This window comes from Camelus bactrianus, chromosome 1 (genome assembly GCF_048773025.1).
Source record: "Camelus bactrianus isolate YW-2024 breed Bactrian camel chromosome 1, ASM4877302v1, whole genome shotgun sequence".
NCBI lineage: Eukaryota > Metazoa > Chordata > Mammalia > Artiodactyla > Camelidae > Camelus > Camelus bactrianus.
This window is the reverse complement of record NC_133539.1, coordinates 130,724,912-130,869,090: the sequence shown is the minus strand read 5'-3', so window position 1 is coordinate 130,869,090 and position 144,179 is coordinate 130,724,912.

The following is a 144,179-nucleotide window of genomic DNA, read 5'->3' as shown; positions in this document are numbered from 1 at the left end:
TGAAGGAGAAACTTTTACTCTGGTTTCTCAGTCTATTTCCTAGTGCCGTTTTGAAGTTCCTGCAGTTTACACTGTAAAACCGATTTGGAACTAGTACCTCCCCATTTATTTGTATGGGATGGAGTTTGCACCTGAAAAACTTTGTGTTCTCAACAAGCTAGGTGAAGGACTGATTTCAAACACACTTATCTCTCTTTACTGAGCATGTGGAGAGACGTTCGTTCATCTAGTACAAATGGAACGGTTGGCGTAGAAACATTTACTCTGGTCTTTCAGTCTGTTTCCTAGTGCCGATATGAAGTTCCTGCAATTTTCACTGTTAAACCTATTTGGAGATTATTCCTCCCCATATATAAGTTTGGAATGCAGTTTGCTCCTGAAAAGAATCTTTGGGTTCCAAAAAAGCTATGTGAAGGATGGCTTTCACACACACTAATCTCTCAGAACTGAGCATGTGGAGAGACGTTCGTTCATCTAGCACAAAGGGAACGAGTTGCAGGAGAAACTTTTAATCTGGTATCTCAGTATGTTTCCTAGTGACGGTTTGAAGTTCCTACAGTTTTCACTGTAAATCCGATTTGGAGCTAGTACATCCCCATATATATGTGTGGAATCGAGTTTGCAACTGAAAAGAAACTTTGTGTTCCCAACAAGCTAGGTGAAGGACGGCTTTCAAACACAATTACATTTAAGAACTGAGCATGAGGAGAGACGTTCGTTCATCTAGCACAAATGGAACGTTTTCAGGGGAAACTTTTACTCTGGTTTCTCAGCCTGTTTCCTAGTGCCGGTTTGAAGTTCCCGAAGTTTTCACTGTAAAACAGAGTTGGAGCTTGTACCTCCCCATATATATGTATGGAGTGGGGTTGGCAACTGAAAAGAACATTTTGTTCCCAACAAGCTAGGTGTTGGACGGCTTTCACACACACTTATCTCTCAGAACTGTGCATGTGGAGAGACATTCTTTCATCTATCACAAGGGAACGGGTTTCAGGAGAAACATTTACTAAGGTTTCTCAGTCTGTTTCCAAGTGCGGGTTTGAAGTTCCTGAAGTTTTCACTGTAAAAACGATTTGGAACTATTACCTCCCAATATATAAGTAAGTAATGGAGTTTGCAACTGAAAAGAAAGTATGTGTTCCCAAGAAGCTATGAGAAGGACGGCTTCAAACACACTTATCTCTCAGAACTGTGCATGTGGAGAGACATTCGTTCATCTAGCACAAAGGAAACGGGTTGAATGAGAAAATTCACTATGGATTCTCAGTCTGTTTCCTAGTGCCGTTATGAAGTTCCTGCAGTTTACACAGTAAAACATATTTGGAGCTAGTACCTCCCCATTTATATGTAAGGAATGGGGTTTGCATCTGAAAAAACTTTGTGTTCCCAACAAGCTAGGTGAGTGACGGATTTCAAACACACTTATCTCTCATAACTGAGCATGTGGAGAGACGTTCGTTCATCTAGCATAAATGGAAATTTTTGCGTAGAAACATTTACTGTGGTTTTTCAGTCTGTTTCCTAGTGACGGTATAAAGTTCCTAGAATTTTCACTGTAAAACAGATTTGGAGATTTTACCTCTCCATATATATATGTATGGATTGGAGTTTCCACCTTAAAAAAAAACTTTGTATTCCCAACAACTAGGTGAAGGACGGCTTTCAAACACACTTATCACTCAGAACTGAGCATGTGGAGAGACGATCGTTCATCTAGCACAAAGGGAACGGGTTTAAGGAGAAACTTTTACTCTGGTTTCTCAGTCTGTTTCCTAGTGCCGGGTTTAAGTTCCTGCAGTTCTCACTGTAAAACCGAGTTGGAGCTAGTATCTCCCCATATATTTGTATGGAGTGGAGTTTGCAACTGAAAAGAACTTTTTGTTCCTAACATGCTATTTGTTGGACGGCTTTCACACACACTTATCTCTCAGAAATGTGCTTGTGGAGAGACGTTCGTTCATCTAGCACAAAGGGAACGGGTTGAATGAGAAAATTCACTATGGATTCTCAGTCTGTTTCCTAGTGCTTTTTGAAGTTCCTGAAGTTTTCACTATAAAACCGAATTGGAGCTAGTACCTCCCCATTTATATGTATGGAATGGAGTTTGCACCTGAAAAAACTTTGTGTTCCCAACAAGCTAGGTGAAGGGCTGCTTTCAAACACACTTATCTCTCATAACTGAGCATGGGGAGATACGTTCGTTCATCTAGCATAAATAGAGCGGTTTGCGTAGAAATATTTACTGTGGTTTTTCAGTCTGTTTCCTTGTGCCGGTATATAGTTCCTGCAATTTTCACTGTAAAACAGATTTGGAGATTTTACCTCCCCATATATATGTATGCATTGGAGTTGGCACCTGAAAAGGAACTTTGGGTTCCCAACAAGCTAGGTGAAGGATGGCTTTCACACATAATTATCACTCACATCTGAGCATGTGGAGAGACGTTCGTTCATCTAGCACAAAGGGAATGGGTTGCAGGAGAAACTTTTTCTCTGGTTTCTCAGTTTGTTTCCTAGTGCCGGGTTGAAGTTCCTGCAGTTTTCACTGTAAAACCGATTTGGAGCTTGTACCTCCCCTTATATATGTATGGAATCGAGTTTGCTACTGAAAAGAATCTTTGTGATCCCAACAACCTAGGTGAAGGATGGCTTTCAAACACACTTATCTTTCAGATCTGAGCATGTGGAGATACGTTCGTTTATCTAGCTCAAAGGGAACAGGTAGAATAAAAACTTTTACTCTGGTTTCTCAGTCTGATTCCTAGTGCCGGTTTGAATTTCCTGCAGTTTTCACTGTAAAAGAGAGTTGGAGCTAGTACCTCACCATATATAAGTATGGAGTGTAATTTGCACCTGAAAAGAAACTTTGTGTTCCCAACAAGCTAGGAGAAGTACGGCTTTCACACAAACTTTTCTCTCAGAACTGAGCATGTGGATAGACGTTCGTTCATCTAGCACAAACGGAACGGGTTTCAAGAGAAATTTTTACTCTTATTTCTCAGTCTGTTTCCTTGTCCCGTTTTGAAATTCCTGCTGTTTTCACTGTAAAACCGAGTTATAGCTAGTACCTCCCTATATATAAGTATGGAGAGGAGTTGGCAACTGAAAATAACTCTTTGTTCCCAACAAGCTAGTTGAAGGACGGCTTTCACACACACTTATCTCTCAGAAATGTGCATGTGGAGAGACGTTCGTTCATCAATAACAAAGGGAACGGGTTTCAGCGGAAACATTTACTCAAGTTTCTCAGTCTGTTTCCTAGTTCCGGTTTGAAGTTCCTGAAATTTTCACTGTAAAACCTATTTGGAGCTAGTACCTCCCAGTATATAATTAAGTAATGGAGTTTGCAACTGAAAAGAAACTATGTGTTCCCAAGAAGCTAGGTGAAGGACGGCTTTCAAACACACTTATCTCTCAGAACTGAGCATGTGGAGAGACGTTCGTTCATCTAGCACAAAGGGAACGGGTTGTAGGGGAAAATTTACTCTGGTTTCTCAGTCCGTTTCCTAGTGCCGATATGAAGTTCATGAAGTTTTCACTGTAAAACCGATTTTGAGCTAATACCTCCCCATTTATATGTATGGAATGGAGTTTGAACCTGAAAAATTTTTTGTGTTCCCAACAAGCTAGGTGAAGGACGGCTTTCAAACACACTTATCTCTCATAACTCTGCATGTGGAGAGACGTTCATTCATCTAGTACAAATGGCAAGGTTTGCGTAGAAACATTTACTCTGGTTTTTCAGACTGTTTCCAAGTGCCGGTATGAAGTTCCTGCAATTTTCACAGTAAAACCGATTTGGAGCTTTTACCTCCCCATATATATGTATGGAATGGTGTTTGCACCTGAAATGGAACTTTGGGTTCCCAACAAGCTAGTTGAAGGACGGCTTTCACACACAATTATCTTTCAGATCTGAGCATGTGGAGAGACGTTCGTTTATCTAGCTCAAAGGGAACAGGTAGAATAAAAACTTTTACTCTGGTTTCTCAGTCTGATTCCTAGTGCCGGTTTGAATTTCCTGCAGTTTTCACTGTAAAAGAGAGTTGGAGCTAGTACCTCACCATATATAAGTATGGAGTGGAATTTACACCTGAAAAGAAACTTTGTGTTCCCAACAAGCTAGGTGAAGGACGGCTTTCACTCAAACTTTTCTCTCAGAAATGAGCATGTGGATAGACGTTCGTTCATCTAGCACAAACGGATCGGCTTTCAAGAGAAACTTTTACTCTGGTTTCTCAGTTTATTTCCTTGTGCCGTTTTGAAGTTCCTGCTGTTTTCACTGTAAAACCGAGTTGGAGCTAGTACCTCCCTATATATTAGTATGGAGAGGAGTTGGCAAATGAAAATATCTTTTTGTTCTCAACAAGCTAGATGAAGGACGGCTTTCACACACACTTATCTCTCAGAACTGTGCATGTGGAGAGACGTTCGTTCATCTAGTACAAATGGAACGGGTTTAAGGAGAAACATTTACTCTGGATTCTCAGTCTGTTTCCTAGTGCCGTTATGAAGTTCCTGAAGTTTTCACTGTAAAACCGATTTGGAGCTAGTACCTCCCAATATATAAGTAAGTAATGGAGTTTGCACCTGAAAAGAATCTATGTGTTCCCAAGAAGCTAGGTGAAGGACGGCTTTCAAACACACTTATCCCTCAGAACTGAGCATGTTGAGAGACATTCGTTCCTCTAGCACAAAAGGAACGGTTTGAAGGAGAAACTTTTACTCTGGTTTCTCAGTCTATTTCCTAGTGCCGTTTTGAAGTTCCTGCAGTTTACACTGTAAAACCGATTTGGAACTAGTACCTCCCCATTTATTTGTATGGGATGGAGTTTGCACCTGAAAAACTTTGTGTTCTCAACAAGCTAGGTGAAGGACGGATTTCAAACACACTTATCTCTCTTTACTGAGCATGTGGAGAGACGTTCGTTCATCTAGTACAAATGGAACGGTTGGCGTAGAAACATTTACTCTGGTCTTTCAGTCTGTTTCCTAGTGCTGATATGAAGTTCCTGCAATTTTCACTGTTAAACCTATTTGGAGATTATTCCTCCCCATATATAAGTTTGGAATGGAGTTTGCTCCTGAAAAGAAACTTTGGGTTCACAAAAAGCTATGTGAAGGATGGCTTTCACACACACTAATCTCTCAGAACTGAGCATGTGGAGAGACGTTCGTTCATCTAGCACAAAGGGAACGAGTTGCAGGAGAAACTTTTAATCTGGTATCTCAGTCTGTTTCCTAGTGACGGTTTGAAGTTCCTACAGTTTTCACTGTAAATCCGATTTGGAGCTAGTACATCCCCATATATATGTGTGGAATCGAGTTTGCAACTGAAAAGAAACTTTGTGTTCCCAACAAGCTAGGTGAAGGACGGCTTTCAAACACAATTACATTTAAGAACTGAGCATGAGGAGAGACGTTCGTTCATCTAGCACAAATGGAACGTTTTCAGGGGAAACTTTTACTCTGGTTTCTCAGCCTGTTTCCTAGTGCCGGTTTGAAGTTCCCGAAGTTTTCACTGTAAAACAGAGTTGGAGCTTGTACCTCCCCATATATATGTATGGAGTGGGGTTGGCAACTGAAAAGAACATTTTGTTCCCAACAAGCTAGGTGTTGGACGGCTTTCACACACACTTATCTCTCAGAACTGTGCATGTGGAGAGACATTCTTTCATCTATCACAAGGGAACGGGTTTCAGGAGAAACATTTACTAAGGTTTCTCAGTCTGTTTCCAAGTGCGGGTTTGAAGTTCCTGAAGTTTTCACTGTAAAAACGATTTGGAACTATTACCTCCCAATATATAAGTAAGTAATGGAGTTTGCAACTGAAAAGAAAGTATGTGTTCCCAAGAAGCTATGAGAAGGACGGCTTCAAACACACTTATCTCTCAGAACTGTGCATGTGGAGAGACATTCGTTCATCTAGCACAAAGGAAACGGGTTGAATGAGAAAATTCACTATGGATTCTCAGTCTGTTTCCTAGTGCCGTTATGAAGTTCCTGCAGTTTACACAGTAAAACATATTTGGAGCTAGTACCTCCCCATTTATATGTAAGGAATGGGGTTTGCATCTGAAAAAACTTTGTGTTCCCAACAAGCTAGGTGAGTGACGGATTTCAAACACACTTATCTCTCATAACTGAGCATGTGGAGAGACGTTCGTTCATCTAGCATAAATGGAAAGTTTTGCGTAGAAACATTTACTGTGGTTTTTCAGTCTGTTTCCTAGTGACGGTATAAAGTTCCTAGAATTTTCACTGTAAAAGAGATTTGGAGATTTTACCTCTCCATATATATATGTATGGATTGGAGTTTCCACCTTAAAAAAAACCTTTGTATTCCCAACAACTAGGTGAAGGACGGCTTTCAAACACACTTATCACTCAGAACTGAGCATGTGGAGAGACGATCGTTCATCTAGCACAAAGGGAACGGGTTTAAGGAGAAACTTTTACTCTGGTTTCTCAGTCTGTTTCCTAGTGCCGGGTTTAAGTTCCTGCAGTTCTCACTGTAAAACCGAGTTGGAGCTAGTATCTCCCCATATATATGTATGGAGTGGAGTTTGCAACTGAAAAGAACTTTTTGTTCCTAACATGCTATTTGTTGGACGGCTTTCACACACACTTATCTCTCAGAAATGTGCTTGTGGAGAGACGTTCGTTCATCTAGCACAAAGGGAACGGGTTGAATGAGAAAATTCACTATGGATTCTCAGTCTGTTTCCTAGTGCTTTTTGAAGTTCCTGAAGTTTTCACTATAAAACCGAATTGGAGCTAGTACCTCCCCATTTATATGTATGGAATGGAGTTTGCACCTGAAAAAACTTTGTGTTCCCAACAAGCTAGGTGAAGGGCTGCTTTCAAACACACTTATCTCTCATAACTGAGCATGGGGAGATACGTTCGTTCATCTAGCATAAATAGAGCGGTTTGCGTAGAAATATTTACTGTGGTTTTTCAGTCTGTTTCCTTGTGCCGGTATATAGTTCCTGCAATTTTCACTGTAAAACAGATTTGGAGATTTTACCTCCCCATATATATGTATGCATTGGAGTTGGCACCTGAAAAGGAACTTTGGGTTCCCAACAAGCTAGGTGAAGGATGGCTTTCACACATAATTATCACTCACATCTGAGCATGTGGAGAGACGTTCGTTCATCTAGCACAAAGGGAATGGGTTGCAGGAGAAACATTTTCTCTTGTTTCTCAGTTTGTTTCCTAGTGCCGGGTTGAAGTTAATGCAGTTTTCACTGTAAAACCGATTTGGAGCTTGTACCTCCCCTTATATATGTATGGAATCGAGTTTGCTACTGAAAAGAAACTTTGTGATCCCAACAACCTAGGTGAAGGACGGCTTTCAAACACACTTATCTTTCAGATCTGAGCATGTGGAGAGACGTTCGTTTATCTAGCTCAAAGGGAACAGGTAGAATAAAAACTTTTACTCTGGTTTCTCAGTCTGATTCCTAGTGCCGGTTTGAATTTCCTGCAGTTTTCACTGTAAAAGAGAGTTGGAGCTAGTACCTCACCATATATAAGTATGGAGTGGAATTTGCACCTGAAAAGAAACTTTGTGTTCCCAACAAGCTAGGTGAAGGATGGCTTTCACACAAACTTTTCTCTCAGAACTGAGCATGTGGATAGACGTTCGTTCATCTAGCACAAACGGAACGGGTTTCAAGAGAAACTTTTACTCTGATTTCTCAGTCTGTTTCCTTGTCCCGTTTTGAAATTCCTGCTGTTTTCACTGTAAAACCGAGTTATAGCTAGTACCTCCCTATATATAAGTATGGAGAGGAGTTGGCAACTGAAAATAACTCTTTGTTCCCAACAAGCTAGTTGAAGGACGGCTTTCACACACACTTATCTCTCAGAACTGTGCATGTGGAGAGACGTTCGTTCATCTATCACAAAAGAACGGTTTTCAGGAGAAACATTTACTGTGGTTTCTCAGTCTGTTTCCTAGTGCCGTTATGAAGTTCCTGAAGTTTTCACTGTAAAACCGTTTTGGAGCTAGTACCTCCCAATATATAAGTAAGTAATGGAGTTTGCAGCTGAAAAGAAACTATGTGTTCCCAAGAAGCTAGGTGAAGGACGGCATTCAAACACACTTAACCCTCAGAACTGAGCATGTTGAGAGATATTCGTTCCTCTAGCACAAAGGGAACGGTTTGAAGGAGAAACTTTTACTCTGGTTTCTCAGTCTATTTCCTAGTGCCGTTATGAAGTTCCTGCAGTTTACACTGTAAAACAGATTTGGAACTAGTACCTCCCCTTTTATATGTATGGAATGGTGTTTGCACCTGAAAAACTTTGTGTTCCCAACAAGCTAGGTGAAGGACGGATTTCAAACACACTTATCTCTCTTTACTGAGCATGTGGAGAGACGTTTGTTCATCTAGAAAAATGGAACGGTTTGCGTAGTAATATTTACTCTGGTCTTTCAGTCTGTTTCCTAGTGCCGATATGAAGTTCCTGCAATTTTCACTGTAAAATTTATTTGGAGGTTTTTCCTCCCCATATATAAATTTGGAATGGAGTTTGCACCTGAAAAGAATCTTTGGGTTCCTAACAAGCTAGGTGAAGGACGGCTTTCACACACACTAATCTCTCAGACCTGAGCATGTGGAGAGACGTTCGTTCATCTAGCACCAAGGGAACGAGTTGCAGGAGAAACCTTTAATCTGGTATCTCAGTCTGTTTCCTAGTGCCTCTTTGAAGTTCCTGCAGTTTTCACTGTAAAACCGATTTGGAGCTAGTACTTCCCCATATATATGTGTGGAATCGAGTTTGCAACTGAAAAGAAACTTTGTGTTCCCAACAAGCTAGGTGAAGGAAGCTTTCAAACACAATTATATTTAAGAAATGAGCATGAGGAGAGACGATCGTTCATCTAGCACAAAGGGAACAGGTCAAAGGAGAATATTTTCTATGGTTTTTCAGTCTGTTTCCTAGTGCCGTTATGAATTTCCTGCAGTTTACCCAGTAAAACAGATTTATAGCTAGTACCTCCCCATTTATATGTATGGAATGGAGTTTGCATCTGAAAAACTTAGTGTTCCCAACAAGCTAGGTGAATGACGGCTTTCAAACACACTTATCTCTAATAACTGAGCATGTGGAGAGACGTTCGTTCATCTAGCACAAATGGAACGTTTTCAGGGGAAACTTTTACTCTGGTTTCTCAGCCTGTTTCCTAGTGCCGGTTTGAAGTTCCCGAAGTTTTCACTGTAAAACAGAGTTGGAACTTGTACCTCCCCATATATATGTATGGAGTGTGGTTGGCAATTGAAAAGAACATTTTGTTCCCAACAAGCTAGGTGTTGGACGGCTTTCACACACACTTATCTCTCAGAACTGTGCATGTGGAGAGACATTCTTTCATCTATCACAAGGGAACGGGTTTCAGGAGAAACATTTAATAAGGTTTCTCAGTCTGTTTCCAAGTGCGGGTTTGAAGTTCCTGAAGTTTTCACTGTAAAAACGATTTGGAACTATTACCTCCCAATATATAAGTTAGAAATGGAGTTTGCAACTGAAAAGAAAGTATGTGTTCCCAAGAAGCTATGAGAAGGACGGCTTCAAACACACTTATCTCTCAGAACTGTGCATGTGGAGAGACATTCGTTCATCTAGCACAAAGGAAACGGGTTGAATGAGAAAATTCACTATGGATACTCAGTCTGTTTCCTAGTGCCGTTATGAAGTTCCTGCAGTTTACACAGTAAAACATATTTGGAGCTAGTACCTCCCCATTTATATGTATGGAATGGAGTTTGCACCTGAAAAAACTTTGTGTTCCCAACAAGCTAGGTGAAGGGCTGCTTTCAAACACACTTATCTCTCATAACTGAGCATGGGGAGATACGTTCGTTCATCTAGCATAAATAGAGCGGTTTGCGTAGAAATATTTACTGTGGTTTTTCAGTCTGTTTCCTTGTGCCGTTATATAGTTCCTGCAATTTTCACTGTAAAACAGATTTGGAGATTTTACCTCCCCATATATATGTATGCATTGGATTTGGCACCTGAAAAGGAACTTTGGGTTCCCAACAAGCTAGGTGAAGGACGGCTTTCACACATAATTATCACTCACATCTGAGCATGTGGAGAGACGTTCGTTCATCTAGCACAAAGGGAATGGTTTGCAGGAGAAACTTTTTCTCTGGTTTCTCAGTTTGTTTCCTAGTGCCGGGTTGAAGTTCCTGCAGTTTTCACTGTAAAACCGATTTGGAGCTTGTACCTCCCCTTATATATGTATGGAATCGAGTTTGCTACTGAAAAGAAACTTTGTGATCCCAACAACCTAGGTGAAGGACGGCTTTCAAACACACTTATCTTTCAGATCTGAGCATGTGGAGAGACTTTCGTTTATCTAGCTCAAAGGGAACAGGTAGAATAAAAACTTTTACTCTGGTTTCTCGGTCTGATTCCTAGTGCCGGTTTGAATTTCCTGCAGTTTTCACTGTAAAAGAGAGTTGGAGCTAGTACCTCACCATATATAAGTATGGAGTGGAATTTGCACCTGAAAAGAAACTTTGTGTTCCCAACAAGCTAGGTGAAGGACGGCTTTCACACAAACTTTTCTCTCAGAACTGAGCATGTGGATAGACTTTCGTTCATCTAGCACAAACGGAACGGGTTTGAAGAGAAACTTTTACTCTGATTTCTCAGTCTGTTTCCTTGTCCCGTTTTGAAATTCCTGCTGTTTTCACTGTAAAACCGAGTTATAGCTAGTACCTCCCTATATATAAGTATGGAGAGGAGTTGGCAACTGATAATAACTCTTTGTTCCCAACAAGCTAGTTGAAGGATGGCTTTCACACACACTTATCTCTCAGAACTGTGCATGTGGAGAGACGTTCGTTCATCTATCACAAAAGAACGGTTTTTAGGAGAAACATTTACTGTGGTTTCTCAGTCTGTTTCCTAGTGCCGTTATGAAGTTACTGAAGTTTTCACTCTAAAATCGATTTGGAGCTAGTACCTCCCAATATATAAGTAAGTAATGGAGTTTGCAGCTGAAAAGAAACTATGTGTTCCCAAGAAGCTAGGTGAAGGACGGCATTCAAACACACTTTAACCTCAGAACTGAGCATGTTGAGAGACATTCGTTCCTCTAGCACAAAGGGAACGGTTTGAAGGAGAAACTTTTACTCTGGTTTCTCAGTCTATTTCCTAGTGCCGTTATGAAGTTCCTGCAGTTTACACTGTAAAACAGATTTGGAACTAATACCTCCCCTTTTATATGTATGGAATGGTGTTTGCACCTGAAAAACTTTGTGTTCCCAACAAGCTAGGTGAAGGACGGATTTCAAACACACTTATCTCTCTTTACTGAGCATGTGGAGAGACGTTCGTTCATCTAGAAAAATGGAACGGTTTGCGTAGAAATATTTACTCTGGTCTTTCAGTCTGTTTCCTAGTGCCGATATGAAGTTCCTGCAATTTTCACTGTAAAATTTATTTGGAGGTTTTTCCTCCCCATATATAAATTTGGAATGGAGTTTGCACCTGAAAAGAATCTTTGGGTTCCTAACAAGCTAGGTGAAGGACGGCTTTCACACACACTAATCTCTCAGACCTGAGCATGTGGAGAGACGTTCGTTCATCTAGCACCAAGGGAACGAGTTGCAGGAGAAACATTTAATCTGGTATCTCAGTCTGTTTCCTAGTGCCTCTTTGAATTTCCTGCAGTTTTCACTGTAAAACCAATTTGGAGCTAGTACTTACCCATATATATGTGTGGAATCGAGTTTGCACCTGAAAAGAAACTTTGTGTTCCCAACAAGCTAGGTGAAGGAAGCTTTCAAACACAATTATATTTAAGAACTGAGCATGAGGAGAGACGATCGTTCATCTAGCACAAAGGGAACAGGTCGAAGGAGAATATTTTCTATGGTTTTTCATTCTGTTTCCTAGTGCCGTTATGAATTTCCTGCAGTTTACCCAGTAAAACAGATTTAGAGCTAGTACCTCCCCATTTATATGTATGGAATGGAGTTTGCATCTGAAAAACTTAGTGTTCCCAACAAGCTAGGTGAGTGACGGCTTTCAAACACACTTATCTCTAATAACTGAGCATGTGGAGAGACGTTCGTTCATCTAGCACAAATGGAACGTTTCCAGGGGAAACTTTTACTCTGGTTTCTCAGCCTGTTTCCTAGTGCCGGTTTGAAGTTCCCGAAGTTTTCACTGTAAAACAGAGTTGGAGCTTGTACCTCCCCATATATATGTATGGAGTGGGGTTGGCAACTGAAAAGAACATTTTGTTCCCAACAAGCTAGGTGTTGGACGGCTTTCACACACACTTATCTCTCAGAACTGTGCATGTGGAGAGACATTCTTTCATCTATCACAAGGGAACGGGTTTCAGGAGAAACATTTAATAAGGTTTCTCAGTCTGTTTCCAAGTGCGGGTTTGAAGTTCCTGAAGTTTTCACTGTAAAAACGATTTGGAACTATTACCTCCCAATATATAAGTAAGTAATGGAGTTTGCAACTGAAAAGAAAGTATGTGTTCCCAAGAAGCTATGAGAAGGACGGCTTCAAACACACTTATCTCTCAGAACTGTGCATGTGGAGAGACATTCGTTCATCTAGCACAAAGGAAACGGGTTGAATGAGAAAATTCACTATGGATTCTCAGTCTGTTTCCTAGTGCCGTTATGAAGTTCCTGCAGTTTACACAGTAAAACATATTTGGAGCTAGTACCTCCCCATTTATATGTAAGGAATGGGGTTTGCATCTGAAAAAACTTTGTGTTCCCAACAAGCTAGGTGAGTGACGGATTTCCAACACACTTATCTCTCATAACTGAGCATGTGGAGAGACGTTCGTTCATCTAGCATAAATGGAAAGGTTTGCGTAGAAACATTTACTGTGGTTTTTCAGTCTGTATCCTAGTGACGGTATAAAGTTCCTAGAATTTTCACTGTAAAAGAGATTTGGAGATTTTACCTCTCCATATATATATGTATGGATTGGAGTTTCCACCTTAAAAAAAACCTTTGTATTCCCAACAACTAGGTGAAGGACGGCTTTCAAACACACTTATCACTCAGAACTGAGCATGTGGAGAGACGATCGTTCATCTAGCACAAAGGGAACGGGTTTAAGGAGAAACTTTTACTCTGGTTTCTCAGTCTGTTTCCTAGTGCCGGGTTTAAGTTCCTGCAGTTCTCACTGTAAAACCGAGTTGGAGCTAGTATCTCCCCATATATATGTATGGAGTGGAGTTTGCAACTGAAAAGAACTTTTTGTTCCTAACATGCTATTTGTTGGACGGCTTTCACACACACTTATCTCTCAGAAATGTGCTTGTGGAGAGACGTTCGTTCATCTATCACAAAGGGAACGGGTTTCAGGAGAATCATTTACTCAGGTTTCTCAGTCTGTTTCCTAGTGCTTTTTGAAGTTCCTGAAGTTTTCACTATAAAACCGAATTGGAGCTAGTACCTCCCCATTTATATGTATGGAATGGAGTTTGCACCTGAAAAAACTTTGTGTTCCCAACAAGCTAGGTGAAGGGCTGCTTTCAAACACACTTATCTCTCATAACTGAGCATGGGGAGATACGTTCGTTCATCTAGCATAAATAGAGCGTTTTGCGTAGAAATATTTACTGTGGTTTTTCAGTCTGTTTCCTTGTGCCGGTATATAGTTCCTGCAATTTTCACTGTAAAACAGATTTGGAGATTTTACCTCCCCATATATATGTATGCATTGGAGTTGGCACCTGAAAAGGAACTTTGGGTTCCCAACAAGCTAGGTGAAGGACGGCTTTCACACATAATTATCACTCACATCTGAGCATGTGGAGAGACGTTCGTTCATCTAGCCCAAAGGGAATGGGTTGCAGGAGAAACTTTTTCTCTGGTTTCTCAGTTTGTTTCCTAGTGCCGGGTTGAAGTTCCTGCAGTTTTCACTGTAAAACCGATTTGGAGCTTGTACCTCCCCTTATATATGTATGGAATCGAGTTTGCTACTGAAAAGAAACTTTGTGATCCCAACAACCTAGGTGAAGGACGGCTTTCAAACACACTTATCTTTCAGATCTGAGCATGTGGAGAGACGTTCGTTTATCTAGCTCAAAGGGAACAGGCAGAATAAAAACTTTTACTCTGGTTTCTCAGTCTGATTCCTAGTTCCGGTTTGAAATTCCTGCAGTTTTCACTGTAAAATAGAGTTGGAGCTAGTACCTCCCCATATATAAGTATGGAGTGGAATTTGCACCTGAAAAGAAACTTTGTGTTCCCAACAAGCTAGGTGAAGGAAGCTTTCAAACACAATTATATTTAAGAACTGAGCATGAGGAGAGACGATCGTTCATCTAGCACAAAGGGAACAGGTCGAAGGAGAATATTTTCTATGGTTTTTCATTCTGTTTCCTAGTGCCGTTATGAATTTCCTGCAGTTTACCCAGTAAAACAGATTTAGAGCTAGTACCTCCCCATTTATATGTATGGAATGGAGTTTGCATCTGAAAAACTTAGTGTTCCCAACAAGCTAGGTGAGTGACGGCTTTCAAACACACTTATCTCTAATAACTGAGCATGTGGAGAGACGTTCGTTCATCTAGCACAAATGGAACGTTTCCAGGGGAAACTTTTACTCTGGTTTCTAGCCTGTTTCCTAGTGCCGGTTTGAAGTTCCCGAAGTTTTCACTGTAAAACAGAGTTGGAACTTGTACCTCCCCATATATATGTATGGAGTGGGGTTGGCAACTGAAAAGAACATTTTGTTCCCAACAAGCTAGGTGTTGGACGGCTTTCACACACACTTATCTCTCAGAACTGTGCATGTGGAGAGACATTCTTTCATCTATCACAAGGGAACGGGTTTCAGGAGAAACATTTAATAAGGTTTCTCAGTCTGTTTCCAAGTGCGGGTTTGAAGTTCCTGAAGTTTTCACTGTAAAAACGATTTGGAACTATTACCTCCCAATATATAAGTAAGTAATGGAGTTTGCAACTGAAAAGAAAGTATGTGTTCCCAAGAAGCTATGAGAAGGACGGCTTCAAACACACTTATCTCTCAGAACTGTGCATGTGGAGAGACATTCGTTCATCTAGCACAAAGGAAACGGGTTGAATGAGAAAATTCACTATGGATTCTCAGTCTGTTTCCTAGTGCCGTTATGAAGTTCCTGCAGTTTACACAGTAAAACATATTTGGAGCTAGTACCTCCCCATTTATATGTAAGGAATGGGGTTTGCATCTGAAAAAACTTTGTGTTCCCAACAAGCTAGGTGAGTGACGGATTTCCAACACACTTATCTCTCATAACTGAGCATGTGGAGAGACGTTCGTTCATCTAGCATAAATGGAAAGGTTTGCGTAGAAACATTTACTGTGGTTTTTCAGTCTGTATCCTAGTGACGGTATAAAGTTCCTAGAATTTTCACTGTAAAAGAGATTTGGAGATTTTACCTCTCCATATATATATGTATGGATTGGAGTTTCCACCTTAAAAAAAACCTTTGTATTCCCAACAACTAGGTGAAGGACGGCTTTCAAACACACTTATCACTCAGAACTGAGCATGTGGAGAGACGATCGTTCATCTAGCACAAAGGGAACGGGTTTAAGGAGAAACTTTTACTCTGGTTTCTCAGTCTGTTTCCTAGTGCCGGGTTTAAGTTCCTGCAGTTCTCACTGTAAAACCGAGTTGGAGCTAGTATCTCCCCATATATATGTATGGAGTGGAGTTTGCAACTGAAAAGAACTTTTTGTTCCTAACATGCTATTTGTTGGACGGCTTTCACACACACTTATCTCTCAGAAATGTGCTTGTGGAGAGACGTTCGTTCATCTATCACAAAGGGAACGGGTTTCAGGAGAATCATTTACTCAGGTTTCTCAGTCTGTTTCCTAGTGCTTTTTGAAGTTCCTGAAGTTTTCACTATAAAACCGAATTGGAGCTAGTACCTCCCCATTTATATGTATGGAATGGAGTTTGCACCTGAAAAAACTTTGTGTTCCCAACAAGCTAGGTGAAGGGCTGCTTTCAAACACACTTATCTCTCATAACTGAGCATGGGGAGATACGTTCGTTCATCTAGCATAAATAGAGCGTTTTGCGTAGAAATATTTACTGTGGTTTTTCAGTCTGTTTCCTTGTGCCGGTATATAGTTCCTGCAATTTTCACTGTAAAACAGATTTGGAGATTTTACCTCCCCATATATATGTATGCATTGGAGTTGGCACCTGAAAAGGAACTTTGGGTTCCCAACAAGCTAGGTGAAGGACGGCTTTCACACATAATTATCACTCACATCTGAGCATGTGGAGAGACGTTCGTTCATCTAGCCCAAAGGGAATGGGTTGCAGGAGAAACTTTTTCTCTGGTTTCTCAGTTTGTTTCCTAGTGCCGGGTTGAAGTTCCTGCAGTTTTCACTGTAAAACCGATTTGGAGCTTGTACCTCCCCTTATATATGTATGGAATCGAGTTTGCTACTGAAAAGAAACTTTGTGATCCCAACAACCTAGGTGAAGGACGGCTTTCAAACACACTTATCTTTCAGATCTGAGCATGTGGAGAGACGTTCGTTTATCTAGCTCAAAGGGAACAGGCAGAATAAAAACTTTTACTCTGGTTTCTCAGTCTGATTCCTAGTTCCGGTTTGAAATTCCTGCAGTTTTCACTGTAAAATAGAGTTGGAGCTAGTACCTCCCCATATATAAGTATGGAGTGGAATTTGCACCTGAAAAGAAACTTTGTGTTCCCAACAAGCTAGGTGAAGGAAGCTTTCAAACACAATTATATTTAAGAACTGAGCATGAGGAGAGACGATCGTTCATCTAGCACAAAGGGAACAGGTCGAAGGAGAATATTTTCTATGGTTTTTCATTCTGTTTCCTAGTGCCGTTATGAATTTCCTGCAGTTTACCCAGTAAAACAGATTTAGAGCTAGTACCTCCCCATTTATATGTATGGAATGGAGTTTGCATCTGAAAAACTTAGTGTTCCCAACAAGCTAGGTGAGTGACGGCTTTCAAACACACTTATCTCTAATAACTGAGCATGTGGAGAGACGTTCGTTCATCTAGCACAAATGGAACGTTTCCAGGGGAAACTTTTACTCTGGTTTCTCAGCCTGTTTCCTAGTGCCGGTTTGAAGTTCCCGAAGTTTTCACTGTAAAACAGAGTTGGAGCTTGTACCTCCCCATATATATGTATGGAGTGGGGTTGGCAACTGAAAAGAACATTTTGTTCCCAACAAGCTAGGTGTTGGACGGCTTTCACACACACTTATCTCTCAGAACTGTGCATGTGGAGAGACATTCTTTCATCTATCACAAGGGAACGGGTTTCAGGAGAAACATTTAATAAGGTTTCTCAGTCTGTTTCCAAGTGCGGGTTTGAAGTTCCTGAAGTTTTCACTGTAAAAACGATTTGGAACTATTACCTCCCAATATATAAGTAAGTAATGGAGTTTGCAACTGAAAAGAAAGTATGTGTTCCCAAGAAGCTATGAGAAGGACGGCTTCAAACACACTTATCTCTCAGAACTGTGCATGTGGAGAGACATTCGTTCATCTAGCACAAAGGAAACGGGTTGAATGAGAAAATTCACTATGGATTCTCAGTCTGTTTCCTAGTGCCGTTATGAAGTTCCTGCAGTTTACACAGTAAAACATATTTGGAGCTAGTACCTCCCCATTTATATGTAAGGAATGGGGTTTGCATCTGAAAAAACTTTGTGTTCCCAACAAGCTAGGTGAGTGACGGATTTCCAACACACTTATCTCTCATAACTGAGCATGTGGAGAGACGTTCGTTCATCTAGCATAAATGGAAAGGTTTGCGTAGAAACATTTACTGTGGTTTTTCAGTCTGTATCCTAGTGACGGTATAAAGTTCCTAGAATTTTCACTGTAAAAGAGATTTGGAGATTTTACCTCTCCATATATATATGTATGGATTGGAGTTTCCACCTTAAAAAAAACCTTTGTATTCCCAACAACTAGGTGAAGGACGGCTTTCAAACACACTTATCACTCAGAACTGAGCATGTGGAGAGACGATCGTTCATCTAGCACAAAGGGAACGGGTTTAAGGAGAAACTTTTACTCTGGTTTCTCAGTCTGTTTCCTAGTGCCGGGTTTAAGTTCCTGCAGTTCTCACTGTAAAACCGAGTTGGAGCTAGTATCTCCCCATATATATGTATGGAGTGGAGTTTGCAACTGAAAAGAACTTTTTGTTCCTAACATGCTATTTGTTGGACGGCTTTCACACACACTTATCTCTCAGAAATGTGCTTGTGGAGAGACGTTCGTTCATCTATCACAAAGGGAACGGGTTTCAGGAGAATCATTTACTCAGGTTTCTCAGTCTGTTTCCTAGTGCTTTTTGAAGTTCCTGAAGTTTTCACTATAAAACCGAATTGGAGCTAGTACCTCCCCATTTATATGTATGGAATGGAGTTTGCACCTGAAAAAACTTTGTGTTCCCAACAAGCTAGGTGAAGGGCTGCTTTCAAACACACTTATCTCTCATAACTGAGCATGGGGAGATACGTTCGTTCATCTAGCATAAATAGAGCGTTTTGCGTAGAAATATTTACTGTGGTTTTTCAGTCTGTTTCCTTGTGCCGGTATATAGTTCCTGCAATTTTCACTGTAAAACAGATTTGGAGATTTTACCTCCCCATATATATGTATGCATTGGAGTTGGCACCTGAAAAGGAACTTTGGGTTCCCAACAAGCTAGGTGAAGGACGGCTTTCACACATAATTATCACTCACATCTGAGCATGTGGAGAGACGTTCGTTCATCTAGCCCAAAGGGAATGGGTTGCAGGAGAAACTTTTTCTCTGGTTTCTCAGTTTGTTTCCTAGTGCCGGGTTGAAGTTCCTGCAGTTTTCACTGTAAAACCGATTTGGAGCTTGTACCTCCCCTTATATATGTATGGAATCGAGTTTGCTACTGAAAAGAAACTTTGTGATCCCAACAACCTAGGTGAAGGACGGCTTTCAAACACACTTATCTTTCAGATCTGAGCATGTGGAGAGACGTTCGTTTATCTAGCTCAAAGGGAACAGGCAGAATAAAAACTTTTACTCTGGTTTCTCAGTCTGATTCCTAGTTCCGGTTTGAAATTCCTGCAGTTTTCACTGTAAAATAGAGTTGGAGCTAGTACCTCCCCATATATAAGTATGGAGTGGAATTTGCACCTGAAAAGAAACTTTGTGTTCCCAAAAAGCTAGGTGAAGGACGGCTTTCACACAAACTTTTCTCTCAGAACTGAGCATGTGGATAGACTTTCGTTCATCTAGCACAAACGGAACGGGTTTCAAGAGAAACTTTTACTCTGATTTCTCAGTCTGTTTCCTTGTCCCGTTTTGAAATTCCTGCTGTTTTCACTGTAAAACCGAGTTATAGCTAGTACCTCCCTATATATAAGTATGGAGAGGAGTTTGCAACTGAAAATAACTCTTTGTTCCCAACAAGCTAGTTGAAGGACGGCTTTCACACACACTTATCTCTCAGAACTGTGCATGTGGAGAGACGTTCATTCATCTATCACAAAAGAACTGTTTTCAGGAGAAACATTTACTGTGGTTTCTCAGTCTGTTTCCTAGTGCCGTTATGAAGTTCCTGAAGTTTTCACGGTAAAACCGATTTGGAGCTAGTACCTCACAATACATAAGTAAGTAATGGAGTTTGCAGCTGAAAAGAAAGTATGTGTTCCCAAAAAGCTAGGTGAAGTACGGCATTCAAACACACTTATCCCTCAGAACTGAGCATGTTGAGAGACATTCGTTCCTCTAGCACAAAGGGAACGGTTTGAAGGAGAAACTTTTACTCTGGTTTCTCAGTCTATTTCCTAGTGCCGTTATGAAGTTCCTGCAGTTTACACTGTAAAACAGACTTGGAACTAGTACCTCCCATTTATATGTATGGAATGGTGTTTGCACCTGAAAAACTTTGTGTTCCCAACAAGCTAGGTGAAGGACGGATTTCAAACACACTTATCTCTCTTTACTGAGCATGTGGAGAGACGTTCGTTCATCTAGAAAAATGGAACGGTTTGCGTAGTAACATTTACTCTGGTCTTTCAGTCTGTTTCCTAGTGCCGATATGAAGTTCCTGCAATTTTCACTGTAAAATTTATTTGGAGGTTTTTCCTCCCCATATATAAGTTTGGAATGGAGTTTGCACCTGAAAAGAATCTTTGGGTTCCTAACAAGCTAGGTGAAGAACGGCTTTCACACACACTAATCTCTCAGAACTGAGCATGTGGAGAGACGTTCGTTCATCTAGCACCAAGGGAACGAGTTGCAGGAGAAACTATTAATCTGGTATCTCAGTCTGTTTCCTAGTGCCTATTTGAAGTTCCTGCAGTTTTCACTGTAAAACCGATTTGGAGCTAGTACCTCCCCATATATATGTGTGGAATCGAGTTTGCAACTGAAAAGAAACTGTGTGTTCCCAACAAGCTAGGTGAAGGAAACTTTCAAACACAATTATATTTAAGAACTGAGCATGAGGAGAGACGTTCGTTCATCTAGCACAAAGGGAACGTTTTGCAGGGGAAACTTTTACTCTGGTTTCTCAGCCTTTTTCCTAGTGCCGGTATGAAGTAAACTAAGTTTTCACTGTAAAACAGAGTTGGAGCTTGTACCTCCCCATATATATGTATGGAGTGGGGTTGGCAACTGAAAAGAACTTTTTGTTCCCAACAAGCTAGGTGTTGGACGGCTTTCACACACACTTATCTCTCAGAACTGTTCATGTGGAGAGACATTCGTTCATCTATCACAAAGGGAACGGGTTTCAGGAGAAACATTTACTCAGGTTTCTCAGTCTGTTTCCAAGTGCGGGTTTGAAGTTCCTGAAGTTTTCACTGTAAAACCGAATTGGAGCTATTACCCCCCAGTATATAAGTAAGTAATGGAGTTTGCAACTGAAAAGAAACTATGTGTTCCCAAGAAGCTAGATGAAGGAGGGCTTTCCAACACACTTATCTCTCAGAACTGAGCATGTGGAGAGACGATCGTTCATCTAGCACAAAGGGAACTGGTCGAAGGAGAATATTTACTATGGTTTTTCAGTCAGTTTCCTACTGCCGATATGAAGTTGATGCAGTATACCCAGTAAAACAGATTTGGAGCTAGTACCTCCCCATTTATATGTATGGAATGGAGTTTGCATCTGAAAAAACTTTGTGTTCCCAACAAGCTAAGTGAGTGACGGCTTTCAAACACACTTATTTCTAATAACTGAGCAGGTGGAGAGACGTTCGTTCATCTAGCATAAATGGAAAGGTTTGCGTAGAAACATTTACTGTGGTTTTTCAGTCTGTTTCCTAGTGCCGGTATAAAGTTCCTACAATTTTCACTGTAAAACAGATTTAGAGATTTTAACTCTCCATATATATGTATGGATTGGAGTTTGCACCTTAAAAAAATCTTTGTGTTCCCAACAAATAAGTGAAGGACGGCTTTCAAACACACTTATCACTCAGAACTGAGCATGTGGAGAGACGATCGTTCATCTAGCACAAAGTGAACGGGTTGAAGGAGAAAATTTACTATGGTTTCTCAGTCTGTTACCTTGTGCCGTTATGAAGTTCCTGAAGTATACACAGTAAACAGATTTGGAGCTAGTACCTCCCCATTTATATGTATGGAATTGAGTTTGCATCTGAAAAAACTTTGTATTCCCAACAATCTAGATGAGTGACGGCTTTCAAACACACTTATCTCTCATAACTGAGCATGTGGTGAGACGTTCATTCATCTAGCATAAATGGAACAGTTTGCTTAGGAAAATTTACCCTGGTTTTTCTGTCTGTTTCCTAGTGCCGGTATATAGTTCCTGCAATTTTCACTGTAAAAGAGGTTTGGAGATTTTACCTCCCCATATATATGTATGGATTGGAGTTTGCACCTGAAAAGAAACTTTGGGTTCCCACCAAGCTAGGTGAAAGACGGCTTTCACACACACTTATCACTCAGAACTGAGCATGTGGAGAGACGTTCGTTCATCTATCACAAAGGGAACGTGTTGCAGGAGAAATTTTTACTCTGGTTTCTCGGTCTGTTTCCTAGTGACGGTTTGATGTTTCTACAGTTTTCACTGTAAAACCGATATGGAGCTTGTAACTCCCCATATATATGTATGGAATCGAGTTTGCTACTGAAAAGAAAATTTGTGTTCCCAACAAGCTAGTTGAAGGACGGCTATCAAACACAATTAACTTTCAGAACTGAGCATGTGGTGAGACGTTCTTTCATCTAGATCAAAGGGAACGTGTTGAAGTAGAATCATTTAGTCTCGTTTCTCAGTCTGATTCCTTGTGCCGGTTTGATTTTCCTGCAGTTTTCACTGTAAAAATTAGTTGGAACTAGTACCTCCCCATATATAAGTATGGAGTGGAATTTGCACCTGAAAAGAAACTTTGTGTTCCCAACAAGCTAGGTGAAGGACGGCTTTCACACAAACTTTTCTCTCAGAACTCAGCATGTGGAGAGAATTTCGTACATCTAGCACAAACGGAACGGGTTTCAAGAGCAGCTTTTACTCTGGTTTCTCAGTGTGTTTCCTTGTGCCGTTTTGAAGTTCCTGCAGTTTTCACTGTAAAACCGTGTTGGAGCAAGTACCTCCCTATATATATGTATGGAGTGGATTTGGCAAATTAAAATATCTTTTTTTCAAAACAAGCTAGGTGAAGGACTGCTTTCACACACAATAATCTCTCAGAAATGTGCATGGGGAGAGACGTTCGTTCACCTATCATAAATGGAACGGGTTTGAGGAGAAACATTTACTCTGGTTTCTCAGTCTGTTTCCTAGTGCCGGTTTGAAGTTCCTGAAGTTTTCACTGTAAAATCGATTTGGATCTAGTACCTCCCAATATATACGTAAGTAATAGAGTTTGCAACTGAAAAGAAACTATGTGTTCCCAAGAAGCTAGGTGAAGGAAGGCTTACAAACACACTTATCTCTCAGAACTGAGCATGTGGAGAGACGTTCGTTCCTCTAGCAGAAAGGGAACGGTTTGAAGTAGAAACTTTTACTCAGGTTTCTCAGTCTGTTTCATACTGCCGGTATGAAGTTCCTGCAGGTTACACTGTAAAAGTGATTTGGAGCTAGTACCACCCCATTTATATGTATGGAATGGAGTTTGCACCTGAAAAGATACTTTGGGATCCCAACAAGCTAGGTGAATGACGGCTTTCACACACAATTATCACTCAGAACTGAGCATGTTGAGAGAAGTTCGTTCATCTAGCACAAAGGGAACGGGTTGCAGGAGAAATTTTTACTCTGGATTCTCACTCTCTTTCCTAGTGCCTGTTTGAAGTTCCTGCAGTTTTCAGTGTAAATCCGATTTGGTGTTTATACCTCCGCATATGTATGTATGGAATCGAGTTTGCTACTGAAAAGAAACTTTGTGTTCCCAACAAGCTAGTTGAAGGGTGGCTTTCAAACACACTTAACTTTCAGAACATAGCATGTGGAGAGACGTACGTTAATCTAGCTCTGAAGGAACGGGTTGAAGGAGAAACTTTTACTCTTGGTTCTCAGTATGTTTCCTAGTGCCTTTTTGAAGTTCCTGCAGTTTTCACTGTAAAAGAGAGTTGGAGCTAGTACCTCCCCATATATAATTATGGAGTGGAATTTGCACCTGAAAAGAAACATTAGTTCCAAACAAGCAAATTGAAGGAAGGCTTTCACACACACATATCACTCAGAGCTGAGCATGTGGAGAGACGTTCGTTCATCTAGCACAAATGGAACGGTTTCCAAGAGAAACTTTTACTCTGGTTTCTCAGTCTGTTTCCTTGTGCCGTTTTAAAGTTCCTGCAGTTTTCACTGTAAAACCGAGTTGGAGCTAGTATCTCCCTATATATATGTATAGAGTGGAGTTGTCAACTGAAAATAACTTTTTGTTCCCAACAAGCTAGGTGAAGGACGGCTTTCACACACACTTATCCCTCAGAACTGTGCACGTGGAGAGACGTTCGTTCATCTATCACAAAAGGAACGGGTTTCAGGAGAAACATTTTCTCTGGTTTCTCAGTCTGTTTCCTAGTGCCGGTTTGAAGTTCCTGCATTTTTCACTGTAAAATCGATTTGGAGTTAGTACCTCCCAATATAAAAGTAAGTAATGGAGTTTGCAACTGAAAAGAAACTATGTGTTCCCAAGAAGCTAGGTGAAAGACGGTTTTGAAACACACATATCTCTCAGAACTGAGCATGTGGAGAGACGTTCGTTCATCTAGCAAAAAGGGAACGGTTTGTAGTAGAAACTTTTACTCTGGTTTATCAGTCTGTTTCCTAGTGCCGTTATGAAGTTCCTGCAGATTTCACTGTAAAACCGATTTGGAGTTAGTACCTCCACATTTATATGAATGGAATGGAGTTTGCACCTGAAAAATTTTGTGTTCCCAACAAGCTAGGTGAAGGACGTCTTTCAAACACACTTATCTCTCATAACTGAGCATGTGGAGAGACGTTCATTCATCTAGCACAATTTGAACGGTTTGCGTTTAAACATATATTGTGGTTTTTCAGTCTGTTTCCTAGTGCCGTGATATAGTTCCTGAAATTTTCACTGTAAAACTTATTTGGAGCTTGTACCACACCATATAAATGCATGGAATCGAGTTTGCTACTGAAAACAAACTTTGTGTTCCCAACAATTTAGGTGAATGATGACTTTCAAACACACATATCTTTTAGAACTGAGCATGTGGAGAGACGTTCGTTCATCTAGCTCTAAGGGAACTGGTTGAAGGAGAAACTCTTACTCTCGTTTCTATGTCTGTTTCCTAGTGCCGGTTAGAAGTTCCAGCAGTTTTCACTGTAAAAGGGAGTTGGAGCTAGTACCTCCAGAATATATAAGTGTAGAATGGTTTTTGCACCTGAAAACAAACTTTGTGTTCCCAACAAGCATGGTGAAGGACGGCTTTCACACAAACTTATGTCTCAGAACTGAGCTTCTGGAGAGACGTTCGTTCATCTAGCACAAACGGAACGAGATGCAAGAGAAACTATTACTCTGTTTTCTCAGTCTGTTTCCTTGTGCCGATTTGATGTTCCTGCAGTTTTCACTGTAAAACCGTGTTGGAGATAGTATCTCCCTATATATATGTATGGAGTGGAGTTGGCAACTGAAATTAACTTTTTGTTCCCAACAAGCTAGTTGAAGGACGGCTTTCACACACACTTATCTCTCAGGACTGTGCATGTGGAGAGACGTTCATTCATCTATCACAAAATTAACGGGTTTCAGAAGAAACATTTACTCTGGCTTCTCAGTCTGTTTCCTAGTGCTGGTTGGAAGTTCCTGAAGTTTTCACTGTAAAACCGATTTGGAGCTAGTACCTCCCAATATATAAGTAAGTAATGGAGTTTGCAACTGAAAAGAAACTATGTGTTCCCAAGAAGCAAGTAGAAGGACGGCTTTCAAACACACTTACCTTTCATAACTGAGCATGTGTAGAGACTTTCGTTCCTCTAGCACCAAGGAATTGTTTGAATGAGAAACTTTTACTCTGGTTTCTCAGTCTGTTTCCTAGTGCCTTTATGAATTTCCTGCAGTTTACACTGTAAAACAGATTTGGAGCAAGTACATCCCCATTTATATGTATGGAATCGAGTTTGCAATTGAAAAAACATTGTGTTCCCAACCAGCTAGGTGAAGAACGGCGTTCAAACACACTTATCTCTCATAACTGAGCATGTGGAGAGACGTTCGTTCATCTAGTACAAATGGAAAAGTTTGCGTAGAAACATTTACTCTGGTTTATCCGTCTGATTCCTTGTGCCTGTATGAAGTTACTGCCATTTTCACTGTAAAATCTATTTGGAGATTTACTTCCCCATATATATGTAAGGAATGGAGTTTGCACTTGAAAAGAATCTTTGGGTTCCCAACAAACTAGGTTAAGGACGTCTCTCACACACACATATCTCTCAGAACTGAGCATGTGGAAAGACTTTCGTTCATCTAGCACATAGGGAAAGGGTTGCAGGGGAAACTTTTACTCTGGTTTCTCAGTCTGTTTCCTACTGCCGTTTTGTAGTTCCTGCAGTTTTCATTGTAAAAGAGAGTTGGTGCTACTACCTCCCCATATATATGTATGGAGTGGAATTTGCACCTGAAAAGTAACTTTGTGTTCCCAACCAGCTAGGTGAAGGACGGCTTTCACACACAATTATCTCTCAGAACTGAGCATGTGGAGAGAAGTTCGTTCATCTAGCACAAACGGAATGGGTTGCAGGAGAAAATTTTCTCTGGTTTCTCAGTATGATTCGTTGTGCCGCTTTGAATTTCCTGCAGTTTACACTGTAAAACTGAGTTGGAGCTATTACCTCCCAATATATATGTATGGAGTTGATTTTTCAACTGAAAAGAAACTTTGTGTTACCAACAAGCTAGATGAAGGACGGATTTCACACACACTTATCTCTCAGAACTGAGCATGTGGAGAGACGTTCGTTCATCAATAACAAAGGGAACGGGTTTCAGGGGAAACATTTACTCAGGTTCCTCAGTCTTTTTCCTAGTGCCTGTTTGAAGTTCCTGAATTTTCACTGTAAAACCTATTTGGAGCTAGTACCTCCCAGTATATAAATAAGTAATTGAGTTTGCAAATGAAAAGAAACTATGTATTCCCAAGATGCTAGGGGAAGGACGCCTTTCAAACACACTTATCTCTCAGAACTGAGCATGTGGAGAGACGTTCGTTCATCTAGTACAAATGGAACGGGTTGTAGGAGAAAATTTACTCTGGTTTCTCAGTCTGTTTCCTAGTGCCGATATGAAGTTCCTGAAGTTTTCACTGTAAATCCGATTTGGATCTAGTACCTCCTCATTTATATGTATGGAATGGAGTTTGCACCTGAAAAAACTTTGTGTTCCCAACAAGCTAGGTGAAGGACGGCTTTCAAACACACTTATCACTCATAACTGAGCATGTGTAGAGACGTTCGTTCCTCTAGCACAAAGGGAACGGTTTGAATGAGAAACTTTTACTCTGGTTTCTCAGTCTGTTTCCTAGTGCCTTTATGAAGTTCCTGCAGTTTACACTGTAAAAATGATTTGGAGCTAGTACCTCCCCATATATATGTGTGGAATCGAGTTTGCAACTGAAAAGAAACTTTGTGTTCCCAACAAGCTAGGTGAAGGAAACTTTCAAACACAATTATATTTAAGAACTGAGCATGAGGAGAGACGTTCGTTCATCTAGCACAAAGGGAACGTTTTGCAGGGGAAACTTTTACTCTGGTTTCTCAGCCTTTTTCCTAGTGCCGGTATGAAGTTCCCTAAGTTTTCACTGTAAAACAGAGTTGGAGCTTGTACCTCCCCATATATATGTATGGAGTGGGGTTGGCAACTGAAAAGAACTTTTTGTTCCCAACAAGCTAGGTGTTGGACGGCTTTCACACACACTTATCTCTCAGAACTGTGCATGTGGAGAGACATTCGTTCATCTATCACAAAGGGAACGGGTTTCAGGAGAAACATTTACTCAGGTTTCTCAGTCTGTTTCCAAGTGCGGGTTTGAAGTTCCTGAAGTTTTCACTGTAAAACCGAATTGGAGCTATTACCCCCCAGTATATAAGTAAGTAATGGAGTTTGCAACTGAAAAGAAACTATGTGTTCCCAAGAAGCTAGATGAAGGAGGGCTTTCCAACACACTTATCTCTCAGAACTGAGCATGTGGAGAGACGATCGTTCATCTAGCACAAAGGGAACGGGTCGAAGGAGAATATTTACTATGGTTTTTCAGTCTGTTTCCCAGTGCCGTTATGAAGTTGATGCAGTATACCCAGTAAAACAGATCTGGAGCTAGTACCTCCCCATTTATATGTATGGAATGGAGTTTGCATCTGAAAAAACTTTGTGTTCCCAACAAGCTAGGTGAGTGACGGCTTTCAAACACACTTATTTCTAATAACTGAGCAGGTGGAGAGACGTTCGTTCATCTAGCATAAATGGAAAGGTTTGCGTAGAAACATTTACTGTGGTTTTTCAGTCTGTTTCCTAGTGCCGGTATAAAGTTCCTACAATTTTCACTGTAAAACAGATTTAGAGATTTTAACTCTCCATATATATGTATGGATTGGAGTTTGCACCTTAAAAAAATCTTTGTGTTCCCAACAAATAAGTGAAGGACGGCTTTCAAACACACTTATCACTCAGAACTGAGCATGTGGAGAGACGATCGTTCATCTAGCACAAAGTGAACGGGTTGAAGGAGAAAATTTACTATGGTTTCTCAGTCTGTTACCTTGTGCCGTTATGAAGTTCCTGAAGTATACACAGTAAACAGATTTGGAGCTAGTACCTCCCCATTTATATGTATGGAATTGAGTTTGCATCTGAAAAAACTTTGTATTCCCAACAATCTAGATGAGTGACGGCTTTCAAACACACTTATCTCTCATAAATGAGCATGTGGTGAGACGTTCATTCATCTAGCATAAATGGAACGGTTTGCTTAGGAAAATTTACCCTGGTTTTTCTGTCTGTTTCCTAGTGCCGGTATATAGTTCCTGCAATTTTCACTGTAAAAGAGGTTTGGAGATTTTACCTCCCCATATATATGTATGGATTGGAGTTTGCACCTGAAAAGAAACTTTGGGTTCCCTCCAATCTAGGTGAAAGACGGCTTTCACACACACTTATCACTCAGAACTGAGCATGTGGAGAGACGTTCGTTCATCTATCACAAAGGGAACGTGTTGCTGGAGAAATTTTTACTCTGGTTTCTCGGTCTGTTTCCTAGTGACGGTTTGATGTTTCTACAGTTTTCACTTTAAAACCGATATGGAGCTTGTACCTCCCCATATATATGTATGGAATCGAGTTTGCTACTGAAAAGAAAATTTGTGTTCCCAACAAGCTAGTTGAAGGACGGCTATCAAACACAATTAACTTTCAGAACTGAGCATGTGGAGAGACGTTCTTTCATCTAGATCAAAGGGAACGTGTAGAAGTAGAATCATTTACTCTGGTTTCTCAGTCTGATTCCTTGTGCCGGTTTGATTTTCCTGCAGTTTTCACTGTAAAAATTAGTTGGAACTAGTACCTCCCCATATATAAGTATGGAGTGGAATTTGCACCTGAAAAGAAACTTTGTGTTCCCAACAAGCTAGGTGAAGGACGGCTTTCACACACACTTATCCCTCAGAACTGTGCACGTGGAGAGACGTTCGTTCATCTATCACAAAAGGAACGGGTTTCAGGAGAAATATTTTCTCTGGTTTCTCAGTCTGTTTCCTAGTGCCGGTTTGAAGTTCCTGCATTTTTCACTGTAAAATCGATTTGGAGTTAGTACCTCCCAATATAAAAGTAAGTAATGGAGTTTGCAACTGAAAAGAAACTATGTGTTCCCAAGAAGCTAGGTGAAAGACGGTTTTGAAACACATATATCTCTCAGAACTGAGCATGTGGAGAGACGTTCGTTCATCTAGCAAAAAGGGAACGGTTTGTAGTAGAAACTTTTACTCTGGTTTATCAGTCTGTTTCCTAGTGCCGTTATGAAGTTCCTGCAGATTTCACTGTAAAACCGATTTGGAGTTAGTACCTCCACATTTATATGAATGGAATGGAGTTTGCACCTGAAAAATTTTGTTTTCCCAACAAGCTAGGTGAAGGACGTCTTTCAAACACACTTATCTCTCATAACTGAGCATGTGGAGAGAAGTTCATTCATCTAGCACAATTTGAACGGTTTGCGTTTAAACATATATTGTGGTTTTTCAGTCTGTTTCCTAGTGCCGTGATATAGTTCCTGAAATTTTCACTGTAAAACATATTTGGAGCTTGTACCACACCATATAAATGTATGGAATCGAGTTTGCTACTGAAAACAAACTTTGTGTTCCCAACAATTTAGGTGAATGATGACTTTCAAACACACATATATTTTAGAACTGAGCATGTGGAGAGACGTTCGTTCATCTAGCTCTAAGGGAACGGGTTGAAGGAGAAACTCTTACTCTCGTTTCTATGTCTGTTTCCTAGTGCCGGTTAGAAGTTCCAGCAGTTTTCACTGTAAAAGGGAGTTGGAGCTAGTACCTCCAGAATATATAAGTGTAGAATGGTTTTTGCACCTGAAAAGAAACTTTGTGTTCCCAACAAGCAAGGTGAAGGACGGCTTTCACACAAACATATGTCTCAGAACTGAGCATGTGGAGAGACGTTCGTTCATCTAGCACAAACGGAACGAGATGCAAGAGAAACTATTACTCTGTTTTCTCAGTCTGTTTCCTTGTGCCGATTTGATGTTCCTGCAGTTTTCACTGTAAAACCGTGTTGGAGATAGTATCTCCCTATATATATGTATGGAGTGGAGTTGGCAACTGAAATTATCTTTTTGTTCCCAACAAGCTAGTTGAAGGACGGCTTTCACACACACTTATCTCTCAGGACTGTGCATGTGGAGAGACGTTCATTCATCTATCACAAAATTAACGGGTTTCAGGAGAAACATTTACTCTGGTTTCTCAGTCTGTTTCCTAGTGCTGGTTTGAAGTTCCTGAAGTTTTCACTGTAAAACCGATTTGGAGCTAGTACCTCCCAATATATAAGTAAGTAATGGAGTTTGCAACTGAAAAGAAACTATGTGTTCCCAAGAAGCAAGTAGAAGGACGGCTTTCAAACACACTTACCTTTCATAACTGAGCATGTGTAGAGACTTTCGTTCCTCTAGCACCAAGGAATTGTTTGAATGAGAAACTTTTACTCTGGTTTCTCAGTCTGTTTCCTAGTGCCTTTATGAATTTCCTGCAGTTTACACTGTAAAACAGATTTGGAGCAAGTACCTCCCCATTTATATGTATGGAATCGAGATTGCAATTGAAAAAACATTGTGTTCCCAACCAGCTAGGTGAAGAACGGCGTTCAAACACACTTATCTCTCATAACTGAGCATGTGGAGAGACGTTCGTTCATCTAGTACAAATGGAAAAGTTTGCGTAGAAACATTTACTCTGGTTTATCGGTCTGTTTCCTTGTGCCTGTATGAAGTTACTGCAATTTTCACTGTAAAATCTATTTGGAGATTTACTTCCCCATATATATGTAAGGAATGGAGTTTGCACCTGAAAAGAATCTTTAGGTTCCCAACAAACTAGGTTAAGGACGTCTCTCACACACACTTATCTCTCAGAACTGAGCATGTGGAAAGACTTTCGTTGATGTAGCACATAGGGAAAGGGTTGCAGGGGAAACTTTTACTCTGGTTTCTCAGTCTGTTTCCTACTGCCGTTTTGTAGTTCCTGCAGTTTTCACTGTAAAAGAGAGTTGGTGCTAGTACCCCCCATATATATGTATGGAGTGGAATTTGCACCTGAAAAGTAACTTTGTGTTCCCAACCAGCTAGGTGAAGGACGGCTTTCACACACAATTATCTCTCAGAACTGAGCATGTGGAGAGAAGTTCGTTCATCTAGCACAAACGGAATGGGTTGCAGGAGAAAATTTTCTCTGGTTTCTCAGTATGATTCGTTGTGCCGCTTTGAATTTCCTGCAGTTTACACTGTAAAACTGAGTTGGAGCTATTACCTCCCAATATATATGTATGGAGTTGATTTTTCAACTGAAAAGAAACTTTGTGTTACCAACAAGCTAGATGAAGGACGGATTTCACACACACTTATCTCTCAGAACTGAGCATGTGGAGAGACGTTCGTTCATCTCACTCAAATGGAACGGTTTGCAGGAGAAACTATTACTCTGGTTTCTCAGTCTGTTTCCTTGTGCCATTTTGAATTTCCTGCAGTTTTCATTGTAAAACCGAGTTGGAGCTAGTATCTCCCTATATATATGTATGGAGTGGATTTGGCAACTGAAAAGAACTTTTTGTTCCCAACATGCTATTTGTTGGACGGTTTTCACACACACTTATCTCTCAGAAATGTGCATGTGGAGAGACGTTCGTTCATCAATAACAAAGGGAACGGGTTTCAGGGGAAACATTTACTCAGGTTTCTCAGTCTTTTTCCTAGTGCCGGTTTGAAGTTCCTGCATTTTTCACTGTAAAACCTATTTGGAGCTAGTACCTCCCAATATAAAAGTAAGTAATGGAGTTTGCAACTGAAAAGAAACTATGTGTTCCCAAGAAGCTAGTTGAAAGACGGCTTTCAAACACACTTATCTCTCAGAACTGAGCATGTGGAGAGACGATCGTTCATCTAGCAAAAAGGGAACGGTTTTTAGGAGAAACTTTTACTCTGGTTTCTCAATCTGTTTCCTAGTGACGTTATGAAATTCCTGCAGATTTCACTGTAAAACAGATTTGGAGTTAGTACCTCCACATTTATATGAATGGAATGGAGTTTGCACCTGAAAAACTTTGTTTTCCCAAAAAGCTAGGTTAAGGACGTCTTTCAAACATAATTATCTCTCATAACTGAGCATGTGGAGAGACGTTCATTCATGTAGCACAAATTGAACGGTTTGCGTTTAAACATATATTGTGGTTTTTCAGTCTGTTTCCTAGTGCCAGGATATAGTTCCTGAAATTTTCACTGTAAAATTATTTGGAGCTTATACCACACCATATATATGTATGGAATGGAGTTTGCACCTGAAAAGAATCTTTGGGTTCCCAACAAGCTAGGTGAAGGACGTCTTTCACACACACTTATCTCTCAGAACTGAGCATGTGGAAAGAGTTTCGTTCATCTAGCACATAGGGAACGAGTTGCAGGGGAAACTTTTACTCTGGTTTCTCAGTCTGTTTCCTACTGCCGTTTTGAAGTTCCTGCAGTTTTCACTGTAAAACAGAGTTGGAGCTAGTACCTCCCCATATATATGTATGGAGTGGAATTTTCACCTGAAAAGAAACTTTGTGTTCCCAACCAGCTAGGTGAAGGACGGCTTTCACACACAATTATCTCTCAGAACTGAGCATGTGGAGAGAAGTTCGTTCATCTAGCACAAAAGGAATGGGTTGCAGGAGAAACTTTTCTCTGGTTTCTCAGTATGATTCGTTGTGCCGGTTTGAAGTTCCTGCAGTTTACACTGTAAAACTGAGTTGGATCTATTACCTCCCAATATATATGTATGGAGTTGATTTTTCAACTGAAAAGAAACTTTGTGTTACCAACAAGCTAGATGAAGGACGGATTTCACACACACTTAACTCTCAGAACTGAGCATGTGGAGAGACGTTCGTTCATCTCACTCAAAGGGAACGGTTTGCAGGAGAAAATATTACTCTGGTTTCTCAGTCTGTTTCCTTGTGCCGTTTTGAATTTCCTGCAGTTTTCATTGTAAAACCGAGTTGGAGCTATTATCTCCCTATATATATTTATGGAGAGGAGTTGGCAACTGAAAAGAACATTAAGTTCCCAATATGCTATTTGTTGGACGGTTTTCACACACACTTATCTCTCAGAAATGTGCATGTGGAGAGACGTTCGTTCATCAATAAAAAAGGGAACGGGTTTCAGGGGAAACATTTACTCAGGTTCCTCAGTCTTTTTCCTAGTGCCGGTTTGAAGTTCCTGAATTTTCACTGTAAAACCTATTTGGAGCTAGTACCTCCCAGTATATAAATAAGTAATTGAGTTTGCAAATGAAAAGAAACTATGTATTCCCAAGATGCTAGGGGAAGGACGCCTTTCAAACACACTTATCTCTCAGAACTGAGCATGTGGAGAGACGTTCGTTCATCTAGCACAATGGAACGGGTTGTAGGAGAAAATTTACTCTGGTTTCTCAGTCTGTTTCCTAGTGCCGATATGAAGTTCCTGAAGTTTTCACTGTAAATCCGATTTGGATCTAGTACCTCCTCATTTATATGTATGGAATGGAGTTTGCACCTGAAAAAACTTTGTGTTCCCAACAAGCTAGGTGAAGGACGGCTTTCAAACACACTTATCACTCATAACTGAGCATGTGTAGAGACGTTCGTTCCTCTAGCACAAAGGGAACGGTTTGAATGAGAAACTTTTACTCTGGTTTCTCAGTCTGTTTCCTAGTACCGGTTTGAAGTTTCTGAAATTTTCACTGTAAAACGTATTTGGAGCTAGTAAATCCCAGTATAAAAATAAGTAATGGAGTTTGCACCTGAAAAGAATCTTTGGGTTCCCAACAAGTTAGGTGAAGGACGGCTTTCACACACAATTATCACTCAGAACTGAGCATGTGTAGAGACGTTCTTTTATCTAGTACAAAGGGAAAGGTTTGCAGGAGAAAGATTTACTCTGGTTTCTCAGTCTTTTTCCTAGTGCCTGTTTCAAGTTCCTGCAGTTTTCACTGTAAAACCGATTTGGAGCTTGTAAATCCCCATATATTTTTATGGATTCGAGTTTGCTACTGAAAAGAAACTTTGTGTTCCCAACAAGCTATGTGAAGAATGGCTTTCAAACACACTTATCTTTCAGAGCTGAGCATGGGGCGAGACGTTCGTTCATCTAGCTCAAGGGGAACGAGTTGAAGGAGAAACTTTTTCTCTGGTTTCTCAGTCTGTTTCCTTGTGCCGGTTTGAATTTCCTGCAGTTTTCACTGTAAAACTGAGTTGGAGCTATTACCACCCCATATATAAGTATGAAGTGGGATTTGCACCTGAAAAGAAACTTTTGTTCCCAACAAGCTAGTTGAAGGACGGCTTTCACACACACAAATCTCTCAGAACTGAGCATGTGGAGAGACGTTCGTTCATCTAGCACAAACGGAACGGGTTGCAAGAGAAACTTTTACTCTGGTTTCTCAGTCTGTTTCCATGTGCCGTTTTGAAGTTCCTGAAGTTTTCACTGTAAAACCGATTTGGAGCTAGTACATCCATATATATATGTATGGAGTGGAGTTGGCAAATGAAAATAACTATTTGTTCCCAACAAGCAATGTGAAGGAAGGCTTTAACACACACTTATCTCTCAGAAATGTGCATGTGGAGAGACGTTAGTTCATCTATCACAAAAGGAACGGGTTTCAGGAGAAACATTTACTCTGGTTTCTAAGTCTGTTTCCTAGTGCCGGTTTGAAGTTCCTGCATTTATCACTGTAAAACCGATTTGGAGCTAGTACCTCCCAATATATAAGTAAATAATGGAGTTTGCAACTGAAAAGAATCTATCTGTTCCAAAGAAGCTAGTTGAAAGACGGCTTTCAAACACACTTATCTCTCTGAACTGAGCATGTGGAGAGACGTTCGTTCATCTAGCACAAAGGGAACGGTTTGAAGAAGAAACTTTTACTCTGGTTTCTCAGTCTGTTTCCTAGTGCCGTTATGAAGTTCTTGCAGTTTTCACTGTAAAACCGATTTGGAGATAGTACCTCCCAATTTTTATGTATGGAATGGAGTTTGCACCTGAAAAACTTTGTGTTCCCAACAAGCTAAGTGAAGGACGGCTTTCAAACACACTTATCTCTCATAACTGAGGATGTGTAGAGACGTTCTTCCATCTAGCACAAATGGAACGCATTGTGTAGAAACATTTACTGTGGTTTTTCAGTCTGTTTCCTAGTTCCGGTATATAGTTCTGAAATTTTCACTGTAAAATTATTTGGAGCTTTTACCACCCCATATATATGTATGGAATCGAGTTGGCTACTGAAAAGAAACTTTGTGTTCCCAACAAGCTAGGTGAAGGACGGCTTTCACACACACTTATCTCTCAGAATTGAGCATGTGGAGAGACGTTCGTTCATCTCGCACAAAGGGAACGGTTTGAGGGAGAATCTTTTACTCTGGTGTCACAGTCTGTTTCCTACTGCCGTTATGAAGTTCCTGCAGTTTACACTGTAAAATTATTTGGAGCTATTACCTCCCTATTTATATGTATGGAATGGAGTTTGCACCTGAACAGAAACTTTGTGTATCCAACAAGCTAGGTGAATGACGGCTTTTACACACACTTATCTTTCAGAACTGAGCATTTGGAGAGACTTTCGTTTATCTAGCACAGAAGGAAAGGGTTGCAGGAGAAACTTTTAATCTGGTTTCTCAGTCTTTTTCCTAGTGCCGGTATTAAGTTCCTGCAATTTTCGTTGTAAAACCTATTTGGAGCTAGTACCTCCCCATATAGATATATGGAATGGAGTTTGCACCTGAAAAGAAACTTTGGGTTAACAACAAGCTAGGTGAAAGACGGCTTTCACACACACTTATCTCTCACAACTTTGCATGTGGAGAGACGTTCGTTCATCTATCACAAAAGGAACGGATTTCAGGAGAAACATTTTCTCTGGTTTCTCACTCTGTTTCCTAGTGCCAGTTTGAAGTTCCTGCATGTTTCACTGTAAAATCGAGTTGGAGCTAGTACCTCCCCATATATATGTATGGAGTGGGGTTTTCAACTGAAAAGAAACTTTGTGTTCCAAACAAGCTAGGTGAAGAACGGCTTTCACACACACTTATCTCTCAGAACTGAGCATGTGGAGAGACGTTCGTTCACCTAGAACAAAGGGAACGTGTTGCAGTAGAAACTTTTACTCTGTTTTCCCAGTCTGTTTCCTAGTGCCGGTATGAAGTTCCTGCAGTTTTCACTGTAAAACAGAGTTGGAGCTAGTACCTCCCCATATATATGTATGGATTGGAGTATGCAACTGTAAAGAAACTTTGTGTTCCCAACAAGCTAGGTTAAGAACGGCTTTCACACACACTTATCTCTCAGAATTGAGCATGTGTAGAGATGTTCGTTCATCTAGCACAAACGGAACGGGTTGCAGGAGAAACTTTTACTCTGGTTTCTCAGTCTGTTTCTTAGTGCCGGTTTGAAGTTCCTGCAGTTTTCACTGTAAAATCGAGTTGGAGCTAATACATCCCCAGATATATGTATGGATTGGAGTTTGCAAATTAAAAGAAACTTTGTGTTCCCAACAAGCTAGTTGAAGGACGGCTTTCACACAAACTTATCTCTCAGAACTGAGCATGTGGAGACACCTTCGTTCATGTAGCACAAAGGGAACGGTTTGCAGGAGAAACTTTTACTCTGGTTTCTCAGTCTGTTTCCTAGTGCCGATTTGAAGTTCCTGCAGTTTTCACAGTAAAACCGAGTTGGAGCTAGTACCTCCCCAAATATATGTATGGAGTGGAGTTTGCAAGTTAATAGAAACTTTGTGTTCCCATCAAGCTAGGTGAAGGACGGCTTTCACACGCACTTATCTCTCAGAAATGAGCATGTGGAGAGACGTTCGTTCATCTAGAAAAAAGGGAACGGGTTGCAGGAAAATCTTTTACTCTGGGTTCTCAGTCTTTTTCCTACTGCCGGTTTGAAGTTCCTGCATTTTTCACTGTAAAAACGAGTTGGAGCTCGTACCTCCCCATATATATTTATGGAGTGGTTTGCAATTGAAAAGAAACTTTGTGTTCTCAACAAGCTAGGTGAAGGACGGCTTTCACACACACTTATCTCTCAGAACTGAGCATGTGGGGAGACGTTCGTTCATCTAGCACAAAGGGAACGGGTTGAAAGAGAAATTTTTACTCGGGTTTCTCAGTCTGTTTCCTAGTGCCGGTTTGAAGTTCCTGCAGTTTTCACTGTAAAACCGATTTGGGGCTATTACCTCCCCATTTATATGAATGGAATGGAGTTTGCACCTGAAAAACTTTGTGTTCCCAACAAGCTAGTTGAAGGACGGCTTTCAAACACACTTATCTCTCATAACTGAGCATGTGGAGAGACGTTCTTTCATCTAGCACAAATGGAAAGCTTGCGTAGAAAAATTTACTGTGGTTTTTCAGTCTGTTTCCAAGTGCCGGTATATAGTTCCTTCTAATTTTCACTATAAAACCGATTTGGAGCTTTTACCTCCCCATAAATATGTATGGAATTGAGTTTGCACCTGAAAAGATACTTTGGGTTCCCAACAAGCTAGGTGAAAGACGGCTTTCACACACACTTATCACTCAGAACTGAGCATGTGGAGAGACGTTCGTTCATCTAGCACAAAGGGAACGGGTTGCAGGAGAAACTTTTACTCTGGTTTCTCAGTATGTTTCCTAGTGCCGATTTGAAGTTCCTGCAGTTTTCACTGTAAAACCGAGTTGGAGCTAGTACCTCCCCATATATTTGTATGGAATGGAGTTTGCAATTGAATAGAAACTTTGTGTTCCCAACAAGCTAGTTGAAGGACGGCTTTCACACGCACTTATCTCTCAGAAATGAGCATGTGGAGAGACGTTCCTTCATCTAGAACAAAGGGAACGGGTTGCAGGAGAATCTTTTCTCTGGGTTCTCAGTCTTTTTCCTACTGCCGGTTTGAAGTTCCTGCATTTTTCACTGTAAAAACGAGTTGGAGCTCGTACCTCCCCATATATATGTATGGTGTGGAGTTTGCAATTGAAAAGAAACTTTGTGTTCCCAACAAGCTAGGTGAAGGACGGCTTTCACACTCACTTATCTCTCAGAACTGAGCATGTGGAGAGACGTTCGTTCATCTAGCACAAAGGGAACGGGTTGAAAGTGAAATTTTTACTCTGGTTTCTCAGTGTGTTTCCTAGTGCCGGTTTGAAATTCCTGCAGTTTTCACTGTAAAACCGATTTGGAGCTATTACCTCCCCATTTATATGAATGGAATGGAGTTTGCACCTGAAAGACTTTGTGTTCCCAACAAGCTAGGTGAAGGACGGCTTTCAAACACACTTATCTCTCATAACTGAGCATGTGGAGAGACGTTCGTTCATCTAGCACAAATGGAATGTTTGCGTAGAAACATTTACTGTGGTTTTTCAGTCTGTTTCCAAGTGCCGGTATATAGTTCCTTCTAATTTTCACTGTAAAACCGATTTGGAGCTTGTACCACCCATGTATAAGTATGGAGTGGAATTTGCACCTGAAAAGAAACTTTGGGTTCCCTACAAGCTAGGTGAATGACGGCTTACACACACACTTATCTCTCAGAACTGAGCATGTGGAAGATGTTCGTTCATCTAGCACAAAAGGAACGGGTTGCAGGAGAAACTTTTTCTCTGGTTTCTCAGTCTGTTTCCTAGTGCCGGTTTGAAGTTCCTGCAGTTTTCACTGTAAAACCGATTTGGAGCTTGTACCTCCCCATATATATGCATGGAATCCAGTTGGCTACTGAGAAGAATCTTTGTGTTCCCAACAAGCTAGGTGAAGTATGGCTTTCAATCACACTTATCTTTCAGAACTGAGCATGAGGAGAGCCATTCGTTCATCTAGCACAAAGGGAAAGTTGTGCAGGGGAAACTTTTACTCTGGTTTCTCAGTCTGTTTCCTAGTGCCGGTTTTAAGTTCTTGCAGTTTTCACTTTAAAAGAGAGTTGGAGCTAGTACCTACCCATATATAATTATGGAGTGGAATTTGCACCTGAAAAGAAATTTTGGGGTCCCAACAAGCTAGGTGAAGACGGCTTTCACTCACACTTATCTCTCAGAACTGAGCATGTGGAAGACGTTCGTTCATCTAGCACAAAGGGAAAGTTGTGCAGGGGAAACTTTTACTCTGGTTTCTCAGTCTGTTTCCTTGTGCCGTTTTGAAGTTCCTGCAGTTTTCACTGTAAAACCGAGTTGGAGCTAGTACCTCCCAATATATAATAATGGAGTTTGCAACTGAAAAGAAACTATGTGTTCCCAAGAAGCTAGGTGAAGGACGGCTTTCAAACACACTTATCTCTCTGAATTGAGCATGTGGAGAGACGTTCGTTCATCTAGCACAAAGGGAACTGTTTGAGGGAGAATCTTTTACTCTGGTGTCACAGTCTGTTTCCTACTGCCGTTATGAAGTTCCTGCAGTTTACACTGTAAAACAGATTTGGAGCTAGTACCTCCCTATTTATATGTATGGAATGGAGTTTGCACCTGAAAAGAAACTTTGGTTATCCCACAAGCTAGGTGAAGGATGGCTTTAACACACACTTATCTCTCAGAACTGAGCATGTGGAAGACGTTCGTTCATCTAGCACAAACGGAACGGGTTTCAGGAAAAACTTTTACTCTCATTTCTCAGTCTGTTTTCTTGTGCCGTTTTGAACTTCCTGCACGTTTCACTGTAAAACCGAGTTGGAGCTTGTACCTCCCTATATATATGTATGGAGTGGAGAAGGCAAATGAAAATAACTTTTTGTTCCCAACAAACTAGGTGAAGGACGGCTTTCACACACACTTATCTCTCAGAACTGTTCATATGTAGAGATCGTTCGTTCATCTATCACAAAAGGAACGGGTTTCAGGAGAAACATTTTCTCTGGTTTCTCAGTCTTTTTCCTAGTGCCGGTTTGAAGTTCCTGAAGTTTTCACTGTAAAACCGATTTGGAACTAGTACCTCCCAATATATAAAATAATGGATTTTGCAACTGAAAAGAAACTAGGTTTTCCCAAGAAGCTAGGTGAAGGACGGCTTCCAAACACACTTATCTCTCATAACTGAGCATGTGGAGAGACGTTCGTTCATCTAGCACAAATGGAACGGTTTGCGTAGAAACATTTACTGTGGTTTTTCAGTCTGTTACCTAGTGCCGTTATGAAGTTCCTGCAATTTTCAATGTAAAACCGATTTGGAGCTAGTACCTCCCTAATTATATGTATGGAATGGGATTTGCATCTGAAAAACTTTGTGTTCCCAACATTCTAGGTGAAGGACGGCTTTCAAACTCACATATCTCTCATAACTGAGCATGTGGAAAGACTTTCGTTCATCTAGCACAAAAGGAACGGTTTGCGTAGAAAAATTTACTGTGGTTTTTCAGTCTGTTTCCTAGTGCCTGTATATAGTTCTACAATTTTGACTGTAAAACCGATTTGAAGATTTAACCTCCCCATATATATGTATGGAATGGAGTTTGCAACTGAAAAGAAACTCAGTGTTCCCAGGAAGCTAGTTGAAGGACGGCTTTCAAACACACTTATCTCTCAGAACTAAGCATGTGGAGAGACGTTCGTTCATCTAGCACAAAGGGAACGGTTTGAGTGAGATTCTTTTACTCTGGTGTCACAGTCTGTTTCCTACTGCCGTTATGAAGTTCCTGCAGTTTACACTGTAAAACCGATTTGGAGCTAGTACCTCCCTTATTATATGTATCGAATGGAGTTTGCACCTGAAAAGAAACTTTGGGTATCCAACAAGCTAGGTGAATGACGGTTTTCACACTCACTTATCTTTCAGTATTGAGCATTTGGAGAGACGTTCGTTTATCTATCACAGAAGGAAAGGGTTGCAGGAGAAACTTTTAATCTGGTTTCTCAGTCTGTTTCCTAGTGCCGGTTTTAAGTTCCTGCAATTTTCACTGTAAACCTATTTGGAGCTAGTACCTCCCCATATATATGTAAGGAATCGAGTTAGCTCCTGAAAAGAAACTTTGTGTTCCCAAGAAGCTCGGTGAAGGACGGCTATCAAACTCAATTATCTTTCATAACTGAGCATGTGGAGAGAGGTTCGTTCATATACCTCAAAAGGAACGGGTTGATGGGGAAACTATTTCTCTGGTTTCTCTGTCGGTTTCCTAGTGCCGGTATGAAGTTCCTGCATTTTTCAATGTAAAACCGATTTGGAGCTAGTACCTCCCCATATATATGTATGGAATGGACTTTGCAACTGAAAAGAAACTCTGTGTTCCCACGAAGCTATTTGAAGGACGGCTTTCAATCCCAATTATCTCTCAGAACTGAGCATGTGGAGAGACGTTCGTTCATCTAGCACAAAGGGAACGGGTTGCAGGAGAAAATTTTTATCTGGTATCCCAGTCTGTTTCCTAGTACCGGTTTGAAGTTCCTGCAGTTTTCACTGTAAAACCGATTTGGTACTTGTACCTCCCCATATATATGTGTGGAATCGCGTTTGCATCTGAAAAGAAACTTTGTGTTCCCAACAAGCTAGGTGAAGGGCGGCTTTAAAACACACTTATCTTTTAGAACAGAGCATGTGGAGAGACGTTCGTTCATCTAGCACAAATGGAAAGTTTTGCAGGAGAAACTATAAATCTGATTTCTCAGTCTGTTTCCTAGTGCCGGTATGACGTTCCTGCAGTTTTCACTATAAAACAGAGTTGGAGATAGTACATCCCCATATATATGAATGGAGTGGAATTTGCACCTGAATGAAAATTTGTGTTCCCAACAAGCTAGGTGAAGGACGGCTTTCACACACACTTATCTCTCAGAACTGAACATGTGGAGAGAATTTCCTTCATCTAGCTCAAACTGAACGGTTTGCAGGGGAAACTTTTACTCTGGTTTCACAGTCTGAATCGTAGTGCCGGTTTGAAGTTCCTGCAGTTTTCACTGTAAAACTGAGTTGGAGCTAGTACCTCCCAATATATATGTATGGAGTGGATTATGCAACTGAAAAGAAACTTTGTGTTACCAACAAGCTAGATGAAGTACGGCTTTCACACACATTTTTCTCTCAGAACTGAGCAAGTGTAGAGACGTTCGTTCATCTAGCTCAAAGGGAATGGATAGTAGGAGAAAACATTACTCTGGTTTCTCAGTCTGTTTCCTTGTGCCGTTTTGAAGTTCCTGCAGTTTTCACTGTAAAATCGAGTTGGAGCTAATATCTCCCAATATATAAGTAAGTAATTGAGTTTGCAAATGAATAGAAACTATGTGTTCCCAAGAAGCTAGGTGAAGGACGGCTTCCACACACATTTATTTCTCAGAACTGAGCATGTGGAAATACGTTCGTTCATCTAGCTCTAAAGGAATGGTTTGCAGGAGAAACTATTACTCTGGTTTCTCAGTCTTTTTCCTTGTGCTGTTTTGAATTTCCTGCAGTTTTCAATGTAAAACCGAGTTTGAGCTTGTACATCCCTATATATATATATGGAGTAGTTTTGGCAACTGAAAAGAAACTTTGTGTTCCCAACAAGCTAAGTTAAGGACGACTTTCACACACACTTATCTCTCAGAAGTGAGCATGGGGAGAGACATTCGTTCGTCTAGCAAAAATGGAATGGTGTCTAGGAGAAAATTTTATTTGGTTTCTCACTCTGTTCCCTAGAGCCGGTTTGAAGTTCCTGCATTTTTCACTGTAAAATGGATTTGGAACTAGTACCAGCCAATATATAAGTATGGATTGGGGTTTCCTTCTGAAAAGAATCTATGTTTTCCCAAGAAGCTAGTTGAAGAATGGCTTTCAAACACACTTATCTCTCAGAACTGAGCATGTGGAGAGACGTTCGTTCATCTAGCATAAAGGGAACGGTTTGAAATGGAAAATTTTACTCTGGTTTCTCAGTCTGTTTTCTAGTGCCGGTATGAAGTTCCTTTATTTTTCACTGTAAAACAGATTTGGAGCTAGTACCTCCCCATATATATGTATGGAATGGTGTTTGCACCTGAAAAGGAACTATGTGTTCCCAATAAGCTAGTTGAAAGACGGATTTCAAACACACTTATCTCTCAGAATTAAGCATGAGGAGAGAGTTTGTTTCATCTAGCACAAAGGGAACGGGTTTCAGGAGAAACATTTAATCTAGTTTCTCAGTCTGTTTCTTAGGGCCGGATTGAAGTTCATGCAGTTTTAACTGTAAAACCGATTTGGAGCTAGCACTTCCCAATATATATGTGTGGAATCGAGTTTGAAACTGAAAAGAATCTTTGTGTTCCCAACAAGCTAGGTGAAGGATGGCTTTCAAACACACTTACTTTTCAGAACTGAGCATGTGGAGAGACGTTCGTTCATCTAGCACAAAGGGAATGTTTTGCAGGAGAAACTTTTACTCTGGTTTCTCAGTCTTTTTCTTAGTGCCGGTTTGAAGTTCCTGCAGTTTTCACTGTAAAAAAGTGTTGGAGCTAGTACCTCCCCTTATATATGTATGGAGTGGAATTTGCACCTGAAAAGAAACTTAGTGTTCCCAACAAGTTAGTTGAAGGACGGCTTTCACACACACTTATCTCTCAGAACTGAGCATTTGGGAGACATTCGTTCATCTAGCACAAATGGAACGGGATGCAGCAGAAACTTTTACCCTGGGTTCTCAGTCTGTTTCCTTGTGCCGGGTAGAAGTTCCTGCAGTTTTCACTGTAAAACCGAGTTGGAGCTAGTATCTCCCAATATATATGTATGGAGTGGAGTTGGCAAGTGAGAAGAACTTTTAGTTCCCAACAAGCTAGTTGAAGGACGGCTTTCACACACATTTGTCACTCAGAACTTTGCATTTGGAGAGACGTTCGTTCATCTAGCAAAAAGGGAACGGATTTCAGGAGAAATATTTACTCTGGGTTCTCAGTCTGTTTCCTAGTGCCGGTTTGAAGTTCCTGCAGTTTTCACTGTAAAACCGAGTTGGAGCTAGTACCTCCCCATGTATATGAAAGGAGTGGAATTTGCAAATGAAAAAAAATTTGTGTTCCCAAAAAGCTAGCTTAAGGACGACTTTCACACACACAAATCTCTCTGAAGTGAGAATGTGGAGAGACGTTTATTCGTCTAGCAAAAATGGAACGGGATCTAGCAGAAATTTTTACTCTGTTTTCTCAGTGTGTTTCCTAGAGCCGGTAGAATGTTCCTATATTTTTCACTGTAAAACCGATTTGGAGCTAATACCACGCAATATATAAGTATGGAATGGATTTTGCAACTGAAAAGGAACTATGTGTTCCCAAGGAGCTAGTGGAATTACGGCTTTCAAACACACTTATCTCTCAGAATTGAGCATGTGGAGAGACGTTCGTTCATCTAGCACAAACGGAACTTGTTGCAGGGAAACTTTTACTCTGGTTTCTCAATCTTATTCATAGTGCCGGTTTGAAGTTCCTGCAGTTTTCACTGTAAAACCGAGTTGGAGCTAGTACCAACCTATATATATGTATGGATTGGAGTTGGCAACTGAAAAGAACTTTTTGTTCCCAACAAGCTAGCTGAAGGACGGCTTTCAAACACACTTATCTCAAATAACTGAGCATGTGGAGCGCCGTTCGTTCCTCTAGCAAAAATGGAACGGTTTTGGAGAAACATTTACTCTGGTTTTTCAGACTGTTTCCTACTGCCGTTATGAAATTCCGGCAATTTTCACTGTAAAACAGATTTGGAGCTTTTGCCTCCCCATATATATGTATGGAATGGAGTTTGCACCTGAAAAGAAATTTTAAGTTCACAACAAGATAGGTGAAGTACGGCTTTCACACACATTTATCTCTCAGAACTGAGGATGTGGAGAGAAGTTCGTTCATCTAGCACAAAGGGAACGATTTGCAGGAAAAACTATTTCTCTGGTTTCTCAGTCTGTTTCCTAGTGCCGGTTTGAAGTTCCTGCCGTTTTCACTGTAAAACCGATTTGGAGATAGTACATCTCCTTATATATGTATGGAATCGAGTTTGCTACTGAAAAGAAACTTTGTGTTCCCAACAAGCTAGGTGAAGTACCGCTTTCAAACACACTTATTTTTCAGAACTGAGCATGTGGAGAGACGTCCGTTCATCTAGCTCAAAGGGAACTGGTTGAAGGAGAAATTTTTCTCTGGTTTCTCAGTCTGTTTCCTAGTGCCGGTTACATGTTCCTGCAGTTTTCACTGTAAAACAGATTTGGAGCTAGTACCTCCCCATATATATGTATGGAATCGAGTTTGCTACTGAAAAGAAACTTTGTGTTCCCAACAAGCTAGGTGAAATACGGCTTTCACACACACTTATCTCTCAGAACTGAGCATTTGGAGAGACGTTCGTTCATCTAGCACAAATGGAACGGGATGCAGGAGAAACTTTTACTCTGGTTTCTCAGTCTGTTTCCTTGTGCCGGTTTGAAGTTCCTGCAATTTTCACTGTAAAACCGATTTGGAGCTAGTATCTCCCCATAGATATGTATGGAGTGGAGTAGGCAACTGAAAAGATCTTTTTGTTTCCAACAAGCTATGAGAAGGACGGCTTTCACACACATTTATCTCTCAGTATTGAGCATGTGGATGAACGTTCGTTCATCTAGCACAAAGGGAACGGTTTTCAGGAGAAACATTTACTCTGGATTCTCAGTCTGTTTCCTAGTGCAGGTTTGAATTTAATGCAGTTTTCACTTTAAAACCGAGTTGGAGCTAGTACCTCCCCATGTATATGAATGGAGTGGAATTTGCAAATGGAAAGAATCTTTGTGTTCCCAACAAGCTAAGTTAAGGACGACATTCACACACACTTATCTCTCAGAAGTGAGCATGGGGAGAGACTTTCATTCGTCTAGCAAAAATGGAACGGTGTCTAGGAGAAACTTTTATTTGGTTTCTCAGTCTGTTTTCTAGAGCCGGTTTTTAAGTTCCTGCAGTTTTCACTGTAAAATGGATTTGGAACTAGTACCAGCCAATATATAAGTATGGATTGGGGTTTGCTTCTGAAAAGAATCTATGTGTTCCCAAGAAGCTAGTTGAAGGATGGCTTTCAAACACACTTATCTCTCAGAATTGAGCATGTGGAGAGATTTTCGTTCATCTAGCAGAAAGGGAACGTTTTGAAATGGAAACTTTTACTCTGGTTTCCAAATCTGTTTTCTAGTGCCGGCATGAAGTTCCTTCATTTTTCACTGTAAAACCGATTTGGAGCCAGTACCTCCCCATATATATGTATGGAATGCTGTTTGCACCTGAAAAGGAACTACGTATTCCCAAGAAGCTAGTTGAAAGACGGATTTCAATCACACTTATCTCTCAGAATTAAGCATGTGGAGGGAGGTTCGTTCATCTAGCACAAAGGGAACGGGTTGCAGGAGAAACTTTTAATCTGGTATCTCAGTCTGTTTCCTAGTGCCGGATTGAAGTTCCTGCAGTTTTCACTGTAAAACCGATTTGGAGCTAGCACTTCCCAATATATATGTGTGGAATCGAGTTTGAAACTGAAAAGAATCTCTTTGTTCCCAACAAGCTAGGTGAAGAACGGCTTTCAAACACACTTAATTTTCAGAACTGAGCATGTGGGAGACGTTCGTTCATCTAGCACAAAGGGAATGTTTTGCAGGAGAAACTTTTACTCTGGTTTCTCAGTCTGTTTCCTAGTGCCGGTTTGAAGTTCCTGCAGTTTTCACTGTAAAACAGAGTTGAGCTAGTACCTCCCCTTATATATGTATGGAGTGGAATTTGCAACTGAAAAGAAACTTAGTGTTCCCAACAAGCTAGGTGAAGGACGCCTTTCAAACCCACTTATCTCTCAGAACTGAACATGTGGAGAGACATTCTTTCATATAGCACAAACGGAACGGGAGGCAGGAGAAACTTTTTCTCTGGTTTCTCAGTCTTATTCGTAGTGCCGGTTTGAAGTTCCTGCAGTATTCACTGTAAATCTGAGTTGGAGCTAGTACCTCCTAATATATATGTATGGAGTGGATTTTGCAATTGAAAAGAAACTTTGTGTTACCAACAAGATAGATGAAGGACGGCTTTCACACACATTTATATCTCAGAACTGAGCATGTGGAGAGACATTCGTTCATCTAGCACAAAGTGAACGGTATCCAGGAGAACTTTTACTCTGGTTTCTCAGTCTGTTTCCTTGTGCAGGTATGAAGTTCCTGCATTTTTCATTGTAAAAAAGATTTGGACTTGTACCTCCCCATATATATGTATGGAATGGAGTTTGCACCTGAAAAGATACTATGTGTTCCCAAGAAGCTAGTTGAATGACGGCTTTCAAACACACTTATTTCTCAGAACTGAGCATGTGGAGAGACATTCGTTCATCTAGCACAAAGGGAACGGTTTGCAGGAGAAATTTTATTCTGGTATATCATTCTGTTTCCTAGTGCCAGTTTGAAGTTCCTGCAGTTTTCACTGTAAAACCGAATTGGAGCTTGTACCTCCCAATATATATGTGTGGAATCGAGTTTGCAACTGAAAAGAAACTTTGTGTTCACACCAAGCTAGGTGAAGTACGACTTTCAAACACAAATATCTTTCAGTAATGAGCATGTGGAGAGACGTTCGTTCATCTAGTACAAAGGGAACGTTTTGCAAGAGAAACTTTTACTCAGGTTTCTCAGTCTGTTTCCTAGTGCCGGATTGAATTCCCTGCACTTTTCACTGTAAAACAGATTTGGAGCTAGTACCTCCCCATATATATAATTATGGAGTGGAATTTGCACCTGTAAAAAAATTTTGTGTTCCCAACAAGCTAGGTGAAGGACGGCTTTCACATACACTTATCTCTCAAACTGAGCATGTGGAGAGACGTTCGTTCATCTAGCACAAACGGAACGGGTTGCAAGAGAAACTTTTACTCTGGTTCCTCAGTCTGTTTCCTTGTGCCGTTTTGAAGTTCCTGCAGTTTTCACTGTAAAACCGAGTTGGAGTTAGTACCACCCTATATATATGTATGGAGTGGATTTGGCAACTGAAAATAACGTTTTGTTCCCAACAAGCGAGGTGAAGGACGGCTTTCACACAGAGTTTTCACTCAGAAATGTGCATGTGGATAGTCGTTCGTTTATCTATCACAAAAGGAAAGGATTTCAGGAGAAACATTTACTCTTGTTTCTCAGTCTATTTCCTAGTGCCGGTTTGAAGTTCCTGAAGTTTGCACTGTAAAACCGATTTGGAGCTAGTACCTCCCAATATATAAGTAAGTATTGGAGTTTGCAACTGAAAAGAAACTATGTGTTCCCAAGAATCTAGGTGATGGACGGCTTTCAAACACAATTATCTCTCATAACTGAGCATGTGGAGAGACGTTCGTTCATCTAGCACAAAGGGAATGGTTTGAAGGAGAAATTTTACTCTGGTTTCTCAGTCTGTTTCCTAGTGCCATTATGTAGTTCCTGCAGTTTACACTGTAAAAGATAGTTGGAGCTAGTACCTCCCCATATATAAGTATGGATTGCAATTTGCACATGAAAAAAAATTTGTGTTCCCAACAAGATAGGTGAAGGACGGCTTTCACACAAACTTATCTCTCAGAAGTGAGCATGTGGAGAGACGTTCGTTCATCTAGCACAAACGGAACGGATTTCAGGAGAAAATTTTACTCTGGTTTCTCAGTCTGTTTCCTAGAGCCATTATGAAGTTCTTGGAATTTTCACTTTAAAACAGATTTGGAGCTAGTACCTCCCCATTTATATGAATGGAATGGTGTTTGCAACTGAAAAGACTTTGTGTTCCCAACAAGCTAGGTGAAGACGGCTTTCACACACAATAATCACTCAGAACTGAGCATGTGTAGAGACATTTGTTCATCTAGCTCAAAGGGAACCGGTTGAAGGGGAAAGTTTTACTGTGGTTTCTCAGTCTGATTCCTACTGCCGTTTTGAAGTTCCTGAAGTTTTCACTGTAAAAGAGAGTTGGAGCTAGTAACTCCCCATATATAAATATGGAGTTGGATTTACACCTGAAAAGAAACTTTGTGTTCCCTATAAGCTAGTTGAAGAACGGCTTTCAAACACACATATCTCTCAGAACTGAGCATGTGGAGAGACCTTCGTTCATCTAGCACAAACGGAACGGTTTGCAAGAGAAACTTTTACTCTGGTTTCTCAGTCTGTTTCCATGTGCCGTTTTGAAGTTCCTGCAGTTTTCACTGTAAAACAGAGTTGGAGTTAGTACATCCATATATATAATTATGGAGTGGAGTTGTCAACTGAAAATAACTTTTTGTTCCCAACAAGCTAGGTGAAGGACGGCTTTCATACACACTTATCTCTCAGAACTGTGCATGTGGAGAGGCGTTCGTTCATCTATCACAAAAGGAACGGGTTTCAGGAGAAACATTTTCCCTGTTTTCTCAGTATGTTTCCTAGTGCCGGTTTGAAGTTCCTGAAGTTTTCACTGTAAAACAGATTTGGAGCTAGTACCTCCCAATATATATAAGTAAGTAATTGAGTTTGCAACTGAAAAGAAACTATCTGTTCCCAAGAAGCTAGTTGAAAGACGGCTTTCAAACACACTTATCTCTCAGAATTGAGCATGTGAAGAGACGTCCTTTCATCTACCTCAAACGGAACCGGTTGAAGTAGAAACTTTTACTCTGGTTTCTCAGTCTGATTCCTAGCGCCGGTTTGAATTTCCTGCAGTTTTCACTGTTAAAAGAGGGTTGGAGCTAGTACCTCCCCATATATAAGTATGGAGTGGAATTTGCACCTGAAAAGAAACTTTGTATTCCCAACAAGCTAGGTGAAGGACGGCTTTCACCGAAACTTATGTCTCAGAACTGAGCATGTGGAGAGACGTTCGTTCATCTAGCACAAACGGAATGGGTAACAGGAGAAACTTTTCTCTGGTTTCTCAGTATGATTCGTTGTACCGATTTGAATTTCCTACAGTTTTCACTGTAAAACTGAGTTGGAACTATTACCTACCAATACATATATATAGAGTGGATTTTTCAACTGAAAAGAAACTTTTTGTTACCAACAAGCTAGATCAAGGACGGATTTCACACACACTTATTTCTCAGAACTAAGCATGTGGAGAGACATTCGTTCATCTAGCTCAAAGGGAACGGTTTGCAGGAGAAACTATTTCTCTGGTTTCTCAGTCTGTTTCCTTGTACCGTTTTGAAGTTCCTGCAGTTTTCACTGTAAAACCGAGTTGGAGCTAGTATTTCCCTATATATATGTATGAAGTGGATTTGGCAACTGAAGAGTACTTTTTGTTCCCAACATGCTATTTGTTGGACGGCTTTCACACACACTTATCTCTCAGAACTGTGCATGTGGAGAGACGTTCGTTCTTTTATAACAAAGGGAACGGTTTTCAGGGGAAACATTTACTCATGTTTCTCTGTATGTTTCCTAGTGCCGGTTTGAAGTTCCTGCAGTTTTCACTGTAAAATCTATTTGGAGCTAGTACCTCCCAATATATAAGTAAGTAATTTTGTTTGCAACTGAAAAGAATCTATGTGTTCCAAAGATGCTAGGTGAAGGACGGCTTTCAAACACACTTATCACTCAGACCTGAGCATGTGGAGAGACGTTCGTTCATATTAGCACAAATGGAACGGGTTGTAGGAGAAAATTTACTCTGGTTTCTCAGTGGGTTTCCTAGTGCCTTTATGAAGTTCCTGCAGTTTTCACTGTAAAACCGATTTGGATCTAGTTCCTCTCCATTTATATGTATGGAATGGAGTTTGCATCTAAAAAAACTTTGTGTTCCAAACAAGCTAGATGAAGGACTGCTTTCAAACACGCTTATCTCTCATAACTGAGCATGTGGAGAGACGTTCGTTCATCTAGCTCAAATGGAACTGTTTGCGTAGATATATTTACTATGGTTTTTCACACTGTTTCCTAGTGCTGGGATATAGTTCCTGCAATTTTCACTTTAAAACCGATTTGGATCTTTTACTTCCCCATATATATGTATGGAGTGGAATTTGCAACTGAAAAGAAACTTAGTGTTCCCAACAAGCTAGGTGAAGGACGCCTTTCAAACACACTTATCTCTCAGAACTGAACATGTGGAGAGACATTCTTTCATATAGCACAAACGGAACGGGAGTCAGGAGAAACTTTTTCTCTGGTTTCTCAGTCTTATTCGTAGTGCCGGTTTGAAGTTCCTGCAGTATTCACTGTAAATCTGAGTTGGAGCTAGTACCTCCTAATATATATGTATGGAGTGGATTTTGCAATTGAAAAGAAACTTTGTGTTACCAACAAGATAGATGAAGGACGGCTTTCACACACATTTATATCTCAGAACTGAGCATGTGGAGAGACATTCGTTCATCTAGCACAAAGTGAACGGTATCCAGGAGAACTTTTACTCTGGTTTCTCAGTCTGTTTCCTTGTGCAGGTATGAAGTTCCTGCATTTTTCATTGTAAAAAAGATTTGGACTAGTACCTCCCCATATATATGTATGGAATGGAGTTTGCACCTGAAAAGATACTATGTGTTCCCAAGAAGCTAGTTGAATGACGGCTTTCAAACACACTTATTTCTCAGAACTGAGCATGTGGAGAGACATTCGTTCATCTAGCACAAAGGGAACGGTTTGCAGGAGAAATTTTATTCTGGTATATCATTCTGTTTCCTAGTGCCAGTTTGAAGTTCCTGCAGTTTTCACTGTAAAACCGAATTGGAGCTTGTACCTCCCAATATATATGTGTGGAATCGAGTTTGCAACTGAAAAGAAACTTTGTGTTCACACCAAGCTAGGTGAAGTACGACTTTCAAACACAAATATCTTTCAGTAATGAGCATGTGGAGAGACGTTCGTTCATCTAGTACAAAGGGAACGTTTTGCAAGAGAAACTTTTACTCAGGTTTCTCAGTCTGTTTCCTAGTGCCGGATTGAATTCCCTGCACTTTTCACTGTAAAAGAGATTTGGAGCTAGTACCTCCCCATATATATAATTATGGAGTGGAATTTGCACCTGTAAAAAAATTTTGTGTTCCCAACAAGCTAGGTGAAGGACGGCTTTCACACACACTTATCTCTCAAACTGAGCATGTGGAGAGACGTTCGTTCATCTAGCACAAACGGAACGGGTTGCAAGAGAAACTTTTACTCTGGTTCCTCAGTCTGTTTCCTTGTGCCGTTTTGAAGTTCCTGCAGTTTTCACTGTAAAACCGAGTTGGAGTTAGTACCACCCTATATATATGTATGGAGTGGATTTGGCAACTGAAAATAACGTTTTGTTCCCAACAAGCGAGGTGAAGGACGGCTTTCACACAGAGTTTTCACTCAGAAATGTGCATGTGGATAGTCGTTCGTTTATCTATCACAAAAGGAAAGGATTTCAGGAGAAACATTTACTCTTGTTTCTCAGTCTATTTCCTAGTGCCGGTTTGAAGTTCCTGAAGTTTGCACTGTAAAACCGATTTGGAGCTAGTACCTCCCAATATATAAGTAAGTATTGGAGTTTGCAACTGAAAAGAAACTATGTGTTCCCAAGAATCTAGGTGATGGACGGCTTTCAAACACAATTATCTCTCATAACTGAGCATGTGGAGAGACGTTCGTTCATCTAGCACAAAGGGAATGGTTTGAAGGAGAAATTTTACTCTGGTTTCTCAGTCTGTTTCCTAGTGCCATTATGTAGTTCCTGCAGTTTACACTGTAAAAGATAGTTGGAGCTAGTACCTCCCCATATATAAGTATGGATTGCAATTTGCACATGAAAAAAAATTTGTGTTCCCAACAAGATAGGTGAAGGACGGCTTTCACACAAACTTATCTCTCAGAAGTGAGCATGTGGAGAGACGTTCGTTCATCTAGCACAAACGGAACGGATTTCAGGAGAAAATTTTACTCTGGTTTCTCAGTCTGTTTCCTAGAGCCATTATGAAGTTCTTGGAATTTTCACTTTAAAACAGATTTGGAGCTAGTACCTCCCCATTTATATGAATGGAATGGTGTTTGCAACTGAAAAGACTTTGTGTTCCCAACAAGCTAGGTGAAGACGGCTTTCACACACAATAATCACTCAGAACTGAGCATGTGTAGAGACATTTGTTCATCTAGCTCAAAGGGAACCGGTTGAAGGGGAAAGTTTTACTGTGGTTTCTCAGTCTGATTCCTACTGCCGTTTTGAAGTTCCTGAAGTTTTCACTGTAAAAGAGAGTTGGAGCTAGTAACTCCCCATATATAAATATGGAGTTGGATTTACACCTGAAAAGAAACTTTGTGTTCCCTATAAGCTAGTTGAAGAACGGCTTTCAAACACACATATCTCTCAGAACTGAGCATGTGGAGAGACCTTCGTTCATCTAGCACAAACGGAACGGTTTGCAAGAGAAACTTTTACTCTGGTTTCTCAGTCTGTTTCCATGTGCCGTTTTGAAGTTCCTGCAGTTTTCACTGTAAAACAGAGTTGGAGTTAGTACATCCATATATATAATTATGGAGTGGAGTTGTCAACTGAAAATAACTTTTTGTTCCCAACAAGCTAGGTGAAGGACGGCTTTCATACACACTTATCTCTCAGAACTGTGCATGTGGAGAGGCGTTCGTTCATCTATCACAAAAGGAACGGGTTTCAGGAGAAACATTTTCCCTGTTTTCTCAGTATGTTTCCTAGTGCCGGTTTGAAGTTCCTGAAGTTTTCACTGTAAAACAGATTTGGAGCTAGTACCTCCCAATATATATAAGTAAGTAATTGAGTTTGCAACTGAAAAGAAACTATCTGTTCCCAAGAAGCTAGTTGAAAGACGGCTTTCAAACACACTTATCTCTCAGAATTGAGCATGTGAAGAGACGTCCTTTCATCTACCTCAAACGGAACCGGTTGAAGTAGAAACTTTTACTCTGGTTTCTCAGTCTGATTCCTAGCGCCGGTTTGAATTTCCTGCAGTTTTCACTGTTAAAAGAGGGTTGGAGCTAGTACCTCCCCATATATAAGTATGGAGTGGAATTTGCACCTGAAAAGAAACTTTGTATTCCCAACAAGCTAGGTGAAGGACGGCTTTCACCGAAACTTATGTCTCAGAACTGAGCATGTGGAGAGACGTTCGTTCATCTAGCACAAACGGAATGGGTAACAGGAGAAACTTTTCTCTGGTTTCTCAGTATGATTCGTTGTACCGATTTGAATTTCCTACAGTTTTCACTGTAAAACTGAGTTGGAACTATTACCTACCAATACATATATATAGAGTGGATTTTTCAACTGAAAAGAAACTTTTTGTTACCAACAAGCTAGATCAAGGACGGATTTCACACACACTTATTTCTCAGAACTAAGCATGTGGAGAGACATTCGTTCATCTAGCTCAAAGGGAACGGTTTGCAGGAGAAACTATTTCTCTGGTTTCTCAGTCTGTTTCCTTGTACCGTTTTGAAGTTCCTGCAGTTTTCACTGTAAAACCGAGTTGGAGCTAGTATTTCCCTATATATATGTATGGAGTGGATTTGGCAACTGAAGAGTACTTTTTGTTCCCAACATGCTATTTGTTGGACGGCTTTCACACACACTTATCTCTCAGAACTGTGCACGTGGAGAGACGTTCGTTCTTTTATAACAAAGGGAACGGTTTTCAGGGGAAACATTTACTCATGTTTCTCTGTATGTTTCCTAGTGCCGGTTTGAAGTTCCTGCAGTTTTCACTGTAAAATCTATTTGGAGCTAGTACCTCCCAATATATAAGTAAGTAATTTTGTTTGCAACTGAAAAGAATCTATGTGTTCCAAAGATGCTAGGTGAAGGACGGCTTTCAAACACACTTATCACTCAGACCTGAGCATGTGGAGAGACGTTCGTTCATATTAGCACAAATGGAACGGGTTGTAGGAGAAAATTTACTCTGGTTTCTCAGTGGGTTTCCTAGTGCCTTTATGAAGTTCCTGCAGTTTTCACTGTAAAACCGATTTGGATCTAGTTCCTCTCCATTTATATGTATGGAATGGAGTTTGCATCTAAAAAAACTTTGTGTTCCAAACAAACTAGATGAAGGACTGCTTTCAAACACGCTTATCTCTCATAACTGAGCATGTGGAGAGACGTTCGTTCATCTAGCTCAAATGGAACTGTTTGCGTAGATATATTTACTATGGTTTTTCACACTGTTTCCTAGTGCTGGGATATAGTTCCTGCAATTTTCACTTTAAAACCGATTTGGATCTTTTACTTCCCCATATATATGTATGGAATGGTGTTTGCACATGAAAAGAAACTTTGGGTTCCCAACAAGCTAGATGAAGGACGGCTTTCACACACAATTATCACTCAGAAATGAGCATGTGTAGAGACGTTCGTTCATCTAGTACAAAGGGAACGGTTTCCAGGAGAAACTATTACTCTCGTTACTCAGTCTTTTTCCTAGTGCCTGTTTGAAGTTCATGCAGTTTTAACTGTTAAACCGAGTTGGAGCTAGTACATCCATATATATGTGTATGGAGTGGAGTAGGCAACTGAAAATAACTTATGGTTCCCAACAAGCTAGTTGAAGCACGGCTTTCACACACACTTATCTCTCAGAACTGTGCATGTGGAGAGGCGTTCGTTCATCTATCACAAAAGGAACGGGTTTCAAGAGAAACATTTTCTCTGTTTTCTCAGTGTGTTTCCTAGTGCCGGTTTGAAGTTCCTGCATTTTTCAATGTAAAAAAGATTTGGAGCTTGTACCTCCCAATATATATAAGTAAGTAATTGAGTTTGCAACTGAAAAGAAACTACCTCTTCCCAAGAAGCTAGTTGAAAGACAGCTTCAAAACACACTTATCTCTCAGAACTGAGCATGTGGAGAGACATTAGTTCATCTAGCACAAACGGAACGAGATGCAAGAGAAACTTTTACTCTGGTTTCTCAGTCTTTTTCCTTGTGCCGTTTTGAAGTTCCTGCAGTTTTCACTGTAAAACCGTGTTGGAGCTTGTACCTCCCTATATATATGTATGGAGTGGGGTTGGCAACTGAAAATAACTTTTTGTTCCCAACAAGCAAGGTGAAGGACGGCTTTCACAAACACTTATCTCTCAGAACTGAGCATGTGGAGAGACGTTCGTTCATCTAGCAGAAACGGAATGCGTTGCAGGAGAAATTTTCTCTGGTTTCTCAGTATGATTCGTTGTGCCAGTTTGAAATTCCTGTAGTTTTCACTGTAAAACTAAGTTGGAAATATTACCTACCAATATATATGTATGGAGTGGATTTTTCAACTGGAAAGAAACTTTGTGTTACCAACAAGCTAGATGAAGGACGGATTTCACACACACATATCTCTCAGAACTGAGCATGTGGAGAGACGTTCGTTCATCTAGCTCAAAGGGAACGGTTTGCAGGAGAAACTATTACTCTGGTTTCTCAGTCTGTTTCCTTGTGCCGTTTTGATGTTCCTGCATTTTTTACTGTAAAACCGAGTTGGAGCTAGTATCTCCCTATATATATGTATGGAGTGGAGTTGGCAACTGAAAAGAACTATTTGTTCCCAACATGCTATTTGTTGGACGGCTTTCACACACACTTATCTCTCAGAACTGTGCATGGGGAGAGACGTTCGTTCTTTTATAACAAAGGGAACGGTTTTCAGGGGAAACATTTACTCAGGTTTCTCAGTATGGTTCCTAGTGCCGGTTTGAAGTTCCTGCAGTTTTCACTGTAAAACCGATTTGGAGCTAGTACCTCCCAATATATAAGTAAGTAATTGAGTTTGCAACTGAAAAGAAACTATGTGTTCCCAAAATGCTAATTGAAGGACGGCTTTCAAACACACTTATCACTCAGAACTGAGCATGTGGAGAGACGTTCATTCATATAGCACAAAGGGAACGGGTTGTAGGAGAAAATTTACTCTGGTTTCTCAGTCTGTTTCCTAGTGCCTTTATGAAGTTCCTGCAGTTTTCACTGTAAAACCGATTTGGAGCTAGTACCTCCCCATTTATATGTATGGAATGGAGTTTTCACCTGAATAAACTTTGTTTTCCAAACAAGCTAGGTGAAGGACGGCTTTCAAACACACTTATCTCTCATAACTGAGCATGTGGAGAGACGTTCGTTCATCTATCACAAATGTAACGGTTTGCGTAGTAACATTAACTGTGGTTTTTCTGTCTGTTTCCTAGTGCCGGGATGTAGTTCCTGCAATTTTCACTTTAAAAACGATTTGGATCTTTTACTTCCCCATATGTATGTATGGAATGGAGTTTGCACATGAAAAGAAACTTTGGGTTCCCAACAAGTTAGGTGAAGGACGGCTTTCACACACACTTATCTCTCAGAACTGAGCATGTGGAGAGTCGTTCGTTCATCTAGCACAAACGGAAAGGATTTGAGGAGAAACTTTTACACTGGTTTCTGAGTATGTTTCCTTGTGCCATTTTGAAGTTCCTGCAGTTTTCACTGTAAAACCGAGTTGGAGCTTGTACCTCCCTATATATATGTATGGAGTGGATTTTGCAACTGAAATTAATTTTTTGTTCCAAACCAACTAGGTGAAGAACGGCTTTGACACACACTTATCTCTCAGAACTGTGCATGTGGAGAGACGTTCGTTCATCTATCACAAAAGGAACGGGTTTCAGGAGAAACATTTTCTCTGGTTTCTCAGTCTGTTTCCTAGTGCCGGTTTGAAGTTCCTGAAGTTTTCACTGTAAAACCGATTTGGAGCTAGTACCTCCCAATATATAAGTAAGAATTGGAGTTGGCAACTGAAAAGAAACTATGTGTTCCCAAGAAGCTAGGTGAAGGAAGGCTTTCAAACACACTTATCTCTCAAAACTGAGCATGTGGAGAGACGTTCGTTCATCTAGCACAAAGGGAACGGTTTGAAGTTGAAACTTTAATCTGGTTTCTCAGTCTGTTTCCTAGTGCCGTTATGAAGTTCCTGCAGTTTTCACTGTAAAACCGTTTTGGACCTAGTACCTCCCCATTTATAAATATGGACTGGAATATGCACCTGAAAAGAAACTTTGGGTATCAAACAAGCTATGTGAAGGACGGCTTTCACACACTCTTATCTTTCAGAACGGAGCATTTGGATAGACGATCGTTTATCTAGGACAAAAGAAAGGGTTGCAGGGAAACTTTAACTCTGGTTTCTCAGTCTGTTTCATAGTGCTGGTTTGAAGTTCCTGCAGTTTTCACTGTAAAACCTATTTGGATCTAGTACCTCCCCATATATATGTATGGAATCGAGTTTGCTACTCTAAAGAAACTTTGTGTTCCCAACAATCTAGGTGAAGGACTGCTTTCAAACTCACTTATATTACAGAACTGAGCATTGGAGAGAGGTTCGTTCATCTAGCTCAAATAGAACGGGTTAATGGGGAAAATTTTACTCTGGTTTCTCAGTCGGTTTCCTAGTGCCGGTATGAAGTTCCTGCATTTTTCAATGTAAAAACGAATTGGAGCTTGTAACTCCCCATATATATATATGGAATGGAGTTGGCAACTGAAAAGAAAATATGTGTTCCAACGAAGCTAGTTGAAGGACGACTTTCAAACACACATATCTCTCAGAACTGAGCATGTGGAGAGACGTTCGTTCATCTAGCACAAAGGGAACGGGTTGCAGGAGAAAATTTTAATCTGGTATCCCGGTCTGTTTCCCTGTTCGGGTTTGAATTTCCTGCAGTTTTCACTGTAAAACCTATTTTTTGCTAGTATCTCCTCATATATATGTGTAGAATCGCGTTTGCAACTGAAAAGAAACTGTGTTCCCAACAAGCTAGGTGAAGGACGGCTTTCAAACACAATTATCTCTCAGAACTGAGCATGTGGAGAGACGTTCGTTCATCTAGCACAAAGGGAAAGGGTTTCAGGAGAAACTTTTACTCTGGTTTCTCAGTCTGATTCGTAGTGCCGGTTTGAAGTTCCTGCAGTTTTCACTGTAAAACTGAGTTGGAGCTACTACCTCCCAATATATATGTATGGAGTGGATTATGCAACTGAAAAGAAACTTTATGTTACCAAAAAGTTTGATGAAGGACGGCTTTCACACACACTTTTCTCTCTGAACTTAGCATGTGGAGAGACGTTCGTTCATCTAGCTCAAAAGGAAGAGATAGAAGGAGAAACTATTACTCTGGTTTCTCAGTCTGTTTACTTGAACCGTTATGAAGTTCCTGCAGTTTACACTGTATAACTGATTTGGAGCTAGTACCTCCCCATTTATATGTATGGAATGGAGTTTGCACCTGAAAAAACTTTGTGTTCCCAACAAGTTATGTGAAGAACTGCTTTCAAACAGAATTATCTCTCATAACTGATCATGTGGAGAGACGTTCTTTCATCTAGTACAAATGGAACGTTTTGCGTAGAAACATTAACTCTTGTTGTTCAGTCTGTTTCCTAGTGCCAGTATGAAGTTCCTGCAATTTTCACTGTAAAATATATTTGGAGTTTTTACCTCCCCTTATATGGGTATAAAATGGAGTTTGCACCTGAAAAGAATCTTTGGGTTCCAAACAAGCTAGGTGAAGGACGGCTTTCACACACAATTATCTCTCAGAACTGAGCTTGTGGAGAGACATTCGTTCATCTAGCACAAAGGGAACGGGTTGCAGGGGAAACTTTTACTCTGGTTTCTCAGTCTGTTTCCTATTGCCGGTTTGAAGTTCCTGCAGTTTTCACTGTAAAACAGAGTTGGAGCTAGTACCTCCCCATATATATGTATGGAGTGGAATTTGCACCTGAAAAAAACTTTGTGTTCCCAACAAGCTAGGTGAAGGACGGCTATCACACACAATTTTCTCTCAGAACTGAGCATGGGGAGAGACGTTCGTTCATCTAGCTCAAAGGGAACGGTTTGCAGGAGAAACTATTACTCTGGTTTCTCAGTCTGTTTCCTTGTGCCGTTTTGAAGTTCCTGCATTTTTCACTGTAAAACCGAGTTGGAGCTAGTACATCCCTATATATATGTATGAAGTGGAGTTGGCAAGTGAAATGAACTTTTTGTTCCCAACATGCTATTTGGTGGAAGGCTTTCACACACACTTATCCCTCAGAACTCTGCATGTGGTGAGACGTTCGTTCATCTATAAAAAAGGGTACGGGTTTCATGAGAAACATTTACTCAGGTTTCTCAGTCTGTTTCCTAGTGCCGGTTTGAAGTTCCTTAAGTTTTCACTGTAAAACCGATTTGGAGCTAGTACCTCCCAATATATAAGTAAGAATTGGAGTTGGCAACTGAAAAGAAACTATGTGTTCCCAAGAAGCTAGGTGAAGGAAGGCTTTCAAACACACTTATCTCTCAAAACTGAGCATGTGGAGAGACGTTCGTTCATCTAGCACAAAGGGAACGTTTTGAAGTTGAAACTTTAATCTGGTTTCTCAGTCTGTTTCCTAGTGCCGTTATGAAGTTCCTGCAGTTTTCACTGTAAAACCGTTTTGGACCTAGTACCTCCCCATTTATAAATATGGACTGGAATATGCACCTGAAAAGAAACTTTGGGTATCAAACAAGCTATGTGAAGGACGGCTTTCACACACTCTTATCTTTCAGAACGGAGCATTTGGATAGACGATCGTTTATCTAGGACAAAAGAAAGGGTTGCAGGGAAACTTTAACTCTGGTTTCTCAGTCTGTTTCATAGTGCTGGTTTGAAGTTCCTGCAGTTTTCACTGTAAAACCTATTTGGATCTAGTACCTCCCCATATATATGTATGGAATCGAGTTTGCTACTCTAAAGAAACTTTGTGTTCCCAACAATCTAGGTGAAGGACTGCTTTCAAACTCACTTATATTACAGAACTGAGCATTGGAGAGAGGTTCGTTCATCTAGCTCAAATAGAACGGGTTAATGGGGAAAATTTTACTCTGGTTTCTCAGTCGGTTTCCTAGTGCCGGTATGAAGTTCCTGCATTTTTCAATGTAAAAACGAATTGGAGCTTGTAACTCCCCATATATATATATGGAATGGAGTTGGCAACTGAAAAGAAAATATGTGTTCCAACGAAGCTAGTTGAAGGACGACTTTCAAACACACATATCTCTCAGAACTGAGCATGTGGAGAGACGTTCGTTCATCTAGCACAAAGGGAACGGGTTGCAGGAGAAAATTTTAATCTGGTATCCCGGTCTGTTTCCCTGTTCGGGTTTGAATTTCCTGCAGTTTTCACTGTAAAACCTATTTTTTGCTAGTATCTCCACATATATATGTGTAGAATCGCGTTTGCAACTGAAAAGAAACTGTGTTCCCAACAAGCTAGGTGAAGGACGGCTTTCAAACACAATTATCTCTCAGAACTGAGCATGTGGAGAGACGTTCGTTCATCTAGCACAAAGGGAAAGGGTTTCAGGAGAAACTTTTACTCTGGTTTCTCAGTCTGATTCGTAGTGCCGGTTTGAAGTTCCTGCAGTTTTCACTGTAAAACTGAGTTGGAGCTACTACCTCCCAATATATATGTATGGAGTGGATTATGCAACTGAAAAGAAACTTTATGTTACCAAAAATTTGATGAAGGACGGCTTTCACACACACTTTTCTCTCTGAACTTAGCATGTGGAGAGACGTTCGTTCATCTAGCTCAAAAGGAAGAGATAGAAGGAGAAACTATTACTCTGGTTTCTCAGTCTGTTTACTTGAACCGTTATGAAGTTCCTGCAGTTTACACTGTATAACTGATTTGGAGCTAGTACCTCCCCATTTATATGTATGGAATGGAGTTTGCACCTGAAAAAACTTTGTGTTCCCAACAAGTTATGTGAAGAACTGCTTTCAAACAGAATTATCTCTCATAACTGATCATGTGGAGAGACGTTCTTTCATCTAGTACAAATGGAACGTTTTGCGTAGAAACATTTACTCTTGTTGTTCAGTCTGTTTCCTAGTGCCAGTATGAAGTTCCTGCAATTTTCACTGTAAAATATATTTGGAGTTTTTACCTCCCCATATATGGGTATAAAATGGAGTTTGCACCTGAAAAGAATCTTTGGGTTCCCAACAAGCTAGGTGAAGGACGGCTTTCACACACAATTATCTCTCAGAACTGAGCTTGTGGAGAGACATTCGTTCATCTAGCACAAAGGGAACGGGTTGCAGGGGAAACTTTTACTCTGGTTTCTCAGTCTGTTTCCTATTGCCGGTTTGAAGTTCCTGCAGTTTTCACTGTAAAACAGAGTTGGAGCTAGTACCTCCCCATATATATGTATGGAGTGGAATTTGCACCTGAAAAAAACTTTGTGTTCCCAACAAGCTAGGTGAAGGACGGCTATCACACACAATTTTCTCTCAGAACTGAGCATGGGGAGAGACGTTCGTTCATCTAGCTCAAAGGGAACGGTTTGCAGGAGAAACTATTACTCTGGTTTCTCAGTCTGTTTCCTTGTGCCGTTTTGAAGTTCCTGCATTTTTCACTGTAAAACCGAGTTGGAGATAGTACATCCCTATATATATGTATGAAGTGGAGTTGGCAAGTGAAATGAACTTTTTGTTCCCAACATGCTATTTGGTGGAAGGCTTTCACACACACTTATCCCTCAGAACTCTGCATGTGGTGAGACGTTCGTTCATCTATAAAAAAGGGTACGGGTTTCATGAGAAACATTTACTCAGGTTTCTCAGTCTGTTTCCTAGTGCCGGTTTGAAGTTCCTTAAGTTTTCACTGTAAAACCGATTCGGAGCTAGTCCCTCCCAATATATATGTAAGTAATGGAGTTTGCAACTGAATAGAAACTATGTGTTCCCAAGAAGCTAGTTGAAGTACGGCATTCAAACACACTTATCTCTCAGAAGAGAGCTTGTGGAGAGACTTTCGTTCATATAGCACAAAGGGAACATGTTGAAGGGTAAAATTTACTCTGGTTTCTCAGTCTGTTTCCTTGTGCCGTTTTGAAGTTCCTGCAGTTTTCTTTGTAAAACCGATTTGGAGCTAGTACCTCTCCATTTATATGTATGAATTGGAGTTTGCACCTGAAAAAACTTTGTGTTCCCAAAAAGCTAGGTGAAGGACGGCTTTCAAACACACTTATCTCTCATAACTGAGCATGTGGAGAGACGTTCGTTCATCTAGCACAAATGGAAAGGTTTGCGTAGAAACATTTACTGTGGTTTTTCAGTCTGTTTCCTAGTGCCGGTATATAGTTCCTGCAATTTTCACTGTAAAACCGATTTGGAACTTTTACTTCATCATATATATTTATGGAATGGAGTTTGCACCTGAAAAGAAACTTTGGGTTCCCAACATGCTAGTTGAAGGACGGCTTACACACACAATTATCACTCAGAACTGAGCATGTGTAGAGACGTTGGTTCATCTAGCACAAAGAGAACAGTTTGCATTAGAATCTTTTACTCTGCTTTCTCAGGCTTTTTCTTAGTGCCTGTTTGATGTTCCTGCAGTTTTCACTGTAAAACCGATTTGGAGCTTGTACCTACCCATATATATGTATGGAATCGTGTTTGCAACTGAAAACAAATATTGTGTTCCCAACAAGCTAAGTAAAGGAAGGCTTTCAAACACACTTATCTTTCAGAACTGAGCATGTGGAGAGACGTTCGTTCATCTAGCTCAAAGGGAAAGGGTTGAAGGAGAAACTTTTACTCTGGATTCTCTGTCTGTTTCCTAGTGCCGGTTTGAACTTCCTGAAGTTTTCACTGTAAAAGAGGGGTGGAGCTAGTACATCCCCATATATAAGTATGGAATACAATTTGCACCTGAAAAGAAATTTTGGTCCCAACAAGCAAGGTGAAGGACGGCTTTCACATACACAAATCTCTCAGAACTGAGCATGTGGAGAGACGTTCGTTCATCTAGCTCAAAGGGAACGGTTTGCAGGGAAACTATTACTCTGGTTTCTCAGTCTGTTTCCTTGTGCCGTTTTGAAGTTCCTGCAGTTTTCACTGTAAAACCGAGTTGGAGCTAGTACCTCCCTATATATATGTATGGAGTGGAGTTGGTAACTGAAAAGAACTGTTTGTTCCCAACATGCTATTTGTTGGAAGGCTTTCACACACACTTATCTCTCAGAACTGTGCATGTGCAGAGACGTTTGTTCATCTGTAACAAAGGAACGGGTTTCAGGAGAAACATTTACTCAGGTTTCTCAGTCTGTTTCCTAGTGCCGGTTTGAAGTTCCTGAAGTTTTCACCGTAAAACCGATTTGGAGCTAGTACCTCCCAATATATAAGTAAGTAATGGAGTTTGCAACTGAATAGAAACTATGTGTTCCCAAGAAGCTAGTTGAAGGAAGGCATTCAAACACATTTATCTCTCAGAACTGAGCATGTGGAGAGACGTTCGTTCATCTAGCACAAAGTGAATGTGTTGAAGGAGAAAATTTACTCTGGTTTCTCAGTCTGTTTTCTAGTGCCGTTATGAATTTCTGCAGTTTTCACTGTTAAACCGATTTGGAGCTAGTATCTCCCCATTTATATGTATGGAATGGAGATTGCAAATGAAAAAACTTTGTGTTCCCAACAAGCTAGGTGAAGTACAGCTTTCAAACACACTTATCTCTCATAACTGAGCATGTGGAGTGACCTTCGTTCATCTAGCACAAATGTAACGGTTTGCGTAGAAACATTTACTGTGGTTTTTCTGTCTGTTTCCTAGTGCCGTTATATAGTTCCTGCAATTTTCACTGTAAAACAGATTTGGAGCTTTTACTTCCCCATATATATGTATGGAATGGAGTTTGCAACTGAAAAGAAACTTTGTGTTCCCAACAAGCTAGGTGAAGGATGGCTTTCAAACACACTTATCTTTCAGAACTGAGCATGTGGAGAGACGTTCGTTCATCTAGCTCAAAGGAAACGGGTTGAAGTAGAAACTTTTACTCTGGTTTCTCAGTCTGTTTCCTAGTGCCGGTTTAAAGTTCCTGCAGTTTTCACTGTAAAAGAGGTTTGGAGGTAGTACCACCCCATATATAAGTATGGAGTGGAATTTGCACCTGAAAAGAAACTTTGTGTTCCCAACAAGCTAGGTGAAGGGCGGCTTTCACACAATTTTCTCTCAGAACTGAGCATGTGGAGAGACGTTCGTTCATCTAGCACAAACGGAACGAGATGCAAGAGAAACTTTTACTCTTGTTTCTCAGTCATTTTCCTTGTGCCTTTTTGAAGTTCATGCAGTTTTCACTGTAAAACCGAGTTGGAGCTAGTACCTCCCTATATATATGTATGGAGTGGAGTTGGCAACTGAAAAGAACTTTTTGTTCCCAACATGCAATTTGGTGGACGGCTTTCACACACAATTATCTCTCAGAACTGTGCATGTGGTGAGACGCTCGTTCATCTATAACAAAGGGTACGGGTTTCAGGAGAAACATTTACTCAGGTTTCTCAGTCTGTTTCCTAGTGCCGGTTTGAAGTTCCTGAAGTTTTCACTGTAAAATCGATTTGGAGCTAGTACCTCCCAATATATAAGCAAGAAATGGAGTTTGCAACTGAAAAGAAACTATGGGTTCCCAAGAAGCTAGGTGAAGGACGGCTTTCAAACACACTTATCCCTCAGGACTGAGCATGTGGAGAGACGTTCGTTCATCTAGCACAAATGGAACGGTTTGCGTAGAAACATTTACTGTGGTTTTTCAGTCTGTTTCCTAGTGCCGGTGTATAGTTCCTGCAATTTTCACTGTAAAACCGATTTGGAGCTATTACATCCCCATATATATGTATGGAATGGAGTTTACACCTGAAAAGATACTTTGGGTTCCCAACAAGCTAGGTGAAGGACGGCTTTCACAAACAATTATCACTCATATCTGAGCATGTGGAGAGACGTTCGTTCATCTAGCACAAATGTAACGGGTTCAGGAGAAACATATACTCTGGTTTCTAATTCTGTTTCCTAGTTCCGGTATGAAGTTCCTGCAGTTTTCACTGTAAAACCGATTTCGAGCTTGTACTTCCCCATATATATGTATGGAATCTAGTTTGCTACTGAAAAGAAATTTGTGTTCCCAACAAGCTAGGTGAAGGATTGCTTTCAAACACAATTATCTTTCAGAACTGAGCATGTGGAGAGACGTTCGTTCATCTATCACAAAAGAAACTGGTTTCAGGAGAAACATTTACTCTGGTTTCTCAGTCTGTTTCCTAGTGCCGGTTTGAAGTTCCTGCATTTTTCACTGTAAAACCGATTTTGAGCTAGTACCACTCAATATATAAGTAAGTAATGGAGTTTGCAACTGAAAAGAAACTGTTCCCAAGAAGCTAGTTGAAGTACGGCTTTCAAACACACTTATCTCTCAGAACTGAGCATGTGGAGAGACGTTCGTTCATCTAGCACAAAGGGAAAGTTTTGAAGGAGAATCTTTTACTCTGGTTTCTCAGTCTGTTTCCTAGTGCCGGTATATAGTTCTACAAATTTCACTGTAAAACGGTTTTAGAGCTTTTACCACCCCATATATATGTATTGAATGGAGTTTGCACCTGAAAAGATACTTTGGGTTCCCAACAAGCTAGATGAAGCATGGCTTTCACACACATTTATCACTCAGAACTGAGCATGTGGAGAGACGTTCATTCATCTTGCACAAAGGGAACGGGTTGCAGGAGAAACTTTTTCTCTGGTTTCTCAGTCTGTTTCTTAGTGCCGTGTTGAAGTACCTGCAGTTTTCACTGTAAAACCGAATTGGAGCTTGTACCTCCCCATATATATTTATGGAATCGTGTTGGTTACTGAAAAGAAACTTTGTGTTCCCAACAAGCTAGGTGAAGAAAGGCTTTCACACACACTTATCTCTCAGAACTGAGCATGTGTAGAGACGTTCGTTCATCTAGCACAATCGGAACGGGTTTCAGGAGAAACTTTTCTCTGGTTTCTCAGTCTGTTTCCTTGTGCCTTTTTGAAGTTCCTGCAGTTTTCACTGTAAATACTATTTGGATCTAGTACCTCCCCATATATATGTATGTAATCGATTTTGCTACTGAAAAGAAACTTTGTGTTCCCAACACTCTATATGAAGGACGACTTTCAAACTCACTTATATTTCAGAACTGAGCATTGGAGAGAGTTTCGTTCATCTAGCTCAAAGGGAACGGATTGATGGGGAAACTTTTACTCTGGTTTCTCAGTCGGTTTCCTAGTGCCGGTATGAAATTCCTGCATTTTTCAATGTAAAACCGATTTGGAGGTAGTACCTCCCCATATATATGTATGGAATGGATTTGGCAACTGAAAAGAAACTATGTGATCCAACGAAGCTTGTTGAAGGACGACTTTCAAACACACTTATCTCTCAGAACTGAGCATGTGGAGAGACGTTCGTTCATCTAGCACAAAGGGAACGGGTTGCAGGAGAAACTTTTAATCTGGTATCCAAGTCTGTTTCCTAGTTCTGGTTTGAAGTTACTGCAGTTTTCACTGTAAAACAGATTTGGAGATAATACCACCCCATATATTTGTGTGGAATCGCATTTGCAACTGAAAAGAAACTGTGTTCCCAACAAGCTAGGTGAAGTACGGCTTTCAAACACACTTATATTTCAGAACTGAAAATGTGGAGAGACGTTCGTTCATCTAGAACAGAGGGAACGTTTTGCAGGATAAACTTTTACTCTGATTTCTCAGTCTGTTTCCTAGTGCCGGTTTGAGTTTCCTGCAGTTTTTACTGTAAAACAGAGTTGGAGCTTGTACCTCCCCTTATATATGAATGGAGTGGAATTTGAACCTGAAAGAAACTTTGTGTTCCCAACAAGCTATGTTAAGGACTACTATAACACACAATTATCTCTCAGAACTGAGCATGGGGAGAGACATTCGTTCATGTAGCACAAACGGAATGGGTTTAAGGAGAAACTTTCTCTGGTTTCTCAGTCTGATTCGTAATGCTGGTTTGAAGTTCCTGCAGTTTTCACTGTAAAACAGATTTGGAGCTACAACCTCCCAATATAAATGAATGTAGTGGATTTTGCAACTGAAAAGAAACTGTGTGTTACCAACAAGCTAGATGAAGGACGGATTTCACACAATCTTATCTCTCAGAACTGAGCATGTGGAGAGAAGTTCGTTCATCTAGCTCAAAGGGAACGGTTTGCAGGGAAACTATTACTCTGTTTTCTCAGTCTGTTTCCTTGTGCCGTTTTGAAGTTCCTGCAGTTTTCACTGTAAAACCGAGTTGGAGCTTGTACCTCACTATATATATGTATGGAGTGGAGTTGGCAACTGAAAAGATATTTTTGTTCCCAACATGCTATTTGTTGGAAGGCTTTCACACACACTTATCTCTCAGAACTGTGCATGTGGAGAGACTTTCGTTCATCTGTAACAACGGAACGGGTTTCAGGAGAAACATTTACTCAGGTTTCTCAGTCTGTTTCCTAGTGCCGGTTTGAAGTTCCTGAAGTTTTCACTGTAAAACCGATTTGGGGCTAGTACCTCCCAATATATAAGCAAGAAATGGAGTTTGCAACTGAAAAGAAACTATAGGTTCCCAAGAAGCTAGGTGAAGGACGGCTTTCAAACACACTTATCCCTCAGGACTGAGCATGTGGAGAGACATTCGTTCATCTAGCACAAATGGAACGGTTTGCGTAGAAACATTTACTGTGGTTTTTCAGTCTGTTTCCTAGTGCCGGTGTATAGTTCCTGCAATTTTCACTGTAAAACCGATTTGAAGCTATTACATCCCCATATATATGTATGGAATGGAGTTTACACCTGAAAAGATACTTTGGGTTCCCAACAAGCTCGGTGAAGGACGGCTTTCACAAACACTTATCACTCATATCTGAGCATGTGGAGAGACGTTCGTTCATCTAGCACAAGTGTAACGGGTTCAGGAGAAACATATACTCTGGTTTCTAATTCTGTTTCCTAGTTCCGGTATGAAGTTCCTGCAGTTTTCACTGTAAAACCGATTTGGAGCTTGTACCTCCCCATATATATGTATGGAATCGAGTTTGCTACTGAAAAGAAATTTGTGTTCCCATCAAGCTAGGTGAAGGATTGCTTTCAAACACAAATATCTTTCAGAACTGAGCATGTGTAGAGACGTTCGTTCATCTAGCTAAAAGGGAACGGGTTGAAGGCGAAACTTTTACTCTGGTTTCTCAGTCTGTTTCCTAGTGCCGGTTTGAATTTCCTGCAGTTTTCACTGTAAAAGAGAGTTGGAGCTAGTTCCTCCCTATATAAAAATATGGATTGGAATTTGCACCTGAAAAGAAACTATGTGTTTCCAACAAGCTAGTTGAAGGATGGCTTTCACACACACTTATCACTCAGAAGTGAGCATGTCGAGAGACGTTCGTTCATCTAGCACAAACGGAACGGGTTTCAGGAGAAAATTTTACTCTGGTTTCTCAGTCTGTTTCCTAGTGCCGTTATGAAATTCCTGCAGTTTTCACTTTAAAACTGATTTGGAGCTAGTACCTCCCCATTTATATGTATGGAATGGAGTTTGCACCTGAAAAAAATTTGTGTTCCCAACAAGCTAGGTAAAGGACGGCTTTCAAACACACTTATCTCTCATAACTGAGCATGTGGAAAGACGTTCGTTCATCTAGCATAAATGGAACAGTTTGCTTAAAAACATTTACTATGGTATTTCAGTCTGTTTCCTAGTGCCGGTATATAGTTCCTGCAATTTTCACTGTAAAACAGATTTGGAGATTTTACCTCCCCATATATATGTATGGTTTGGAGTTTGCACCTGAAAAGAAACTTTGGGTTCCCAAAAAGCTAGTTGAAGGACGGCTTTCACACACAATTATCGTTCAGAAATGAGCATGTGGAGAGTCGTTCGTTCATCTAGCAAAAAGGAAACGGATTGCAGGAGAAATTTTTAATCTGGTTTCTCAGTCTGTTTCCTAGTGCCGGTTTGAAGTTCCTGCAGTTTTCACTGTAAAACCGATTTGGAGCTTGTAAATCCCCATATATATGTATGGATTCGTGTTTGCTACAGAAAATAAACTTTGTGTTCCCTACAACCTAGGTGAATGACGGCTTTCAAACACACTTATTTTTCAGATCTGTGGATGTGGAGAGACGTTCTTTCATCTAGCTCAAATGGAACTGGTAGAAGTAGAAGCTTTTACTCAGGTTTCTCAGTCTGTTTCCTAGTGCCGGTTTGAATTTCCAGCAGTTTTCACTGTAAAAGAGTGTTGGGGCTAGTAACTCCCCATATATAAGTATGGAGTGGAATTTGCACCTGAAAAGAAACTTTGTGTTCCCAACAAGCTAGGTGAAGACGGCTTTCACACAATCTTATGTCTCAGAATTGAGCATGTGGAGAGACGTTCGTTCATCTAGAACAAATTGAACCGTATGCGTAGAAACATTTACTCTGGATTTTCAGTCTGTTTCCTAGTGCCGGTATGAAGTTCGTGCAATTTTCACTGTAAAATCTATTTGGAGTTTTACTTCCCCATATATATGTATGGAATGGAGTTTGCACCTGAAAAAATCTTTGGGTTCCCAACAAGCTAGGTGTAGGACGTCTTTCACACACACTTATCTCTCAGAACTGAGCATGTGGAGAGACATTCGTTCATCTAGCACAAACAGAATGGGTTGCAGGGGAAACTTTTCTCTGGTATTTCAGTCTGATTCGTACTGCCGGTTTGAAGTTCCTGCATTTTTCACTGTAAAAGAGAGTTGGTGCTAGTACCTCCCCATTTATATGTATGGATTGGAATTTGCACCTGAAAAGAATCTTTGTGTTCCCAACAAGGTGGTGAAGGACGGCTTTCACACACAATTATCTCTCAGAACTGAGCATGTGGAGAGACATTCGTTCATCTAGCACAAACAGAATGGGTTGCAGGGGAAACTTTTCTCTGGTTTCTCAGTCTGATTCGTACTGCCGGTTTGAAGTTCCTGCAGTTTTCACTGTAAAACTGAGTTGGAGCTATTACCTCCCAATATATATGTATGGAGTGGATTTTTCAACTGAAAAGAGTCTTTGTGTTACCAACAAGCTAGATGAAGGACGGATTTCACACACACGTATCTCTCAGAACTGTGCATGTGGTGAGACATTCGTTCATCTATAACAAAGGGGACGGGTTTCAGGAGAAACATTTACTCAGGTTTCTCAGTCTGTTTCCTAGTGCCGGTTAGAAGTTCCTGAAGATTTCACTGTAAAACCGATTTGGAGCTAGTACCTCCCAATATATAGGTAAGTAATGGAGTTTCAACTGAAAAGGAACTATGTGTTCCCAGGAAGCTAGGTGAAGGACGGCTTTCAAACACACTTATCTCTCAGAACTGAGCATGTGGAGAGACGTTCTTTCATCTAGCACAAAGGGAACGGGTTGTAGGAGAAAATTTACTCTGGTTTCTCAGTCTGTTTCCTAGTGCCGGTTTGAAGTTCCTGAATTTTTCACTGTAAAACCGATTTGGAACTAGTACCTCCCAATATATAAGTAAGAAATGGAGTTTGCAACTGAAAAGAAACTATGTGTTCCCAAGAAGCTAGGTGAAGTAAGGCTTTCAAACACACTTATCTCTCAGAACTTAGCATGTGGAGAGACGTTCGTTCATCTAGGACAAAGGGAACGGTTTGAAGGGAAACTTTAATCTGGTTTCTCAGTCTGTTTCCTAGTGTCATTATGAAGTTCCTGCAGTTTACACTGTAAAACCGATTTGGAGCTAGTACCTCCCCATTTATATATATGGAATGGAATAAGCACCTGGAAAGAAACTTTGGGTATCAAACAAGTTAGGTGAAGGACGGCTGTCACACACTCTTATCTTTCAGAACTGAGCATTTGGAGAGACGATCGTTTATCTAGCACAAAAGGAAAGGGTTGCAGGGAAACTTTTACTCTGGTTTCTCAGTCTGTTTCATAGTGCTGGTTTGAAGTTCCTGCAGTTTTCACTGTAAAAGCTAATTGGATCTAGTACCTCCCCATATATATGTATGGAATCGAGTTTGCTACTGAAAAGAAACTTTGTATTCCCAAAAAGCTAGGTGAAGGACGGCTTTCACATACACATATCTCTCAAAACTGAGCTTGTGGAGAGACGTTCGTTCATTTAGCACAAACGGAACTGGTTGCAAGATAAACTTTTACCTTGTTTCTCAGTCTGTTTCCTTGTGCCGTTTTGAAGTTCATGCAGTTTTCACTGTAAAACCGAGTTGGAGCTAGTACCTCCCTATATATATGTATGGAGTGGAGTTGGCAACTTAAAAGAACTTTTTGTTCCCAGCATGCAATTTGGTGGACGGCTTTCACACACAATTATCTCTCAGAACTGTGCATGTGGAGAGATGTTCGTTCATCTAGCAAAAAGGGATCGGTTTGCAGGGTTATCTTTTACTCTGGTCTCTCAGTCTGTTTCCTACTGCCGTTTTGAAGTTCCTGCATTTTTCACTGTAAAAGAGAGTTGGTGCTAGTACCTCCCCATTTATATGTATGGATTGGAATTTGCACCTGAAAAGAATCTTTGTGTTCCCAACAAGGTGGTGAAGGACGGCTTTCACACACAATTATCTCTCAGAACTGAGCATGTGGAAAGACGTTCGTTCATCTAGCATAAATGGAACGGTTTGCTAAAAAACATTTACTCTGTTTTTTCAGTCTGTTTCCTAGTGCCGGTATATAGTTCCTGCAATTTTCACTGTAAAACCGAGTTCGAGCTAGTACATCCCTATATATATGTATGGAGTGGACTTGGCAACTGAAAATAACTTTTTGTTCCCAACAAGCTGGGTGAAGGACGGCTTTCACACACACGTATCCCTCAGAACTGTGCATGTGGAGAGACGTTCGTTCATCTATCACAAAAGAAACGGGTTTCAGGAGAAACATTTACTCTGGTTTCTCAGTCTGTTTTCTAGTGCCGGTTTGATTTTCCTGCATTTTTCACTGTAAAACTGATTTGGAGCTAGTACCACTCAATATATAAGTAAGTAATGGAGTTTGCAACTGAAAAGAAACTGTTCCCTAGAAGCTAGTTGAAGTACGGCTTTCAAACACACTTATCTCTCAGAACTGAGCATGTGGAGAGACGTACGTTCATCTAGCACAAAGGGAAATGTTTGAAGGAGAATCTTTTACTCTGGTTTCTCAGTCTGTTTCCTAGTGCCGGTATATAGTTCTACAAATTTCACTGTAAAACGGTTTTAGAGCTTTTACCACCCCATATATATGTATTGAATGGAGTTTGCACCTGAAAAGATACTTTGGGTTCCCAACAAGCTAGATGAAGCATGGCTTTCACACACAATTATCACTCAGAACTGAGCATGTGGAGAGACGTTCATTCATCTTGCACAAAGGGAACGGGTTGCAGGAGAACCTTTTTCTCTGGTTTCTCAGTCTGTTTCTTAGTGCCGGGTTGAAGTACCTGCAGTTTTCACTGTAAAACCGAATTGGAGCTTGTACCTCCCCATATAAATTTATGGAATCGTGTTGGTTACTGAAAAGAAACTTTGTGTTCCCAACAAGCTAGGTGAAGAAAGGCTTTCACACACACTTATCTCTCAGAACTGAGCATGTGTAGAGACGTTCGTTCATCTAGCACAATCGGAACGGGTTTCAGGAGAAACTTTTCTCTGGTTTCTCAGTCTGTTTCCTTGTGCCTTTTTGAAGTTCCTGCAGTTTTCACTGTAAATACTATTTGGATCTAGTACCTCCCCATATATATGTATGTAATCGATTTTGCTACTGAAAAGAAATTTTGTGTTCCCAACACTCTATATGAAGGACGGCTTTCAAACTCACTTATATTTCAGAACTGTGCATTGGAGAGAGTTTCGTTCATCTAGCTCAAAGGGAACGGATTGATGGGGAAACTTTTACTCTGGTTTCTCAGTCGGTTTCCTAGTGCCGGTATGAAATTCCTGCATTTTTCAATGTAAAACCGATTTGGAGGTAGTACCTCCCCATATATATGTATGGAATGGATTTGGCAACTGAAAAGAAACTATGTGATCCAACGAAGATTGTTGAAGGACGACTTTCAAACACACTTATCTCTCAGAACTGAGCATGTGGAGAGACATTCGTTCATCTAGCACAAAGGGAACGGGTTGCAGGAGAAACTTTTAATCTGGTATCCAAGTCTGTTTCCTAGTTCTGGTTTGAAGTTACTGCAGTTTTCACTGTAAAACAGATTTGGAGATAATACCACCCCATATATTTGTGTGGAATCGCATTTGCAACTGAAAAGAAACTGTGTTCCCAACAACCTAGGTGAAGTACGGCTTTCAAACACACTTATATTTCAGAACTGAGAATGTGGAGAGACGTTCGTTCATCTAGAACAGAGGGAACGTTTTGCAGGATAAACTTTTACTCTGATTTCTCAGTCTGTTTCCTAGTGCCGGTTTGAGTTTCCTGCAGTTTTTACTGTAAAACAGAGTTGGAGCTTGTACCTCCCCATATATATGAATGGAGTGGAATTTGAACTTGAAAGAAACTTTGTTTTCCCAACAAGCTAGGTGAAGGTCGGCTTTCACACACAATTATCTCTCATACCTGAGCATTTGGAGAGACGTTCGTTCATCTAGTACAAATGGAACGGTTTGCGTAGAAACATTTACTCTGGTTTTTCCTTCTGTTTCCTAGTGCCGGGATGAAGTTCCTGCAATTTTCACTGTAAAAACTATTTGTAGATTTTACCTCCCCATATATATGTATGGAATGGAGTTTGCACCTGAAAAGAATCTTTGGGTTCCCATCAAGCTAGGTGAAGTACGGCTTTCACACACATATATCTCTCAGAACTGAGCATGGGGAGAGAGCTTCGTTCATCTAGCACAAAGGGAAAGGTTTGCAGGGGAAACAATTACTCTGGTTTCTCAGTCTGTTTCTTACTGCCGGTTTGAAGTTCCTGCAGTTTTCACTGTAAAATAAATTTGGAGCTAGTATCTCCCCATATATATGTATGGATTTGATTTTGCAGCTGAAAAGAAACTTTGTGTTACCAACAATCTAGATGAAGGACGGCTATCACCCACAATTATCTCTCAGAACTGAGCATGGGGAGAGACGTTCGTTCATCTAGCACAAACAGAATGGGTTGCAGGAGAAACTTTTCCCTGGTTTCTATGTCTGATTAGTAGTGCCGGTTTGACGTTCCTGCAGTTTTCACTGTAAAACTGAGTTGGATCTACTGCCACCCAATATATATGTATGGAGTGGGTTTTGCAACTGAAAGAAACTTTGTTTTACCAACGAGTTAGGTGAAGGACGGCTTTCACACACACTTATCTCTCAGAAATGAGCAAGTGGAGAGACGTTCGTTCATCTAGCACAAAGGGAACGGATAGCAGGTGAAACTATTACTCTGGTTTCTCAGTCTGTTTCCTTGTGCCGTTATGAAGTTCCTGCAGTTTAAACTGTAAAACCGATTTGGAGCTAGTACCTCCCCAATTATATGTATGGAATGGGGTTTACACATGAAAATACTTTGGGTTCCCATCAAGCTAGGTGAAGAACGGCTTTAAAACACAATTATCTCTCGTACATGAGCATGTGGAGAGACGTTCGTTCATCTAGTACAAATGGAACGGTTTGCGTAGAAACATTTACTCTGGTTTTCAGTCTGTTTCCTAGTGCCGGTATGAAGTTCCTGCAATTTTCACTGTAAAAATTATTTGGAGCTTTTACCTCCACATATATATTTATGGAATGGAGTTTGCACCTGAAAAGAATCTTTGGGTTCCCAACAAGTTAGGTGAAGCACGGCTTTCACACACACTTATATCTCAGAACTGAGCATGTGGAGAGAATTTCGTTCATCTAGCACAAAGGGAACGGGTTGCAGGGGAAACTTTTACTCTGGTTTCTCAGTCTGTTTCCTACTGCCGGTTTGAATTTCCTGCTGTTTTCACTGTAAAACAGATTTGGAGCTAGTACCTCCCCATATATATGTATGGAGTGGAATTTGCACCTGAAAAGAAACTTTGTGTTCCCAACAAGCTATGTTAAGGACTACTATAACACACAATTATCTCTCAGAACTGAGCATGGGGAGAGACATTCGTTCATGTAGCACAAACGGAATGGGTTTAAGGAGAAACTTTCTCTGGTTTCTCAGTCTGATTCGTAATGCTGGTTTGAAGTTCCTGCAGTTTTCACTGTAAAACAGATTTGGAGCTACAACCTCCCAATATAAATGAATGTAGTGGATTTTGCAACTGAAAAGAAACTGTGTGTTACCAACAAGCTAGATGAAGGACGGATTTCACACAAACTTATCTCTCAGAACTGAGCATGTGGAGAGAAGTTCGTTCATCTAGCTCAAAGGGAACGGTTTGCAGGGAAACTATTACTCTGTTTTCTCAGTCTGTTTCCTTGTGCCGTTTTGAAGTTCCTGCAGATTTCACTGTAAAACCGAGTTGGAGCTAGTACCTCACTATATATATGTATGGAGTGGAGTTGGCAACTGAAAAGATCTTTTTGTTCCCAACATGCTATTTGTTGGAAGGCTTTCACACACACTTATCTCTCAGAACTGTGCATGTGGAGAGACTTTCGTTCATCTGTAAAAACGGAACGGGTTTCAGGAGAAACATTTACTCAGGTTTCTCAGTCTGTTTCCTAGTGCCGGTTTGAAGTTCCTGAAGTTTTCACTGTAAAACCGATTTGGGGCTAGTACCTCCCAATATATAAGCAAGAAATGGAGTTTGCAACTGAAAAGAAACTATAGGTTCCCAAGAAGCTAGGTGAAGGACGGCTTTCAAACACACTTATCCCTCAGGACTGAGCATGTGGAGAGACGTTCGTTCATCTAGGACAAAGGGAACGGTTTGAAGGGAAACTTTAATCTGGTTTCTCAGTCTGTTTCCTAGTGTCATTATGAAGTTCCTGCAGTTTACACTGTAAAACCGATTTGGAGCTAGTACCTCCCCATTTATATATATGGAATGGAATAAGCACCTGGAAAGAAACTTTGGGTATCAAACAAGCTAGGTGAAGGACGGCTGTCACACACTCTTATCTTTCAGAACTGAGCATTTGGAGAGACGATCGTTTATCTAGCACAAAAGGAAAGGGTTGCAGGGAAACTTTTACTCTGGTTTCTCAGTCTGTTTCATAGTGCTGGCTTGAAGTTCCTGCAGTTTTCACTGTAAAAGCTAATTGGATCTAGTACCTCCCCATATATATGTATGGAATCGAGTTTGCTACTGAAAAGAAACTTTGTATTCCCAACAAGCTAAGTGAAGGACGGATTTCACATACACATATCTCTCAGAACTGAGCATGTGAGAGACGTTCGTTCATTTAGCAAAAACGGAACTGGTTGCAAGATAAACTTTTACTCTTGTTTCTCAGTCTGTTTCCTTGTGCCGTTTTGAAGTTCATGCAGTTTTCACTGTAAAACCGAGTTGGAGCTAGTACCTCCCTATATATATGTATGGAGTGGAGTTGGCAACTTAAAAGAACTTTTTGTTACCAGCATGCAATTTGGTGGACGGCTTTCACACACAATTATCTCTCAGAACTGTGCATGTGGAGAGACGTTCGTTCATCTAGCAAAAAGGGATCGGTTTGCAGGGTTAACTTTTACTCTGGTTTCTCAGTCTGTTTCCTACTGCCGTTTAGAAGTTCCTGCATTTTTCACTGTAAAAGAGAGTTGGTGCTAGTACCTCCCCATTTATATGTATGGATTGGAATTTGCACCTGAAAAGAATCTTTGTGTTCCCAACAAGTTGGTGAAGGACGGCTTTCACACACAATTATCTCTCAGAACTGAGCATGTGGAGAGACATTCGTTCATCTAGCACAAACAGAATGGGTTGCACGGGAAACTTTTCTCTGGTTTCTCAGTCTGATTTGTACTGCCGGTTTGAAGTTCCTGCAGTTTTCACTGTAAAACTGAGTTGGAGCTATTACCTCCCAATATATATGTATGGAGTGGATTTTTCAACTGAAAAGAGTCTTTGTGTTACCAACAAGCTAGATGAAGGACGGATTTCACACACACTTATCTCTCAGAACTGTGCATGCGGTGAGACATTCGTTCATCTTTAACAAAGGGAACGGGTTTCAGGAGAAACATTTACTCAGGTTTCTCAGTCTGTTTCCTTGTGCCGGTTAGAAGTTCCTGAAGATTTCACTGTAAAACCTATTTGGAGCTAGTACCTCCCAATATATACGTAAGTAATGGAGTTTCAACTGAAGGGAACTATGTGTTCCCAGGAAGCTAGGTGAAGGACGGCTTTCAAACACACTTATCTCTCAGAACTGAGCATGTGGAGAGACGTTCGTTCATCTAGCACAAAGGGAACGGGTTGTAGGAGAAAATTTACTCTGGTTTCTCAGTCTGTTTCCTAGTGCCGGTTTGAAGTTCCTGAATTTTTCACTGTAAAACCGATTTGGAACTAGTACCTCCCAATATATACGTAAGAAATGGAGTTTGCAACTGAAAAGAAACTATGTGTTCCCAAGAAGCTAGGTGAAGTAAGGCTTTCAAACACACTAATCTCTCTGAACTTAGCATGTGGAGAGACGTTCGTTCATATAGGACAAAGGGAACGGTTTGAAGGGAAACTTTAATCTGGTTTCTCAGTCTGTTTCCTAGTGTCATTATGAAGTTCCTGCAGTTTACACTGTAAAACCGATTTGGAGCTAGTACCTCCCCATTTATATATATGGAATGGAATAAGCACCTGGAAAGAAACTTTGGGTATCAAACAAGCTAGGTGAAGGACGGCTGTCACACACTCTTATCTTTCAGAACTGAGCATTTGGAGAGACGATCGTTTATCTAGCACAAAAGGAAAGGGTTGCAGGGAAACTTTTACTCTGGTTTCTCAGTCTGTTTCATAGTGCTGGCTTGAAGTTCCTGCAGTTTTCACTGTAAAAGCTAATTGGATCTAGTACCTCCCCATATATATGTATGGAATCGAGTTTGCTACTGAAAAGAAACTTTGTATTCCCAACAAGCTAGGTGAAGGACGGATTTCACATACACATATCTCTCAGAACTGAGCATGTGGAGAGACGTTCGTTCATTTAGCACAAACGGAACTGGTTGCAAGATAAACTTTTACTCTTGTTTCTCAGTCTGTTTCCTTGTGCCGTTTTGAAGTTCATGCAGTTTTCACTGTAAAACCGAGTTGGAGCTAGTACCTCCCTATATATATGTATGGAGTGGAGTTGGCAACTTAAAAGAACTTTTTGTTACCAGCATGCAATTTGGTGGACGGCTTTCACACACAATTATCTCTCAGAACTGTGCATGTGGAGAGACGTTCGTTCATCTAGCAAAAAGGGATCGGTTTGCAGGGTTAACTTTTACTCTGGTTTCTCAGTCTGTTTCCTACTGCCGTTTAGAAGTTCCTGCATTTTTCACTGTAAAAGAGAGTTGGTGCTAGTACCTCCCCATTTATATGTATGGATTGGAATTTGCACCTGAAAAGAATCTTTGTGTTCCCAACAAGTTGGTGAAGGACGGCTTTCACACACAATTATCTCTCAGAACTGAGCATGTGGAGAGACATTCGTTCATCTAGCACAAACAGAATGGGTTGCACGGGAAACTTTTCTCTGGTTTCTCAGTCTGATTTGTACTGCCGGTTTGAAGTTCCTGCAGTTTTCACTGTAAAACTGAGTTGGAGCTATTACCTCCCAATATATATGTATGGAGTGGATTTTTCAACTGAAAGGAGCCTTTGTGTTACCAACAAGCTAGATGAAGGACGGATTTCACACACACTTATCTCTCAGAACTGTGCATGTGGTGAGACATTCGTTCATCTATAACAAAGGGAACGGGTTTCAGGAGAAACATTTACTCAGGTTTCTCAGTCTGTTTCCTTGTGCCGGTTAGAAGTTCCTGAAGATTTCACTGTAAAACCGATTTGGAGCTAGTACCTCCCAATATATACGTAAGTAATGGAGTTTCAACTGAAGGGAACTATGTGTTCCCAAGAAGCTAGGTGAAGGACGGCTTTCAAACACACTTATCTCTCAGAACTGAGCATGTGGAGAGACGTTCGTTCATCTAGCACAAAGGGAACGGGTTGTAGGAGAAAATTTACTCTGGTTTCTCAGTCTGTTTCCTAGTGCCGTTATGAATTTCCTGCAGTTTTCACTTTAAAACCGATTTGGATCTAGTACCTCCCCATTTATATGTATGGAATGGATTTTGCACCTAAAAAAATTTGTGTTCCAAACAAGCTAGGTGAAAGACGGCTTTCAAACACACTTATCTCTCATAACTGAGCATGTGGAAAGACGTTCGTTCATCTAGCATAAATTTAACGGTTTGCTAAAAAACATTTACTCTGGTTTTTCAGTCTGTTTCCTAGTGCCGGTATATAGTTCCTGCAGTTTTCACTGTAAAACCGACTTGGAGCTTGTACCTCCCCATATATATGTATGGATTCGAGTTTGCTACTGAAAAGAAATTTGTGTTCCCATCAAGCTAGGTGAAGGATTGCTTTCAAACACAATTATCTTTCAGAACTGAGCATGTGTAGAGACGTTCGTTCATCTAGCTAAAAGGGAACGGGTTGAAGGCGAAACTTTTACTCTGGTTTCTCAGTCTGTTTCCTAGTGCCGGTTTGAAGTTCCTGCAGTTTTCACTGTAAAAGAGAGTTGGAGCTAGTACCTCCCTATATAAAAATATGGATTGGAATTTGCACCTGAAAAGAAACTATGTGTTTCCAACAAGCTAGTTGAAGGACGGCTTTCACACACACTTATCACTCAGAAGTGAGCATGTCGAGAGACGTTCGTTCATCTAGCACAAACGGAACGGGTTTCAGGAGAAAATTTTACTCTGGTTTCTCAGTCTGTTTCCTAGTGCCGTTATGAAATTCCTGCAGTTTTCACTTTAAAACCGATTTGGAGCTAGTACCTCCCCATTTATATGTATGGAATGGAGTTTGCACCTGAAAAAAATTTGTGTTCCCAACAAGCTAGGTAAAGGACGGCTTTCAAACACACTTATCTCTCATAACTGAGCCTGTGGAAAGACGTTCGTTCATCTAGCATAAATGGAACAGTTTGCTTAAAAACATTTACTATGGTATTTCAGTCTGTTTCCTAGTGCCGGTATATAGTTCCTGCAATTTTCACTGTAAAACAGATTTGGAGATTTTACCTCCCCATATATATGTATGGTTTGGAGTTTGCACCTGAAAAGAAACTTTGGGTTCCCAAAAAGCTAGTTGAAGGACGGCTTTCACACACAATTATCATTCAGAAATGAGCATGTGGAGAGTCGTTCGTTCATCTAGCAAAAAGGAAACGGATTGCAGGAGAAATTTTTAATCTGGTTTCTCAGTCTGTTTCCTAGTGCCGGTTTGAAGTTCCTGCAGTTTTCACTGTAAAACCGATTTGGAGCTTGTAAATCCCCATATATATGTATGGATTCGTGTTTGCTACAGAAAATAAACTTTGTGTTCCCTACAACCTAGGTGAATGACGGCTTTCAAACACACTTATTTTTCAGATCTGTGGATGTGGAGAGACGTTCTTTCATCTAGCTCAAATGGAACTGGTAGAAGTAGAAGCTTTTACTCAGGTTTCTCAGTCTGTTTCCTAGTGCCGGTTTGAATTTCCAGCAGTTTTCACTGTAAAAGAGTGTTGGGGCTAGTAACTCCCCATATATAAGTATGGAGTGGAATTTGCACCTGAAAAGAAACTTTGTGTTCCCAACAAGCTAGGTGAAGACGGCTTTCACACAATCTTATGTCTCAGAATTGAGCATGTGGAGAGACGTTCGTTCATCTAGAACAAATTGAACCGTATGCGTAGAAAAATTTACTCTGGATTTTCAGTCTTTTTCCTAGTGCCGGTATGAAGTTCGTGCAATTTTCACTGTAAAACTTATTTGGAGTTTTACTTCCCCATATATATGTATGGAATGGAGTTTGCACCTGAAAAAATCTTTGGGTTCCCAACAAGCTAGGTGTAGGACGTCTTTCACACACACTTATCTCTCAGAACTGAGCATGTGGAGAGACATTCGTTCATCTAGCACAAACAGAATGGGTTGCAGGGGAAACTTTTCTCTGGTTTCTCAGTCTGATTCGTACTGCCGGTTTGAAGTTCCTGCATTTTTCACTGTAAAAGAGAGTTGGTGCTAGTACCTCCCCATTTATATGTATGGATTGGAATTTGCACCTGAAAAGAATCTTTGTGTTCCCAACAAGGTGGTGAAGGACGGCTTTCACACACAATTATCTCTCAGAACTGAGCATGTGGAGAGACATTCGTTCATCTAGCACAAACAGAATGGGTTGCAGGGGAAACTTTTCTCTGGTTTCTCAGTCTGATTCGTACTGCCGGTTTGAAGTTCCTGCAGTTTTCACTGTAAAACTGAGTTGGAGCTATTACCTCCCAATATATATGTATGGAGTGGATTTTTCAACTGAAAAGAGTCTTTGTGTTACCAACAAGCTAGATGAAGGACGGATTTCACACACACTTATCTCTCAGAACTGTGCATGTGGTGAGACATTCGTTCATCTATAACAAAGGGGACGGGTTTCAGGAGAAACATTTACTCAGGTTTCTCAGTCTGTTTCCTAGTGCCGGTAAGAAGTTCCTGAAGATTTCACTGTAAAACCGATTTGGAGCTAGTACCTCCCAATATATAGGTAAGTAATGGAGTTTCAACTGAAAAGGAACTATGTGTTCCCAGGAAGCTAGGTGAAGGACGGCTTTCAAACACACTTATCTCTCAGAACTGAGCATGTGGAGAGACGTTCTTTCATCTAGCACAAAGGGAACGGGTTGTAGGAGAAAATTTACTCTGGTTTCTCAGTCTGTTTCCTAGTGCCGTTATGAAGTTCCTGAATTTTTCACTGTAAAACCGATTTGAAGCTAGTACTTCCCAATATATAAGTAAGAAATGGAGTTTGCAACTGAAAAGAAACTATGTGTTCCCAAGAAGCTAGGTGAAGTAAGGCTTTCAAACACACTTATCTCTCAGAACTTAGCATGTGGAGAGACGTTCGTTCATCTAGGACAAAGGGAACGGTTTGAAGGGAAACTTTAATCTGGTTTCTCAGTCTGTTTCCTAGTGTCGTTATGAAGTTCCTGCAGTTTACACTGTAAAACCGATTTGGAGCTAGTACCTCCCCATTTATATATATGGAATGGAATAAGCACCTGGAAAGAAACTTTGGGTATAAAAACAAGCTAGGTGAAGGACGGCTGTCACACACTCTTATCTTTCAGAACTGAGCATTTGGAGAGACGATCGTTTATCTAGCACAAAAGGAAAGGGTTGCAGGGAAACTTTTACTCTGGTTTCTCAGTCTGTTTCATAGTTCTGGTTTGAAGTTCCTGCAGTTTTCACTGTAAAAGCTAATTGGATCTAGTACCTCCCCATATATATGTATGGAATCGAGTTTGCTACTGAAAAGAAACTTTGTGTTCCCAACAAGCTAGGTGAAGGACGGCTTTCACATACACATATCTCTCAGAACTGAGCATGTGGAGAGACGTTCGTTCATTTAGCACAAACGGAACTGGTTGCAAGATAAACTTTTACTCTTGTTTCTCAGTCTGTTTCCTTGTGCCGTTTTGAAGTTCATGCAGTTTTCACTGTAAAACCGAGTTGGAGCTAGTACCTCCCTATATATATGTATGGAGTGGAGTTGGCAACTTAAAAGAACTTTTTGTTCCATACATGCAATTTGGTGGACGGCTTTCACACACAATTATCTCTCAGAACTGTGCATGTGGAGAGACGTTCGTTCATCTAGCAAAAAGGGATCGGTTTGCAGGGTTAACTTTTACTCTGGTTTCTCAGTCTGTTTCCTACTGCCGTTTAGAAGTTCCTGCATTTTTCACTGTAAAAGAGAGTTGGTGCTAGTACCTCCCCATTTATATGTATGGATTGGAATTTGCACCTGAATAGAATCTTTGTGTTCCCAACAAGGTGGTGAAGGACGGCTTTCACACACAATTATCTCTCAGAACTGAGCATGTGGAGAGACATTCGTTCATCTAGCACAAACAGAATGGGTTGCACGGGAAACTTTTCTCTGGTTTCTCAGTCTGATTTGTACTGCCGGTTTGAAGTTCCTGCAGTTTTCACTGTAAAACTGAGTTGGAGCTATTACCTCCCAATATATATGTATGGAGTGGATTTTTCAACTGAAAGGAGCCTTTGTGTTACCAACAAGCTAGATGAAGGACGGATTTCACACACACTTATCTCTCAGAACTGTGCATGTGGTGAGACATTCGTTCATCTATAACAAAGGGAACGGGTTTCAGGAGAAACATTTACTCAGGTTTCTCAGTCTGTTTCCTTGTGCCGGTTAGAAGTTCCTGAAGATTTCACTGTAAAACCGATTTGGAGCTAGTACCTCTCAATATATAGGTAAGTAATGGAGTTTCAACTGAAGGGAACTATGTGTTCCCAAGAAGCTAGGTGAAGGACGGCTTTCAAACACACTTATCTCTCAGAACTGAGCATGTGGAGAGACGTTCGTTCATCTAGCACAAAGGGAACGGGTTGTAGGAGAAAATTTACTCTGGTTTCTCAGTCTGTTTCCTAGTGCCGTTATGAAGTTCCTGCAGTTTTCACTTTAAAACCGATTTGGATCTAGTACCTCCCCATTTATATGTATGGAATGGATTTTGCACCTAAAAAAACTTTGTGTTCCAAACAAGCTAGGTGAAAGACGGCTTTCAATCACACTTATCTCTCATAACTGAGCATGTGGAAAGACGTTCGTTCATCTAGCATAAATGGAACGGTTTGCTAAAAAACATTTACTCTGGTTTTTCAGTCTGTTTCCTAGTGCCGGTATATAGTTCCTGCAGTTTTCACTGTAAAACAGATTTGGAGATTTTACCTCCCCATATATATGTATGGAATCGAGTTTGCTACTGAAAAGAAATTTTGTGTTCCCAACAAGCTATGTGAAGAATGGCTTTCAAACACACTTATATCTCAGAACTGAGCATGTGGAGAGACGTTCGTTCATCTTGCTCAAAGGGAACGGTTTGAAGGAGAAACTTTTACTCTGGTTTCTCAGTCTGTTTCCATCTGCCGTTTTGAAGTTCCTGCAGTTTTTACTGTAAAATCGATTTGGAGCTAGTACATCCCTATATATATGTATGGAGTGGACTTCGCAACTGAAAATACCTTTTTGTTCCCAACAAGCTGGGTGAAGGACGGCTTTCACACACACGTATCCCTCAGAACTGTGCATGTGGAGAGACGTTCGTTCATCTAGCACAAACGGAACGAGATGCAAGAGAAACTTTTACTCTGGTTTCTCTGTCTGTTTCATTGTGCCGTTTTAAAGTTCCAGCAGTTTACACTGTAAAACCGTGTTGGAGCTTTTACCTACCTATATATATGTATGGAGTGTAGTTGGCAACTGAAAATAACTTTTTTTTCCCAACAAGCTAGGTGAAGGACGGCTTTCACACACACTTATCTCTCAGAACTATGCATGTGGAGAGACGTTCTTTCATCTAGCACAAACGGAACGGGTTTCATGAGAAACATTTTCTCTGGTTTCTCAGTCTGTTTCCTAGTTCCGGTTTGAAGTTCCTTAATCTTTCACTGTAAAACCGATTTGGGGCTAGTACCTCCCAATATATAAGTAAGAAATGGAGCTTGCAACTGAAAAGAAACTATGTGTTCCCAAGAAGCTAGGTGAAGTAAGGCTTTCAAACACACTTATCTCTCAGAACTGAGCATGTGGAGAGACTTTCGTTCATCTAGGACAAAGGGAACGGTTTGAAGGGGAAACTTTAATCTGGTTTCTCAGTCTGTTTCCTAGTGTCGTTATGAAGTTCCTGCAGTTTACACTGTAAAACCGATTTGGAGCTAGTACATCCCCATTTATATATATGGAATGGAATAAGCACCTGGAAAGAAACTTTGGGTATCAAACAAGCTAGGTGAAGGACGGCTGTCACACACTCTTATCTTTCAGAACTGAGCAATTGGAGAGACGATCGTTTATCCAGCACAAAAGGAAAGGGTTGCAGGGAAACTTTTACTCTGGTTTCTCAGTCTGTTTCATAGTGCTGGTTTGAAGTTCCTGCAGTTTTCACTGTAAAACCTATTTGGATCTAGTACCTCCCCATATATATGTATGGAATCGAGTTTGCTACTGAAAAGAAACTTTGTGTTCCCAACAAGCTAGGTGAAGGACGGCTTTCACATACACATATCTCTCAGAACTGAGCATGTGGAGAGACGTTCGTTCATTTAGCACAAACGGAACTGGTTGCAAGATAAACTTTTACTCTTGTTTCTCAGTCTGTTTCCTTGTGCCGTTTTGAAGTTCATGCAGTTTTCACTGTAAAACCGTGTTGGAGCTAGTACCTCCCTATATATATGTATGGAGTGGAGTTGGCAACTTAAAAGAACTTTTTGTTCCCAACATGCAATTTGGTGGACGGCTTTCACACACAATTATCTCTCAGAACTGTGCATGTGGTGAGACGCTCGTTCATCTATAACAAAGGGTACGGGTTTCAGGAGAAACATTTACTCAGGTTTCTCATTCTGTTTCCTAGTGCCGGTTTGAAGTTCCTGAAGTTTTCAATGTAAAACCGATTTGGAGCTAGTACCTCCCAATATATAAGCAAGAAATGGAGTTTGCAACTGAAAAGAAACTATTGGTTCCCAAGAAGCTAGGTGAAGGACGGCTTTCAAACACACTTATCCCTCAGGACTGAGCATGTGGAGAGACTTTCGTTCATCTAGCACAAATGGAACGGTTTGCGTAGAAACATTTACTGTGGTTTTTTAAGTCTGTTTCCTAGTGCCGGTGTATAGTTCCTGCAATTTTCACTGTAAAACAGATTTGGAGATTTTACCTCCCCATATATATGTATGGTTTGGAGTTTGCACCTGAAAAGAAACTTTGGGTTCCCAAAAAGCTAGGTGAAGGACGGCTTTCACACACAATTATCATTCAGAAATGAGCATGTGGAGAGTCGTTCGTTCATCTAGCACAAAGGATACGGATTGCAGGAGAAATTTTTAATCTGGTTTCTCAGTCTGTTTCCTAGTGCCGGTTTGAAGTTCCTGCAGTTTTCACTGTAAAACCGATTTGGAGCTTTTAACTCCCCATATATATGTATGGATTCGTGTTTGCTACAGAAAATAAACTTTGTGTTCCCAACAACCTAGGTGAATGACGGCTTTCAAACACACATATTTTTCAGATCTGAGGATGTGGAAAGACGTTCTTTCATCTAGCTCAAATGGAACTGGTTTAAGTAGAAGCTTTTACTCAGGTTTCTCAGTCTGTTTCCTAGTGCCGGTTTGAATGTCCAGCAGTTTTCACTGTAAAAGAGAGTTGGGGCTAGTACCTCCCCATATATAAGTATGGAGTGGAATTTGCACCTGAAAAGAAACATTGTGTTCCCAACAAGCTAGGTGAAGATGGCTTTCACACAAACTTATATCTCAGAACTGAGCATGTGGAGAGACGTTCGTTCATCTAGCAAAAAGGGATCGGTTTGCAGGGTTAACTTTTACTCTGGTTTCTCAGTCTGTTTCCTACTGCCGTTTTGAAGTTCCTGCATTTTTCACTGTAAAAGAGAGTTGGTGCTAGTACCTCCCCATTTATATGTACGGATTGAAATTTGCACCTGAAAAGAATCTTTGTGTTCCCAACAAGGTGGTGAAGGACGGCTTTCACACACAATTATCTCTCAGATCTGAGCATGTGGAGAGACATTCCTTCATCTAGCACAAACAGAATGGGTTGCAGGGGAAACTTTTCTCTGGTGTCTCAGTCTGATTTGTACTGCCGGTTTGAAGTTCCTGCAGTTTTCACTGTAAAACTGAGTTGGAGCTATTACCTCCCAATATATATGTATGGAGTGGATTTTTCAACTGAAAAGAGACTTTGTGTTACCAACAAGCTAGATGAAGGACGGATTTCACACACACTTATCTCTCAGAACTGTGCATGTGGTGAGACATTCGTTCATCTATAACAAAGGGAACGGGTTTCAGGAGAAACATTTACTCAGGTTTCTCAGTCTGTTTCCTTGTGCCGGTTAGAAGATCCTGAAGATTTCACTGTAAAACCGATTTGGATCTAGTACCTCTCAATATATAGGTAAGTAATGGAGTTTCAACTGAAGGGAACTATGTGTTCCCAAGAAGCTAGGTGAAGGACGGCTTTCAAACACACTTATTTCTCAGACCTGAGCATGTGGAGAGACGTTCGTTCATCTAGCACAAAGGGAACAGGTTGTAGGAGAAAATTTACTCTGGTTTCTCAGTCTGTTTCCTAGTGCCGTTATGAAGTTCCTGCAGTTTTCACTTTAAAACCGATTTGTAGCTAGTACCTCCCCATTTATATGTATGGAATGGATTTTGCACCTAAAAAAACTTTGTGTTCCCAACAAGCTAGGTGAAAGACGGTTTTCAAACACACTTATCTCTCATAACTGAGCATGTGGAAAGACGTTCGTTCATCTAGCATAAATGGAACGGTTTGCTAAAAAACATTTACTCTGGTTTTTCAGTCTGTTTCCTAGTGCCGGTATATAGTTCCTGCAGTTTTCACTGTAAAACAGATTTGGAGATTTTACCTCCCCATATATATGTATGGAATCGAGTTTGCTACTGAAAAGAAATTTTGTGTTCCCAACAATCTAGGTGAAGAATGGCTTTCAAACACACTTATCTCTCAGAACTGAGCATGTGGAGAGACGTTCGTTCATCTTGCTCAAAGGGAACGGGTTGAAGGAGAAACTTTTACTCTGTTTTCTCAGTCTGTGTCCTAGTGCCGGTTTGAAGTTCCTGCAGATTTTACTGTAAAACCGAGTTGGAGCTAGTACATCCCTATATATATGAATGGAGTGGACTTGGCAACTTAAAATAACTTTTTGTTCCCAACAAGCTGAGTGAAGGACGGCTTTCACACACACGTATCCCTCAGAACTGTGCATGTGGAGAGACGTTCGTTCATCTATCACAAAAGGAACGGGTTTCAGGGGAAACATTTACTCTGGTTTCTCAGTCTGTTTCCTAGTGCCGGTTTAAAGTTCCTGCAGTTTTCACTGTAAAACCGATTTGGATCTAGTACCTCTCAATGTATAGGTAAGTAATGGAGTTTCAACTGAAGGGAACTATGTGTTCCCAAGAAGCTAGTTGAAGTACGGCTTTCAAACACACATATCTCTAGAACTGAGCATGTGGAGAGACGTTCGTTCATCTAGCACAAAGGAAAGGTTTGAAGGAGAAACTTTTACTTTGGTTTCTCAGTCTGTTTCCTAGTGCCGGTATATAGTTCTACAAATTTAACTGTAAAACTGTTTTGGAGCTTTTACCACCCCATATATATGTATTGAATGGAGTTTGCACCTGAAAAGATACTTTGGGTTCCCAACAAGCTAGATGAAGCATGGCTTTCACACACATTTATCACTCAGAACTGAGCATGTGGAGAGACGTTCATTCATCTTGCACAATGGGAACGGGTTGCAGGAGAAACTTTTTCTCTGGTTTCTCAGTCTGTTTCTTAGTGCCGGGTTGAAGTTCCTGCAGTTTTCACTGTAAAACCGAATTGGAGCTTGTACCTCCCCATATATATTTATGGAATCGTGTTGGCTACTGAAAAGTAACTTTGTGTTCCCAACAAGCTAGGTGAAGAAAGGCTTACACACACACTTATCTCTCAGAACTGAGCATGTGTAGAGACGTTCGTTCATCTAGCAAAATCGGAACGGGTTTCAGGAGAAACTTTTACTCTGGTTTCTCAGTCTGTTTCCTTGTGCCGTTTTGAAGTTCCTGCAGTTTTCACTGTAAATAGTATTTGGATCTATTACCTCCCCATATATATGTATCGAATCGAGTTTGCTACTGAAAAGTAACTTTGTGTTCCCAACAATCTATGTGAAGGACGGCTATCAATCTCACTTATATTTCAGAACTGAGCATTGGAGAGAGGTTCGTTCATCTAGCTCAAAGGGAACGAGTTGATGGGGAAACTTTTACTCTGGTTTCTCGGTCGGTTTCCTAGTGCCGGTATGAAATTCCTGCATTTTTCAATGTAAAACAGATTTGGAGGTAGTACCTCCCCATATATATGTATGGAATGGATTTGGCAACTGAAAAGAAACTATGTGTTCCAACGAAGCTTGTTGAAGGACGACTTTCAAACACACTTATCTCTCAGAACTGAGCATGTGGAGAGACGTTCGTTCATCTAGCACAAAGGGAACGGGTTGCAGGAGAAACTTTTAATCTGGTATCCAAGTCTGTTTCCTAGTATGGGTTTGAATTAACTGCAGTTTTCACTGTAAAACAGATTTGGAGCTAATACCACCCCATATATTTGTGTGGAATCGCGTTTGCAACTGAAAAGAAACTGTGTTCCCACGAAGCTTGTTGAAGGACGACTTTCAAACACACTTATCTCTAAGAACTGAGCATGTGGATAGACGTTCCTTCATCTAGAACAAAGGGAATGGGTTGCAGGAGAAACTTTTAATCTGGTATCCAAGTCTGTTTCCTAGTTCGGGTTTGAAGTTACTGCAGTTTTCACTGTAAAACAGATTTGGAGCTAATACCACCCCATATATTTGTGTGGAATCGCGTTTGCAACTGAAAAGAAACTGTGTTCCCAACAAGCTAGGTGAAGGACGGCTTTCAAACACACTTATCTTTCAGAACTGAGAATGTGGAGAGACGTTCGTTCATCTAGAACAGAGGGAACGTTTTGCAGGATAAACTTTTACTCTGATTTCTCAGTCTGTTTCCTAGTGCCGGTTTGAGTTTCCTGCTGTTTTCACTGTAAAACAGAGTTGGAGCTAATTCCTCCCCATATATATGAATGGAGTGGAATTTGAACCTGAAAGAAACTTTGTTTCCCAACAAGCTAGGTGAAGGACGGCTTTCACACACAATTATCTCTCAGAACTTAGCATGTGGAGAGACGTTCTTTCATCTAGCCCTAAGGCAACGGTTTGCAGGAGAAACTATTACTCTGGTGTCTCAGTCTGTTTCCTTGTGCCGTTATGAAGTTCCTGCAGTTTTCACTGTAAAACCGAGTTGGAGCTTGTAAATCCCTATATATATATATGGAGTGGATTTGGCAACTTAAAAGAACTTTTTGTTCCCATCAAGCTAGCTGAAGGACGGCTTTCAAACAAAATTATCTCTCATAACTGATCTGTGGAGAGACGTTCATTCATCTAGCAGAAATGGAAAGTGATGCAGGAGAAACTTTTACTCAGGTTTATCAGTCTGTTTCCTTGTGCCGGTTTGAATTACCTGCAATTTTCACTATAAAACATAGTTGGAGCTAGTACCTCCACATGTATATGATTGGAGTGGAGTTTGCAAATGAAAAGAAACTTTGTGTTCCCAACTAGCTAGGTGAAGGACGACTTTCACACACACTTATCTCTCAGAACTGAGCATGTGGAGAGACGTTCTCTCATCTAGTTCAAAGGAAACGGTTTGCAGGAGAAACTATTACTCTGGGTTCTTAGTCTGTTTCCTTGTGCCATTTTGAAGTTCCTTAAATTTTCACTGTAAAACCGAGTTGGAGCTAGTACCTCCCTATATATATGTATGGAGTGGAGTTGGCAACTGAAAAGAACTTTTTGTTCCCAACAAGCTAGCTGAAGGACGGATTTCAAACACACTTATCTCTCATAACTGAGCTGGGGAGAGATGTTCGTTCATCTAGCACAATTGGAACGGTTTGCGTAGAAATATTTAGTCTGGTTTTTCAGTTTGTTTCCTAGTGCCTCTATGAAGTTCCTGCAGTTTTCAATGTAAAACCGATTTGGAGCTAGTACCTCCCTATTTATATGTATGGAATGAATTTTGCACTTGAAAAAAACTTTGGGTATCCAACAAGCTAGTTAAATGATGGCCTCACACACACTTATCTTTCAGAAGTGAGCATGTGGAGAGACGTTCGTTTATCTAGCACAGAAGGAAAAGGTTGCAGGAGGAAGTATTATTCTGATATCTCAGTCTGTTTCCTAGTGCCGGTTTTAAGTTCCTGCAATTTTCACTGTAAAACCTATTTGGAGCTAGTACCTCCCCATATATATGTATGGAATCGCGTTAGCAACTGAAAAGAAACTTTGTGTTCCCAGCAAGCTAGGTGAAGGACGGCTTTCAAACACACTTGTCTTTTAGAACTGAGCATGTGGAGAGACGTTCGTTTATCTAGCACAAATGGAAAGTTTTGCAGGAGAAACTTTTAGTCTGATTTCTCAGTCTGTTTCCTAGTGCCGGTTTGAAGTTCCTGCAGGTTTCACTGTAAAACACAGTTGGAGATAGTACCTCCCCATATATATGAATGGAGTGGAATATGCACCTGAATGAAACTTTGTGTTCCCAACAAGCTAGATGAAGGACGGCTTTCACACACACTTATCTCTCAGAACTGAGCATGTGTAGAGACGTTCGTTCATCTAGCACAAACTGAACGGTTTGCATGAGAAGGTTTTACTCTGGTTTCTCAGTCTGTTTCCTAGTGCCGGTTTGAAGTTCCTGCAGTTTTCACTGTAAAAGAGATTTGGGGCTAGTACCTCCCCATATATAAGTGTGGAATGGAATTTGCACCTGAAAAGGATCTTTGTGTTCCCAACAAGCTAGGTGAAGGACGGCTTTCACACACACTTATCTCTCAGAACTGAGCATGTGGAGAGACGTTCGTTCATCTAGCACAAACGGATCGGCTTTCAGGAGAAAAATTTACTCTGGTTTCTCAGTCTGTTTCATAGTGCCGTTATTAAGTTCCTGCAGTTTTCACTTTAAAACCGATTTGGAGCTATTACCTCCCCATTTATATGTATTGGATGGAGATTTCACCTGAAAAAACTTTGTGTTCCCAACAAGCTAGGAGAAAGACGGCTTTCAAACACACTTATCTCTCATAACAGAGCATGTGGAAAGACGTTCGTTCATCTAGTTCAAATGGAACGGTTTGCGTAGGAAAATTTACTCTTTTTTTTCAGTCTGTTTCATAGTGCCGTTATTAAGTTCCTGCAGTTTTCACTTTAAAACCGATTTGGAGCTATTACCTCCCCATTTATATGTATTGGATGGAGATTTCACCTGAAAAAACTTTGTGTTCCCAACAAGCTAGGAGAAAGACGGCTTTCAAACACACTTATCTCTCATAACAGAGCATGTGGAAAGACGTTCGTTCATCTAGTTCAAATGGAACGGTTTGCGTAGGAAAATTTACTCTTTTTTTTCAATCTGTTTCCTAGTGCCGGTATGAAGTTCCTGCAATTTTCACTATAGAAACTATTTGGAGCTTTTGCCTCCCCATATATATTTATGGAATGGAATTTGCACCTGAAAATAATCTTTGGGTTCCCAACAAGCTAGGTGAAGGACGGCTTTCACACACACTTATCTTTCAGAACTGAGCATGTGGAGAGACGTTCGTTCATCTAGCACAAAGGGAACGTTTTGCAGGGGAAAATTTTACTCTGGTTTCTCAGTCTGTTTCCTAGTGCCAGTTTGAGGTTCCTGCAGTTTACACTGTAATACAGAGTTGGAGCTAGTACCTCCAAATATATAAGTATGGATTGGAATTTGCACCAGAAAAGAAACTTTGTGTTCCCAACAAGCTAGGTGAAGGACGGCTTTCACACACACTTATCTCTCAGAAGTGAGCATGTGGAGAGACGTTCGTTCATCTAGCACAAACGGAACGGGTTTCAGGAGAAAATATTACTCTGGTTTCTCAGTCTGTTTCCTAGTGCCGTTATGAAGTTCTTGCAGTTTTCACTTTAAAACCGATTTGGAGCTAGTACCTCCCCATTTATATGTATGGAATGGAGTTTGCACCTGAAAAAACTTTGTTTTCTCAACAAGCTAGGTGATGGACGGCTTTCAAACACACTTATCTCTCATAACTGAGCATGTGGAAAACGTTCGTTCATCTAGCATAAATGAAACGTTTTGCTTAAAAACATTTACTCTGGTTTTTCTGTCTGTTTCCTAGTGCCGGTATATAGATCCTGCAATTTTCACTGTAAAATCTATTTGGAGTTTTACTTCCCCATATATATGTATGGAATGTATATTGCACCTGAAAAGAATTTTTGGGTTCCCAAAAAGCAAGGTGAAGGATGTCTTTCACACAAACTTATCTCTCAGAACTGAGCATGTGGAGAGACGTTCGTTCATCTAGCACAAATGGAACGGGTTGCAGGGGAAACATTTACTCTGGTTTCTCAATCTGTTTCCTACTGTCGTTTTGAAGTTCCTGCAGTTTTCACTGTAAAACAGATTTGGAGCTACTACCTCACCATATATATATATGGAGTGGAATTTGCCCCCGAAAAGAAACTTTGTGTTCCCAACAAGCTAGGTGAAGGACGGCTTTCACACAGAATTATCTCTCATAACTGAGCATGTGGAGAGACGTTAGTTCATCTAGCACAAACGGAATGGGTTGCAGGAGAATCTTTTCTCTGGTTCCTTAGTATGATTCGTTGTGCCGGTTTGAAGTTCCTGCAATTTTCACTGTAAAACTGAGTTGGATCTATTACCTCCCAATATATATGTATTGAGTGGATTTTTCAACTGAAAAGAAACTTTGTGTTACCAACAAGCTAGATGAAGGATGGATTTCACACACATATATCTCTCAGAACTGAGCATGTGGAGAGAAGTTTGTTCATCTAGCTCATAGGGAACGGTTTGCAAGAGAAACTATTACTCTGGATTTTCAGTCTGTTTCCTTGTGCCATTTTGAAGTTCCTGCAGGTTTCATTGTAAACCCGAGTTGAAGCTAGTATCTCCCTATATATATGTATGGAGTGGATTTGGCAACTGAAAAGAACTCTTTGTTCCCATCATGCTATTTGTTGGACGTCTTTCACACACAATTATCTCTCAGAACTGTGCATGTGGAGAGACGTTCGTTCATCTATAACAAATGGAATGGGTTTCAGGAGAAACATTTACTCAGTTTTCTCAGTCTGTTTCCTAGTGCCGGTTTGAAGTTCCTGAAGTTTTCACTGTAAAACCTATTTGGTGCTAGTACCTCACAATATATAATTAAGTAATGGAGTTTGCAACTGAAAAGAAATTATGTGTTCCCAAGAAGCTAGGTGAAGGACAGCTTTCAAACACATTTATCTCTGAGAACTGAGCATGCGGAGAGACGTTCGTTCATCTTGCACAAAGGGAACGGGTTGTAGGAGAAAATTTACTCTGGTTTCTCAGTCTGTTTCCTAGTGCCGTTATGATGTTCCTGCAGTTTTCACTGTAAAACAGATTTGGAGCTTGTACCTCCCAATATATATGTATGGAATCGAGTTTGCTACTGAAATGAATCTTTGTGTTCCCAACAAGCTGGTGAAGAATGGCTATCAAACACAATTATCTTTCAGAACTGTGCATGTGGAGAGACTTTCGTTCATCTAGCTCAAAGGGAACGGGTTGAAGGAGAAATTTTTACTCTGGTTTCTCAGTCTGTTTCCTAGTGCCGTTTTGAAGTTCCTGCAGATTTCACTGTAAAAGAGAGTTGGAGCTATTACCTCCCCATATATATGTATGGAATGGAGTTGGCAACTGAAAAGAAATATGTGTTCCAACGAAGCTTGTTGAAGGACGACTTTCAAACACATTTATCTCTCAGAACTGAGCATGTGGTGAGACGTTCGTTCATCTATCACAAAGGGAATGGTTTGCAGAAAAAACTTTTAATCTGTTATCCTATCTGTTTCCCTGTTCGGGTTTTAAGTTCCTGCAGTTTCACTGTAAAACCGATTTGGAGCTAGTACCTCCCCATATATATGTGTGGAATCGCGATTGCAACTGAAAAGAAACTGTGTTCCCAACAAGCTAGGTGAAGGACGGCTTTCAAACACACTTATCTTTCAGAAGTGAGCATGTGGAGAGACGTTCGTTCATCTAGAACAAAGGTAAAGTTTAGCAGGAGAAACTTTTACTCTGATTTCTCAGTCTGTTTCCTAGTGTCGGTTTCAGTTTCCTGCAGTTTTCACTGTAAAACAGAGTTGGAGCAAGTACCTCCCGATATATATATGAATGGAGTGGAATTTGCACCTGAAAGAAACTTTGTGTTCCCAACAATCTAGGTGAAGTATGGCTTTCACACACACTTATCTCCCAGAAATGAGCATGTGGAGAGACGTTCGGTCATCTAGCACAAACGGAAAGGGTTGCAAGGGAAACATTTACTCTGGTTTCTCAGTCTGATTCGTAGTGCCGGTTTGAAGTTCCTGCATTTTTCACTGTAAAACTGAGTTGGAGCTAGTACCTCCCAATATATATATATGGAGTGGATATGCAAATGAAAAGAAACTTTGTGTTACAAACAAGCAAGATGAAGGACGGATTTCACACACACTTTTCTCTCAGAACTGAGCACGTGGAGAGACTTTCGTTCATCTAGCTCAAAGGGAACGGATAGCAGGAGAAACTATTATTCTGGTATCTCAGTCTGTTTCCTTGTGCCATTATGAAGTTCCTGCAGTTTACACTGTAAAACAGAGTTGGAGCTAGTACCTCCCCATATATATGTATGGAGTGGAATTTGCACCTGAAAAGAATCTTTGTGTTCCCAACAATCTAGGTGAAGGACGGCTATCACACACAATTTTCTCTCAGAACTGACCACGGGGAGAGACGTTCGTTCATCTAGCACAAACGGAATGGGTTGCAGGAGAAACTTTTCTCTGGTTCCTCAGTCTGATTCGTAGTATCGGTATGAAGTTCCTGCAGTTTTCAATGTAAAACTGAGTTGGAGCTACAACCTGCAATTATATATGTATTTAGTGGATTTTGCAACTGAATAGAAACTTTGTGTTACCAACAAGCTAGATGAAGGACGGATTTCACAAACACTTATCTCTCAGAACTGAGCATGTGGAGAGACGTTCGTTCATCTAGCTCAAAGTGAACGGTTTGCAAGAGAAACTATTACTCTGGTTTCTCAGTCTGTTTCCTTGTGCAGTTTTGAAGTTCCTGCATTTTTCACTGTAATACCGTGTTGGAGCTTGTACCTCCCTATATATATGTATGGAGTGGATTTGGCAACTGAAAAGAACTTTTTGTTCCCAACATGCTATTTATTGGACGGCTTTCACACACACTTATCTCTCAGAACTGTGCATGTGGAGAGACGTTCGTTCATCTATAACAAATGGAACGGGTTTCAGGAAAAACAATTACTCAGGTTTCTCAGTCTGTTTCCTAGTGCCAGTTTGAAGTTCCTGAAGTTTTCACTGTAAAACCGATTTGGAGCTTGTACTTCCCAATTTATAAGTAAGTAATGGAGTTTGCATCTTAATAGAAACTATGTGTTCCAAAGGAGCTAGTTGAAGGACGGCATTCAAACACAATTATCTCTCAGATTTGAGCATGTGGAGAGACGTTCGTTCATCTAGCACAAACGGAACGGGTTGAAGGAGAAAATTTACTCTGGTTTCTCAGTCTGTTTCCTTGTGCCGTTATGAAATTCCTGCAGTTTTCACTGTAAAACCGATTTGGAGCTAGTACCTCCCCATTTATATATATGGAATGGAGTTTGCACCTGAAAAAAATTTGTGTTCCCAACAAGCTAGGGGAAGGATGGCTTACAAACACACTTATCTCTCATAACTGAGCATGTGGAGAGACGTTCGTTCATCTAGTACAAATGGAACGGTTTGCGTAGAAAAATTTACTGTGGTTTTTCCGTCTGTTTCCTAGTGCCGTTATAAAGTTCCTGCAATATTCACTGTAAAACCGATTTGGATCTTTTACTTCCCCATATATATGTATTTAATGGAGTTTGCACCTGAAAAGTAACTTTGGGTTCCCAACAAGCTAGGTGAAAGACGGCTTTCACACACACTTATTTTTCAGAACAGATCATGAGGAGAGACGTCCGTTCATCTTGTTAAAATGGAACGGGTTGAAGGAGAAACATTTATTCTGGTTTCTCAGTCTGTTTCCTAGTGCCGGTTTGAAGTTCCTGCAGTTTTCACTGTAAAAGAGAGTTGGAGCTAGTACCTACCCATATCTAAGTTTGGAGATGGATTTGCAACTGAAAAGAAACTTTGTGTTCCCAACAAGCTAGTTGAAGGACGGCTTTCACACACACATATCTCTCAGAACTGAGCATGTGGAGAGACGTTCGTTCATCTAGCACAAAGGGAACGTGTTGAAGGAGAAACTTTTACTCTGGTTTCTCATTCTGTTTCCATGTGCCGTATTGAAGTTCCTGCAGTTTTCACTGTAAAACGAGGTTGGAGCTAGTACAACCATATATATATGTATGGAGTGGAGTTGGCAACTGAAAATAACTTTTTGTTCCCAACAAGCTAGGTGAAGGACGGCTTTCACACACACTTATCTCTCAGAACTGTGCATGTGGAGAGACGTTCGTTCATCTATCACAAAGGGAACGGGTTTCAGGGAAACATTTACTCTGGTTTCTCAGTCTGTTTCCTAGTGCCGTTTTGAAGTTCCTGCAGTTTTCACTGTAAATCCGAGTTGGAACTAGTACATCCCAATATATAAGAAAGTTATGGAGTTTGCAACTGAAAAGAAACTATCTGTTCAAAAGAAGCTAGTTGAAAGACGGCTTTCAAACACACTTATCTCTCAGAAATGAGCATGTGGAGAGACGTTCGTTCATCTAGCACAAAGGGAACTGTTTGAAGGAGAAACTTTTACTCTGGTTTCTCAGTCTGTTTCCTAGTGTCGTTATGAAGTTCCTACAGTTTTCACTGTAAAACAGATTTGGAGCTAGTAACTCCCCATTTTTATGTATTGAATGGGGTTTGCACCTGAAAAACTTTGTGTTCCCAACAAGCTAGGTGAAGTACGGCTTTCAAACACACATCTCTCATAACTGAGCATGTGGAGAGATGTTCGTTAATCTAGCACAAATGGAACGGTTTGCGTAGAAACATTTACTGTGGTTTTTCAGTCTGTTTCCTAGTGCCCGTATATAGTTCTGCAATTTTCACTGTAAAAGCGATTTGGAGATTTTACCACCCCATATATACGTATTGAATGGGGTTTGCACCTGAAAAGATACTTTGGGTTCCCAACAAGCTAGGTGAAGGACGTCTTTCACACACACTTATCACTCAGAACTGAGCATGTGGAGAGACGTTCGTTCATCTAGCACAAAGGGAACGGGTTGAGGAGAAAATTTTACGCTGGTTTTTCAGTCTGTTTCCTAGTGCCGGTTTGAAGTTCCTGCAGTTTTCACTGTAAAACCGATTTGGAGCTTGTACCTCCCCATATATATATATGGAATCGAGTTGGCTACTGAAAATAAACTTTGTGTTCCCAACAAGCTAGGTGAAGGACGGATTTCACACACACTTATCTCTCAGAACTGTGCATGTGGAGAGACGTTCGTTCATCTATCACAAAAGGATCGGGTTTCAGGAGAAACATTTTCTCTGGTTTCTCAGTCTGTTTCCTAGTGCCGGTTTGAAGTTCCTGAAGTTTTCACTGTAAAACCGTTTTGTGGCTAGTACCTCCCAATATATAAGCAAGTAATGGAGTTTGCAACTGAAAAGAAACTATGTGTTCCCAAAAAGCTTGGTGAAGGACGGCTTTTACACACACTTAACTCTCAGAACTGAGCATGCGTAGAGACGTTCGTTCATCTAGCACAAAGGGAACGGTTTGAAGGAGAAACTTTTACTCTGTTTTCTCAGCCTGTTTCCTAGTGCCGTTACGAAGTTTCTACAGTTTATACTGTAAAACCGATTTGGAGCTAGTACCTCCCCATTTATATATATGGAATGGTGTATGCACCTGAAAAGGATCTTTGGGTATCCAAAAAGCTAGGTGAAGGACGGCTTTCACACACACTTATCTTTCAGAACTGAGCATTTGGAGAGACGTTCTTTTAACTACCACAAAAGGAAAGGTTTGCAGGAGAAACTTTTACTCTGGTTTCTCAGTCTGTTTCCTAGTGCCGGTTTGAATTTCCTGCAGTTTTAACTGTAAAAAGTATTTGGATCTAGTACCTCCCCATATATATGTATGGAATAGAGTTTGCTACTGAAAAGAAACTTTTGTTCCCAACAATCTAGGTGAAGGACGGCTTTCAAACTCACTTATATTTCAGAACTTAGCATTTGAGAGATGTTCGTTCATCTAGCTCAAAGGGAACGGGTTGATGGGGAAAGTTTTACTCTAGATTCTCAGTCGGTTTTCTAGTGCCCGTAAAAAGTTCCTGCATTTTTCTATTTAAAACCGATTTGGAGCTAGTACCTCCCCATATATATGTATTGAATGGAGTTGGCAACTGAAAAGAAAATATGTGTTGCTACGAAGCTAGTTAAAAGATGACTTTCAAACACACTTATCTTTCAGAACTGAGAATGTGGAGAGACGTTCGTTCATCTAGAACAAAGGGAACGTTTTGCAGGAGAAACTTTTACTCTGATTACTCAGTCTGTTTCCTAGTGCCGGTTTGAGGTTTCAGCAGTTTTCACTGTAAAACAGATTTGGAGCTAGTACATCCCCCTATATATGTATGGAGAGGAATTTGCACCTGAAAGTAACTTTGTGTTCCCAACAAGCTAGGTGAAGGACGGCTTTCACACAAACTTATCTCTCAGAACTGAGCATGTGGAGAGACGTTCGTTCATCTAGCACAAAGGGAAAGGGTTGCAGGTGAAACTTTTACTCTGGTTTCTCAGTCTGATTCGTACTGCCGGTTTGAAGTTCTTGCAGTTTTCACTGTAAAACTGAGTTGGAGCTAGTACCTCCCAGTATATATATATGGAGTGGATTATGCAAATGAAAAGAAACTTTGTGTTACCAACATGCTAATTGAAGGACGGCTTTCACACAGAATTTTCTCTCAGAACTGAGCATGTGGAGAGACGTTCGTTCATCTAGCTCAAAGGAAATGGATAGCAGGAGAAACTATTCCTGTGGTTTCTCAGTCTGTTTCCTTGTGCCGTTATGAAGTTCCTGCAGATTTCATTGTAAAACCGATTTGGATCTAGTAACTTCCCATTTATATGAATGGAATGGAGTTTGCACCTGAAAATACTTTTTGTTCCAAACAAGCTAGGTGAAGGACGGCTTTCAAACACACTTATCCCTCATAACTGAGCATGTGGAGAGACGTTAGTTCATCTAGCAGAAATGGAACGGTTTGCGTAGAAACATTTACTGTGGTTTTTCAGTCTGTTTCCTATTGCTGGTATTTAGTTCCTGCAATTTTCACTGTAAAATCGATTTGGAGATTTTACTTCCCCATATGTATGTATGGAAAGGAGTTTGCATCTGAAAAGAAATTTTGGGTTCCCAACAAGCTAGGTGAAGGACGGCTTTCACACACAATTATCACTCAGAACTGAGCATGTGTAGAGACTTTGGTTCATCTAGCACAAAGGGAACGGGTTGCAGGGGAATCTTTTACTCTGGTTTCTCAGTATTTTTCCTATAGCCTGTTTGAAGTTCTTGCAGTTTTCACTGTAAAACCGATTTGGAGATTGTAACAGCCCATATATATGTATGGAATCCTGTTTGCTACTGAAAAGAAACTTTGTGTTCCCAACAAGCTAGGTGAAGGATGGCTTTCAAACACACTTATCTTTCAGAACTGAGCATGGGGAGAGACGTTCGTTTATCTAGCTCAAAGGGAACGGGCTGAAGGAGAAACTTTTACTCTGGTTTCTCAGACTGTTTCCTTGTGCCGTTTTGAAGTTCCTGCAGTTTTCACTGTAAAACCGAGTTGGAGCTAGTACATCACTATATATATGAATGGAGTGTAGTTGGAAACTGCAAATAACTTTTTGTTCCCAACAAGCTAGGTGAAGGACGGCTTTCACACACACTTATCTCTCAGAACTGTGCATGTGGAGAGACGTTCGTTCAACTATCACAAAAGGATCGGGTTTCAGGAGAAATAATTTCTCTGGTTTCTAAGTCTGTTTCCTAGTCCCGGTTTGAAGTTTCTGCATTTTTCACTGTAAAACGGATTTGGAGCTAGTACCTCCCAATATATAAGTAAGTAATGGAGTTTGCAACTGAAAAGAAACTATGGGTTCCCAAGAAGCTAGGTGAACTACGACTTTCAAACACACTTATCCCTCAGGACTGAGCATGTGGAGAGACTTTCGTTCATCTAGCACAAAAGAAAGGGTTGCAGGAGAAACTTTTACTGTGGTTTCTCAGTCTGTTTCCTTGTGTCGTTATGAAATTCCTGCAGTTTACACTGTAAAACCGATTTGGAGCTAGTACCTCCCCATTTATATGTATGGAATGGGGATTTCACCTGAAAAAACTTTTTGTTCCCAACAAGCTAGGTGAAATACGGCTTTCAAACACAGTTATCTTTCATACCTGTACATTTGGAGAGACGTTCGTTCATCTAGTACAAATATAACGGTTTGCATAGAAACATTTACTCTGGTTTTTCAGTCTGTTTCCTAGTGCCGGTATGAAGTTCCTGCAATTTTCACTGTAAAACATATTTGGAGCTTTTACATCCCCATATATATGTATGGAATGGAGTTTGCACCTGAAAAGAATCTTTGGGTTCCCAACAAGTTAGGTGAAGTTCGGCTTTCACACACACTTATCTCTCAGAACTGAGCATGGGGAGAGAGGTTCGTTCATCTAGCAGAAAGGGAACGGTTTGCAAGGGAAACATTTACTCTGGTTTCTCAGTCTGTTTCCTACTGCCGTTTTGAAGTTCCTGCAGTTTTCACTGTAAAACAGATTTGGAGCTAGCATCTCCCCATATATATGTATGAAGTGGATTTTGCAACTGAAAAGAATCTTTGTGTTACCAACAAGCTAGATGAAAGACGGCTATCACACAAAATTATCTATCAGAACTAAGCATGGGGAGAGACGTTCGTTCATCTAGCACAAATGGAAATGGTTGCAGGAGAAAATTTTCTCTGGTTTCTCAGTCTGATTCGTAGTGCCGTTTTGAATTTCCTGCAGTTTTCACTGTAAAACTGAGTTGGAGCTAGTACCTCCCAATATATATGTATGGAGTGGATTTAGCAAGTGAAAAGAAACTTTGTGTTACCAACAAGCTAGATGAAGGACGGATTTCACACACACTTATCTCTCAGAACTGAGCATGTGGAGAGACGTTCGTTCATCTAGCTCAAAGGGAACGGTTTGCAGGAGAAACTATTACTCTGTTTTCTCAGTCTGTTTCCTTGTGCCGTTTTGAAGTTCCTGCAGTTTTCAATGTAAAACCGAGTTGGAGCTAGTACCTCCCTATATATATGTATGGTGTGGAGTTGGCAACTGAAAAGATCTTTTTGTTCCCAACATGCTATTTGTTGGACGGCTTTCACACACACGTATCTCTCAGAACTGTGCATGTGGAGAGACGTTCGTTCATCTAGCACAAATGGAACGGGTTTCAGGAGAAACATTTACTCTGGTATCTCAGTCTGTTTCCTAGTGCCGTCATGAAGTTCCTGAATTTTTCACTGTAAAACCGATTTGGAGCTAGTTCCAAACAATATATAAGTAAGTAATGGAGTATGAAACTGAATAGAAACTATGTGTTCCCAAGAGGCTAGTTGAAGGACGGCATTCAAACACACTTATCTCTCAGAACTGAGCATGTGGAGAGACGTTCGTTTATCTAGTACAAAAGGAAAGGGTTGCAGGAGGAACTTTTACTCTCGTTTCTCAATGTGTTTCCTAGTGCCGGTTTGAAGTTCCTGCAGTTTTCACTGTAAAACCTATTTGAATCTATTACCTCCCCATATATATGTATGAAATCGTGATTGCTACTGAAAGAAACTTTGTGTTCCCAACAATCTAGGTGAAGGACGGCTTTCAAACTCAATTATATTTCAGAACTGAGCATTGGAGAGAGGTTCGTTCATCAAGCTCAAAGGGAACAGGTTGATGGGGAAACTTTTACTCTGGTTTCTCAGTCGGTTTCCTAGTGCCGGTATGAAGTTCCTGCATTTTTCAATGTAAAACCGATTTGGAGTTAGTACCTCCCCATATATATGTATGGAATGGTGTTGGCAACTGAAAAGTAACTATGTGTTCCAAAGAAGCTATTTGAAGGACGACTTTCAAACACACTTATCTCTCAGAACTGAGCGTGTGGAGAGACGTTCGTTCATCTAGCACAAAGGGAACGGTTTGCAGGGGAAACTTTTAATCTGGTATCCCAGTCTGTTTCTTCTTCGGGTTTGAAGTTCCTGCAGTTTTCACTGTAAAACCGATTTGGAGCTAGTACCTCCCCATATATTTGTGTGGAATCGCGTTTGCAACTGAAAAGAAACTGTGTTCCCAACAAGCTTAGTGAAGGACGGCTTTCAAACACACTTATCTTTCCGAACAGAGAATGTGGAGAGAAGTTCTTTCATCTAGAAGAAAGGGAACGCTTTGCAGGAGAAACTTTTACTCTGATTTCTCAGTGTGTTTCCTAGTGCCGGTTTGAGTTTCCTGCAGTTTTCACTGTAAAACAGAGTTGGAGCTAGTACCTCCCCATATATATGAACGGAGTGGAATTTGCACCTGAAAGAAACTTTGTGTTCCCAACAATCTAGGTGAAGGACAGCTTTCACACACAATTTTCTCTCAGAACTGAGCATGTGGAGAGACCTTCGTTCATCTAGCTCAAAGGGAACGGATAGCAGGAGAAACTATTACTCGGGTTTCTCAGTCTGTTTCCTTGTGCCGTTATGAAGTTCCTGCAGTTTACACAGTTAAACCGATTTGGAGCTTTTACCTCCCCATATATATGTATGGAATGTGGTTTGCACCTGAAAAGAATCTTTGGGTTCCCAACAAGTTAGGTGAAATACGGCTTTCACACACACTTCTATCTCAGAACTGAGCATGTGGACAGACATTCGTTCAACTTGCACAAAGGGAACGGGTTGCAGGGGAAACTTTTACTCTTGTTTCTCAGTCTGTTTCCTTGTGCCGGTTTGAAGTTCCTGAAGTTTTCACTGTAAAATCGATTTGGAGCTAGTACATCCCCATTTATATGTATGGAATGGAATTTGCACCTGAAATACTTTGTGTTCCCAACAAGCTAGGTGAAAGACGGCTTTCAAACACACTTATCTCTCAAAACTGAGCATGTGGAGAGACGTTCGTTCATCTAGCACAAATGGAACGGTTTGCGTAGAAACATTTACTGTGGTATTTCAGTCTGTTTCCTCGTGCCGATATATAGTTCCTGCAATTTTCACTGTAAAACAGATTTGGAGCTTTTACTTCCCCATATATATGTATGGAATGGAGTTTGAACCTGAAAAGAATCTTTGGGTTCCCAACAAGCTAGGTGAAGGACGGCTTTCACACACAATTTTCACTCAGAACTGAGCATGTGGAGAGACATTCTTTCATCTAGCACAAAGGGAACGGGGTGCAGGAAAAACATTTACTCTGGTTTCTCAGTCTGTTTCCTAGTGCCGGTTTGAATTTCCTGTAGTTTTCACTGTAAAAACGATTTGGAACTTATACCTCCCCATATATATGTATGGAATCGAGTTTGCTACTGAAAAGAAACTTTGTGTTCCCAACAAGCTTGGTGAAGGATGGCTTTCAAACTCACGTATCTTTCAGAACTGAGCATGTGGAGAGACGTTCGTTCATCTAGCTCAAAGGAACGGGTTGAAGGCGAAACTTTTACTCTCGTTTCTCAGTCTGTTTCCTAGTGCCGGTTTGAAGTTCCTGCAGTTTTCACTGTAAAATGGGTTGGAGCTAGTACCTCCCCATATATAAGTATGGATTGGAATTTGCACCTGAAAAGAAACTTTGTGTTCCCAACAAGCTAGGTGAAGGACGGCTTTCAAACACATTTATCTCTCATATCTGAGCATGTGGAAAGTCTTTCGTTCATCTAGCATAAATGGAACGGTTTGCTTAAAAACATTTACACTGGTTTTTCAGTCTGTTTCCTAGTGCCGTTATATAGTTTCTGCAATTTTCACTGTAAAACAGATTTGGAGATTTTACCTTCCCATATATATGTATGGTTTGGAGTTTGCACCTGAAAAGAAACTTTGGGTTCCCAACAAGCTAGATGAATGACGGCTTTAACACCAATTTATCACTCAGAACTGAGCATGTGGAGAGACGTTCGTTCATCTAGCACAAAGGGAACGGGTTGCAGGAGAAATTTTTAATCTGGTTTCTCAGTCTGTTTCCTAGTGCCGGTTTGAATTTCCTGCAGTTTTCACTGTAAAACCGAATTGGAGCTTGTACCTCCCCATATATATGTATTGAGTGGAGATTGCAAGTGAAAAGAAACTTTGTGTTCCCAACAAGCTAGGTGAAGGACGTCTTTCAATCACACTTATCTTTCAGATCAGAGCATGTGGAGAGACGATCTTTCATCTAGCTCAAAGGGAATGGGTTGAAGTAGAAACTTTTACTCTGGTTTCTCAGTCTGATTCCTAGTGCCGGTATGAATTTCCTGCAGTTTTCACTGTAAAAGAGAGTTGGAGCTAGAACCTCCCATTATATACAAGTATGGAGTAGAATTTGCACCTGAAAAGAAACTTTGTGTTCCCAACAAGCTAGGTGAAGGACGGCTTTCACACATAATTATCTCTCAGAACTGAGCATGTGGAGAGAAGTTCGTTCATCTAGCACAAACTGAACGGGATGCAAGAGAAACTTTTACTCTGGTTTCTCAGTGTGTTTCCTTGTGCCGTTTTGAAGTTCCTTCAGTTTACACTGTAAAACCGTGTTGGAGCTTGTACCTTCCTATATATATGTATGGTGTGGATTTGGCAACTGAAAATAACTTTTTGTTCCCAACTAGCTAGGTGAAGGAAGGCTTTCACACACACTTATCTCTCAGAACTGTGCATGTGGAGAGACGTTCGTTCATCAATCACAAATGGAACGGGTTTCAGGAGAAACATTTTCTCTGGTTTCTCACTGTGTTTCCTAGTGCTGGTTTGAATTTCCTGCAGTTTTCACTGTAAAAAGGAATTGGAGCTTGTACCTCCCCATATATACATATTGAATAGAGTTTGCTACTGAAAAGAAACTTTGTGTTCCCAACAAGCTAGGTGAAGGACGTCTTTCAAACACACTTATCTTTCAGATCAGAGCATGTGGAGAGACGTTTTTTCATCTAGCTCAAAGGGAACGCGTTGAAGTAGAAACTTTACTCTGGTTTCTCAGTCTGATTCCTAGTGCCGGTATGAATTTCCTGCAGTTTTCACTGTAAAAGAGAGTTGGAGCTAGAACCTCCCATTATATATAAGTATGGAGTAGAATTTGCACCTGAAAAGAAACTTTGTGTTCCCAAAAAGCTAGGTGAAGGACGGCTTTCACACATAATTATCTCTCAGAACTGAGCATGTGGAAAGACGTTCGTTCATCTATCACAAAAGGAACGGGTTTCAGGAGAAACATTTTCTCTGGTTTCTCACTCTGTTTCCTAGTGCTGGTTTGAAGTTCCTGAAGTTTTCACTGTAAAACCGATTTGGAGCTAGTACCTCCCATTATATAAGTAAGTAATGGATTTTGCAACTGAAAAGAAACTATATGTTCCCAACAAGCTAGGTGAAGAAAGGCTTTCAAACACAATTTTCTCTCATACCTGAGCATGTGGAGAGACGTTCGTTCATCTAGTACAAATGGAACGGATTGCGTAGAAACATTTACTCTGGGTTTTCACTCTGTTTCCTAGTGCCGTTATGAAGTTTCTGCAATTTTCACTGTAAAATCTATTTGGAATTTTACTTCCCCATATATATGTATGGAATGGAGTTTGCACCTGAAAAGAATCATTGGGTTCCCAACAAGCTAGTTGTAGGGCGTCTTTACACACACATATCTCTCAGAACTGAGCATGTGGAGAGACGTTTGTTCATCTAGCACAAAGGGAACGGGTTGCAGGGGAAATTTTACTCTGGTTTCTCAGACTGTTTCCTACTGCCGGTTTGAAGTTCCTGCAATTTTCACTTTAAAACAGATTTGGAGCTAGTACCTCCCCATATATTTGTATGGAGTGGAATTTGCACCTGAAAAGATACTATGTGTTCCCAACAAGCTAGCTGAAGGACGTCTTTCACACACAATTATCTCTCAGAACTGAGCATGTGGAGAGACGTTCGTTCATCTAGCACAAACGGAATGGGTTGCAGGAGAAACTTTTCTCTGGTTTCTCTGTCTGATTCGTAGTGCCGTTTTGAAGTTCCTGCAGTTTTCACTGTAAAATTGATTTGGATCTATTACCTCCCAATATATATGTATGGAGTGGATTTTTCAACTGAAAAGAAACTTTGTGTTACCAACAAGCTAGATGAAGGACGGATTTCACACACATTTATCTCTCACAACCTAGCATATGGAGAGACGTTCGTTCATCTAGCTCAAAGGGAACGGTTTGCGTAGAAACATTTACTGTGGTTTTTTAGTCTGTTTCCGAGTGCCTGTATATAGTTCCTGCAATTTTCACTGTAAAACCGATTTGGAGCTTTTACATCCCCATATATATGTGTGGAATGGTGTTTGCACCTGAAAAGAAACTTTGGGTTCCTAACAAGCTAGGTGAAGAACGGCTTTCACTCACAATTATCACTCAGAACTGAGCATGTGGAGAGACGTTCGTTCATCTAGCACAAAGGGAACGGGTTGCAGGAGAAATTTTTACTCTGGTTTCTCAGAATTTTTCCTAGTGCCTGTTTGAATTTCCTGAAGTTTTCACTCTAAAACCGATTTGGAGCTTGTACCTCCCCATATATATGTATGGAATCGGGTTTGCTACTGAAAAGAAACTTTGTGTTCCCAACAAGCTAGGTGAAGAATGGCTTTCCAACACACTTATATTTCAGAACTGAGCATGTGGAGAGACTTTCGTTCATCTAGCTCAAAGGGAACGGGTTGAAGGAGAAACTTTTACTCTGGTTTAACAGTCTGATTCCTAGTGCCGGTTTGAAGTTCCTGCAGTTTTCACTTTAAAGAGATTTGGAGCTAGTACCTCCCCATATATAAGTATGGAGTGGACTTGGCACCTGAAAAGAAACTTTGTGTTCACAACAAGCTAGTTGAAAGACGCCTTTCACACACACATATCTCTCAGAAATGAGCATGTGGAGAGACGTTCGTTCATCTAGCACAAACGGAACGGGTTGCAAGAGAAACTTTTACTCTGGTTTCTCAGTCTGTTTCCATGTGACGTTTTGAAGTTCCTGCAGTTTTCACTGTAAAACCGTGTTGGAGCTAGTACATCGCATTATATATGCATGGAGTGGTGTTGGAAACTGAAAATAACTTTTGTTCCCAACAAGCTAGATGAAGGACGGCTTTCACACACACCTATCTCTCAGAAATGTGCATATGGAGAGACGTTCGTTCATCTATCACAAAAGGAACGGTTTTCAGGAGAAACATTTACCCTGATTTCTCAGTCTGTTTCCTAGTGCCGGTTTGAATTTCCTGCATTTTTCACTGTAAAACTGATTTGGAACTAGTACCTCCCAGTATATAAGTAAGTAATGGTGTTTGCAACTGAAAAGAAACTATCTGTTCCCAAGAAGCTAGGTGAAGGACGGCTTTCAAACACACTTATCTCTCAGAACTGAGCATGTGGAGAAACGTTCGTTCATCTAGCACAAAGGGAACGGTTTGAAAGAGAAATTTTTACTCTGGTTTCTCAGTCTGTTTCTTAGTGCCGTTATGAAGTACCTGAAGTTTTCACTGTTAAACCGATTTGGAGCTATTACCTCCCCATTATTATGTATGGAATGGAGTTTGCATCTTAAAAACTTTGTATTCACAGCAAGCTACGTGAAGAACGGCTTTCAAACACAATTATCTCTCATAACTGAGCATGTGGAGAGACTTTCGTTCATCTAGTACAAATGGAACGGTTTCCGTAGAAACATTTACTCTGGTATTTCAGTCTGTTTTCTAGTGTCGGTATGAATTCCCTGCAATTTTCACTGTAAAATTTATTTGGAGATTTTACCTCTCCATATATATGTATGGAATGGAGTTTGCAACTGAAAAGAATCTTTGGGTTCCCAACAAGCTAGGTGAAGTACGGCTTTCACACACACTTATCTCTCAGAACTGAGCATGTGGAGAGACTTTCGTTCATCTATTAAAAAGGGAACGGTTTGCAGGGGAAACTTTTACTCTGGTTTCTCAGTCTGTTTCCTACTGCCTGTTTGAAGTTCCTGCAGTTTTCACTGTAAAACAGTGTTGGAGTTAGTACCTCCCCATATATATGTATGGAGTGGAATTTGCACCTGAAAACAAACTTTGTATTCCCAACAAGCTAGGTTAAGGACGGCTAACACACACAATTATCTCTCAGACCTGAGCATATGGAGAGACTTTCGTTCATCTAGCACTAACGGAGTGGTTTGCAGGAGAAAATTTTCTCTGGTTTCTCAGTCTGTTTCGTAGTGCCGGTTTGAAGTTCCTGCAGTTTTCACTGTAAAGCTGAGCTGGAGTTTTACCTCCCAATATATATGTTTAGAGTGGATTTTGCAACTGAAAAGAAACTTTGTGTTACCAACAAGCTAGATGAAGGACGGATTTCACACACACTTATCTCTCAGAACTGAGTATGTGGAGAGACGTTCGTTCATCTATCTCAAAGGGAACGTTTTGCAGGAGGAACTATTACACTGGTTTCTCAGTCTGTTTCCTTGTGCTGTTTTTAATTTCCTGCAGTTTTCACTGTAAAACCGAGTTGGAGCTAGTACCTCCCTATATATATGTATGGAGAGGTGTTGGCAACTGAAAATAATTTTTTGTTCCCAACAAGCTAGGTGAATGACGGGTTTCAACCACAATTATCTTTCAGAAGTGAGTATTTGGAGAGACGTTCGTTTATCTAGCACAGAAGGAATGGGTTGCAGGAGAAACTTTTACTCTTGTTTCTCAGTCTGTTACCTATTACCGGAGTTAAGTTCCTGCAGTTTTCACTGTAAAAGAGAGTTGGAGCTTGTACCTTCCCATATATAAGTATGGAGTGGAATTTGCACCTGAAAATAAACTTTGGGTTCCCAACAAGCTATGTGAAGGACGGCTTTCACACACATTTATCTCTCAAAACTGAGCATGTGAAAGACGTTCGTTCATATAGCACAAACGGAACGGGTTTCACAAGAAACTTTTACTCTCGTTTCTCAGTCTGTTTCCTTGTGCCGTTTTGAAGTTCCTGCAGTTTTCACTATAAAACCGAGTTGGAGCTAGTACCTCCCTATATATATGTATGGAGTGGGGTTGGCAACTGAAAATAACTTTTTGTTCCCAACAAACTAGTGAAGGACGGCTTTCACACACACTTATCTCTCAGAACTAAGCATGTGTTGAGACGTTCGTTCATCTAGCACAAACGGAACGGGTTGCTGGAGAAACTTTTACTCTGGTATCTCAGTCTGATTTGTAGTGACGGTTTGAAGTTCCTGCAGTTTTCACTGTAAAACTGAGTTGGAGCTAGTACCTCCCAATATATATGTATAGAGTGGATTATGCATCTGAAAATAAACTTTGTGTTAACAACAAGCTAGATGAAGGACCGCTTTCACACACAATTTTCTCTAAGAAATGAGCATGTGGAGAGACATTCTTTCATCTAGCTCAAAGGGTTCGGATAGCAGGAGAAACCATTACTCTGGTTTCTCAGTCTGTTTCCTAGTGCCGGTTTGAATTTCCTGTAGTTTTCACTGTAAAACGATTTGGAACTTGTACCTCCCCATATATATGTATGGAATCGAGTTTGCTACTGAAAAGAAACTCTGTGTTCCCAACAAGCTTGGTGAAGGATGGCTTTCAAACTCACGTATCTTTCAGAACTGAGCATCTGGAGAGACGTTCGTTCATCTAGCTCAAAGGAACGGGTTGAAGGCGAAACTTTTACTCTCGTTTCTCAGTCTGTTTCCTAGTGCCGGTTTGAAGTTCCTGCAGTTTTCACTGTAAAAAGAGTTGGAGCTAGTACCTCCCCATATATAAATATGGATTGGAATTTGCACCTGAAAAGAAACTTTGTGTTCCCAACAAGCTAGGTGAAGGACGGCTTTCAAACACATTTATCTCTCATATCTGAGCATGTGGAAAGCCTTTCGTTCATCTAGCATAAATGGAACGGTTTGCTTAAAAACATTTACTCTGGTTTTTCAGTCTGTTTCCTAGTGCCGTTATATAGTTTCTGCAATTTTCACTGTAAAACAGATTTGGAGATTTTACCTTCCCATATATATTTATGGTTTGGAGTTTGCACCTGAAAAGAAACTTTGGGTTCCCAACAAGCTAGATGAATGACGGCTTTAACACAAATTTATCACTCAGAACTGAGCATGTGGAGAGACCTTCGTTCATCTAGCACAAAGGGAATGGGTTGCAGGAGAAATTTTTAATCTGGTTTCTCAGTCTGTTTCCTAGTGCCGGTTTGAATTTCCTGCAGTTTTCACTGTAAAATCGAATTGGAGCTTGTAACTCCCCATATATATATATTGAATAGAGTTTGCTACTGAAAAGAAACTTTGTGTTCCCAACAAGCTAGGTGAAGGACGTCTTTCAAACACACTTATCTTTCAGAACAGAGCATGTGGAGAGACGTTCTTTCATCTAGCTCAAAGGGAACGAGTTGAAGTAGAAACTTTTACTCTGTGTTCTCAGTCTGATTCCTAGTGCCGGTATGAATTTCCTGCAGTTTTCACTGTAAAAGAGAGTTGGAGCTAGAACCTCCCATTATATATAAGTATGGAGTAGAATTTGCACCTGAAAAGAAACTTTGTGTTCCCAACAAGCTAGGTGAAGGACGGCTTTCACACATAATTATCTCTCAGAACTGAGCATGTGGAGAGAAGTTCGTTCATCTAGCACAAACTGAACGGGATGCAAGAGAAACTTTTACTCTGGTTTCTCAGTGTGTTTCCTTGTGCCGTTTTGAAGTTCCTGCAGTTTACACTGTAAAGCCGTGTTGGAGCTTGTACCTTCCTATATATATGTATGATGTGGAGTTGGCAACTGAAAATAACTTTTTGTTCCCAACAAGCTAGGTGAAGGAAGGCTTTCACACACACTTATCTCTCAGAACTGTGCATGTGGAGAGACGTTCGTTCATCTATCACAAAAGGAACGGGTTTCAGGAGAAACATTTTCTCTGGTTTCTCAATCTGTTTCCTAGTGCTGGTTTGAAGTTCCTGAAGTTTTCACTGTAAAACCGATTTGGAGCTAGTACCTCCCATTATATAAGTAAGTAATGGATTTTGCAACTGAAAAGAAACTATGTGTTCCCAACAAGCTAGGTGAAGAAAGGCTTTCAAACACAATTATCTCTCATACCTGAGCATGTGGAGAGACGTTCGTTCTTCTAGTACAAATGGAACGGATTGCGTAGAAACATTTACTCTGGGTTTTCACTCTGTTTCCTAGTGCCGGTATGAAGTTTCTGCAATTTTCACTGTAAAATCTATTTGGAATTTTACTTCCCCATATATATGTATGGAATGGAGTTTGCACCTGAAAAGAATCTTTGGGTTCCCAACGAGCTAGGTGAAGGGCGTCTTTACACACACATATCTCTCAGAACTGAGCATGTGGAGAGACGTTTGTTCATCTAGCACAAAGGGAACGGGTTGCAGGGGAAATTTTACTCTGGTTTCTCAGACTGTTTCCTACTGCCGGTTTGAAGTTCCTGCAGTTTTCACTGTAAAACAGATTTGGAGCTAGTACCTCCCCATATATTTTATGGAGTGGAATTTGCACCTGAAAAGATAGTATGTGTTCCCAACAAGCTAGGTGAAGGACGGCTTTCACACACAATTATCTCTCAGAACTGAGCATGTGGAGAGACGTTCGTTCATCTAGCACAAACGGAATGGGTTGCAGGAGAAACATTTCTCTGGTTTCTCTGTCTGATTCGTAGTGCTGTTTTGAAGTTCCTGCAGTTTTCACTGTAAAATTGATTTGGATCTATTACCTCCCAATATATATGTATGGAGTGGATTTTTCAACTGAAAAGAAACTTTGTGTTTCCAACAAGCTAGATGAAGGACGGATTTCACACACATTTATCTCTCAGAACCTAGCATATGGAGAGACGTTCGTTCATCTAGCTCAAAGGGAACAGTTTGCGTAGAAACATTTACTGTGGTTTTTCAGTCTGTTTCCGAGTGCCTGTATATAGTTCCTGCAATTTTCACTGTAAAACCGATTTGGAGCTTTTACATCCCCATATATATGTGTGGAATGGTGTTTGCACCTGAAAAGAAACTTTGGGTTCCTAACAAGCTATGTGAAGAACGGCTTTCACTCACAATTATCACTCAGAACTGAGCATGTGGAGAGACGTTCGTTCATCTAGCACAAGGGAACGGGTTGCATGAGAAATTTTTACTCTGGTTTCTCAGAATTTTTCCTAGTGCCTGTTTGAATTTCCTGAAGTTTTCACTCTAAAACCGATTTGTAGCTTGTACTTCCCCTTATATATGTATGGAATCGGGTTTGCTACTGAAAAGAAACTTTGTGTTCCCAACAAGCTAGGTGAAGAATGGCTTTCCAACACACTTATATTTCAGAACTGAGCATGTGGAGAGACGTTCGTTCATCTAGCTCAAAGGGAACGGGTTGAAGGAGAAACTTTTACTCTGGTTTAACAGTCTGATTCCTAGTGCCGGTTTGAAGTTCCTGCAGTTTTCACTTTAAAGAGATTTGGATCTAGTACCTCCCCATATATAAGTATGGAGTGGACTTGGCACCTGAAAAGAAACTTTGTGTTCACAAAAAGCTAGTTGAAAGACGGCTTTCACACACACATATCTCTCAGAAATGAGCATGTGGAGAGACGTTCGATCATCTAGCACAAAAGGAACGGGTTGCAAGAGAAACTTTTACTCTGGTTTCTCAGTCTGTTTCCATGTGACGTTTTGAAGTTCCTGCAGTTTTCACTGTAAAACCGTGTTGGAGCTAGTACATCGCATTATATATGCATGGAGTGGAGTTGGAAACTGAAAATAACTTTTGTTCCCAACAAGCTAGATGAAGAAAGGCTTTCAAACACAATTATCTCTCATAACTGAGCATGTGGAGAAACTTTCGTTCATCTAGTACAAATGGAACGGTTTCCGTAGAAACATTTACTCTGGTATTTCAGTCTGTTTTCTAGTGTCGGTATGAAGTTCCTGCAATTTTCACTGTAAAATTTATTTGGAGCTTTTACCTCCCCATATATATGAATGGAATCGAGTTTGCACCTGAAAAGAACTTTGGGTTCCCAACAAGCTAGGTGAAGAACGGCTTTCACACACACTTATCTCTCAGAACTGAGCATGTGGAGAGGCTTTCGTTCATCTATTAAAAAGGGAACGGTTTGCAGGGGAAACTTTTACTCTGGTTTCTCAGTCTGTTTCCTACTGCCTGTTTGAAGTTCCTGCAGTTTTCACTGTAAAACCGAGTTGGAGCTAGTACCTCCCTATATATATGTATGGAGAGTTGTTGGCAACTGAAAATAATTTTTTGTTCCCAACAAGCTAGGTGAATGACGGCTTTCAACCACACTTATCTTTCAGAAGTGAGCATTTGGAGAGACGTTCGTTTATCTAGCACAGAAGGAAAGGGTTGCAGGAGAAAATTTTACTCTGGTTTCTCAGTCTGTTTCCTTTTACCGGAGTTAAGTTCCTGCAGTTTTCACTGTAAAAGAGAGTTGGAGATTGTACCTCCCCATATATAAGTTTGGAGTGGAATTTGCACCTGAAAATAAACTTTGGGTTCCCAACAAGCTATGTGAAGGACGGCTTTCACACACATTTATCTCTCAAAACTGAGCATGTGGAAGACGTTCGTTCATATAGCACAAACGGAACGGGTTTCACAAGAAACTTTTACTCTCGTTTCTCAGTCTGTTTCCTTGTGCCGTTTTGAAGTTCCTGCAGTTTTCACTATAAAACCGAGTTGGAGCTTGTACCTCCCTATATATATGTATGGAGTGGGGTTGGCAACTGAAAATAACTTTTTGTTCCCAACAAACTAGGTGAAGGACGGCTTTCACACACACTTATCTCTCAGAACTAAGCATGTGTTGAGACGTTCGTTCATCTAGCACAAATGGAACGGGTTGCTGGAGAAACTTTTACTCTGGTTTCTCAGTCTGATTTGTAGTGACGGTTTGAAGTTCCTGCAGTTTTCACTGTAAAACTGAGTTGGTGCTAGTACCTCCCAATATATATGTATGGAGTGGATTATGCAACTGAAAATAAACTTTGTGTTAACAACAAGCTAGATGAAGGACCGCTTTCACACACACTTTTCTCTAAGAAATGAGCATGTGGAGAGACATTCTTTCATCTAGCTCAAAGGGTTCGGATAGCAGGAGAAACCATTACTCTGGTTTCTCAGTCTGTTTCCTTGTGCCGTTTTGAAGTTCCTGCAGTTTTCACTTTCAAACCGTTTTGGAGCTAGTACCTCCCTATATATATGTATGGAGTGGATTTGGCAACTGAAAATAAATTTTTGTTCCCAACAAGCTAGGTGAAGGACGGCTTTCACACACAATTATCTCTCAGAACTGTGCATGTGGAGAGACGTTCGTTCATCTATCACAAAGGAACGGGTTTCAAGAGAAACATTTACTTTGGTTTCTCAGTCTGTTTCATAGTGCCGGTTTGAAGTTCTTGAAGTTTTCACTGTAAAACCGATTTGGAAATAGTTCCTCTAGATTTATATGTATGGAATGGAGTTTGCACCTGAAAAAACTTTGTGTTCCCAACAATCTAGGTGAAGGACGGCTTTGAAACACACTTATCACTCAGAAATGAGCATGTGGAGAGACGTTCGTTTATCGAGCACAAATGGAACGGTTTCGAAGAAACATTTACTGTGGTTTTTCAGTCAGTTTCCTAGTACCGGTATATAGTTCCTGCAATTTTCACTGTAAAACCGATTGGGAGCTTTTACCTCCCCATATATATGTATGGAATGGAGTTTGCACCTGAAAAGATACTTTGGGTTCCCTACAAGCTAGGTGAAGGACGGCTTTCACACACAATTATCACTCAGAACTGAGCATGTGGAGAGACGTTCGTTCATCTAGCACAACAGGAACGGTTTGCAGGAGAAAATTTTACTCTGGTTTCTCAGTCTGTTTCCTAGTGGCGGTTTGAAATTCCTGCAGTTTTCACTGTAAAACCCATTTGGAGCTTGTACCTACCCATATATATGTATGGAATCGTGTTGGCTACTTAAAAGAAACTTTGTGTCCCCAACAAGCTAGGTGAAGGATGGCATTCAAACACACATATATTTCAGAACTGAGCCTGTGGAGAGACGTTCGTTCATCTAGCTCAAAGGGAACGGGTTGAAGGGGAAACTTTTAATATGGTTTCTCAGTCTGTTTCCTATTGCCGTATTTAAGTTCCTGCAGGTTTCAGTGTAAAAGAGAGTTGGAGCTAGTACCTCCCCATATATAAGTATGGAGTGGAATTTGCACCTGAAAATAAACTTTGGGTTCCCAACAAGCTAGGTGAAGGACGGGTTTCACACACACTTATCTCTCAGAACTGAGCATGTGGAAGACGTTCGTTCATCTAGCACAAACGGAACGGGTTTCACGAGAAACTTTTACTCTCGTGTCTCAGTCTGTTTCCTTGTGCCGTTTTGAAGTTCCTGCAGTTTTCACTGTAAAACCGAGTTGGAGCTTGTACCTCCCTATATATATGTATGGAGTGGAGTTGGCAACTGAAAATAACTTTGTTCCCAACAAACTAGGTGTAGGACGTCATTAACACACACTTATCTCTCAGAACTGTGCATGTTGAGAGACGTTCGTTCATCTATCTCAAAAGGAACGGGTTTCAGGATAAACATTTTCTGTGGTTTCTCAGTCTGTTTCCTAGAGCCGGTTTGAAGTTCCTGAAGTTTACACTGTAAAACCGATTTGGAGCCAGTACCTTCCAATCTATATGCAATGGAGTTTGCAACTGAGAAGAAACTACGTGTTCCCAAGAAGCTAGGTGAAGGACGGCTTTCAAACACACTTATCTCTCTGAACTGAGCATGTGGAGAGACGTTCGTTCATCTAGCACAAAGGGAACGGTTTGAGGGAGTATCTTTTACTCTGGTGTCACAGTCTGTTTCCTACTGCCGTTATGAAGTTCCTGCAGTTTACACTGTAAAACCGATTTGGTGCTAGTACCTCCCTATTTATATGTATGGAATGGAGTTTGCACCTGAAAAGAAACTTTGGGTATCCAACAAGCTAGGTGAATGACGGCTTTCACACACACTTATCTTTCAGAAGTGAGCATTTGGAGAGACGTTCGTTTAACTAGCACAGAAGGAAAGGGTTGCAGGAGAAACTTTTACTCTGGTTTCTCAGTCTGTTTCCTAGTGCCGGTTTTAAGTTCCTGCAATTTTCACTGTAAAACATATTTGGAGCTAGTACCTCCCCATATATATGTATGGAATCGAGTTTGCTACTGAAAAGAAACTTTGTGTTCCCAAGAAGCTAGGTGAAGGACGGCTATCCAACACACTTATCTTTCAGAACTGAGCATGTGGAGAGAGTTTCGTTCACTAGCTCAAAGGGAACGGGTTGATGGGGAAACTTTACTCTGGTTTCTCAGTCGGTTTCCTAGTGCCTGTATGAAGTTCCTGCAATTTTCCATGTAAAACCGATTTCGAGCTAGTACCTCCCCATATATATGTATGGAATGGAGTATGCAACTGAAAAGAAACTATGTGTTCCCACGAAGCTAGTTGAAGGACGGCTTTCAAACACACTTATCTCTCAGAACTGAGCATGTGGAGAGACATTCGTTCATCCAGCCCAAAGGGAACGAGTTGTAGGAGAAACTTTTAATCTGGTGTCCCAGTCTGTTTCTTAGTGCCGGTTAGAAGTTCTTGCAGTTTTCACTGTAAAACCAATTTGGAACAAGTAACTCCCCATATATATGTGTGGAATCGTGTCTGCAACTGAAAAGAAACTTTGTGTTCCCAGCAAGCTAGATGAAGGACGGCTTTCAAACACACTTATTTTTTAGAAATGAGCATGTGGAGAGACGTTCGTTCATCTAGCACAAATGGAAAGTTTTGCAGGAGAAACTTTTAGTCTGATTTCTCAGTCTGTTTCCTAGTGCCGGTTTGAGGTTCCTGCAGTTTTCACTGTAAAACAGAGTTGGAGATAGTACATCCCCATATATATGAATGGAGTGGAATTTGCACCTGAATGAAACTTTGTGTTCCCAACAAGCTAGGTGAAGGACGGCTTTCACACACACTTATCTCTCAGAACTAAGCATGTGAAGAGACGTTCGTTCATCTAGCACAAACGGAACGGGTTGCAGGAGAAACTTTTACTCTGGTTTCTCAGTCAGATTGGTAGTGCCGGTATAAAGTTCCTGCAGTTTTCACTGTAAAACTGAGTTGGAGCTAGTACCTCCCAATATATATGTATGGAGTGGATTATGCAACTGAAAAGAAACTTTGTGTTACCAACAAGCTAGATGAAGGACCGGTTTCACACACACATTTCTCTCAGAACTGAGCATGTGGAGAGACTTTCGTTCATCTAGCTCAAAAGGAACGGATAACAGGAGAAACCATTACTCTGGTTTCTCAGTCTGTTTCCTTGTGCCGTTTTGAAGTTCCTGCAGTTTTCACTGTAAAACGGAGTTGGAGCTTGTACCTACCCATATATATGTATGGAATCGTGTTGGCTACTTAAAAGAAACTTTGTGTCCCCAACAAGCTAGGTGAAGGATGGCATTCAAACACACATATATTTCAGAACTGAGCCTGTGGAGAGACGTTCGTTCATGTAGCTCAAAGGGAACGGGTTGAAGGGGAAACTTTTAATATGGTTTCTCAGTCTGTTTCCTATTACCGGAGTTAAGTTCCTGCAGTTTTCACTGTAAAAGAGAGTTGGAGATTGTACCTCCCCATATATAAGTTTGGAGTGGAATTTGCACCTGAAAATAAACTTTGGGTTCCCAACAAGCTATGTGAAGGACGGCTTTCACACACATTTATCTCTCAAAACTGAGCATGTGGAAGACGTTCGTTCATATAGCACAAACGGAACGGGTTTCACAAGAAACTTTTACTCTCGTTTCTCAGTCTGTTTCCTTGTGCCGTTTTGAAGTTCCTGCAGTTTTCACTATAAAACCGAGTTGGAGCTTGTACCTCCCTATGTATATGTATGGAGTGGGGTTGGCAACTGAAAATAACTTTTTGTTCCCAACAAACTAGGTGAAGGACGGCTTTCACACACACTTATCTCTCAGAACTAAGCATGTGTTGAGACGTTCGTTCATCTAGCACAAACGGAACGGGTTGCTGGAGAAACTTTTACTCTGGTTTCTCAGTCTGATTTGTAGTGACGGTTTGAAGTTCCTGCAGTTTTCACTGTAAAACTGAGTTGGTGCTAGTACCTCCCAATATATATGTATGGAGTGGATTATGCAACTGAAAATAAACTTTGTGTTAACAACAAGCTAGATGAAGGACCGCTTTCACACACACTTTTCTCTAAGAAATGAGCATGTGGAGAGACATTCTTTCATCTAGCTCAAAGGGTTCGGATAGCAGGAGAAACCATTACTCTGGTTTCTCAGTCTGTTTCCTTGTGCCGTTTTGAAGTTCCTGCAGTTTTCACTTTAAAACCGTTTTGGAGCTAGTACCTCCCTATATATATGTATGGAGTGGATTTGGCAACTGAAAATAAATTTTTGTTCCCAACAAGCTAGGTGAAGGACGGCTTTCACACACAATTATCTCTCAGAACTGTGCATGTGGAGAGACGTTCGTTCATCTATCACAAAGGAACGGGTTTCAAGAGAAACATTTACTTTGGTTTCTCAGTCTGTTTCATAGTGCCGGTTTGAAGTTCTTGAAGTTTTCACTGTAAAACCGATTTGGAAATAGTTCCTCTCGATTTATATGTATGGAATGGAGTTTGCACCTGAAAAAACTTTGTGTTCCCAACAATCTAGGTGAAGGACGGCTTTGAAACACACTTATCACTCAGAAATGAGCATGTGGAGAGACGTTCGTTTATCGAGCACAAATGGAACGGTTTGCGAAGAAACATTTACTGTGGTTTTTCAGTCAGTTTCCTAGTACCGGTATATAGTTCCTGCAATTTTCACTGTAAAACCGATTGGGAGCTTTTACCTCCCCATATATATGTATGGAATGGAGTTTGCACCTGAAAAGATACTTTGGGTTCCCTACAAGCTAGGTGAAGGACGGCTTTCACACACAATTATCACTCAGAACTGAGCATGTGGAGAGACGTTCGTTCATCTAGCACAACAGGAACGGTTTGCAGGAGAAAATTTTACTCTGGTTTCTCAGTCTGTTTCCTAGTGGCGGTTTGAAATTCCTGCAGTTTTCACTGTAAAACCCATTTGGAGCTTGTACCTACCCATATATATGTATGGAATCGTGTTGGCTACTTAAAAGAAACTTTGTGTCCCCAACAAGCTAGGTGAAGGATGGCATTCAAACACACATATATTTCAGAACTGAGCCTGTGGAGAGACGTTCGTTCATGTAGCTCAAAGGGAACGGGTTGAAGGGGAAACTTTTAATATGGTTTCTCAGTCTGTTTCCTATTGCCGTATTTAAGTTCCTGCAGGTTTCAGTGTAAAAGAGAGTTGGAGCTAGTACCTCCCCATATATAAGTATGGAGTGGAATTTGCACCTGAAAATAAACTTTGGGTTCCCAACAAGCTAGGTGAAGGACGGGTTTCACACACACTTATCTCTCAGAACTGAGCATGTGGAAGACGTTCGTTCATCTAGCACAAACGGAACGGGTTTCACGAGAAACTTTTACTCTCGTGTCTCAGTCTGTTTCCTTGTGCCGTTTTGAAGTTCCTGCAGTTTTCACTGTAAAACCGAGTTGGAGCTTGTACCTCCCTATATATATGTATGGAGTGGAGTTGGCAACTGAAAATAACTTTGTTCCCAACAAACTAGGTGTAGGACGTCATTAACACACACTTATCTCTCAGAACTGTGCATGTTGAGAGACGTTCGTTCATCTATCTCAAAAGGAACGGGTTTCAGGATAAACATTTTCTGTGGTTTCTCAGTCTGTTTCCTAGAGCCGGTTTGAAGTTCCTGAAGTTTACACTGTAAAACCGATTTGGAGCCAGTACCTTCCAATCTATATGCAATGGAGTTTGCAACTGAGAAGAAACTACGTGTTCCCAAGAAGCTAGGTGAAGGACGGCTTTCAAACACACTTATCTCTCTGAACTGAGCATGTGGAGAGACGTTCGTTCATCTAGCACAAAGGGAACGGTTTGAGGGAGAATCTTTTACTCTGGTGTCACAGTCTGTTTCCTACTGCCGTTATGAAGTTCCTGCAGTTTACACTGTAAAACCGATTTGGTGCTAGTACCTCCCTATTTATATGTATGGAATGGAGTTTGCACCTGAAAAGAAACTTTGGGTATCCAACAAGCTAGGTGAATGACGGCTTTCACACACACTTATCTTTCAGAAGTGAGCATTTGGAGAGACGTTCGTTTAACTAGCACAGAAGGAAAGGGTTGCAGGAGAAACTTTTACTCTGGTTTCTCAGTCTGTTTCCTAGTGCCGGTTTTAAGTTCCTGCAATTTTCACTGTAAAACATATTTGGAGCTAGTACCTCCCCATATATATGTATGGATTCGAGTTTGCTACTGAAAAGAAACTTTGTGTTCCCAAGAAGCTAGGTGAAGGACGGCTATCCAACACACTTATCTTTCAGAACTGAGCATGTGGAGAGAGTTTCGTTCACTAGCTCAAAGGGAACGGGTTGATGGGGAAACTTTACTCTGGTTTCTCAGTCGGTTTCCTAGTGCCTGTATGAAGTTCCTGCAATTTTCCATGTAAAACCGATTTCGAGCTAGTACCTCCCCATATATATGTATGGAATGGAGTATGCAACTGAAAAGAAACTATGTGTTCCCACGAAGCTAGTTGAAGGACGGCTTTCAAACACACTTATCTCTCAGAACTGAGCATGTGGAGAGACATTCGTTCATCCAGCCCAAAGGGAACGAGTTGTAGGAGAAACTTTTAATCTGGTGTCCCAGTCTGTTTCTTAGTGCCGGTTAGAAGTTCTTGCAGTTTTCACTGTAAAACCAATTTGGAACAAGTAACTCCCCATATATATGTGTGGAATCGTGTCTGCAACTGAAAAGAAACTTTGTGTTCCCAGCAAGCTAGATGAAGGACGGCTTTCAAACACACTTATTTTTTAGAAATGAGCATGTGGAGAGACGTTCGTTCATCTAGCACAAATGGAAAGTTTTGCAGGAGAAACTTTTAGTCTGATTTCTCAGTCTGTTTCCTAGTGCCGGTTTGAGGTTCCTGCAGTTTTCACTGTAAAACAGAGTTGGAGATAGTACATCCCCATATATATGAATGGAGTGGAATTTGCACCTGAATGAAACTTTGTGTTCCCAACAAGCTAGGTGAAGGACGGCTTTCACACACACTTATCTCTCAGAACTAAGCATGTGAAGAGACGTTCGTTCATCTAGCACAAACGGAACGGGTTGCAGGAGAAACTTTTACTCTGGTTTCTCAGTCAGATTGGTAGTGCCGGTATAAAGTTCCTGCAGTTTTCACTGTAAAACTGAGTTGGAGCTAGTACCTCCCAATATATATGTATGGAGTGGATTATGCAACTGAAAAGAAACTTTGTGTTACCAACAAGCTAGATGAAGGACCGGTTTCACACACACATTTCTCTCAGAACTGAGCATGTGGAGAGACTTTCGTTCATCTAGCTCAAAAGGAACGGATAACAGGAGAAACCATTACTCTGGTTTCTCAGTCTGTTTCCTTGTGCCGTTTTGAAGTTCCTGCAGTTTTCACTGTAAAACGGAGTTGGAGCTTGTACCTACCCATATATATGTATGGAATCGTGTTGGCTACTTAAAAGAAACTTTGTGTCCCCAACAAGCTAGGTGAAGGATGGCATTCAAACACACATATATTTCAGAACTGAGCCTGTGGAGAGACGTTCGTTCATGTAGCTCAAAGGGAACGGGTTGAAGGGGAAACTTTTAATATGGTTTCTCAGTCTGTTTCCTATTACCGGAGTTAAGTTCCTGCAGTTTTCACTGTAAAAGAGAGTTGGAGATTGTACCTCCCCATATATAAGTTTGGAGTGGAATTTGCACCTGAAAATAAACTTTGGGTTCCCAACAAGCTATGTGAAGGACGGCTTTCACACACATTTATCTCTCAAAACTGAGCATGTGGAAGACGTTCGTTCATATAGCACAAACGGAACGGGTTTCACAAGAAACTTTTACTCTCGTTTCTCAGTCTGTTTCCTTGTGCCGTTTTGAAGTTCCTGCAGTTTTCACTATAAAACCGAGTTGGAGCTTGTACCTCCCTATATATATGTATGGAGTGGGGTTGGCAACTGAAAATAACTTTTTGTTCCCAACAAACTAGGTGAAGGACGGCTTTCACACACACTTATCTCTCAGAACTAAGCATGTGTTGAGACGTTCGTTCATCTAGCACAAACGGAACGGGTTGCTGGAGAAACTTTTACTCTGGTTTCTCAGTCTGATTTGTAGTGACGGTTTGAAGTTCCTGCAGTTTTCACTGTAAAACTGAGTTGGTGCTAGTACCTCCCAATATATATGTATGGAGTGGATTATGCAACTGAAAATAAACTTTGTGTTAACAACAAGCTAGATGAAGGACCGCTTTCACACACACTTTTCTCTAAGAAAAGAGCATGTGGAGAGACATTCTTTCATCTAGCTCAAAGGGTTCGGATAGCAGGAGAAACCATTACTCTGGTTTCTCAGTCTGTTTCCTTGTGCCGTTTTGAAGTTCCTGCAGTTTTCACTTTAAAATCGTTTTGGAGCTAGTACCTCCCTATATATATGTATGGAGTGGATTTGGCAACTGAAAATAAATTTTTGTTCCCAACAAGCTAGGTGAAGGACGGCTTTCACACACAATTATCTCTCAGAACTGTGCATGTGGAGAGACGTTCGTTCATCTATCACAAAGGAACGGGTTTCAAGAGAAACATTTACTTTGGTTTCTCAGTCTGTTTCATAGTGCCGGTTTGAAGTTCTTGAAGTTTTCACTGTAAAACCGATTTGGAAATAGTTCCTCTCGATTTATATGTATGGAATGGAGTTTGCACCTGAAAAAACTTTGTGTTCCCAACAATCTAGGTGAAGGACGGCTTTGAAACACACTTATCACTCAGAAATTAGCATGTGGAGAGACGTTCGTTTATCGAGCACAAATGGAACGGTTTGCGAAGAAACATTTACTGTGGTTTTTCAGTCAGTTTCCTAGTACCGGTATATAGTTCCTGCAATTTTCACTGTAAAACCGATTGGGAGCTTTTACCTCCCCATATATATGTATGGAATGGAGTTTGCACCTGAAAAGATACTTTGGGTTCCCTACAAGCTAGGTGAAGGACGGCTTTCACACACAATTATCACTCAGAACTGAGCATGTGGAGAGACGTTCGTTCATCTAGCACAACAGGAACGGTTTGCAGGAGAAAATTTTACTCTGGTTTCTCAGTCTGTTTCCTAGTGGCGGTTTGAAATTCCTGCAGTTTTCACTGTAAAACCCATTTGGAGCTTGTACCTACCCATATATATGTATGGAATCGTGTTGGCTACTTAAAAGAAACTTTGTGTCCCCAACAAGCTAGGTGAAGGATGGCATTCAAACACACATATATTTCAGAACTGAGCCTGTGGAGAGACGTTCGTTCATGTAGCTCAAAGGGAACGGGTTGAAGGGGAAACTTTTAATATGGTTTCTCAGTCTGTTTCCTATTGCCGTATTTAAGTTCCTGCAGGTTTCAGTGTAAAAGAGAGTTGGAGCTAGTACCTCCCCATATATAAGTATGGAGTGGAATTTGCACCTGAAAATAAACTTTGGGTTCCCAACAAGCTAGGTGAAGGACGGGTTTCACACACACTTATCTCTCAGAACTGAGCATGTGGAAGACGTTCGTTCATCTAGCACAAACGGAACGGGTTTCACGAGAAACTTTTACTCTCGTGTCTCAGTCTGTTTCCTTGTGCCGTTTTGAAGTTCCTGCAGTTTTCACTGTAAAACCGAGTTGGAGCTTGTACCTCCCTATATATATGTATGGAGTGGAGTTGGCAACTGAAAATAACTTTGTTCCCAACAAACTAGGTGTAGGACGTCATTAACACACACTTATCTCTCAGAACTGTGCATGTTGAGAGACGTTCGTTCATCTATCTCAAAAGGAACGGGTTTCAGGATAAACATTTTCTGTGGTTTCTCAGTCTGTTTCCTAGAGCCGGTTTGAAGTTCCTGAAGTTTACACTGTAAAACCGATTTGGAGCCAGTACCTTCCAATCTATATGCAATGGAGTTTGCAACTGAGAAGAAACTACGTGTTCCCAAGAAGCTAGGTGAAGGACGGCTTTCAAACACACTTATCTCTCTGAACTGAGCATGTGGAGAGACGTTCGTTCATCTAGCACAAAGGGAACGGTTTGAGGGAGAATCTTTTACTCTGGTGTCACAGTCTGTTTCCTACTGCCGTTATGAAGTTCCTGCAGTTTACACTGTAAAACCGATTTGGTGCTAGTACCTCCCTATTTATATGTATGGAATGGAGTTTGCACCTGAAAAGAAACTTTGGGTATCCAACAAGCTAGGTGAATGACGGCTTTCACACACACTTATCTTTCAGAAGTGAGCATTTGGAGAGACGTTCGTTTAACTAGCACAGAAGGAAAGGGTTGCAGGAGAAACTTTTACTCTGGTTTCTCAGTCTGTTTCCTAGTGCCGGTTTTAAGTTCCTGCAATTTTCACTGTAAAACATATTTGGAGCTAGTACCTCCCCATATATATGTATGGAATCGAGTTTGCTACTGAAAAGAAACTTTGTGTTCCCAAGAAGCTAGGTGAAGGACGGCTATCCAACACACTTATCTTTCAGAACTGAGCATGTGGAGAGAGTTTCGTTCACTAGCTCAAAGGGAACGGGTTGATGGGGAAACTTTACTCTGGTTTCTCAGTCGGTTTCCTAGTGCCTGTATGAAGTTCCTGCAATTTTCCATGTAAAACCGATTTCGAGCTAGTACCTCCCCATATATATGTATGGAATGGAGTATGCAACTGAAAAGAAACTATGTGTTCCCACGAAGCTAGTTGAAGGACGGCTTTCAAACACACTTATCTCTCAGAACTGAGCATGTGGAGAGACATTCGTTCATCCAGCCCAAAGGGAACGAGTTGTAGGAGAAACTTTTAATCTGGTGTCCCAGTCTGTTTCTTAGTGCCGGTTAGAAGTTCTTGCAGTTTTCACTGTAAAACCAATTTGGAACAAGTAACTCCCCATATATATGTGTGGAATCGTGTCTGCAACTGAAAAGAAACTTTGTGTTCCCAGCAAGCTAGATGAAGGACGGCTTTCAAACACACTTATTTTTTAGAAATGAGCATGTGGAGAGACGTTCGTTCATCTAGCACAAATGGAAAGTTTTGCAGGAGAAACTTTTAGTCTGATTTCTCAGTCTGTTTCCTAGTGCCGGTTTGAGGTTCCTGCAGTTTTCACTGTAAAACAGAGTTGGAGATAGTACATCCCCATATATATGAATGGAGTGGAATTTGCACCTGAATGAAACTTTGTGTTCCCAAAAAGCTAGGTGAAGGACGGCTTTCACACACACTTATCTCTCAGAACTAAGCATGTGAAGAGACGTTCGTTCATCTAGCACAAACGGAACGGGTTGCAGGAGAAACTTTTACTCTGGTTTCTCAGTCAGATTGGTAGTGCCGGTATAAAGTTCCTGCAGTTTTCACTGTAAAACTGAGTTGGAGCTAGTACCTCCCAATATATATGTATGGAGTGGATTATGCAACTGAAAAGAAACTTTGTGTTACCAACAAGCTAGATGAAGGACCGGTTTCACACACACATTTCTCTCAGAACTGAGCATGTGGAGAGACTTTCGTTCATCTAGCTCAAAAGGAACGGATAACAGGAGAAACCATTACTCTGGTTTCTCAGTCTGTTTCCTTGTGCCGTTTTGAAGTTCCTGCAGTTTTCACTGTAAAACAGAGTTGGAGCTAGTACCTCCCTTTATATATGTATGGAGTGGATTTGGCAACTGAATATAACTTTTTGTTCCCAACAAGCTAGGTGAAGGATGGCTTTCACACACAATTATCTCTCAGAACTGTGCATGTGGAAAGACGTTCGTTCATCTATCACAAAGGAACGGGTTTCAAGAGAAACATTTACTCTGATTTCTCAGTCTGTTTCATAGTGCCGGTTTGATGTTCCTGAAGTTTTCACTGTAAAACCGATTTGGAGCTAGTACCTCCCCATTTATATGTATGGAATGGAGTTTGCACCTGAAAAAACTTTGTGTTCCCAACAATCTAGGTGAAGGACGGCTTTGAAACACACTTATCACTCAGAACTGAGCATGTGGAGATACGTTCGTTCATCTAGCACAAATGGAACGGTTTGCCTGAGAAACTTTTACTCTGGTTTCTCAGTCTGTTTCCTTGTGACGGTTTGAAGTTCCTGCAGTTTTCACTGTAAAAGCGATTTGGAGCTTGTAACTCCCCATATATATGTATGGAATCGAGTTGGCTACTTAAAAGTAACTTTGTGTTCCCAACAAGCTGGGTGAAGGATGGCATTCAAACACACTTATATTTCCGAACTGAGCATGAGGAGAGACGTACTTTCATCTACCTCAAAGGGAACGGGTTGAAGGAGAAACTTTTACTCTGGTTTCTCTGTCTGTTTCCTTTTGCCTGTTTTAAATTCCTGCAGTTTTAACTGTAAAAGAAGTTGGATCTAGTACCTCCCCATATATAAATATGGAGTGGAATTTGCACCTGAAAAGAAACTTTGGGTTCCAAACAAGCTAGGTGTATGACGGCTTACACACACACTTATCTCTCAGAACTGAGCATGTGGAAGATGTTCGTTAATCTAGCACAAACGGAACGGGTTTCAGGAGAAACTTTTACTCTCGTTTCTCAGTCTGTTTCCTTGTGCCGTTTTGAAGTTCCTGCAGTTTTCACTCTGAAACCGAGTTGGAGCTAGTACCTCCCTATATATAACTATGGAGTGGGGTTGGCAACTGAAAATACATTTTTGTTCCCAACAAACCAGGTGAAGGACGGCTTTCACACACACTTATCTCTCAGAACTGTGCATGTTGAGAGACGTTCGTTCATCTATCTCAAAAGGAACGGGTTTCAGGAGAAACATTTTCTGTGGTTTCTCAGTCTGTTTCCTAGAGCCGGTTTGAATTTCCTGAAGTTTTCACTGTAAAACCGATTTGGAGCTAGTACCTCCCAATCTATAAGTAATGGAGTTTGCAACTGAAAAGAAACTACGTGTTCCCAAGAAAGTAGGTGAAGGACGGCTTTCAAACACACTTATCTCTCTGAACTGAGCATGTGGAGAGACGTTCGTTCATCTAGCACAAAGGGAACGGTTTGAAGGAGAATCTTTTACTCTGGTGTCACAGTCTGTTTCCTACTGCCGTTATGAAGTTCCTGCAGTTTACACTGTAAAACCGAATTGGAGCTAGTAACTCCCTATTTATATGTATGGAATGGAGTTTGCACCTGAAAAGAAACTTTGGGTATCCAACAAGCTAGGTGAATGACGGCTTTCACACACACTTATCTTTCAGAAGTGAGCATTTGGAGAGACGTTCGTTTATCTAGCACAGAAGGAAAGGGTTGCAGGAGAAACTTTTACTCTGGTTTCTCAGTCTGTTTCCTAGTGCTGGTTTTAAGTTCCTGCAATTTTCACTATAAAACATATTTGGAGCTTGTACCTCCTCATATATATGTATGGAATCGATTTTGCTACTGAAAAGAAACTTTGTGTTCCCTAGAAGCTAGGTGATGGACGGCTATCCAACCCACTTATCTTACAGAACTGAGCATGTGGAGAGATGTTCGTTCATCTAGGTCAAAGGGAACGTGTTCATGGGGAAACTTTTACTCTGGTTTCTCAGTCGGTTTCCTAGTGCCGTTATGAAGTTCCTGCATTTTTCAATGTAATACCGATTTCGAGCTAGTACCTCCCCATATATTTGTATAGAATGGAGTTTGCAATTGAAAAGAAACTATGTGTTCCCACGAAGCTAGTTGAAGGACGGCTTTCAAACACACTTATCTCTCAGAACTGAGCATTTGGAGAGACATTCGTTCATCTAGCACAAAGGGAACGAGTTGTAGGGGAAACTTTTAATCTGGTATCCCAGTCTGTTTCCTAGTGCCGGTTAGAAGTTCTTGCAGTTTTCACTGTAAAACCAATTTGGAACTAGTAACTCCCCATATATATGTATGGAGTGGAGTTTGCAAGTGAAAAGAAACTTTGTTTTCCCAGCAAGCTAGGTGAAGAACGGCTTTCAAACACACTTATCTTTTAGAAATGAGCATGTGGAGAGACGTTCGTTCATCTAGCACAAATGGAAAGTTTTGCAGGAGAAACTTTTAGTCTGATTTCTCAGTCTGTTTCCTAGTGCCGGTTTGAGGTTCCTGCAGTTTTCACTGTAAAACCGATTTGGAGTTAGTACCTCCCCATTTATATGTATGGAATGGAGTTTGCACCTGAAAAAACTTTGTGTTCCCAACAATCTTGTTGAAGGACGGCTTTGAATCACACTTATCACTCAGAACTGAGCATGTGGAGAGACGTTCGTTCATCTAGCACAAATGGAACCGTTTGCCTGAGAAAATTTTACTCTGGTCTCTCAGTCTGTTTCCTAGTGACGGTTTGAAGTTCCTGCAGTTTTCACTGTAAAAGCGATTTGGAGCTTGTACCTCCCCATATATATGTATGGAATCGAGTTTGCTACTTAAAAGATACTTTGTGTTCCCAACAAGCTAGGTGAAGGATGACATTCAAACACACTTATATTTCCGAACTGAGCATGTGGAGAGACGTACTTTCATCTAGCTCAAAGGGAACGGGTTGAAGGAGAAACTTTTACTCTGGTTTCTCTGTCTGTTTCCTATTGCTGGTTTTAAGTTCCTGCAGTTTTAACTGTAAAAGATAGTTGGAGCTAGTACCTCCCCATATATAAGTATGGATTGGAATTTGCACCTGAAAAGAAACTTTGGGTTCCAAACAAGCTAGGTGAATGACGTCTTACACACACACTTATCTCTCAGAACTGAGCATGTGGAAGACGTTCGTTCATCTAGCACAAAGGGAACGAGTTTCAGGAGAAACTTTTACTCTCGTTTCTCAGTCTGTTTCCTTGTGCCGTTTGGAAGTTCCTGCAGTTTTCACTGTGAAACCGAGTTGGAGCGAGTACATCCCTATATATATGTATGGAGTGGGGTTGGCAACTGAAAATAACTTTTTTTCCCAACAAACTAGGTGAAGGACGGCTTTCACACACACTTATCTCTCAGAACTGTGCATGTTGAGAGACGTTCGTTCATCTATCACAAAAGGAACGGGTTTCAGGAGAAACTTTTACTCTGGTTTCTCAGTCTGTTTCCTAGAGATGGTTTGAAGTTCCTGAAGTTTTCACTGTAAAACCGATTTGGAGCTAGTACCTCCCAATCTATATGTATTGGATTTTGCAACTGAAAAGTAACTACGTGTTCCCAAGAAGCTAGGTGAAGGACTGCTTTCAAACACACTTATCTCTCTGAACTGAGCATGTGGAGAGACGTTCGTTCATCCAGCACAAAGGGAAAGGTTTGAGGGAGAATCTTTTACTCTGGTGTCACAGTCTGTTTCCTACTTCCGTTATGAAGTTCCTGCAGTTTACACTGTAAAAAAGAATTGGAGCTAGTACCTCCCTATTTATATATATGGAATGGAGTTTGCACCTGAAAAGAAACTTTGGGTATCCAACAAGCTAGGTGAATGACGGCTTTCACACACACTTATATTTCAGAAGTGAGCATTTAGAGAGACGTTCATTTATCTAGCACAGAAGGAAAGGGTTGCAGGAGAAACTTTTAATCTGGTTTCTCAGTCTGTTTCCTAGTGCTGGTTTTACGTTCCTGCAATTTTCACTGTAAAACATATTTGGAGCTAGTACCACCCCATATATATGTATGGAATCGAGTTTGCTACTGAAAAGAAACTTTGTGTTCCCAAGAAGCTAGGTGAAGGATGGCATTCAAACACACATATATTTCAGAACTGAGCCTGTGGAGAGACGTTCGTTCATCTAGCTCAAATGGAACGGGTTGAAGGAGAAACTTTTAATCTGGTTTCTCAGTCTGTTTCCTATTGCCGGATTTAAGTTCCTGCAGTTTTCACTGTAAAAGAGAGTTGGAGCTAGTACCTCCCCTTATATAAGTATGGAGTGGAATTTGCACCTGAAAATAAACTTTGGGTTCCCAACAAGCTAGGTGAAGGACGGGTTTAACACACACTTATCTCTCAGAACTGAGTATGTGGAAGACGTTCGTTCATCTATCACAAACGGAACGGGTTTCACGAGAAACTGTTACTCTCTTTTCTCAGTCTGTTTCCTTGTGCCGTTTTGAAGTTCCTGCAGTTTTCACTGTAAAACCGAGTTCGAGCTAGTACCTCCCTATATATATGTATGGAGTGGAGTTGGTAACTGAAAATAACATTTTGTTCCCAACAAACTAGGTGAAGGACGGCTTTCACACACACTTATCTCTCAGAACTGTGCATGTTGAGAGAAGTTCATTCATCTATCTCAAAAGGAACGGGTTTCAGGAGAAACATTTTCTGTGGTTTCTCAGTCTGTTTCCTAGAGCCGGTTTGAATTTCCTGAAGTTTTCAGTGTAAAACCGATTTGGAGCTAGTACCTCCCAATCTATAAGTAATGGAGTTTGCAACTGAAAAGAAACTACGTGTTCCCAAGAAAGTAGGTGAAGGACGGCTTTCAAACACACTTATCTCTCTGAACTGAGCATGTGGAGAGACGTTCGTTCATCTAGCACAAAGGGAACGGTTTGAGGGAGAATCTTTTACTCTGGTGTCACAGTCTGTTTCCTTCTGCCGTTATGAAGTTCCTGCAGTTTACACTGTAAAACAGATTTGGAGCTAGTACCTCCCTATTTATATGTATGGAATGGAGTTTGCACCTGAAAAGAAACTTTGGGTATCCAACAAGCTAGGTGAAGAACGGCTTTCAAACACACTTATGTTTTAGAAATGAGCATGTGGAGAGACGTTCGTTCATCTAGCACAAATGGAAAGTTTTGCAGGAGAAACTTTTAGTCTGATTTCTCAGTCTGTTTCCTAGTGCCGGTTTGAGGTTCCTGCAGTTTTCACTGTAAAACAGAGTTGGAGATAGTACATCCCCATATATATGAATGGAGTGGAATTTGCACCTGAATGAAACTTTGTGTTCCCAACAAGCTAGGTGAAGGACGGCTTTCACACACTCTTATCTCTCAGAACTAAGCATGTGTTGAGACGTTCGTTCATCTAGCACAAACGGAACGGGTTGCAGGAGAAACTTTTACTCTGGTTTCTCAGTCTGTTTGGTAGTGCCGGTTTGAAGTTCCTGCAGTTTTCACTGTAAAAATGAGTTGGAGCTAGTACCTCCCAATATGTATGTATGGAGTGGATTATGCAACTGAAAAGAAACTTTGTGTTTCCAACAAGCCAGATGAAGGACCGCTTTCACACACACTTTTCTCTCAGAACTGAGCATGTGGAGAGAATTTCATTCATCTAGCTCAAAAGGAACGGATAACAGGAGAAACCATTACTCTGGTTTCTCAGTCTGTTTCCTTGTGCCGTTTTGAAGTTCCTGCAGTTTTCACTGTAAAACCGATTTGGAGCTAGTACCTCCCCATTTATATGTATGGAATGGAGTTTGCACCTGAAAAAACTTTGTGTTCCCAACAATCTTGTTGAAGGACGGCTTTGAAACACACTTATCACTCAGAACTGAGCATGTGGAGAGACGTTCGTTCATCTAGCACAAATGGAACCGTTTGCCTGAGAAAATTTTACTCTGGTCTCTCAGTCTGTTTCCTAGTGACGGTTTGAAATTCCTGCAGTTTTCACTGTAAAAGCGATTTGGAGCTTGTACCTCCCCATATATATGTATGGAATCGAGTTTGCTACTTAAAAGATACTTTGTGTTCTCAACAAGCTAGGTGAAGGATGACATTCAAACACACTTATATTTCCGAACTGAGCATGTGGAGAGACGTACTTTCATCTAGCTCAAAGGGAACGGGTTGAATAGAAACTTTTACTCTGGTTTCTCTGTCTGTTTCCTATTGCTGGTTTTAAGTTCCTGCAGTTTTAACTGTAAAAGATAGTTGGAGCTAGTACCTCCCCATATATAAGTATGGATTGGAATTTGCACCTGAAAAGAAACTTTGGGTTCCAAACAAGCTAGGTGAATGACGTCTTACACACACACTTATCTCTCAGAACTGAGCATGTGGAAGACGTTCGTTCATCTAGCACAAAGGGAACGGTTTGAAGGAGAATCTTTTACTCTGGTGTCACAGTCTGTTTCCTACTGCCGTTATGAAGTTCCTGCAGTTTACACTGTAAAACCGAATTGGAGCTAGTAACTCCCTATTTATATGTATGGAATGGAGTTTGCACCTGAAAAGAAACTTTGGGTATCCAACAAGCTAGGTGAATGACGGCTTTCACACACACTTATCTTTCAGAAGTGAGCATTTGGAGAGACGTTCGTTTATCTAGCACAGAAGGAAAGGGTTGCAGGAGAAACTTTTACTCTGGTTTCTCAGTCTGTTTCCTAGTGCTGGTTTTAAGTTCCTGCAATTTTCACTATAAAACATATTTGGAGCTTGTACCTCCTCATATATATGTATGGAATCGATTTTGCTACTGAAAAGAAACTTTGTGTTCCCTAGAAGCTAGGTGATGGACGGCTATCCAACCCACTTATCTTACAGAACTGAGCATGTGGAGAGATGTTCGTTCATCTAGGTCAAAGGGAACGTGTTCATGGGGAAACTTTTACTCTGGTTTCTCAGTCGGTTTCCTAGTGCCGTTATGAAGTTCCTGCATTTTTCAATGTAATACCGATTTCGAGCTAGTACCTCCCCATATATTTGTATAGAATGGAGTTTGCAATTGAAAAGAAACTATGTGTTCCCACGAAGCTAGTTGAAGGACGGCTTTCAAACACACTTATCTCTCAGAACTGAGCATTTGGAGAGACATTCGTTCATCTAGCACAAAGGGAACGAGTTGTAGGGGAAACTTTTAATCTGGTATCCCAGTCTGTTTCCTAGTGCCGGTTAGAAGTTCTTGCAGTTTTCACTGTAAAACCAATTTGGAACTAGTAACTCCCCATATATATGTATGGAGTGGAGTTTGCAAGTGAAAAGAAACTTTGTTTTCCCAGCAAGCTAGGTGAAGAACGGCTTTCAAACACACTTATCTTTTAGAAATGAGCATGTGGAGAGACGTTCGTTCATCTAGCACAAATGGAAAGTTTTGCAGGAGAAACTTTTAGTCTGATTTCTCAGTCTGTTTCCTAGTGCCGGTTTGAGGTTCCTGCAGTTTTCACTGTAAAACAGAGTTGGAGATAGTACATCCCCATATATATGAATGGAGTGGAATTTGCACCTGAATGAAACTTTGTGTTCCCAACAAGCTAGGTGAAGGACGGCTTTCACACACTCTTATCTCTCAGAACTAAGCATGTGTTGAGACGTTCGTTCATCTAGCACAAACGGAACGGGTTGCAGGAGAAACTTTTACTCTGGTTTCTCAGTCTGATTGGTAGTGCCGGTTTGAAGTTCCTGCAGTTTTCACTGTAAAAATGAGTTGGAGCTAGTACCTCCCAATATGTATGTATGGAGTGGATTATGCAACTGAAAAGAAACTTTGTGTTACCAACAAGCTAGATGAAGGACCGCTTTCACACACACTTTTCTCTCAGAACTGAGCATGTGGAGAGAATTTCGTTCATCTAGCTCAAAAGGAACGGATAACAGGAGAAACCATTACTCTGGTTTCTCAGTCTGTTTCCTTGTGCCGTTTTGAAGTTCCTGAAGTTTTCACTGTAAAACCGATTTGGAGTTAGTACCTCCCCATTTATATGTATGGAATGGAGTTTGCACCTGAAAAAACTTTGTGTTCCCAACAATCTTGTTGAAGGACGGCTTTGAAACACACTTATCACTCAGAACTGAGCATGTGGAGAGACGTTCGTTCATCTAGCACAAATGGAACCGTTTGCCTGAGAAAATTTTACTCTGGTCTCTCAGTCTGTTTCCTAGTGACGGTTTGAAGTTCCTGCAGTTTTCACTGTAAAAGCGATTTGGAGCTTGTACCTCCCCATATATATGTATGGAATCGAGTTTGCTACTTAAAAGATACTTTGTGTTCCCAACAAGCTAGGTGAAGGATGACATTCAAACACACTTATATTTCCGAACTGAGCATGTGGAGAGACGTACTTTCATCTAGCTCAAAGGAAACGGGTTGAAGGAGAAACTTTTACTCTGGTTTCTCTGTCTGTTTCCTATTGCTGGTTTTAAGTTCCTGCAGTTTTAACTGTAAAAGATAGTTGGAGCTAGTACCTCCCCATATATAAGTATGGATTGGAATTTGCACCTGAAAAGAAACTTTGGGTTCCAAACAAGCTAGGTGAATGACGTCTTACACACACACTTATCTCTCAGAACTGAGCATGTGGAAGACGTTCGTTCATCTAGCACAAAGGGAACGAGTTTCAGGAGAAACTTTTACTCTCGTTTCTCAGTCTGTTTCCTTGTGCCGTTTGGAAGTTCCTGCAGTTTTCACTGTGAAACCGAGTTGGAGCGAGTACATCCCTATATATATGTATGGAGTGGGGTTGGCAACTGAAAATAACTTTTTTTCCCAACAAACTAGGTGAAGGACGGCTTTCACACACACTTATCTCTCAGAACTGTGCATGTTGAGAGACGTTCGTTCATCTATCACAAAAGGAACGGGTTTCAGGAGAAACATTTTCTTTGGTTTCTCAGTCTGTTTCCTAGAGATGGTTTGAAGTTCCTGAAGTTTTCACTGTAAAACCGATTTGGAGCTAGTACCTCCCAATCTATATGTATTGGATTTTGCAACTGAAAAGTAACTACGTGTTCCCAAGAAGCTAGGTGAAGGACTGCTTTCAAACACACTTATCTCTCTGAACTGAGCATGTGGAGAGACGTTCGTTCATCCAGCACAAAGGGAAAGGTTTGAGGGAGAATCTTTTACTCTGGTGTCACAGTCTGTTTCCTACTTCCGTTATGAAGTTCCTGCAGTTTACACTGTAAAAAAGAATTGGAGCTAGTACCTCCCTATTTATATATATGGAATGGAGTTTGCACCTGAAAAGAAACTTTGGGTATCCAACAAGCTAGGTGAATGACGGCTTTCACACACACTTATATTTCAGAAGTGAGCATTTAGAGAGACGTTCATTTATCTAGCACAGAAGGAAAGGGTTGCAGGAGAAACTTTTAATCTGGTTTCTCAGTCTGTTTCCTAGTGCTGGTTTTACGTTCCTGCAATTTTCACTGTAAAACATATTTGGAGCTAGTACCACCCCATATATATGTATGGAATCGAGTTTGCTACTGAAAAGAAACTTTGTGTTCCCAAGAAGCTAGGTGAAGGATGGCATTCAAACACACATATATTTCAGAACTGAGCCTGTGGAGAGACGTTCGTTCATCTAGCTCAAATGGAACGGGTTGAAGGAGAAACTTTTAATCTGGTTTCTCAGTCTGTTTCCTATTGCCGGATTTAAGTTCCTGCAGTTTTCACTGTAAAAGAGAGTTGGAGCTAGTACCTCCCCTTATATAAGTATGGAGTGGAATTTGCACCTGAAAATAAACTTTGGGTTCCCAACAAGCTAGGTGAAGGACGGGTTTAACACACACTTATCTCTCAGAACTGAGTATGTGGAAGACGTTCGTTCATCTATCACAAACGGAACGGGTTTCACGAGAAACTGTTACTCTCTTTTCTCAGTCTGTTTCCTTGTGCCGTTTTGAAGTTCCTGCAGTTTTCACTGTAAAACCGAGTTCGAGCTAGTACCTCCCTATATATATGTATGGAGTGGAGTTGGTAACTGAAAATAACATTTTGTTCCCAACAAACTAGGTGAAGGACGGCTTTCACACACACTTATCTCTCAGAACTGTGCATGTTGAGAGAAGTTCATTCATCTATCTCAAAAGGAACGGGTTTCAGGAGAAACATTTTCTGTGGTTTCTCAGTCTGTTTCCTAGAGCCGGTTTGAATTTCCTGAAGTTTTCAGTGTAAAACCGATTTGGAGCTAGTACCTCCCAATCTATAAGTAATGGAGTTTGCAACTGAAAAGAAACTACGTGTTCCCAAGAAAGTAGGTGAAGGACGGCTTTCAAACACACTTATCTCTCTGAACTGAGCATGTGGAGAGACGTTCGTTCATCTAGCACAAAGGGAACGGTTTGAGGGAGAATCTTTTACTCTGGTGTCACAGTCTGTTTCCTTCTGCCGTTATGAAGTTCCTGCAGTTTACACTGTAAAACAGATTTGGAGCTAGTACCTCCCTATTTATATGTATGGAATGGAGTTTGCACCTGAAAAGAAACTTTGGGTATCCAACAAGCTAGGTGAAGAACGGCTTTCAAACACACTTATGTTTTAGAAATGAGCATGTGGAGAGACGTTCGTTCATCTAGCACAAATGGAAAGTTTTGCAGGAGAAACTTTTAGTCTGATTTCTCAGTCTGTTTCCTAGTGCCGGTTTGAGGTTCCTGCAGTTTTCACTGTAAAACAGAGTTGGAGATAGTACATCCCCATATATATGAATGGAGTGGAATTTGCACCTGAATGAAACTTTGTGTTCCCAACAAGCTAGGTGAAGGACGGCTTTCACACACTCTTATCTCTCAGAACTAAGCATGTGTTGAGACGTTCGTTCATCTAGCACAAACGGAACGGGTTGCAGGAGAAACTTTTACTCTGGTTTCTCAGTCTGTTTGGTAGTGCCGGTTTGAAGTTCCTGCAGTTTTCACTGTAAAAATGAGTTGGAGCTAGTACCTCCCAATATGTATGTATGGAGTGGATTATGCAACTGAAAAGAAACTTTGTGTTTCCAACAAGCCAGATGAAGGACCGCTTTCACACACACTTTTCTCTCAGAACTGAGCATGTGGAGAGAATTTCATTCATCTAGCTCAAAAGGAACGGATAACAGGAGAAACCATTACTCTGGTTTCTCAGTCTGTTTCCTTGTGCCGTTTTGAAGTTCCTGCAGTTTTCACTGTAAAACCGATTTGGAGCTAGTACCTCCCCATTTATATGTATGGAATGGAGTTTGCACCTGAAAAAACTTTGTGTTCCCAACAATCTTGTTGAAGGACGGCTTTGAAACACACTTATCACTCAGAACTGAGCATGTGGAGAGACGTTCGTTCATCTAGCACAAATGGAACCGTTTGCCTGAGAAAATTTTACTCTGGTCTCTCAGTCTGTTTCCTAGTGACGGTTTGAAATTCCTGCAGTTTTCACTGTAAAAGCGATTTGGAGCTTGTACCTCCCCATATATATGTATGGAATCGAGTTTGCTACTTAAAAGATACTTTGTGTTCTCAACAAGCTAGGTGAAGGATGACATTCAAACACACTTATATTTCCGAACTGAGCATGTGGAGAGACGTACTTTCATCTAGCTCAAAGGGAACGGGTTGAATAGAAACTTTTACTCTGGTTTCTCTGTCTGTTTCCTATTGCTGGTTTTAAGTTCCTGCAGTTTTAACTGTAAAAGATAGTTGGAGCTAGTACCTCCCCATATATAAGTATGGATTGGAATTTGCACCTGAAAAGAAACTTTGGGTTCCAAACAAGCTAGGTGAATGACGTCTTACACACACACTTATCTCTCAGAACTGAGCATGTGGAAGACGTTCGTTCATCTAGCACAAAGGGAACGGTTTGAAGGAGAATCTTTTACTCTGGTGTCACAGTCTGTTTCCTACTGCCGTTATGAAGTTCCTGCAGTTTACACTGTAAAACCGAATTGGAGCTAGTAACTCCCTATTTATATGTATGGAATGGAGTTTGCACCTGAAAAGAAACTTTGGGTATCCAACAAGCTAGGTGAATGACGGCTTTCACACACACTTATCTTTCAGAAGTGAGCATTTGGAGAGACGTTCGTTTATCTAGCACAGAAGGAAAGGGTTGCAGGAGAAACTTTTACTCTGGTTTCTCAGTCTGTTTCCTAGTGCTGGTTTTAAGTTCCTGCAATTTTCACTATAAAACATATTTGGAGCTTGTACCTCCTCATATATATGTATGGAATCGATTTTGCTACTGAAAAGAAACTTTGTGTTCCCTAGAAGCTAGGTGATGGACGGCTATCCAACCCACTTATCTTACAGAACTGAGCATGTGGAGAGATGTTCGTTCATCTAGGTCAAAGGGAACGTGTTCATGGGGAAACTTTTACTCTGGTTTCTCAGTCGGTTTCCTAGTGCCGTTATGAAGTTCCTGCATTTTTCAATGTAATACCGATTTCGAGCTAGTACCTCCCCATATATTTGTATAGAATGGAGTTTGCAATTGAAAAGAAACTATGTGTTCCCACGAAGCTAGTTGAAGGACGGCTTTCAAACACACTTATCTCTCAGAACTGAGCATTTGGAGAGACATTCGTTCATCTAGCACAAAGGGAACGAGTTGTAGGGGAAACTTTTAATCTGGTATCCCAGTCTGTTTCCTAGTGCCGGTTAGAAGTTCTTGCAGTTTTCACTGTAAAACCAATTTGGAACTAGTAACTCCCCATATATATGTATGGAGTGGAGTTTGCAAGTGAAAAGAAACTTTGTTTTCCCAGCAAGCTAGGTGAAGAACGGCTTTCAAACACACTTATCTTTTAGAAATGAGCATGTGGAGAGACGTTCGTTCATCTAGCACAAATGGAAAGTTTTGCAGGAGAAACTTTTAGTCTGATTTCTCAGTCTGTTTCCTAGTGCCGGTTTGAGGTTCCTGCAGTTTTCACTGTAAAACAGAGTTGGAGATAGTACATCCCCATATATATGAATGGAGTGGAATTTGCACCTGAATGAAACTTTGTGTTCCCAACAAGCTAGGTGAAGGACGGCTTTCACACACTCTTATCTCTCAGAACTAAGCATGTGTTGAGACGTTCGTTCATCTAGCACAAACGGAACGGGTTGCAGGAGAAACTTTTACTCTGGTTTCTCAGTCTGATTGGTAGTGCCGGTTTGAAGTTCCTGCAGTTTTCACTGTAAAAATGAGTTGGAGCTAGTACCTCCCAATATGTATGTATGGAGTGGATTATGCAACTGAAAAGAAACTTTGTGTTACCAACAAGCTAGATGAAGGACCGCTTTCACACACACTTTTCTCTCAGAACTGAGCATGTGGAGAGAATTTCGTTCATCTAGCTCAAAAGGAACGGATAACAGGAGAAACCATTACTCTGGTTTCTCAGTCTGTTTCCTTGTGCCGTTTTGAAGTTCCTGAAGTTTTCACTGTAAAACCGATTTGGAGTTAGTACCTCCCCATTTATATGTATGGAATGGAGTTTGCACCTGAAAAAACTTTGTGTTCCCAACAATCTTGTTGAAGGACGGCTTTGAAACACACTTATCACTCAGAACTGAGCATGTGGAGAGACGTTCGTTCATCTAGCACAAATGGAACCGTTTGCCTGAGAAAATTTTACTCTGGTCTCTCAGTCTGTTTCCTAGTGACGGTTTGAAGTTCCTGCAGTTTTCACTGTAAAAGCGATTTGGAGCTTGTACCTCCCCATATATATGTATGGAATCGAGTTTGCTACTTAAAAGATACTTTGTGTTCCCAACAAGCTAGGTGAAGGATGACATTCAAACACACTTATATTTCCGAACTGAGCATGTGGAGAGACGTACTTTCATCTAGCTCAAAGGGAACGGGTTGAAGGAGAAACTTTTACTCTGGTTTCTCTGTCTGTTTCCTATTGCTGGTTTTAAGTTCCTGCAGTTTTAACTGTAAAAGATAGTTGGAGCTAGTACCTCCCCATATATAAGTATGGATTGGAATTTGCACCTGAAAAGAAACTTTGGGTTCCAAACAAGCTAGGTGAATGACGTCTTACACACACACTTATCTCTCAGAACTGAGCATGTGGAAGACGTTCGTTCATCTAGCACAAAGGGAACGAGTTTCAGGAGAAACTTTTACTCTCGTTTCTCAGTCTGTTTCCTTGTGCCGTTTGGAAGTTCCTGCAGTTTTCACTGTGAAACCGAGTTGGAGCGAGTACATCCCTATATATATGTATGGAGTGGGGTTGGCAACTGAAAATAACTTTTTTTCCCAACAAACTAGGTGAAGGACGGCTTTCACACACACTTATCTCTCAGAACTGTGCATGTTGAGAGACGTTCGTTCATCTATCACAAAAGGAACGGGTTTCAGGAGAAACATTTTCTTTGGTTTCTCAGTCTGTTTCCTAGAGATGGTTTGAAGTTCCTGAAGTTTTCACTGTAAAACCGATTTGGAGCTAGTACCTCCCAATCTATATGTATTGGATTTTGCAACTGAAAAGTAACTACGTGTTCCCAAGAAGCTAGGTGAAGGACTGCTTTCAAACACACTTATCTCTCTGAACTGAGCATGTGGAGAGACGTTCGTTCATCCAGCACAAAGGGAAAGGTTTGAGGGAGAATCTTTTACTCTGGTGTCACAGTCTGTTTCCTACTTCCGTTATGAAGTTCCTGCAGTTTACACTGTAAAAAAGAATTGGAGCTAGTACCTCCCTATTTATATATATGGAATGGAGTTTGCACCTGAAAAGAAACTTTGGGTATCCAACAAGCTAGGTGAATGACGGCTTTCACACACACTTATATTTCAGAAGTGAGCATTTAGAGAGACGTTCATTTATCTAGCACAGAAGGAAAGGGTTGCAGGAGAAACTTTTAATCTGGTTTCTCAGTCTGTTTCCTAGTGCTGGTTTTACGTTCCTGCAATTTTCACTGTAAAACATATTTGGAGCTAGTACCACCCCATATATATGTATGGAATCGAGTTTGCTACTGAAAAGAAACTTTGTGTTCCCAAGAAGCTAGGTGAAGGATGGCATTCAAACACACATATATTTCAGAACTGAGCCTGTGGAGAGACGTTCGTTCATCTAGCTCAAATGGAACGGGTTGAAGGAGAAACTTTTAATCTGGTTTCTCAGTCTGTTTCCTATTGCCGGATTTAAGTTCCTGCAGTTTTCACTGTAAAAGAGAGTTGGAGCTAGTACCTCCCCTTATATAAGTATGGAGTGGAATTTGCACCTGAAAATAAACTTTGGGTTCCCAACAAGCTAGGTGAAGGACGGGTTTAACACACACTTATCTCTCAGAACTGAGTATGTGGAAGACGTTCGTTCATCTATCACAAACGGAACGGGTTTCACGAGAAACTGTTACTCTCTTTTCTCAGTCTGTTTCCTTGTGCCGTTTTGAAGTTCCTGCAGTTTTCACTGTAAAACCGAGTTCGAGCTAGTACCTCCCTATATATATGTATGGAGTGGAGTTGGTAACTGAAAATAACATTTTGTTCCCAACAAACTAGGTGAAGGACGGCTTTCACACACACTTATCTCTCAGAACTGTGCATGTTGAGAGAAGTTCATTCATCTATCTCAAAAGGAACGGGTTTCAGGAGAAACATTTTCTGTGGTTTCTCAGTCTGTTTCCTAGAGCCGGTTTGAATTTCCTGAAGTTTTCAGTGTAAAACCGATTTGGAGCTAGTACCTCCCAATCTATAAGTAATGGAGTTTGCAACTGAAAAGAAACTACGTGTTCCCAAGAAAGTAGGTGAAGGACGGCTTTCAAACACACTTATCTCTCTGAACTGAGCATGTGGAGAGACGTTCGTTCATCTAGCACAAAGGGAACGGTTTGAGGGAGAATCTTTTACTCTGGTGTCACAGTCTGTTTCCTTCTGCCGTTATGAAGTTCCTGCAGTTTACACTGTAAAACAGATTTGGAGCTAGTACCTCCCTATTTATATGTATGGAATGGAGTTTGCACCTGAAAAGAAACTTTGGGTATCCAACAAGCTAGGTGAAGAACGGCTTTCAAACACACTTATGTTTTAGAAATGAGCATGTGGAGAGACGTTCGTTCATCTAGCACAAATGGAAAGTTTTGCAGGAGAAACTTTTAGTCTGATTTCTCAGTCTGTTTCCTAGTGCCGGTTTGAGGTTCCTGCAGTTTTCACTGTAAAACAGAGTTGGAGATAGTACATCCCCATATATATGAATGGAGTGGAATTTGCACCTGAATGAAACTTTGTGTTCCCAACAAGCTAGGTGAAGGACGGCTTTCACACACTCTTAT